This window comes from Saccostrea cucullata, unplaced genomic scaffold, assembly GCF_032062105.1.
Source record: "Saccostrea cucullata isolate Sc308-1 unplaced genomic scaffold, CSIRO_AGI_Scuc_v1 ctg1011, whole genome shotgun sequence".
Classification (NCBI taxonomy): domain Eukaryota; kingdom Metazoa; phylum Mollusca; class Bivalvia; order Ostreida; family Ostreidae; genus Saccostrea; species Saccostrea cuccullata.
Genome location: NW_026931569.1, coordinates 246183 through 390361, shown reverse-complemented (window position 1 = coordinate 390361; position 144179 = coordinate 246183). Strand labels below are relative to the sequence as shown.

General features: G+C 34.0%; 3 protein-coding genes across 12 annotated transcripts in view; all 3 read left to right on the top strand.

Moving 5' to 3' along the window:
- LOC134233010 (hemicentin-1-like) overlaps window positions 1-9437 on the top strand; it is a 59373-nt gene extending 49936 nt beyond the window's left edge. Inside the window, exons 64-68 of one of the 2 annotated variants that reach the window (XM_062715004.1) lie at window positions 450-572; window positions 699-893; window positions 3524-3646; window positions 6203-6329; window positions 8111-9437. In XM_062715004.1, the coding sequence (XP_062570988.1) occupies window positions 450-572; window positions 699-893; window positions 3524-3646; window positions 6203-6329; window positions 8111-8486 (944 nt within the window). In that variant the 3' untranslated portion in view covers window positions 8487-9437. The remainder of the gene's footprint in view (window positions 1-449; window positions 573-698; window positions 894-3523; window positions 3647-6202; window positions 6330-8110) is intronic. The other variant, XM_062715005.1, reaches the window with a different exon arrangement.
- A 14259-nt stretch (window positions 9438-23696) lies between these two features.
- LOC134233000 (uncharacterized) lies at window positions 23697-38230 on the top strand. The gene is made up of 6 exons (XM_062714994.1): window positions 23697-23830; window positions 28136-28198; window positions 28343-28405; window positions 35297-35359; window positions 35503-35565; window positions 38187-38230. The coding sequence occupies exons 1-6, from the start codon at window positions 23749-23751 to the stop codon at window positions 38228-38230; spliced, it is 378 nt and encodes a 125-aa protein (XP_062570978.1). The 5' UTR covers window positions 23697-23748.
- A 26910-nt stretch (window positions 38231-65140) lies between these two features.
- Window positions 65141-117568, top strand: LOC134233012 (protein lev-9-like). Of its 9 annotated transcripts, none has more exons than XM_062715010.1 (14): window positions 65141-65663; window positions 101659-101758; window positions 105865-105902; window positions 110142-110336; window positions 110606-110806; window positions 110926-111105; window positions 111366-111554; window positions 111777-111950; window positions 112136-112309; window positions 112439-112526; window positions 115523-115614; window positions 115806-115985; window positions 116274-116459; window positions 116765-117568. In XM_062715010.1, the coding sequence occupies exons 1-14, from the start codon at window positions 65609-65611 to the stop codon at window positions 117052-117054; spliced, it is 2142 nt and encodes a 713-aa protein (XP_062570994.1). In that variant the 5' UTR covers window positions 65141-65608; the 3' UTR covers window positions 117055-117568. The 9 variants fall into 9 exon arrangements, with proteins under 9 accessions (XP_062570994.1, XP_062570992.1, XP_062570991.1 ...); XM_062715008.1 differs by lacking the exon at window positions 105865-105902 and adding an exon at window positions 104026-104063 and having other exon boundaries at window positions 65143-65663; window positions 110926-111114; window positions 116765-117567; XM_062715006.1 differs by having other exon boundaries at window positions 65145-65663; window positions 110926-111114; window positions 116765-117566.
- Window positions 117569-144179: the final 26611 nt, after the last annotated feature.

The window sequence follows — 144179 nt, the reverse complement described above, 5'->3', positions numbered from 1 at the left end:
AGTAATAGCCTTGAAATATACATCAGAATGACATTTAAAAATATATCAAAGCATTAATATACAGTCCAATTATACACAATACTGCATAAAGGGAGCTAACTCTTACTCCGATTTCCCATAATCTAATACTTGCTATGAAATAAACTTGGTGCATACAGTTAAAAATACTTCTACAATAAAATACATACATAAATTACTGTTAAACCTCATATCTTCATAGAAATCAAGTACTTCTTATAAATAAACAGTAGAGTGTTAGATCATTATTAAGCCGGGATAGTAAGCGGTGTTTTGCAATTATTCAGAGGGCTATTGACATAATTGGGGACAACTTGGTTGGATAATAAGTGGTCAATAAAATTTTAACAGAACCATTCTCCTGCAGTTTGTATCTAAAAGGATAAGGTGTGAATGGATACTTAAATATTCAATGACAATTTTTTTTCCAGATATTGATGAATGTGCAGAAAATCCAAGTATATGTGTTTATCAATGTCGAAACACCCAGGGCAGTTTTGTTTGTGTTTGCCCCCCAGGGCAGATCTTACTGGCAGACAAACAGTCATGTGCTGGTACATACATTTCACAATTTTCTATATTTAAAAAAAATGTCTCGGAAACTAAAAAAAGATTAATACTTTTACAAAATCACAGTATGAAATAAGTTCAAAATAGTAAAAGGAGAATTCTGCTTGTAGGGCTAGAGTATCTGGAACCTGATCCCGTCCAGAATCTGCCAAAAAGTAGCCATGGCTACCAGAATTCAAAACCTTTAGGACAAAACCGTAGGCCTCAGAATGGCTGTGCTCATTCCAGAAAATGTTTCAGACGAAGTAGAAGATCACAATGTCTGTCAGGGTTCAGATTTAATTCAACTTCTAAAACCTGTGTAGGTATGTACCAGCACAGGACTGTAGAATCTCACAGTAAATGGTGTCTCTATGAATTGAATTATTTGTCCTTTTATATTCTTGTGAAATAAAAGGAACAGATCCATTATAACTATTAAAAACATCTCTTCAACAAATGTTTTATTAGAAGTCAGGTAAATCCATCTAATACAACAATTTCAGGTCTCCCTTCGATGTACTAGAAGTGTAAGACCACTAAAGAAAAACATGCTTGAAATATCAATGTTATGTTTTGTGTAATCCACAAGATGAAACACACCCTTTAAGTCCGGTTTAATGGTGGCTTATAGGTCCTTAGTGGTGGTTTAATGGTTGTCTTTAAGTCACCATTAAGTCACCATTAAGCACCTTTAAGTAACATTTACACCACCATTAAGTTACCATTAAGCCAACTCAAAGTCCTTAATGGGTGCTTAAATGTAGCTTAATGGTAGCTTAATGGTGGCTTACAGGTCCTTAATGGTAACTTTTAGACCACCATTAAGTCACCATTAAGCTACCATTAAGCTAGACTTACAGGTGCTTAATGTCCAAACTCCATTAAGCTACCATTAAGCTACCATTAAGCCACCATTAAGCCACATTACGCAGTCGATACTATTGTTTATATGGGTGAAAAATTATTTCTATAGTGATTTGTTATCAATATTATAAATGTAGAGTTCGCACATATCTTGATTTGGTAAAAATAATGAAAAAGAACGAAATTCAAAAATTAAAAAAAACGCCACAGACAGGGCGCGATCCCATGACCTGAGGGTTGTAAGGCGAACGCCTTATCCATTAGGCTATCGCCGCTCTTGTCAATATATGGAAAATATTAAATATTTAACCTTTATTTTTTTCAAAATTTGTTTGGACATGTAAAGGTATCTACTAGTATTTTGTTGAACATTTCCAAAAGTCTTGAATTGATTTATTAATCAAAATATAAGCAATTTTATTTGTGGATCTTTTTGAAAGGCTTATAACACATTAATATTTTTACATTGAGTTCGGCTTTTAGATTGATGTAATGTGATTGAGTTCTTCGCTCTGTTATTCGAAAATTTTGTATGTAAGCATTAAATCATGATTGAAAATAAATTAATTATAGATAAAACACAAAAATCTATCATCGAAAAAGAAAGAGGAAAAAACAGATTCTACTATTATTTTTAATATACTGCGGATTAACGGTTTCTGTGTCAACAATTTAGTGACAATCCTCGCGTAAGAGTTACCTGGTTATATTACGTTTACAAAAACTTTTTTTAGAATATCATATTCAGATTCAATTCTTTTTGTATCATAATGGGTATCAAAATAATTGACTTTTTGCGATGAATCATAATTTTTAATTTGTTATATGCTTGCGTTAAATTTAAATTTTGGAAAAATAATTAATCATGATCAAAATCTGTCAGTGTACGTTGTGTATGACTGTATAGTTTCCTGTTAGTTAACCGGGGACGGGGGGACACCTAATTAAGATCTGTTGTCTGACCAGTCGGTTTACTGTACACTGATCATCTGTTAATCTTACCCCGTTTCTCAATGTGTATACATCTGGTCGGATGTCATGTTGAATCTGATCGGCCGTTCCTCTGAAAATCGATTTTGAAATAACAATCATATTGAAGACCGACTAGATTTTGACAGATACTTACCGCTGTATTATTAAAAAAGAAATAAGGAATTAATTAAAATTATTCATGATGTAAAAGCCATTAAAAAGTTTTTCATGGTAAAAGTCAATCTTTGAAAACTAAACATTTGTATACCAGTAGCCCCCCCCCCCCAAAAAAAAAGGACAGAGTTTTTTTTTTCATGAGATTATATAGTTATATTCCTGTGAATTCTGTAGCGGAATGTTTCTTTTAACACATGAAATAAAAAAACCATTTTGTTTTTAAAAGTAATATATATTTTGTGTTCATGAATATAGATAATTTTAAGAACAAATTGATTTTTGGTATTGTAAATTTAAGATATTTCACAATGATTTGCTCACGGTGTGTAATAATTATTTATTTTTAAAAATCATATACACTAAAAATAAAAACAACGCATGTAATAATGATTTATTTAAAAAAATAATATACGGTTCTGATACAGGATGTCTTGTTTTATTATCACTGTAAATGATTTTTTTAAAAAAATTAGACACCTCGAGCAAGCCCCTGTGGCTATTAGCTAACTTTGTTCCCAGTGATCAAGTTTATGCATGTTGACAAAAAACTCGTAGAAATTATGATCGAGACAAAATTATGAGTTGGAATAGATTTTGCGTAAATGATATTAAAATAACTAAAAGTTAGTTCAAAGATTCTATATAAGATGCGTAAAAGTTTAATGAGGGTTGACCATTAAGTCACCATTAAGCTCAGCTTAATGGTGGCTTAATGGTAGCGTAATGAAGTTTGGACATTAAGCACCTGTAAGTTGCAGCTTAATGGTGGCTTAATGGTGGCTTAAAGGAATTAACTTCTTTAAGCCACCATTAAGTCACCATTAAGCTACCATTAAGCGATTGCTTAAAGGTGGTCTTTCGTCTTGTGATCCATGTGAGATTTTCCATTGTGAGAGATTTCAATGTTATGTGTTCTTTATGAGATTTTCTATTGTTACAGATATCAATGAATGCAGTGAGGATCCAGGGATTTGTCAACACAGCTGTAATAACACAATTGGAGGGTACCAGTGTGTCTGTCCCCCAGGCTATAAGTTAGGAAGAAATGGCAGGAATTGTGTGGGTAAGGCAGCTACACAATTGTATAATGCCCCCCCCCCCAACACTGCCACTACCACCACCCCCACCACCACAAAAAAGAAAAGAAAATGGAAAGAAAATTAAGTAAATTATCTTAGGTGGAAGCTATGTCATCCAAAAGCTGTAGATGTAAAAACAAAAAAAACATGACTATATAGAACTGCTTTCCCTACCTTACAGATATAATATTTTTATAGCCAGTGAAATAAATAGAATGCATGGGCAAAGATTCTGCAAAATAAAGACCTGAAGTATTTGACTATAAATCAAAGCTGTACACGACTCGTAAATAGGCAAACACCAGATTTGATATCATTATCTACAATACATCAATACCTGTCCAGGGTATACTCATCAGATTTGTTATACCTGAGTGCTTTATTGTCATGGATATCGGCGTGGAATGGCAACCCATGTTCTTGCTGGTTATCTTGCATTTCTTTCATTTTTAGGTCACCTGAATAAACTCAGGTGACCTATTGCTATCTGTTTTCATCTGTCATCGTGCGTTGTGCGTTAACATTTGAACATTTTCAGCTTCTTCTCTGCAACCACTGAACCAATTTCAACCAAATTTGGCATAAAGCATTTATGGGTGAAGGGGAACAAAAATTGTGATTTTCATGATCCCTGCCCCCCTGGGTCTTGTGAGGTGGGGCCAAAACCACTAAAATTAGTGCAATCTTTAAAAATCTTCTTTACTCCTGGACATCAAGCAGTCAAACTGTTTGCATGATTGTAATCAACAATGAGTCTTCTACTAAAATTGTGAAATTCATGGCCCTGGGGTCAGGGGTTTTAGTGCTAGGGCGGGGCTAAATAAGTAGGTAGTGAAAATGCATTATTTCTTTGAAAATCTTCTTCTCTGCTCCTGAGTATTAAATAAACCATAGTACATAGTTATGATGAGCAAGAGTGCCTTTACCAAAATTATGAATTTTATGGCCCCAGGGTCAGGGGTTCTGGTGTTAGGGCGGAGCTCTATTGATTATATAGTGAAAATACATGAATTCTCTGAAAATCTTCTTCTCTGCTCCTAGGTATTGAATAAACTTACTAAGTGCATAGTTATGATGAGCAAGAGTGCCTCTACCTAAATTGTGAATTTTATAGCCCCAGGGTCAGGGGTTCTGCTGTTATGGCGGGGCTCTATTTATTATATAGTGAAAATACATGAATTCTTTGAAAATCATCTTTTCTGCTCCTGGGTATAAAATAAACTAACTAAGTGCATAGTTATGATGAGCAAGAGTGCCTCTATAAAAATTATGAATTTTATGACCCCAGGGACAGGGGTTCTGGTGTTAGGGCAGGGCTCTATAGATTATATAGTGAAAATACATGAATTCTTTGAAAATCTTCTCCTCTGCTCCTAGGAAATAAATAAACTAACTAAGTGCATAGTTATGATGAGCAAGAGTGCTTCTACCAAAATAATGAATTTTATGGCCCCAGGGTCAGGGGTTCTGGTGTTAGGGTGGGACTGTATTGATTATATAGTGAAAATACATGAATTCTTTGAAAATCTTCTCCTCTGCTCCTAGGAAATAAATAAACTAAGTATATAGTTATGATGAGCAAGAATGCCTCTTCCACAATTGTGAATTTTATAGCCCCAGGGTCAGGGATTCTGGTGTTAGGGCGGGGCTCTATTGATTATATAGTGAAAATGCATTAAATCTTTGAAATTTTCTTCTCTGCTCCAGGGTATTAAGCAGATGAACTACCAATATAGTTATGATGGACAAGGGCCCATATCTTCCACAATTGTGAATTTCAAGGCCCCAGGGTCAGGGGTACCATAGAGGGGGTGGGGGGGTTGTACTTATATACTGAAAATGAATGAATGGTTTGAAATCTGCTCCTTGGTATTAATCAAATATCAAGGCCTAAGGGTCAGGGGTTCATGTATGGTAGGGGCACTACTGATTATTGCTGAATATTACTGATTAGTTGAAATGCATTTTGTGTTCCCTTACCCTGCATATGGGTATTAAGTATACAAACTAAGCAACTGCTAAGTGTATTGTTATGATGATCAATGGTGCCTCTTTCAAAATTGTGAATGCCATAGCATCTGGCTTAAAACATGAATCAAATTCAATCACTGGAAAGTTGTTGCATAATGCTCAGGTGACCTATAAGGCCCATGGGCCTCTTGTTTTGTTAACATTTTGTTGCAGTTATGTGTATCTGTGTTTGTTTGTATACTGCACTGACCTGTAAAACTATAATAATAATTAAGTTTCTTTGGTATCTTACTTTCCTGCCGTAGACGAAGTATTAACATTTTTATCATTACCAAGTACAAGTACACTGGTGTCAACTGATTACATGGAACAGTGTCCAAATTAGGGGACCTCAGATACAGGGAGAATCAGAACAAAAATGGCTGAAACATTCCTTTTATGAATTGTGTTAAACTTTAAACTGAAAAAATAATATTTTAACTTCATTATATTTTTGATTAAAAAAAAACGTTTATGAAGGGATCAAGATTTTTTTGTGGAAAATTAAAAAGGAAAATGTGTGTTTACAGATATTAATGAATGCATCACATCCAGTATTGACTGTGGACCAGAGAGGATGTGCTTCAACAAGAGAGGTGATGTCAGCTGTATAGATATTCCCTGTCCTGATAACTACACACGGGATCCACTTACAAAGTAAGTCATATAAATAACAAACGGGATCCACTTACAAAGTAAGTCATATAAACTACACACGGGATCCACTTACAAAGTAAGTCATCTATATAAACTACACACAGAATCCACTTACAAAGTAAGTCATCTTTATAAACTACACACAGAATCCACTTACAAAGTAAGTCATCTATATAAACTACACACAGAATCCACTTACAAAGTAAGTCATCTATATAAACTACACACGGGATCCACTTACAAAGTAAGTCATCTATATAAACTACATACAGAATCCACTTACAAAGTAAGTCATCTATATAAACTACACACGGGATCCACTTACAAAGTAAGTCATCTATATAAACTACATACAGAATCCACTTACAAAGTAAGTCATCTATATAAACTACACACAGAATCCACTTACAAAGTAAGTCATCTATATAAACTATACACGGGATCCACTTACAAAGTAAGTCATCTATATAAACTACACACGGGATCCACTTACAAAGTAAGTCATCTATATAAACTACATACAGAATCCACTTACAAAGTAAGTCATCTATATAAACTACACACAGAATCCACTTACAAAGTAAGTCATCTATATAAACTACACACAGAATCCACTTACAAAGTAAGTCATCTATATAAACTACACACGGGATCCACTTACAAAGTAAGTCATCTATATAAACTACATACAGAATCCACTTACAAAGTAAGTCATCTATATAAACTACACACAGAATCCACTTACAAAGTAAGTCATCTATATAAACTACACACAGAATCCACTTATAAAGTAAGTCATCTATATAAACTACACACAGAATCCACTTACAAAGTAAGTCATCTATATAAACTACACACGGAATCCACTTACAAAGTAAGTCATCTGTATAAACTACACACGGAATCCACTTACAAAGTAAGTCATCTATATAAACCACACACGGGATCCACTTACAAAGTAAGTCATCTATATAAACTACACACAGAATCCACTTACAAAGTAAGTCATCTATATAAACAACACACGGGATCCACTTACAAAGTAAGTCATCTATATAAACTACATACAGAATCCACTTACAAAGTAAGTCATCTATATAAACTACACACAGAATCCACTTACAAAGTAAGTCATCTATATAAACTACACACAGAATCCACTTACAAAGTAAGTCATCTATATATACTACACACAGAATCCACTTACAAAGTAAATCATCTATATAAACTACACACAGAATCCACTTACAAAGTAAATCATCTATATAAACTACACACAGAATCCACTTACAAAGTAAGTCATCTATATAAACTACACACGGGATCCACTTACAAAGTAAGTCATATAAACTACCTATGAGCCACTTAAAAAATAAGTCTGATTTGAACTACCGGAGGGAATCCACTTACAAAGTAATTTGTTGGAAAAATTAAATATAGTATCCATTTATAAATTAGTAAGTTATCTGAAAACTTACATTGTATAACTTATAAAGTGAGTTACTATTTAAAAATAGGTATATGTACTTTGTTCCATTTATGATGTCTTTCACTCATCAAAAATAGTAAATTCAGGACAAAATTACAAAGTTAGTTTCTCATTTTGGATAAGTATTCAACATCTTCTTTGAAGTATTAAGTTGCTAATAAATTATAAAGAAAGTTACTTAGTTGCCTAAAACAACTTCATAGAGGAGCAACTTACAAAGTAAGTCACGTGTCCTTGATAACATGGTGAACTAGCTGACTTCTGTATGAAGAGTTGTGTCCCCTGTTTTCAGATACTGCGTGTTGGAGTGCGTGGATTCTTCTCTATGTCCAGAGGGCGCTAAGTATGCTGATGTCATTGAGTTCCGAACTCTGGCTCTCCCTAGTGGAATTTTACCTCAGCAGGATTTAATTAGACTCACTGTGTTGAATCAGAATAATGTTAAAATGACTAAGAATGACTTCATCATACTGGAGAATGACCCTAAAGTGAATTTCCAGTTGAGGCTCCACGAGGGGTCAGGGATTCTGTTCACAGAGCAACCCCTAGAAGAGCTAGAGACGTATAAAATCAAAGTGAGAGCCAAATCTTATAATGCTGTAACAGGGGTCTTACAGTATCAAACTACATTTATGATTCATATATCAATTTCAGCATACCCATATTGATTATAGACTGTGTACCTGTTTGATTTTATATTAATTTTTTATAGTTGATGATTTCATTTTGATAATGAATGATAATTTTTTGTATTTTTTTTTTGGTGGGGGGGGGGTCATTAAGTGTAAATGGCATTTGTCTTTTCTACTTTATGTGTGTGTGTGCAATAAATATAGTAATAATTGATGTGTACCACTATTTTTTTTTCTTTGTGCCATTCTTTGTACATCTCCTGACATATATGTAAATAGCTTGAAAACCAATGAAACAGGTACTAACTTATACTAGGACAAATAATCATGTTACTGATTTATATATACAGATCAATTGTTATATTTTAATGATCTGTCTTGACACTTGTGTATGACGATTTCTCAATTAATTGTTTTAAACCTCATTCTAGTATGTTGAACATGTTCAGAAAATATACTGTAAACAAAAGAGTGTTAATTGACTGTTTGTTTACCCTTCAGAAAACTGAGAGAGCTCATTTTTTTTTTAAATTTAATAATGAACTTGATTTCAATTTTATTTTTAAAAGTTTTCTTTTTGCCATGTAAATAGACTTTTAAAATGTTTCAAATCAGACTTCATTTTCCATTGAATTATTATATACCTAATGTGTATCACTCAATTTTACTGTTGATTTTACGCAATTACGTGACGTTTTGATCCGACTTTCCGGATCATCAACTCGACGTGATACGACCCTTCGGATCAAGTAACTGTTTTAATAATATATATTTATCATCCAAACTAACAGTAAGAGTGAGTTTTAAGAGCTGATAATGAATGAACTGTTACCTGTGCTCTGTTTTATGGATATCAATTCCATTGTGATCATTTTAAGTTGCTGAGTACTTTGAAGGCATGTTGACTCAAAGGAATTTAAAATACAAAGTAGAGATGATCAGTTTGTGGAAGTGTCAGTAATTTGTAATAAATTCTCTCCCACATTATGTGTACATATTCTAGTTTGTTTTGAAGATGACGGAATCGGCTGAGGTTTGCCGAATGCCTGTGTGACAACTGAACTATTTTTGTGTCCTTATTTGGTTGTCATAGGACGAGAAGGAGAAAGAGACTAGGGAAAGATCTGTATAAAGAGTGCATACACCAGTACCGGGTCTGCTGCAGACTGCCTCTAGGATAAAGTCTCGGAATATTCACATTTTTACATTTTAATGACCTTACTTTTAAATTGTAATGATCTGAGTTTAGGTATCTCTGAAAGGAGTAATTTTGATTGACCCAATCTTGTGAAAATTATGTTTATGTTAGTTTTCAAACATTTTGAAATACTACATATAAGTGGAAATTTTAGCGAGACACAAATTTAGCGATTTTTCCTTAAAATTAGGTAATTTATTTTTAGCGAGATGTTACTTTAGCGATTTTAAAATGCACATTAAAGAAGCTATTACAAATAAACCATAATTAATTTTTAGCAATATTCAATTTTAGCGATCTCGGCAGTCTCGCTAATAATGCCAAAATTAAATCCTCGCTAAAAATTCTACTTATACGGTACTGACCATTTTCAAGCTGAAGCGGAATATCAAGCCGATAACAAATAGTTATCGAACTCAAGAGTCCATTTAATTAATACAATTTGGGAACAAACATGACCTGTAAAAATCTTTGTGATAAATGTTATGTACAATTAACTTTCCTTATCTATATAGCAGTATACCAATATCAACTGCATACATGTATAAAGTTCATCTTTCCCAAGTGATTTAAGTTGAGTATTTGCTCTGCTCCGATTTTGTTTCATGGATTACTTTAGAACAAACATTTGACCTATTGCTATCTGTTTTTGTCCATAGTTCTGCGTTAACATTTGAACATTTTCAGCATCTTCTCTGCAACCACTCAACCAGTTTCAACCAAAGAGCCATAGCGCATTTGATAGTCACTTTCGCCTACTCTAGTAATGATTTTTTAGCTCACCTGAGCCGAAATTTTGCTCAATGTTAGCTTTTTCCTGAAATCAAAATTTGTCCATTGTCTGTCCCTCGTTGTCGTTGTTGTCGTTGTCGTCGTAAACTTTTCACATTTTCATCAACTTCTGAATAATTTTATTGGATATGCCACTTTATTACATTGGCACATAATTTTGGGTAAAGGTGGATTCATATTGAAAATAGGTATTTAATTTTTCTTCTCAAAATTATTTTGAGATTAGTGAAAAATTAATAAATTTTTAAAAAATGACTTCATGGCGTAGTGGTATAATTGCTGGATAGGAAAAATGATCTGATGTGGAATCTTCCTCAGGTAGTGTAGATTCAAGTTTGTTCTATTTTCATGACAACTGAGTCACTCAGGTGACCAAAATGTTTTCGTCCGTCGTCGTGCGTTTTACATGTGTTAACATATATGAACATTTTCAGCTTCTTCTCTGAAACCATTGAACCAATTTCAACCAAATTTTGAAATTATCTATGGTAAGTGGAGATTCAAAAATTGTTGAATTTTGTGGTCCCTGCCCCCCTGGGGCCTAGGGTGGGGCCAAAACCACTAAAATTAATGAAATATATAAAAATCTCTTCTTTAAATCCTGGACATCAAGCAGGCAAACTGTTAATAGATGTAATGTCTATGAGTCTCACCAAAATGTGGAATCATCCCCAGGGTCAGGGGTTCTAGTGCTAGGGTGGGGCTATGTAGTTTGTGAAAATGCATTATTTCTTTGAAAATCTTCTTCTCTGCTCCTGGGGTATTAAATAAACTAACTAAGTACTTAGTTATGATAGAAATAGTGCCTCTTCCAAAATTGTGAATTTTAAATCTTCTTGTTAGGAACCATTGATGATATAGTGAAAATGCATGAATTCTTTGAAAATCTTCTCCTCTGCCCCAGGCCATTAAATAAACTAAGTAAGTACATAGTTATGATAAGTAAGAGTGCCTCTTCCAAAATTGTGAATTTTATAGCCCCAGGGTCAGGGGTTGTGGTGTTAGGGCTGGGCTCTATTGATTATATAGTGAAAATGCATTACATTCTTAAAATCTTCTTTTCAAGTACTTCAAAGCCTTATGATTAGTTATATTTTTGCTATTCAAATTGTGAATCATCCCCAGGGTCAGTGGGTTCTGGTGTTAGGGCTTTGTTCATGATATAGTGAAAATGCATTATTTCTTTGAAAATCTTCTTCTCTGCTCCTGGGTATTAAATAAACTAACTAAGTACATAGTTATTGAGCAAGGGCCTCTGTGCCTCTTTCAAAATTTTGAATTTCATGGCCCCTGTGCTAGAGGTTTTGCCATTTGGTGTAAAGGGGAGGGGGCCTCTTGTTATATATAAAATACATTAATTCTTTGAAAATCTTTTCCTTTGCTCCTGGGTATTATAATTTATATATATTTATGATATGACTGCAAAATTTAATTTCATTTAGATAATTTTGTTTATAGGTGGTCTTCATATTGAAAATAAATTAATGCTTTGAAATTTCTTTGGTATTAATCAATTATTTATGATGAAATAAAATTTGTGATAACATTTATTCAAAACTTTACAATGACTTCATGGGTAGTGGTATAATTGCTGTGCACAACTGGTTATAAATGAAGTGCATTTTCTCTTTGTTACTCTGATCTACCTCTGGGTATTAAGTAAATAGCGTAAGCATGCCAAGTTTATAATTATGATAAGCAATGGTGCCTCTTTCAAAATTGTGAATTTCATGGCCTCTGGTTTAAAACACAAATCAATTGTTGGAAAGTTGTTACACTCAGGTGACCTATAAGGCCCGTTTTCCTCTTGTTTCGTCTCTGTCTTTTCCTGTGTTAACATTTGAACATTTTTTACATGTATTCTGTAAACATATAACCAATTTAACCAAATTTTGTATACAGCATTATGGGAGAGAGGGGAACAAAAATTTTGAATTTTGTGGTCCCTGCCCCCCTGGGGCCTGAGGGGCGGGGCCAAAACCACTAAAATTAATGAAATCTTTAAAAATCTTCTTCTTTACTCCTGGACATCAAGCAGGCAAACTGTTAGCATAGATGTAATGTCTATTGAGTCCTCTACCAAAATTGTGAAATTCATGGCCCCAGGGTCAAAGGGGTTCTAGTGCTAGGGTGGGGCTATGTAGATAAAATAGTGAAAATGCATTATTTCTTTGAAAATCTTCTTCTCTGCTCCTGGGTATTAAATAAACTAACTAAGTACTTAGTTATGATGAGCAAGAGTGCCTCTTCCAAAATTGTGAATTTTATGGCCCCAGGATCAGGGGGTTCTGGTGTTAGGACGGGGCCCTATTGATGATATAGTGAAAATGCAATAATTCTTTGAAAATCTTCTCCTCTGCCCCAGGCCATTAAATAAACTAAGTAAGTACATAGTTATGATAAGTAAGAGTTTTCTTCCAAAATTGTGAATTTTAAAGCCCCAGGGTCAGGGGTTGTGGTGTTAGGGCTGGGCTCTATTGATTATATAGTGAAAATGCATTAATTCTTTGAAAATCTTCTCCTCTGCCCCTGGGTATTAAATAAACTTACTAAGTACGTAGTTATGCTTAGTAAGAGTGCCTCTTCCCAAATTGTGAATTTTATGGCCCCAGGGTCAGGGGTTCTGGTGTTAGGGCGGGGCTCTATTGATGATATAGTGAAAATGCATTATTTCTTCAAAAATCTTCTCCCCTGGGTATTAAATAAACTAACTAAGTACATAGTTATGATGAGCAAGAGTGCCTCTTTCAAAATTTTGAATTTCATGGCCCCTGTATTAGAGGTTTTGCCATTTGGTGTAAAGGGGAGGGGGTCTTTTGATTATATAGTAAAATACATTAATTCTTTGAAAATCTTTTCCTTTGCTCCTGGGTATTATGCTAATGATCCAAGTATATATATTTATGATGAAGAAAGGTGCATCTAGCAAAATGGTTAATTTCATGCCCCCTGGGTCAGAACAATTTATTGGGGGGTTTTTATCTGAAAATAAATTAATGCTTTGAAATCTGCTCTTTAATGTTAATCATACCATTTATGATGAAATAAAATTTGTGATAACATTTCCAAAACTTTGAAATATGTTGCTCCAGGGTCAGTGGTTCCTTTGGGGTGCACAACTGGTTATAAAGTGGAAGTGCATTTTCTTTTTGTTACTCTGATCTACCTCTGGGTATTAAATAAATAGCATAAGCATGCCAAGTTTATAATTATGATAAGCAATGGTGCCTCTTTCAAAATTGTGAATTTCATGGCCTCTGGTTTAAAACACAAATCAATTGTTGGAAAGTTGTTACATGATACTCAGGTGACCTATAAGGCCCGTTGGCCTCTTGTTTCTATCTCTGTGCATTTTCCTCTGTTTTCTTTTATCATTTTTTACATGTATAAATAATGTAAGAGATATATAATATAACATTCAGGTGCGAAGTGCAGGAATTGAATTTCAGAGGGCGCCAAAAATAGTTTTAGGGGGTTTGGGGCCCCTTGAGGCCCCCAGTGGGTCCAGGGCAAAGCGGTGGGGGCCATTAAAATTGAAAAGCCCCTGGAAGCTCCTGGGTTCTAGAGTTTTGTAGGGTAAAAAAGAGGTCTGCTATGTAGACATATTTACATTTTCTAGGCAAAACTGATTTACGCTAACTTTGATAATTTTAGAGGTGGGGGCGTTTTAGGCCCCCATTCAATCCGCCACTGACATTACACCTTGAAAGTATCTCGGGAAAAACAGTATAAACTATTTTAATGTCCCAAAGTCAAAGCTGCTAGCTTGTTTTATTTTTAAAATCTTCTAAAAATCTTGTTTAGAATAAGATTATTGAATAAGTAAAATGATTATCATGTAACAAACTTGCAACTATGAAAATATAACACTGGTCCACATATGATTACATATATGTAGTTTGATTTTGAATTTAAAAGGTACATTTATCTATAAATAAAAACAGGTGATTTCCTTTTAAATATTTGAGTCGGCCATGTTGGTAAGGCAGCTATGGCTCTTTGGCATAAATCATCTATGGGCGAAGGGGAACAAAATTGTGAATTTCATGGTCCTTGCCCCCTGGGACCTGAGGGGTGGGGCCAAACCACTAAAATTAATGCAATTTTTATGGCCCGCCATGAATATGGCCGGGGCATATAGTGTTTGTCATGTCCGTCTTCTGTCCTTCCGTCACACTTTGTGTTTAGCTGTTCAAAGCTTAGTTTCAAAGAAACTATCCAAGATATTTTCATCAAACTTCATATGCTGTTAGATATTGATGAGAGCTTTGCAACTGCATCAAAATTTTTTGACTTTGACCACACTTTTCTTAAATTAGTGTTTAGCTCAGTTTTAAACATACCATTTAAGATGGTGTTATCAAACTTCACATGTTGATACATACTGATGAGAGCTATTCAATTGCTTCACCATTTTGACCTTGACTTTTCCTTTGACCTTGACCTCACTTATCTTTAATTAGTGTTTAGCTCAATTTTAAATATACCATTCTAGATATTTTTATCAAACTTCATAACTTCACATGTTGATACATATTGATGAGAGATATGCAACTGCATCAACATTTTTGACATTTACTTTGACCTTGACCTCACTTATCTTTAATTAGTGTTTAGCTCAGTTTTAAAGATAACATTCAAAATATTTTTATCAAACTTCATATGCTGTTACATACTGATGAGAGCAATTCAACTGCATCAACATTTTTGACCTTGACCTTTCCTTGACCTTTTGATCTCACTTTTCCTAAATCAATGTCAAACTTCATATGCTGATACATACTGACGTAAGTAATTCAACTGCATCAGCATTTTTTTACTTTGACCTTTTATTTGACCTTAACCTCACTTTTATCAAATTGTGTTTAAAGTCAGTATAAATGAAAAAAATAATTCTAGATATTTTTATCAAACTTCATATGTTGATACATACTGATGAGAGATATGCAATTGCATCAAGGTTTTTTGACCTTGACTTTCCTTTGACCTTTACCTCACTTTTCTTAAATGAGTTTTTAACTTCATATGCTGATACATACTGAGGTAAGCAATTAAACTGTATTAACATTTTTGACGTTGAACTTTTATTTGACCATGACCTCACTTTATCAAATTGTTTTTATCTCAGTATAATTTAATTTTACTTGTAACAAGCCATTTGATTGGATAAATGATTTTATCCATTCTGTATAACATAACTTGCCTACGTCACAATGAGTTACGTCAAAAAAACATATTACTCCGCTTGACGTTACTTTTAAAATTTAATCAATTTGAAGCCTTATAATGGGTAAAAATATATCATTGTCTGCACTGAAATTAAATTATAAGGAATGAAGGTTATTTCAACTTATATTATACGATATAACAAAACTTGAGACAGTTTACGCTTTTTTATAAACCGCTTCGCGGTTTATAAAGCGTAAACTGCCCCAAGTTATGTTATATCAAGTATTGTTATACCCTTATAAATAGTTTTCTATATATTTATTTTTAATAAAAAGTCCAACAAAAGAAATGTTTATAATATCGGTTTAACAATTTCACTGTTGACTGGCCTGCCGGTCCAACATAAGAATTGTTAGACCGCAACGTCACTGCTACGTCACAAGTAATTACGTGTAATCGTCGTTCAATTTTGGCGACACGGGAATAACCGAAGTTAAGAGCTGCAAGAGTTGTTGCTACCAGCAAGGTAAGGAAGAAGGGAAGAGTATGTTTTGTGATATCAAATAATTTTTGTGATATAATAAAAATATAATTAATTTTGTTCTTTTTCAGCTATTGTTTTATATTTACTGATTAAGCCATAATTTTTCATATAAAATAATTGATAATATAGTGCGTATTGCTTAAGCACTGAAGGGTATAACAAAACCGTTATAGACTGGGATTGGGGCAACATATGATTTGTTGGACCTGAAGGTGAAAATGTTGCCCTTGGCCTTTGGCCTCGGGCAACATTTTCACCTTCAGGTCCAACAAATCATATGTTGCCCTCATACCCAGTCAATAACTGTATAATATAAGTTGAAATAACCTTCATTCCTTAATTTAAAGAAACCATTTATAATATTTTTTTCAACTTCATATGCTGAAACATACTGATGAGAGCTTTTCAACTGCATCAACAGTTTTTGACCTTGGCATTTCCGTTGACCTTGACCTCATTTTAATGAAATTTTTGTCAAACTTCATATGCTGATACATACTGATGTAAGCAATTCAACTGCATCCCTATTAAAGATACTCTGATCAAATTTCATACACTTATACAAATTTTCATGTTGCATTACTTATATACCCTCGGCGGGGCATTCATGTCCTATGGACATATTTCTAGTTAAAAATCTTCTTTACTTCTGGACATCAAGCAATCAAACTGTGAAAACGATATATTATGTCAATGAAAACGACTTATCACGATATGATAATAAGTTGTTTTACATGATATGCTGTTTTCAAATGATTTGTCGTTTCCACATGATAATATGTTTTCACATTATAATATGTCATTTTCACATGATCATATGTCTCTTTAACACGACTATATGTCATATTCACATGTTTATGTGTGGTTTTCACATGATAATATGTTGCTTTCACATGATAATATCTTGTTTTCACGACATACATGTAGCATGTTGTTTACACGAGATAGTTTTCGTTTTCGCGAGAAAAATTTTTCCTTGTATTTAAAAAAAGAATTATATACGTGTCCTAACTAGCTGCATCGCCGTACAAGTCAAAACAAAACAAAGCAGTTAAATGTACTGTATTCGGGGGAAAAAAATTCACACGTTACTGGAACATAATACATATTTACGGAAGCCCATTTAGGACCTATCAAAAAATATTTTTGAATTCGTTATAACGATTTTTTAGAATTTGTTATAACGAATTAAATTTGTTATAACAGATTTATTGAATTCGTTATAACGAATCTAATTTATTTTAACAGATTTATTAAATTCGTAATAACGAATTTAATTTGTTATAACAGATTCATTGAATTCGTTATTACGAATTTAATCTGTTATTACAGATTTGTTGAATTCGTTATAACGAATTTAATCTGTTATTACAGATTTGTTGAATTCGTTATAACGAATTTAATCTGTTATTACAGATTTGTTGAATTCGTTATAACCAAATTCGTTGAATTAGTTATAACGAATTCAACAAATCTGTAATAACAGATTAAATTCGTTATAACGAATTCAATGAATCTGTAATAACAAATTAAATTCGTTATAACGAATTCTAAAAGGCTGTTAAAACAAATTAAATTCGTTATAACGAATTCTAAAAATTTGTTATAACAAATTAAATTCGTTATAACGAATTCTAAAAATCGTTATAACGAATTCAAAAATATTTTTGATAGGTCCTAAATGGGCTTCCGTACACATATGTAGAACATAGTCGAATAATTTAGTTACTGTCTGTGCTAACGTGTCCGGTCCATATCTTTCTTACGGAGGAACATTAGAATCTACTACTCCACACAAAGATTGTCCATGACCTAAGGATGTGTCATGACGTTGACCCAAGGTCATTTGGGGAAGTTCAAGGTCACTGGAAGAAAAATTTCATAATTTGTGTCCGGTCCATATCTTTCTTATGGATAAACTTGGTAGGTTCTAATTTCACACAAAGATTCCTCCTGACCTAAGGATATGTCATAACCTTGGGTCAAGGTCATTTTGGGAAGTTCAAGGTCACTGGAAGAAAAATTTCATAATTCTTGTCTGGTCCATATCTTTCTTATGGATAAACTTGGTAAGTTCTCATTTCACACAAAGATTGCTCATGACCTAAGGATGTGTCATGACCTTGGGTCAAGGTTATTTGGGGAAGTTCAAGGTAACAGGAAGAAAAATTTTATAATTTGCGTCCGGTCCATATATTTCTTTATTATGGAAAAACTTGAATCTACTACTTCACACAAACATTGCTTATGACCTGAAGTTGTGTTATGACTTTGAACCAAGGTCATTTATGCAAGTTCAAGGTCACTGACAGAAAAAGTTCATAATTCGTGTCTGGTCCGTATATTTAGTCTATTTTTTTTTATTAGGCTGCGCTTTCGTTTCATTTATATAAAATATAATGAGCAATTACATTTGCACTAAATATGTTTTAGCATTTCTCTCATTTTCTTAGATCCATAAAATATTCATGATTTAGCACTTCTGAAAAACCCAGCAGGGGGGTATTTTGTCCCGTTTGGACAGTTCTAGATTTATTATGAATCACAGAATACTGTGCTGCGATACAAATAAACTTACTAGAACAACCTTCAAAAGGTCTAATTAACTTAGATTTTATGTTTCATTCTTTATCAGTAATTAAGATGGATCGTTGTTAATTTATCATAATCAGTTTAAGTATATCCTGTTTCCCTGGTAGAGAGATCCCTCCAAAGACTTGAATTTAATATCAAATGGCCCTTCTAATCGGTAAAACTCGCGTGACCATGTTATAAAGTACTGCATATTTTTTTGCATATATTATATTTTATTTACATCTGGAAAAAATATTATTTATAAAATCAAAATATAGATTAAAGAACAAACAAAAATGTCTACTAAAAATTGATAAATTTATTCTTGATACTGTTACAGAAACGATAACCACATCGATCGGTTATTAACATGAATTATCTGAGCTGCTTTAAAAAGAGGAGGGGATGATGGCATTTGAGTGTACTAATATCTGAAAACTTGATTTATTCTGAACTATTACAAATATATTTGGAAATTGTTTTTCCGATCCCAATTGCTAGTATTCTGTTTCAAAATCTTTGTGAAAAGCTTAAACATGTGACATTTTGATAACAAACACTTCTTTCACCAGTAATCTTACTGGACAGAGCTTTAATACCAAAACTTGGTAAAATCTGAACTGCAAATCTTCTAATGTTGTCGAGAGAATAGAATGTAATCTGTGTGGACTTGTTTATGTTGGTGATACCAAGGGATCACTTATTAACAGAATATCAGGTCATCGATTTCTAATAAATCATGAGGGTCAGCAGCTTTTATACAAACATTTTACTTTACCTGACCATTCTATTTTGTCAATGAAAGTTGGAATTCTCGAAATGATTTATCACCACAAAACAGTCCATCACTGAGTACACCTTTCCGTAGACAACGAAAAGAATTTTGGATTAGAAAACTAAGGACAGCTTTTCCCTATGTCATGTAAATGATAATTCTAAAAGGTCCTAAATACTGGGAACCCCGATCCTTCAACTGGCGTCGGAATTTCATAAATATTATGGATTCTGTTGAAGATTACGCCAGACGATGGGCCAGATATGAAAAAGAAGACGTTGAAACTTTGTCAGAATGGATTAAATGTATCAGATCCATGTTATAAGCACGTATTAAAAGATTGAGCGGCAATATGAAAACCATCTATCCTTCTGTATTCAATAATCCAGAAGTGAAAAAAGAATTGGATAGATTACGTTATCAGTACGTACTGATCCCTGCTAACAAAGCAGGTAACAACATTGTCTTCGTTTGTAAGACTCATTATATAAATTGCATTTTAGAAGAACTTGGATTAAATCCATCCTTTACTCATAGTTCCCTTTCTAAGGAAGAAATTCTTCAAAATCATGTGTCAGTTTTGAATATTTTAATATTTCAAGGAACCAAAATGAATTTGAACTACCATATATATATTGGATTCCAAAACTTTATAAGAATTTTTGCAAACAAAGATACATAACAGGTTCCAGTAAATGTTCAACCCAAGTCTCTTTTTTACTTCTCACTAAGATATTAACAGTAGTGAAGGAGAAATTTCAAGAGTACTGTGCAACAATATATTCAAGAAGTGGTGTAAATCAGATGTGGATACTTAAAAATTCCAAGGAACTTTTGGACAATTTGAAATCACAAGATTACACCAAAATCAAAAGCTTAAAAACTTACCACTTTTCAACTTTATACACTACCATTCCCTATGATAAATTAAAGTCCAGGCTTTTTCGATAACATTGACAGCTGCTTTTTCAATAAAAATGGAACTCGTAAATTTTCTTACCTTGTCATTGGTCATTTTCAAAATTATTTAGTTAAAAAAACATTCTGATTGTACACACAAAAGCTCTGAAGTTGACGTCAAAAAGATGCTTGAGTTTCTTATTGACAATATCTTTGTCGTTTTTTGGAGACCAGGTTTTCCAACAATCTAATGGAATTCCCATGGATACCAATATGCGCCCCGTGATTAACAGACTTTTTTTGTATTCATATGAAGCAGAATTTATGCAAAATCTTATACGTGAAAAGAAGAAAACACTTGCTGTAGCTTTCAACTCGACATTTAGATATATCGACGACATAGTACATACGAGTACTCTGAATTTGATATTTAAAAGATGCTTGAGTTTCTGATTGATAGTATCTATGTTGTTTTTGTAGACCAGCTTTTCAACAGTCTATTGGAATACTCCATTTGCGCACTATTTTTGTATTCATGTGATGCAGATTTTGTCCATAATCATATACTTGAAAAGAAGATTTCCATTTTTATGTCGATACAATATATCCCTGTGAGCTTGAAATTAAAGATTTACAGTCTGACACATTCTGATCGTACACACAAGTACTCTGAAATTCATACATAAAGATGCTTGAGTTTCTGATTGACAATAGCTATGCGATTTTTGGAGACCAGGTCTTCCAACATTCTGTTGGAATTCCCTTGGGTACCAATTGCACCCCACTATTAGCAGACCTATTTTTTTTGTATTCATGTGAAGCAGAATTTACATGGAAAGAAAAAAAACACCTGCTATGGTCTTCAACTCTTCATTTAGATATATATCGACGAGTATTGTCAATTATCAATCGTTATTTCCATTTTTATGTCGATACAATTTATCCCGGTAAGCTTGAAATAAAAATACCACATAGTCTGGTACATCTGTTTTAAATTTAGACCTTTATCTAGACAAAGTCGTTAATGGTTACCTAACGACAAATCTTTATGATAAACGTGATGGCTTTAACTTTTCAATCGTCAACTTCCCTTACATGTGCAGCAATATACCTTTGTCACCTTTATATGGAGATTATATCTCTCAGTTGATTCTAAACCGAAGAGCATGTTCCACATATGAACAATTTCTATAACGAGGTAAGTTATTGAAAAAAAAAGTTGATGAAGCAAGAATTTCAGAAGTCTCGTTTAAAGTCATTAATTCGCAAGTTCTATGATCGATACAATGACCTCGTCAGTAAATACTATTTATCATGAAGTCAAATGCTGACTGACTTTTTCATACTAATTGTTAGGCCATTATTTACACACTGATTTGTTCACGGATTTTTTTTTTTTCGTTATTTTCCTATCATGACAGGTGATGCTCACTCCTCCATGGCAGCTGATCCAACCTCCGATGTTTTGGAGGTCCATGTTTGCTCCGCTCCTATTCTTTTTGTAATGCTTAATGGACTTATGAACTCAAATCCTGTTCGTTATCTCCACACATTTCATAAAGATGTAGTAAAAGAACACAGGGGCAGGGCGCTTTTTACCTTTTTAAATAAATAAATGGTTCCACATACTTTAATAATAATGATTATTATAAAATATAAATTGTATAATTTTTTTAATTCGATGAAAAATATACTTTAAATGGTCATTTTCAATGAAAAATGAAGAAAGGTTTCAATTTAGGAATTTTTTTTCCATCTCAGAAAAATGAATTGTATTGATAATACCCGCAGTCTCTGAAAAAATTGTTTTTACTATCTTCATGACCTCTACTTTAAAATTATATTAAATTAAATGTAGGTATCAGGGTTACTTTTAATAACTTTAAGTTTAAAATCAATTTTGACGTCATAATGAATGTTTTAGCACCTCATTTACTAGATCTTGACTTAAAAAGCACGGTATGTTTTATTTTATTATTAATATTTTTGATCAACAAAGTTTGAAGTGAGATGTATTTTTTTTTTTTTTTTGTTCTTGTCACCAAAAAAAAAAAAAAGCTGGAACAGGGCCGTAACTACCATTGAGGCAACGGAGGCAATTGCCACCTCTAGATTTTCATTTTTTTTGGGAATAAGAAACACAACACAAGCAGCTGGATCAAGATTGATCATTTATTTGTTTGATTATAGCCACCTGAGCAATTTTTCAGCTATCCAGTGAGTGTCACCATTACCTATGCTCGGCGTTCAGGGCCTTGGAGCAGAAAGGGATCTTTATCGTGACACACCTGCTGTGACACAGGACCTCGGTTTTTTCCGTCTCATCCGAGGGACTGTCCCATTCAGTTGCTTCTTACAATACGCCATATAAGTGAAATATTCTTGAGCGGGACTTAAAATTATAAACAATCTTACAACACGCAAGGGACGATGAGGACCTACTCTAAGTAACTCAGATCATTACGGGTCCCCATTCAGTCGCATTTTACGACACACACTCCCCATTCAGTCGCCCCTTACGACACACAGTCTTCATTCAGTCGCCCCTTACGACACACAGTCCCCATTCAGTTGCCTTTTACGACAGGCAAGGGGAACAAAGGGTAGACAAATAGGTAATATAATAAAGTGGTAAGCATTCTCAAAATCAAGGAAATGGTCCAAAATTGAGCCGTTTGAAGCAATTTTTTTGCGGGGGGCTTCGCACCCCCCCCCCATCTTTGGGGCTTCGATCGGCGGCCCCCAAACCCCCGCCTCCTCTATCTTTTACCCCTAGTTACGGCCCTGTGGAATGGAGGGGAACGTTCCCCGAGAAAGCATAACTGCTCTCCTTTTAAGAATTAAAACGGTGATTTCCGGAGATTTTACATATGGTGTTTCAGGTCTTTGCTTCTATAGCCATTTGCCTTTTACTTTAGTTGCAAATTAGGAAGAATTGAGATCAAATGCGCAATTTATTGTGTCAGTCAACGAAAAGAAATGTATGTATTTAACACACGGTGAAAGGAATGCACTGAAAAGTTCTTATTTTTTAAAAATACAGTGATTGATTGTACACCTTTTTACCATTCATTATTGAAGTAAACACAATTACAAGGACTTTCTATTTTTTGAGTCTGTAATTTGATGCAGGTATTTTATTCAAATTTGATAAAAATTATTTAAATGAATCCTTGATTAAAGATAAATTATGCAAAATCTTTTCAAATATTTGCTCTAAGCAAAGGAGATAAAATATAGTTGGACAGCGTTATTTTTACAAAGAAATTAGCATTTTGATTAGACATGATACATATTTATTGTCCCCCGTTACGCCCTCCTACATTTGACAACCTGCCTCCGCAATATGAGGACCACCTTTCTCTTCGTTTGTTGTTTTCTGTTTTGTTTACCCAGAAAGGTTTTGGTGTTTGTTCCTTTCCGTAGAGGTATGCCTTACGATTTCACACCTTTTCAACAATTTTTAATCAGAATCATAAAGGACTGCATGTATTTTCGTGATAAACATTTTTTTTTCTCTTGGTAATTTTTTGTGGCGTATAAAATTTGCTTTGCCCCTGCTGTATAAAACAATATAATTGAAAAAAAAATTAAAATTAGGAAGGAAAGGAATTTGAAGCTAATTTGTAAATAATAACTTTTTTTTATCTGATAGTAGGAGTAATTAATCACCAGTATTATAAGCAAAAATACAATAAATTTTAAATAATGATCATTTGGATTCACCATTAAAGTAAGCAATTTATAGAGAAATAAGAATGGTTTCTTAAAATCAGGAATTGGTAAATATTCTCTCTAAACAATACTAAACTTATTTCTGTTCGTTTTATTTCAGATGAACGTTTTTTTATCTTAAAGTTAATTTGAAATTTATACATGTATATTTCTCTAGGTCTGAAGTTAGTACTTTTATGAAAAATATGCTTTTATATCTGTACTCACTCTTATATATTCACGTTTATCATTTTACCCTATTTAAAATTGAATTCTTATCTTTTTTACTACTGTAACTTCAATTTTGCTTATTAAAGAAAAATAATGCAATGATTTAACAATTATTTAAGATATTTCTCGAGATCTTTGTAAATCAAGCGAGAATTATAAACATATATTCCTCCGAAAAGAATTTTAAATCCAATTTCTTTCTAAAAAAAATTTAAATTAAATTTCTTCCTACATAATTAAAGGCACATTTTCCTCCTAAGATAATTGTAAACCCAACCTTCCCCTAAGACCAAAATTAATTTCTGAAAATTTTCACACCATTTGAGAAATGCTCTAGCCTAAATGGAGGAAGAGGTTCTGAATACTTATGTTTATAATGTACATAGGAAATGTTTTAGATTGCTTAATCAATAAACATTTAATTCACCATCAGGATTTTGTTTTTTATGTAATGTGTTAAATCTACCATCGTCTGATTGGCCAACAGGTAAGGATTATTATACCCCCGCTTGAAAAGTGGGAGGGTATATAGTAATCGGTATTTCTGTCCGTCCGTCTGTTACGCTTTGGGGTAACCATCTCTTATCCGCAACTCCTCTCATACCACTGAAGGAAATTTAATGAAACTTTCACAGAATCTTCATTACATATTGCCATTGTGCACCTCCTATTTTACTTTATGATCTGACATATATTTTGGATTTTCCAGAGCAAAACATGGACACTGCCATTATATTCATATGGGAGGCGAGGGGTATCATTTAGTGAGCTCATTGCTCACAGTACCTCTAGTTTGAATTTTTGTTTACTTCAGGAAAAGTGGAAAATGTATTTTATACGGGGACTGTTAATAATGTCCTCCGTGCTCGAAAAAAAAAAGCATTTCTATTATTTAGCCTTAATGGTTTCACTTAAATATGCTTATGTCTGTAACATTTTTATCCAATTTCTGATTGTTTTAGACCACATTTTTGAGTATGGCCCTTCGTATATCGGAATATCATAGATCCTATGATTTCCTTGACTTGTTTCTTCTTTCTTGAAAGGTATTTTTCAAGTTTGGAAAATGAAACAAGTCAAAGGATGAACGATCTGGCGAATATTTTTGGTGTGACATAACATTAACATTCTGTTTATCCCCTAAACTCTTTTACCTTTATGGAGTGTGGGTTTGGACGCTGTCATGAAGAAATTTAATGTAGTGGATTCTGATTCTGGTTTTCATCATCTCAAAAGCCTTTTCATTTTTTTTTTTTTTTTTTTTTTGCTGAAAATTGCTTTCTAGACTTCTCTAGAAATTGAACCACCTCCCCAAATAAGGATTTGAACAACAAGACCACTAATATTTAATAAAATGGCGTATACAACTGTTTTTGTGATTTTGTAATTCTTTGCTCTTCTCAGATCTTGGCTGTTTTTGTCAAGAGCATCTTATTGTAAATTTGTTTTGAGGGTTAAGAGCAATGGATTCAAGTTTCACTATTTATTTTAATTAGAGACAAACGTGGATAACTTCAATTTTTGATTTTTTTAAAATAATTGTTGAAATATTCTTACACGCTGTCGTTTTCACCTTTTTTTTTCAAAACATAGCTTGACCATTGAGTACTAAGCTTTTTTACCGTCAAATGTTTATTTAAAACAGTGTAAACTGCCCCCAAAATAATGCTTGTCAATTTTGCTATGTGTCTTAAAGTCAATCAAACATCATTAGCGATAATTGTTGATTTTGGCAAACAGTACATTGGTTGTTGTAAGTCTTTGTCGCCAAGGACGGTACCCATTTTTGAGGCCCATTATATCATTTTCTTTTTTCGTGAATGTTCTTTGGTATTCTTAACGAGTTTTACAGCAGCTTTCATGTAGCATTTGATTTCACTCTAGTTTACTGATTCTTTACCATTCATTAGGTAACCTGAGTAAACTCAGGTGACCTAATGCTATCTGTTTTCGTCCGTCGTCGTGCGTTAACATTTGAACATTTTCAGCTTCTTCTCTGCAACCACTGAACTAATTTCAACCAAATTTGGCCTAAAGCATCTATGGGTGAAGGGGAACAAAAATTGTGAATTTTATGATCCCTGCCCCCCTGGGGCCTGAGGGGTGGGGCCAAAACCACTAAAATTAATGCAATCTTTAAAAATCTTCTTCTTTACTCCTGGACATCAAGCAGTCAAACTGTTTGCATGATTGTAATCAGCAATGAGTCCTCTACCAAAATTGTGAAATTCATGGCCCTGGGATCAGGGGTTCTAGTGCTAGGGCGGGGCTAAATAAGTAGGTAGTGAAAATGCATTATTTCTTTGAAAATCTTCTTCTCTGCTCCTGGGTATTAAATAAACCAACTAAGCACATAGTTATGATAAGCAAAAGTGCCACTACCAAAATTGTGAATTTTATGGCCCCAGGGTCAGGGGTTCTGGTGTTAGGGCGGGGCTGTATTGATTATATAGTGAAAATACATTAATTCTTTGAAAATCTTATTCTCTGCTCCTGGGTATCAAATAAACTAACTAAGTGCATAGTTATGATGAGCAAGAGTGCCACTACCAAAATTGTGATTTTTATGACCCCAGGGTCAGGGGTTCTGGTGTTAGGGCGGGGCTCTATTGATTATATAGTGAAAATACATTAATTCTTTGAAAATCTTCTTCTCTGCTCCTGGGTATTAAATAAACCAATTAAGTACATAGTTATGATGAGCAAGAGTGCCTCTACCAAAGTTATGAATTTTATGGCCCCAGGGTCAGGGGTTCTAGTGTTAAGGCGGGACTCTATAGATTATGTAGTGAAAATACATGAATTCTCTGAAAATCTTCTTCTCTGCTCCTGGGTATTAAATAAACTAAGTGCATAGTTATGATGAGCAAGAGTGCCTCTACCAAAATTGTGAATTTTATGGCCCCAGGGTCAGGGGTTCTGGTGTTAGGGCGGGGCTCTATTGATTATATAGTGAAAATACATGAATTCTTTGAAAATTTTCTTCTCTGCTCCAGGGTATTAAGCAGATGAACTACCTATATAGTTATGCTGGACAAGGGCCCATATCTTCCAGAATTGTGAATTTCAAGGCCCCAGGGTCAGGGGTACCATAGAAGGGGGGGGCTGTACTTATATACTGAAAATGAATGAATGGTTTGAAATCTGCTCCTTGGTATTAATCAAATATCAAGGCCTAAGGGTCAGGGGTTCATGTGTGGTAGGGGCACTACTGATTATTGCTGAATATTACTGATTAGTTGAAATGCATTTTTGTTCCCTTACCCTGCATATTGGTATTAAGTAAACAAACTAAGCAACTGCTAAGTGTATTGTTCTGATGATCAATGGTGCCTCTTTCAAAATTGTGAATGCCATAGCATCTGGCTTAAAACATAAATCAAATTCAATAACTGGAAAGTTGTTGCATAATGCTCAGGTGACCTATAAGGCCCATGGGCCTCTTGTTTTAAATGCAATGTCTCGAATAGCCCTTGTTGAAAAGCTGAAAAGTGGTCACATTAACTGTAATAAATTCATTAAAGATTCAATAATGAGAGAAAGTCAACCTAAATGTCATATGATTTCTATATTGTATCTTATGGAACTCAGGGTATTATTGAACAGCCCTCGTAATTAGCTAGGATATACGGTATAGCAAAGAATCACATTTCACACTCTCAAGGTTGCTGAAATATAATCAAAATCTCTCTGAATTTGAAAAATATGATTTTAAGACATATTTTAATATAAGTAATTTCTTTTCGACTTTAAAATCAAATAAATATACATGCTACAAGTTCTTACAGGAAGTTTATGGCCAACATCCCAAAGATCGGAGTGGCCTCCTTCTTCTTCAATAGACATTGGAGGTAAGAAATTTTCACTAAAAATATTTTCTATAACATATAATAATATATAAGATGAAAAATATGATTTTACGACATATTTTGATAAAAGAAATTTTTTTTTCGACTTTAAAATCAAATAAGTATACATCCTACAAATTCTTACAGGAAGTTTATGGTCAACATCCCAAAGATCGGAGTGGCCTCCTTCTTCTTCCATAGACATGGGAGGTAAGAAATTTTCACTAGAAAAAATATTTAAATACGAATATCCATACCTATAACGTAAATTAACTATACCAGTAAGAGTAGATCTATGTACAGCAAATGCTGAACATGTTGGTAAATATGTAATGATTATTATGAATATTTATAGCACTAATTGAAGCTTTCCGGAGGACAAAATTTGTCTGAAGATTAAAAAGAAAAAAAATGTCAGCTTTTTATGACAAGCCTTTTTGCTCTTTGTTCGGAAAATAAAATTTATTTTCAAATCACAGAGATATCTCTCATTTAAGAGAGACGTCTCTTAAAAAATAGAGATATCTCACAACTTAAAGAGTATCTCTTATTTTTGAGAGATATCTCTATGGGAAAAAGATATCTCTTTAACGTAGAGAGATATTTCTTTCACTTAGTGAGATATCTTTTCTGGTAACAAAGATATCTCTTCCACTTAAACAGATATCTCTTTCTCCTTGACATAGATCTCTTTTTACTTTGGTAGACATCTTTCAGGTTATAGAGATATCTCTCAAAGTGAAATAGATATCTTTTAAAAGCGTCCAAAAGATATATCCCTCAAGCGAAAAGAGATACCTGTATATTTATTGCAAAGATATATCTCTCTTATTTTTATTCAAATTGCGATTTTAATAACTTCTCCCTTTACCGGAAGTAAAATTTTTAATCACGGAAGTACATTAAAGTATTTTGAAAAATCGACATACTCGTGATATTCTAAATTATAGCTTTACTAAACATGATAAGTAATTCAGTGTTATCTTGATTTCAAACTAGTAATAGTTTATTACTTCATAAGCTGAGAAAATTTGGTTTATTGCGTTTGAGATTTTATGCTTACTTTCGTTTTCCTGAATATTAAATTTTTAGCCGGCTTATCAACGAAGTTGCCATTATTATTTGCTGTTTCAAACAAGGGACTTATAGCATGTTTGTCTACATAGTGTATATATCATTCTGGATATGACATGCTCAGTCTTTTTTCTCATAACAGCGAAATTATTCCAGAGACTTTACTTCCTGTTTCGCTTTCGTTTGAAAGGGGAGAGTTAATTATTTTATTCGCGTTACGCCCTCCTCCATTTGACAACCTGCCTCCGCAATATGAGGACCACCTTTCTCTTCGTTTGTTGTTTTCTGTTTTGTTTACCCGGGAAGGTTTTGGTGTTTGTTCCTTTCCGCAGAGGTATGCTTAAGATTTCACACCTTTTTCACAATTTTTAAACAGAAGAATAGAGGACTATTTTCGTGATCAACTTTTTTTTCTCTTGGTAATTTTCTGTGGCGTGTAAAATTTCCTTTGCCTTTGCTGTATAAAACAATATCATTGGATATCAGACTACGTAAAAAGAACATACTTAACGATAATATCATATTAAGAGTTTAGGAAGAATTAAATGTCATTATTACGGCAGCGAAACAAATCGCAACATGTATTCTCTTTGATTAGAGTGTCAAACAATTAAAGGACACAATTTGAAAAAAAAAAATTAAAAAATTCGGAAGGAAAGGAATTTGAAGCTAATTTGTAAATAATAACTTTTTTTATCAGATAGTAGGAGTAATTAATCACCAGTATTATAAGCAAAAATACAATAAATTTTAAATAATGATCATTTGGATTCACCATTGAAGTAAGCAATTTATAGAGAAATAAGAATGGGTTCTTAAAATCAGGAATTGGTAAATATTCTCTCTAAACAATACTAAACTTAATTCTGTTCGTTTTATTTCAGATGAACATTTTTTTATCTCAAAGTTTTTTTGAAATTTATATATTTCTCTAGGTCTGAAGTTAGTACTTTTGTGAAAAAATGTGCTTTTATATCTGTACTCACTCTTATATATTCACGTTTATCATTTTACCCTATTTAAAATTGAATTCTTATCTTTTTTACTACTGTTAACTTCAATTTTGCCAATTAAAGAAAAATAATGCAATGATTTAACAATTGTTTCAGGTATTTCTCGAGATCTTTGTAAATCAAGCGAGAATTATAAACATATTTTCCTCCTAAAAGAATTTTAAATCCAATTTCTTTCTAAAAAAATTTTAAATTAAATTTCTTCCTAGATAATTAAAGGCACATTTTCCTCCTAAGATAATTGTAAACCCAACTTTCCCCTAAGACCAAAATTAATTTCTGAAAATTTTCACACCATATGAGAAATGCTCTGGCCTAAATGGAGGAAGAGGTTCTGAATACTTATGTTTATAATGTACATAGGAAATGTTTTAGATTGCTTAATCAATAAACATTTAATTCACCATCAGGATTTTGTTTTTTATGTAATGTGTTAAATCTACCATCGTCTGATTGGCCAAAAGGTTAGGATTATTTTTTGAATTTTTGTTTACTTTAGGAAAAGTGGAAAATGTATTTTATACGAGGACTCCGTGTTCGAAAAAAAAAAAAACCAAAAGAAAAGCTTTTCAGTGATTCAGCCTTAATGGTTTCACTTAAACATGCTCATGTCTGTAACATTTTCATCCAATTTCTGATTGTTTTAGACCACATTTTTAAGTATGGCCCTTCGTATACTGGAATAACATAGATCCTATGATTTCCTTGACTTGTTTCTTCTTTCTGAAAGGTGTTTTTCAAGTTTGGAAAATGAAACAAGTCAAAGGATGAACGATCTGGCGAATATTTTTGGTGTGACATAACATTAACATTCTGTTTATCCCCTAAACCCTTTTACCTTTATGGAGTGTGGGTTTGGACGCTGTCATGAAGAAATTTAATTTAGTGGATTCTGATTCTGGTTTTATCATCTCAAAAACCTTTTGATTTTTTTTTTGCTAAAAATTGCTTTCTAGACTTCTCTAGAAATTGAACCGCCTCCCCGAATAAGGATTTGAACAACAAGACCACTAATATTTAATAAAATGGCGTATACAACTGTTTTTGTGATTTTGTAATTCTTTGCTCTTCTCAGACCTTGGCTGTTTTTGTCAAGAGCATCTTATTGTAAATTTGTTTTGAGGGTTAAGAGCAATGGATTCAAGTTTCACTATTTGTTTTAATTAGAGACAAACGTGGATAACTTCAATTTTTGATTTTTTAAAAAATAATTGTTGAGATATTCTTACACGCTGTCGTTTTCACTCTTTTTTATCAAAACATAGGGTGACCATTGAGTACTAAGCTTTTTTACCGTCAAATGTTTATTTAAAACAGTGTAAACTGCCCCCCAAATAATGCTTGTCAATTTTGCTATGTGTCTTAAAGTCAATCAAACATCATTAGCGATAATTGTTGATTTTGGCAAACAGTACATTGGTTGTTGTAAGTCTTTGTCGCCAAGGACGGAACCCATTTTTGACGCCCATTATATCATTTTTACGAGTTGATGGTATTTACGAGTTGATGGTATCAACTCATGTTATGTTACTGGTAAGGGATTTCCAATGTATCTAAACTAATCACATTTTCGATTGAGTATTTTGCGTACAGGTTCTTGTATAATATTGGCTTAATTACAATATTCTTGATCTACGGAATAATAATATGTTATCTGATTTGCTTTGAAGTGTTATAAACTTGAATATTTTTTATTTATTTTTTTGGAATTTTGTTTTGATTTTTAAGTCAATAGTAAATTTTTTCTATTATAAGTCAGTAATTAATAACTTGAAATCAGATTTTGAAAGAAAATTTACAAAATTAAATATTGTACAAACCAGGTTATTTTTACAAGACTGACGTCTTAGTGGTATATAAATAAACTAATCCTTGCGCTGATCCAGTATGCTAATGAACAGAGCAATTTTCCCCCGATAACTAGTGATGAAGTGCCTAACACATAACCAACACTACCAATGTTTGTAAACAAAGCAAGAAACACCTAATAAAGATGGTCGAAGTAAATCAAATATTAATCTTAAAGGGAAGAAATGAGCTGTACCAGTTGATAAAATATTTTTATACCCCCCGCTTGAAAAGCGGGAGGGTATATAGTAATCGTTAATTCCGTCCGTCTGTACGTCTGTCCGTCCGTCCGTCTGTCCGTCCGTCCTTCCGTCTGTCCGTCCGTCCGTCCGTTACGCTTTGGGGTACCCATCTCTTATCCGCAACTCCTCTCATACCACTCAATGAAATTTGATGAAACTTTCACAGAATCTTTATTACATATTGCCATTGTGCACCTCCTATTTTACTTTTTGATCTGACATATATTTTGGATTTTCCAGAGCAAAACATGGACACTGCCATTTTATTCATATGGGAGGCGGGGGGTATCATTTAGTGAGCCCATTGCTCACAGTACCTCTAGTTTTATGTAAATGTTATTACTTCATGTGAAAACAATAAAAGAACCAGCTGTCTTCCACAATTTAGATCTGTATCACAGCAGGGGTGCGTTCAACAGTGTATCGGCTAACCTAGCCGCTAAGTAGTAGATATCTATCTCTGTTGAACGGACAGCTAACCTAGCTGCTAAATGTTAGATTTTGAATAAAAAATATATCAGTAAAAACTTATTACTGGGTTAAATAAAGTTTATTTCAGGCGAAAATATGTATTTAAATTTACATTTGACTCACTTAAATATAGGAAATAACTCTCCTTTTTCTAAAAATCTTGAATGCTGCGAATTTGTAACCAAGGAAACCATCTTGGATTTGGGACACAGCATTAAATATTTATGCTAGCTCTCCATACGTAGCAGCTAGGTTAGCTCTCCGTTCAAGAGCGTAGCTTTACGTAGCGGCTATGTAGCAGCTACGCTGTTGAACGCACCCCAAGTTTTATATACAGTAAAGGTCACTTAACATGCCTGTGATTCTTATCTCATTAATTGTCGGCGCTACTCTGGAAATATCTATATTATTTAAAGGAAAAATCATTTGTGTTTATTTATTTAAAAGAGTTTGAAAATGTAGCACAAAAAAGGGATAATAATTTGTAAATTCTCAATCAATACTATTGAATAGTTCGGAAAAAATAGAATTTAAGGTACAATAAAAAATTTATTTAAAATAAAAAAAAAAACCTCTTAATTTAAATAAAATTGAATGAATATATCCGATTGTTAAAATATTGCTTATCCAGGTAAACACAGGTAAGTTTACCTGTACCCCTTAGAGGGCCCCTTAATTGAGTGTGATAATTACTTGTTGTTTTTTCCAAGTAGCCATTCGGGGAACACACCCCTTTACTATATCCAGCTGTGTCTTACTATCAGATGCTGATAGACAGTAAAAAATAATAACAAAAAAAAAAAGATTAAATCGGGTGGTATTCAAAAATAAGATGTGAAATGTTTTTATAAATGTGAATCAAGAGACAGAAAAATCAAATATACATGTATATTCAAAAGTAGAAAGATTATGTAAACGATTAATATACCATGTCATTGTGATAAATTTTTAATCTTCAGACAAAAAGCCAAAAGGAATTGAAATATTAATCGTGATAAATTTATCAATGAAAGTCATGTAAATGAATTACAAGAGTTAAATTGAAAGAAATGTAATATATTACATGTACATATCAATTGAAGTCAGGTAGATATATTTCAAGAGTGACTAAACCAAACGAAAAAACATAAAATTAAAATGTTCATTTCAGTTAAAAGTTAAAATCAGTTGAATTTTAAGAGCAGCTAAATCTGGAGAATTGGAGTATTTATTTTGCATATCAAAGATCATTCAAGTCAAGGAGTTAAATTTCAAGAGTGGCTAAATCAAGAAAATATCAAATATACATGCAAATTTTGAATGACGTGGAGCTGAATTTCAATAACCATAATAAAAAAAATCAAGAATTTTGAATTTTGTAATATGCATATCAATGAAAATACAGGATTTAGAATTTAACAGTGGATCAATCACGAGAAATGAAACATATTGATGTGCACTGAAATTGTCAAATTATTTGTCAATTTATGAAAATAGTGAAATATTTGATGTGCAAATTAATGATCTTTTTCATTTGTGCTCTTTCAAAGTTATAATTCCCTACTTGTAATATTGTTGAAGGTTGGTCCTCTTAGTTTGAAAAATTTGTGTGAAAAGCTGCTTTATTTATTTTTTCATCATAGCACATAACACACATAACCCAAATATGGATCAGAGACCTCAACTCATTTAACATGTACATGTATGGCGCAGTAGTTAGAGCGTCAGCTCTAGAGTCGCGAAGTAAGTAGTTGATCTATACATTGTGCGCTCAAATCCCACTATGGGACGTGGCGATCTGTCCTTTAGATGAGACCGTATAAATCGAGGTTTTGTGACGCAGTAGTTGATGGCATGAAAAAAGATCCATCACTGATCGATGGCCGTAAAGTGCCGAATATAAGGCAAAATTTGCAGCTCTACACTGGCAAGTGGTGGGGTTAGAGTCATATGAGTAAAAATTCTCCAGAGGGATGTTAAACAACATACAAACAATACCATCAACTCGTAGCAGTACTCTCAGTACTTTGATTTTTTTTTCGTGAATGTTTCTTTGGGATTCTTAACGAGTTTTACAGCAGCTTTCATGTAGCGTTTAATTTCACTCTAGTTTACTGATTCTTTACCATTCATTTTAAATGCAATGTCTCGAATAGCCCTTGTTGAAAAGCTGAAAAGTGGTCACATTAACTGTAATAAATTCATTATAGATTCAATCATGAGAGAAAGTCAACCTAAATGTCATATATTTTCTATATTGTATCTTATGGAACTCAGGACATTATTGAACAGCCCTCGTAATTAGCTAGGATATACGGTATACCAAAGAATCACATTTCACACTCTCAAGGTTGCTGAAATATAATCAAAATCTCTATGAATTTGAAAAATATGATTTTACGACATATTTTTATATAAGTAATTTCTTTTCGACTTTAAAATCAAATAAATATACATGCTACAAATTCTTACAGGAAGTTTATGGCCAACATCCCAAAGATCGGAGTGGCCTCCTTCTTCTTCAATAGACATTGGAGGTAAGAAATTTTCACTAAAAATATTTTCTATAACATATAATAATATAAAAGATGAAAAATATGATTTTACGACATATTTTAATAAAAGTAATTACTTTTCGACTTGAAAATCAAATAAGTATACATCCTACAAATTCTTACAGGAAGTTTATGGCCAACATCCCAAAGATCGGAGTGGCCTCCTTCTTCTTCCATAGACATGGGAGGTAAGAAATTTTCACTAGAAAAAATATTTAAATAAGAATATCCATACCTATAACGTAAATTAACTATACCAGTAAGAGTAGATCTATGTACAGCAAATGCTGAACATGTTGGTAAATATGTAATGATTATTATGAATATTTATAGCACTAATTGAAGCTTTCCGGAGGACAAAATTAGTCTGAAGATTGAAAAGAAAAAGATTAAGTCAGCTTTTTATGACAAGCCCTTTTGCTATTTATTCGGAAAATAAAATCTATTTTCAAATTTAAAAAATAGAGATATCTTACAACTTAAAGAGATATATCTCTTATTTTTGAGAGATATCTCTATGAGAAAAAGATATCTCTTTAACGTAGAGAGATATTTCTTTCACTTAGTGAGATATCTCTTCCACTTAAACAGATATCTCTTTCTCCTTGACATATATCTCTTTTACTTTGGGAGACATCTTTCCAAGTTATAGAGATATCTCTCAAAGTGAAAGAGATATCTTTTAAAAGTGTCCAAAAGAGATATCCCTCAAGCGAAAAGAGATATCTGTATATTTATTGCAAAAATATATCTCTCTTATTATTATTCAAATTGCATTTTTAATAACTTCTCCCTTTACCGGAAGTAAAATTTTTAATCACGGAAGTACATTAAAGTATTTTGAAAATTCGACATATTCGTGATATTCTACATTATAGCTTTACTAAACATGATAAGTAATTCAGTGTTGTCTTGATTTCAAACTAGTAATAGTTGATTACTTCATAAGCTGAGAAAATTTGGTTTATTGCGTTTGAGATTTTATGCTTACTTTCGTTTTCCTGAATATTAAACTTTTACCAGGCTTATCAACGAAGTTAATTGCCATTATTATTTGCTGTTTCAAACAAGGGACTTATAGCATGTTTGTCTACATAGTGCATATATCATTCTGGATATGACATGCTCAGTCTTTTTTCTCATAACAGCGAAATTATTCCAGAGACTTTACTTCTTGTTTCGCTTTCCTTTGAGAGGGGAGAGTTAATTATTTTATTCAAGGATAACTGGAATAGAGAGTTCTCTTTCATTAAGAGAAATCTTTACCTTAGAAAGACACCGCTTTTTGAAAATCTGAAGAGATATCTCTCTTACAAGAAAAATATCTCTTTTAACATAGTTGAAGAGAATTCTCTCTCGCTTGAAGAAAATTCTCTCTCGCTTAAAGAGGTATCTCACTAGCTTATAAGGATATTTCTCTAGCTTTTAAAGATATATCTCTAAGTAAAAGATATTTCTCTCTTACAAAAAAATGTCTGTTGTTTAAAGAGATATCTCTCTGAGGTATAAAGATACCTATATTAGTCAAAGAGTTATCTCTATGCTAAAAAGAGATCTCTCTTATTGAAAGATTTTTTTTTATTTCACGAATAAATTGTAAAAGGACTTGCCATAGCTTTTTGCGAATTGATAGAATAATCTTTTGTGTAATTAGGTTGGGTGATTGAAATTTACGTACAGTTATTGATTTCATATAAACTACAAACAATACAAAAGCATGTATCTCTGGAAATTGCAGAGTTGGCCATGGGATCAGGTGTCTAAGACAGATAAGCGTCTCCTGTTAACCGGTCACACCTGCCATGAATCTTATGTACTGAACAAGTAGACGGAGCATCCCGTAGTTAAATACTACAAATTTTAGATAAGACATGACATTTTATTTGAAACAAGTCACCTAAAATACAAAACAGTGATAGGTCCTTCTCACATTTATAGAGTTTACAAGATGCTGGAATTAAATAGGCTGTTGAAATCGCTGTAACATCAATTTACATGTGTGTAGCCTGCCTCAGTTAAAAATTTTGATCTTACTCGGAGCATGCTCATCAGTAGCGAATGAGTGAAAGACATACACATGTTATATGTAGGTTATAGCAGAATATTACTAGATAAATAAGGCAAGTTGACGATGGAAACACTGTCATCTCTTTTGTCATGCAATTTAGTTGTTAATTGGCCAAATTCATCCTTGTGTTGGATATCCTTTTTGTCTGATATGTTTGATAACATATTTTAGATAAATGTTTTTTCCCAAATTTGACTACGAAGTACTCCGTATATCTGAATCATTGCAAAGAGCTCACTGCAGGTGTAACATGCCAACGGATGCTTAGCTTGCATTTTACCCTGACCCCAAGATTTCCCTGAAATCGTACCTTATGCACTTTTAACAGACCAGCTGTCTCGTTCAACGAAATCAAAGTCATTGGAATTAAATATTTAGGCAATTTCAGAAATATAAACTAATGAAAAAATATTTAAAATATCATGCAGGAATTTGTCGTTATTTCAAAACTTTGAAAAAGAGTTTCATTCCCATCCTTCAACCCAAATTTTCAAATATTAAATATTCAAAAATTCTCATACAAGCTGAGAAATGCTCTGAAATAAATAAGGAAGAGGGTGTGGAGAGGTTAATTGTTGAAATTCAAGTTTACAATCTTACTCGAGAGCAAGATATTAAACACGAATTAGATTATTTTTTGAATCATTTAAGTCAACTTTGTGCAATGTAAAAGAATGTTTCTGATTTTCTCGTGAATAAATTTACACTAAAATTACACCATAAGGATTTTTGTTTTTACAGATAATGTCTTGGGTCTACCATCGTCTGATTCGTCAACAGGTTAGAGTTGTATGATTTTTTTTCACTAAGAAAACTAGAGCACTTAATTTTATTAGCTTGATTACGGGGACAGATGGAAAGAAACGGTGAGATATGACCAATCAACCACTTTGCATATTGTGAAACAATTTCTTTTTTCTCATCACTGAAAGTATTTGGAAGATTACTTAAAGACCATTATTTTCATACTGTGAACAGATTTTTCTTTTTAACCCGATCATATCAAAGAGTACACTTCGGGTGAGATTAAATCTGTGATGCTTTTAGATCGAGTTTTACCTCACTGTATTCAAATTTATAGATCGATGCTTATTGCGTTTCTTTTGCCTTTCTGTATATATGTAAAATATGATTTTACAACACGATTCTTAAAAAAATTCTTTTCGAATAAAATCAAATAGACAAAATCCTACAAATTCTTACGGGAACTTTAAAATCAACACAAGGATATTGTTTTTCAGGTTATTTCTTGGATCCACCACCGTTGCATAATTGTCCGATAGGTAAGACTGTATGAATATGTACTTTCATTATCTAAATGAGGGAAGCATTACATTTATTTTATTAGTTGGCTATAATTAGAATAAATGGCGAAATAAAACGCTTTTTACACTCCAAAAATAAAACAAAACGTAGGAAAATAAAAATTAAGCAATAGTTAAACAAAACATAAAAAGGGGAAACTGTATACCCAGAAAAGAGGAAGGATTTTGGACACATTAATTAATTGTTATTATTACGAGTTTCAGTTATGTATTTAAAAAGTTTTTTTTGATTTCCCGCCAAATTCACCACAAGCATATTCTTTTTTTCAGAGAAGCATTCTTGTCGGAATGGTAAGACTATCTGAATAATGTACTTTCATTAAGGTAGTCCGATCCTCAGGTTTATCAAATCAGCAGTTAAGTAATCAAAAATACTCATAAAAGTATCTCTGAATCCATAAATTTATGTAAATTTATCCACAGTATTTCTTTTAAGTTAACGATTAAAGTTAATCATATTATATAGGGAGAATTGTCAAATCTCCAATATTTTTGCAGAAAAAGTGAATTGGAATATCAGCAATGCATTTTCTAATTGCAAATTGATCAACAAATATATTTTAGGTTAAAAAACAATAGGTATCCAGGCATTTAGAGAAATTGTCATGATTTTTATACTTATTTGGTACATTTTGTCTTCTATATCTGTGGTAGTGTTAGATAAACGGCATCCTACTAGCTTGGGCTAGTGGGTTAACCCTTTAGTTCAATCGGTAGAGCACTTGACTGGCAAGTCAGAGATCCCGGGTTCGATCCCCAGCAGAGGCAATAAATTGTCTCTGATACATTTGGCGCCCACGGTGGGACCCAGGTGTTCTCTGGCAGTGAAAGTGATTGCCCCCAGAACCTCACTCCACAGGTGTCGGCACTCCGAAGAGATGAGAACATCTCATTCTCTGGAGGGGAACAATGTGGTAGTGTTAGATAAACGGCATCCTACTAGCTTGGGCTAGTGGGTTAACCCTTTAGCTTAATCGATAGAGCACTGGACTGGCAAGCCAGAGATCCCGGGTTCGATCCCCAGCAGAGGCAATAAATTGTCACTGTTACATATCCATCACGTATTCTATAATACATAGTTTTAAAGGCTTTTGCTATCATTGCAAGACACCACAGATCACTCCTTATTTCATATTATGTTAATAAGCATTGGTATCTAAGGCTGGATTCAAGAAAATCTTATTTCTCTAAAATGCTAAAACTGTATTAATTTTTCTTCCTTCTATAGGGTACAAATGTCAATTTCTATAAGACCTTTTCTAAGACTTCCAAAAACCCTTAATCTTATAAAGATAAATAAAATGAAAATTGTTGCATGGAAAAATTTCAATTTCAAGCCTTATTTTGATGCATTTCAAATTAAATATTAATTTTTGTGTTATCCTTCCTGGCTGAGGATCGGATATCCTTAAAATAGATGGCAAAATAAAACACATTTTACAGAGGAACACTTCTATTTCTTCCTATCCTTGATTTTTTGCTTGTTTTTCGATTTCTCCTCTGCTGCAACACGTATAAGAAATATCTTTTAGCCTTTAGACTGATAATATTTTTCATTTTAATTTCAATATAAGACCATTTGCAACTAGCATATATTAACTAAGTGAGTATTATAGATACTCTGTCTTTTAACCTTTTTTTGAAACTGAAAATGTTTAATTTGATTAAAGGCCTATTTTTACATAATAGTATTCAATGGCGTTGAACAATAATAAATATCAGGCGCTGATCTAGAAATATTTCAAAGGGGGGTGAAGTATTTTTCAAAGGGTGTTGAAGGGGGAAAGAGTTATTATAACGTACGTTTTACACATTCATGCATGGGCATCAGAAGCAAATTGAAAGTGGGGGGGGGGTTAAACCAACAAGAAAAAGGTCAATTCTAATTTTCAAAGCCTAAAAAAGGTCAATTTAAAAAAAAAGGGGGGGGCTGAGCGCCTCCTAGCCCGGTTCCGAGTTGGAAAATCGAACTCAACCACGAAACGGTATGTGCTAATCTCGGGCTAATTAGCCCTTCACGATAACTGCGGTACTACACTTTTGCAGGGAAAATAATAACGTTTGGTGAAGTTTTTGTTGATAGATAATTAAATGACGTATTTTAAACAATTACTTTTACGTCATATTTCACCAAACTATATCATTTTGCCCTGCAGAAGAGCAGTTCCGCAGTTACCGTGAAACGGTCTATAGCAAAATATAAAAAATGGGTGATTTAAAAATTCATATTCCAGAATTAAAATAATGCACTGAATAAATAAAATTTGACTACGTCTCATTTTTCATAAAAACACTACGACTTTTTTTCCATATAATTTTAGATACACATTTCTAACCAATCAAAATATTCGTGCGGGATTAGCACATACCGTTTCATGGTTGAGTTCGACTTTCCACTTGATGGGCAGAGTTTTGACGCCGTTTACGAAGCTAAATGAAAACCAAGACATGCATGCCATATATGGTTGTGTAGATAAATTATCGTAGAAGACAATGAAAGATATAGAAATAACGAACAGTATTCAATCTCAAAGTCCATAAAACAATACAGAACATGAAAACATTGATGTAACCATCAATTGTTGCCCGGGAAATAAATAAAGTAAACAATGGAAATGTCTTGATCATCAAACCGCTTCGACATGTGTGAAAAAGGCATGCGTCCAAATGATGGAGACTATAGTTGAGAATATTTTGAACTTTGAACTTATAGTCGGATGAAAATCGAACAAAAACGATACCATCTTAAACTTTATCAATTCCTTGAGTAAATGTTGGCTGCATAAGGCTGTTTAAAATTAAAACTATGTTTAACGTCACCCGCGCGCGTAGATATATGAGAAATTCGTCTTTGAAAAAACAAACAATTCGGGATTCCGTATGTCCGTTAGCGACTGAATTCTGCTTCCCGTAGTGACAGAAAATGTGCTTTGATAAATTGATAGCCGCAGTAAAGGCAGTTGGTGTCTTATTAAAGAAAACTAGTGAATTAAAGAGTTTGGGACCATAAATGTAAGTAAAAAATAGATGATTTTATGATTGAAGTTAATGACATTGTCTAGTTTGTTGATTTTTTGTCAGTCTTCGAATCACATGTACAGACTGACAGTGAAAGACTCTCAGTTCGTGATTCTATTGGCTGAACTTTTCATTGTATTTTGGAGAGAATCGAAAAACTTTTTTACTGAGTGGAAAGTGTTTCAAAAAGCAAGATTTATATACAGTGAAAAGCATCATTTTAATCTTATTTAATATGTTTCATATTAAAAATATTTCTGTAAAAATCGAAAGGAACAGTAATGAGTAAAGTAATTGATTTCTTGAAGAAATTTTCATCATAATTCAAATAGCTACAATTTTTGGAAAAGATAATACTTGTCATAACCATTTTAGCAGGGAGAAGCTTACCGAAGATAGGGCCTTTCAAGTGAAGGAGAGTAAGGATAGTGGTTGGGGTATTCCAAGACGTGAGCACAAAGAATCCTGTCTTTTGTGTGGAATTTAAGGTATTAAAGATAATCTAACAGCTATCAGTATGGTCCAGATATTAGTATTCACACTTTCAAAATTAACTTCATGCTAGTAGATCTAGTACTAAGAAAAAATATGACATAATTCAATTTGAGGATATTTCAACATGAACAGTTTTAAATATTGTCATCAATAATTTTAATTGTAGATATTGAGCAACTATTCCCACAAGAAGAAGCATTTGCCTCCAGGGTACCATGGATAGGTGGCAATATAAATCCAAAGGACAACTGAGGCCTAGTTAAAAGCCACTTTCCTGCACATTCAGTCTTAGACTACATTGTTTGCTAACAATAGGACTCAAACTGATTTACATAATAAGGAAAAACTCTGCTAGGGAAAGTAATCTTAGGTGTCATATCACTTAAATGCTCATATTTCTTAATTGTAATGTTTTTAATGTACTGAATAGGTTAATTTCAATAAATTCACAATTGTTTGAAAATTTTGTTTATTTTTTTCCTCCCTCCCTCGTAGTTTTTAAACTTTAGATGTGACGTTAAACGTAGAATTAACTTTGAACAACCTAAAATATAAATTGAAATCAGACACATGCATCACCTATTTTCAAATACTAGTATGTATTTCACTTTAACAATTTAAAACAAGAACTGTGTAGATTACGTTTTCATGCGATAAGTAAAATTTGACGTTCTAAAAAAAGAGACCTGTCGTTTTTTTTTCGCTAGTACATGATATGCAACTTTATATATTGAATATGAAAAAGATATATATTTTTTCAGATTCACTTTACGGAAGTAAATATATTGTGTATCTCTTAATTTGTGAAGGAAAAGAACATTCTGATTAACGATCTTTTTAATGTTTAGAAAATCTTTCATTCTGAATAACTTCTCCCACCTCAATCCCCATATACTAACACTTAAACTTATATGTATAGAGCAGCCCGGTCCTCCGGGCTGCAAAAAGAGCAGAGCAAACACGGACTTTCGAAACATCAGAGGTGGGATGAGCATCCCCTGCTGACCGGTCTCACCCACCGTGTGCTCATTGTCATGATTAGGAAATAACGGAAAAATCCATCTTGAATTCAGTGTATAAATAATGGAATAACAATTAGTATGAAAAACGTCAGTCAGCATTTGACTCAGTGATAAATTGTATTTGCTGACAAGGTCATTGTATCGACCATAGAACGTACGAAATGATGACTTTAAACGAGACTGCTGATATTCTTGTTTCATCAATTTGCTTGTCAATAATTTACTTCGTTCTGGAAATTGTTCATACGTATAGCATACTCTTGCGTATCGAATCAACTGAGACATATACACTCCGTATGCAAGTGATGAAGGTATATTGCTGCATAAGTAAGGGAAGTTGACGATAGAAAAGTTAAAGTCATCACGATTATCATATAGCTTGGTTATTAGATTACCATTAACGTGTCTTTCAAGTAAAATATCTAAGTAGATTTGTTAGACTCTGTTTTATCTTTTATCTCAAGCTCACTAGGATATATCGTATCGACGTAGGAATTGAAATTACCTTTGTTAATTGACAATACGTCGTCGATATATCTAAATGTCGAGTTGAAGGCCACAGCAAGTGTTTTCTTCTTTTCATGCATAAGATTTTGTACAAATTCTGCTTCATATAAATATAAAAATAGGTCCGCAAATAATGGAGAGCAATTTATACCCATGGTTTTTTTTGTTTTTGTTTTTTTTTTTTTGTAATTAAAAAGTCTGGAAGCAATGGTCGATGTATATTTGTAGGAAATACAAGGTGTAGTCTTTAACTTGAAATATAGTGGAATACAAGACTGGACCCGTTTGTGATCAAGAATATTACTTATATTAACCGCGTCAATTCTTTTATTGGCATATTGAAGTTTAAGGAAAAGACGGATTGTTTTAGGGTTTAAAAAGTCTAAGATATGCAATACCCATAATCACAGAAATAAGTTTGCCAGTGAATTTAATCTGAAAGTTTCTGAGGAGAGGACTGAGTCTAAATCGGAGTTAGATACATTGTGTTATTATTATACTAAAGGTTAAAAAATTATTTCCGAAACAGGTGCATGTGGTCCATACACCTTTAAAGAATAAAAATATGAAAGATGTGAAAATACAAAAAGCAGTAGGCCCTGTGTCAAACAAATGGCATTCAAAGCTTTACCGATTGTGTGTAAAGACAGTGTGAAGACTGGGTTTTATCCATAAACAGGGCTTGAGTTTAAAATTTTTAAAGTGTTTTACGAAATAAAACAGATTTATATCAACCTCCACATTCATGCAGTATGACTCTTGGTCATTGTTCGATGTCGAAAAATGACCCGTTTGCCAGTAGAAAAAATGTCATCACCCTGAAAAATTGCATAGCCCACATGAAGAAAAATGATCTCCGTCGAATAATGACCCCCTGGTGGGTTATAGTTGAAAATTCCAGGGAGCAAAAAAATAAAAAAAAGAGATCAATTGGCCAAAATGCTCACCTGAGCTAAATTGGGAATAAATTGATAATATGATAATCTCATTAAATTAAACAATTATTGCTATTTTCAGGTCAATGCGATGATTCAGAATTTAAAGGAGTGAAGGATTTATCGAGCCCGAAATGCTGGGTGAATATTGTTTTTCAATGATGGAGAATCATCGTACCGACAGAAAAAATGTAATCCATTATTTATACACTGAATTGACGATGGATTTGTCCGTTTATTTACCGATCATGACAATGAGCACACGGCGGGTGTGACCGGTAGGCAGGGGATGCTCACTCCTCCACCTGATACCACCTCTGATGTTTCGGAGGTCCATGTTTTCTCTGCTCCTATCTTGTATTGTTTTATGGACTTTGAGATTGAATGCTGTTCGTTATCTCCATATCCTTCTTGAAAATTTTCTTCTCTGCTCCTGGGTATTAAATAAACCAACTAAGTACATAGTTATGATGAGCAAGAGAGCCTCTTCTAAAATTGTGAATTTAATGGCCCCAGGGTCAGGGGTTCTCAGGTGTAATGGTGAAGCTCTGTTGATTATATAGTGAAATGCATTAATTCATTGAAAATCTTCTTCTCTGCATCTGGGTATGAAGCAAATGAACTACTTATATAGTTATGATGAGCAAGGGCCCTTCTTCCAGAATTGTAAATTTCAAGACCCCTGGTTATGTGGTATCATAGAGGGGGTAGGAGGCTGTACTTATATACTAAAAATGAATTGATTGTTTGAAATCTGCTCCTTGGTATTAATCAAATATTTTTGATAAGCAAGGGTGTCTTTTTAAAAAAAACTGGGTAATGTGTGGACCTAGGGTTAGGGGTTCATGGGTGGTAGGGGCACTACTGATTATTGATGAATATTACTGATTAGTTGAAATGCAGTTTTTCTTTCCCTACCCTGTCTATGTGTATTTAGTAAACAAACTAAGCAATTGTTAATTGTATAGTAATGATTAGCAATGGTGCCTCTTTCAAAATTGTGAATGCCATAGCATCTAGCTTAAAACATGAGCCAAATTCAATCATTTGAAAGTTGTTGCATGATGCTCAGGTGACCTATAAGGCCAGTGGGCCTCTTGTTTTAGTTGTTTTTAACTCCCAAACTGAATGAACTCTGTTTTTGACGCAATTATTTTATTTGTTTTTCCTTTTTCTTTTTTTTAAAGAACCATTTAAGCTGTTAATCGACAGTAATATTTTGTTTTTTAGATCATGTTTCTTTCACAAGGTGGGGATCCGGACTGCCAGTCGACTCTCGATATCTACACAAAAGAGTGTGTAATTACTGTCACAAACAGGAGACACAATACAGTCTCAAGTGTGGAGAATTTTGTTACAATTTTTCAAAATGTATGTATGAATTTGAGGATTTGCGCATATTACTTACTTCTCTTTTTGTACAATGCATCTGATTTTACCACATCAACATATATATAAACTTATAGCTTTAACATTTTTATGAAGCAAAGTATGATCACCTGCATATGGAGTTAAATTCATGTCTACTTGTTAATTTCATACGCAGGAGTTTGCTTCATGTAAAAAAAAATTCTAAAGAGAGGCAAGTATTGAAAAATAAGTTGATACAACAAGGATATGAACTGTCTTATTTAAAGCAAACATTTTGTAAATTCTTTGGCTGATACAACCCTCGTCCGCAAAAACAATCTTTGACAATCTAAGACAAATATTCACTACATGTATTTATTTTCATACAAATACGAAGGGAAACTCAAGTATGTGCATCAATGAAATTTGTAAGTTTAAGTGAGACATATCCAAATTTTTAGATAAGAGGAAAAGTGAAGCTGTTTTAGAGTCTTGTGCTATTAAGTGATACAACACATGATTAAAAAATGTGTTTATTTACGCATATATCTATTTGAAATTTTGCATTGTATATTGATGAAAAATGTGCTAAAGAGTAGTGAAAATGTTATAACGCAGTGATGATTATTTTTCACTCTAGACTTGTCAACGATTTAACCGGATAACCCTTAGACCGACCAGTATTTACACAGCAATTTTTTTATTGACTTTAAACACAAACATACATACACATTCGCACCAAAGCTGGGAGAGTTAAAAATGTACAATTTTGGAATATCATGAATAAACAAAAAATATGAATACACAAATTACACAAATATGATAAAACAGATGACATCTATATGTTTATGTTTCCAAATATGTGGTTCCAGTCATTCCATCCTCTTTTATACACATGTAGTTCAATTTTAACATTTATAATACACATATAAGTATCTTAAAAGGACACTTTGGATAGTTATACTAAGATTTGGGTTTTTTCTTGATTGTTGAAATATGTATTCTTTAATAAGTAGCAATATAAAATTGATAGCTGTCTTCTGTTGAAGAACCAAGTATAACTGTACATACATAAAATTTTATTATTTTTCCAGTTTTTTCAAATATCCATTCCACTAAAAGAGACCAAATTGGGTTTACTTTGGGACAATAAAGAAAATATGTGTAATTGATTAAACATCTTGCTGACATAGAGAACATAGCTCATTTGCTCTAATTTTATACAAAAATAAGTACTTATACCAATACCAAGAATCCTATGTATAATTCTAAAATTAAAACATAAAAGCCTCGTGTCTTTTGTTATTAAAGTCTTTCGTCTTCAGCGGAAGATCTTCTTGTTATTCTTAGGTTTCTTTTTCACTTTTATTAAGGTCTTCCGTCTTCAACGGAAGACCTTCTTGTTATTCTTCGGTTTCTTTTTCACTTTTTTTCTTCTATATTATTATTCTTTTTTTTTCTTACCGATTTTGTGCACGCGATTTCTCGAAAACGGCTCAATGGATTTCCATGAAACTTTCAGGACTTATGTAACATTACTTAAACCTGATACATATTTTTTTGATTTGATGATGTCACTTCCGGTTCGGAGATATTGTCGATTTCACGATTTTTGAAGGGTCAGGTTGTCCGCAGACTTTCTATCAAATGGCTTTAGATAGAAATATGAAACTTTCAGGTATGATAGTTCCATGTCTGTAGATATGCGTAAGGTATTTCATTTTTATCGGAAGTGCCGCAAGTCGGCGCTCGCTATGGCCCCAAAAATGTCATATTGCGAATTTTATAATTTCTAACACCTTTTCTACGATTTCTTTTAACCTGGAAATATTTTGTTAAAACATATATGTAACGGTTTCTTATTTATAATAGAAGTATAAGTAAGTCCGTTTCAGGGTTCGAAAATCTCCATTTATTCACATACAGATGAACACAGAAATGGAAAATAGGAAACAGGATAAAGGAAAATGCCCTGAAATTTATAATAACAATAATAAATACATAGCATAAAATATTCTAATACATGTATATCGATCCATATCAATATAGTTATTACAATCTGCGGTTAACAGATACGCTGCATAAAGGGAGGTAACTCTTCACACGAATTACACATTATCAAATACATGAATACTCCCTTTTAATATTATACACTTAGAAAAATCATATAATCTTTATACAACAAAGCTGATCTATCTTTTACAATTATGTCTAAACAGACATTACTATTTCAGGATAATCATAAAATATATAAAACAATAATATCCTACCAATCTATGGGATCGAGCCTCTCCCATTCAATAGAGTGTCTGACTCAATAATATGGCTCCCATGGTCCAGATCATAAAACTACAAATTATCATAGTTTACATAAGTAAACCTATCATCATAAAAATATGTACATACTTATTTAAATAAAAACAACTATCTGTATCAATAATACAGTTACTTTAAATACTAATCTCTCAATCAGATTCTGACCGTGAAAGTGCTATGAAATTAACTTTGGCAAAATTACAGACTTTACAGTTAAATCAAATATTAGAAATCATATTAGAATTAGTATATAAATATTAGCTTTACCTTAATGAGAGAAATAGTGTCTTTGTCAAATGTCAAAAGTCTGAATAAGCAAATCTATAAATATCACCCTCTCTACTGAAACTCTGGACAATGAATGACCATCGAAACAACAACTTTTGGAGGGAAAAATAAGTAAACCAATAAAACACAACCTTACAATGTCCAAATCAATGAAAACCATGTATACTTCAAACCAAAGACCAGAACCTTCATACCCCAAGGCAATAATAATTAAGTACAGGTACTACCTGTTCTACCTGGGTGACCTTATCAATACATTTATGTACAAATTAAAAACATGAAATATAATAGATTTATTAAATAAATTAATGAATCTAATACTGTAACACATAGAACAAAAGAAGTGTAGAATTGCAAGATCTTTCAAATGAAATCTCGAAAAAAGGGCTAGCCCCTAAAATAAAGGGCCTAGAGGGGCCGAAAGTTTTTCCACTATATCTCAAAAAGTATTGAGAATTTGTAATACATCAAAGAAGCAAAGTTGCTTAAAATAAGAAGCTCAATCTACTGCATTCGTCTAAATACGTCCGGCGACGTCATTTCCGGCCAAACCGGAAGTAGTCGGAAAACGCGTATGTTTGCCGTTTTGACAAGATATTTGGTAACCTCTGTCATTTGGAGCATAAAAATTAATTTTCCGGCCGTCGTCGTCACTTCCGGTCAACCCGGCAGTAGCAAAAACTAGCTTATTTTTGCATTAATTAACATAGATTTGGAGGATTCAAACCATTTTGGAGAGTTATTACTCATTTTTGTAAAAAAAAAAATGAAAGTTACTTCCGGTCAAACAGGACGAAAGACCTACTCGTTGCTTTGCAACGAGCTTTGCTCTAGTTATTATTGTTTTTTTTTTCTTACCGATTTTGTGCACACGATTTCTCGAAAACGGCTCGATGGATTCCCATGAAACTTTCAGGACTTATGTAACATCACTTAAGCCTTATGCTTTTTTTTCTGTTTTGATGACGTCACTTCCTGTCCGAAGTTATCAGCACTTTAATAATTTTTTATGGGTCAGTTTGTCCGCACGATTTCTCCTAAACGGCTTTAGATAGACACGTGATACTTTCAGGTATAGTAGACCTATGTCTGTAAATTTGTGGAATGTATTTCATTTTTATCGGAAGTGCTGCACGTCGGCGATCGCTATGGCCCGAAAATAAGCCTATCGCGAATTTCAAAATTTTTAACACTTTTTCTACGATATCTTTTTCCCTGGAAATATTTTGTAAAAACATATAGAACAAAAGAAGTGTAGAATTCCAAGATCTTTCAAATGATATCTCAAAAAAAGGACTGGCCCCTAAAATTAGGGGCCTAGAGGGGCCGAAAGTTTTTCATTTATATTTCAAAAAGTATTGAGAATTTGTAATATGTCAAAGAAGCAAAGATGTTCAAAATGTCAAGCTGAATCTACTGAAGTCGTCAAAATACGTCCGTAAACGTCACTTCCGGCCAAACCGGAAGTAGTCGGAAAACGCGTATTTTTACCGTTCTTAAAAGTTTGTGGGTAACATCTGTCACTGAGAGCATAAAATTTAATTTTCCGTCCGTCGACATCACTTCTGGTCAAACCGGAAGTAGCAAAAACTGGCTCATTTGTGCATTAATTAATATATTTTTAGAGAATTTAAACCAATTTTGGGCGTTCTTACTCATTTTTTAAAAAAATGAAAGTTACTTCCGGTCAAACAGGACGGAAGACCTACTCATTGCTTTGCAACGAGCTTTGCTATAGTTGAATAATATTTTTTGTGAATCAATTCCCAATTAAATTCCTGGTGTAACTGCAGTTCTTTAGCCCATTTTGATTCACACTTTGTTGAAGTATATATACAAAGAGACATGTATGTATCATAGATTGTTTTAGAACCTTTTTTATCTTTGTTGAGAATTTCCACAAACTTTGGCAGACAAGGTCTCGTGATAGATTTTATCCCTATATTTCTAATGTTAGACCAAGAATGCAAAATTGCTCTTTTTATACCTTCGTATAAAGTAAAAGGGATCTTTAAGGAATATTCTTGGACAAGATCATCAAAGCATAAAAAATTACCATTATTATCAAATAAATCACCAACTACAATAAATCCCTTTTCATACAATGGCTTTGAAAAAACGTACTTATTTTGAACCATATTCTTATTGTTATACCAGAGAGGTTCCAACAAAATATCTACCTGATTCAAGTTGCATGTTACCAAACTTAAAAATTCTGAAAATATATGCAATACTTCTTTCCAAAAGCTATTTTGTGTGTTCTTTGCTTTAACTTTTGTATATTCTGGTCCAAAATGGACCAGGTGTACAATATTACATTTTGTTATTTCAGTGAAAAGTGGAATCCAATCAGATTTTGTAAATAATCATATTTTGATCAAAGTTAATTTTAGAGATTTAATAAAATAGTCAATATTTGTCATATTAAGCCCACCATTCTCTTTGGAATGTTGCATTGTTCTTCTTGAGATTTTCTCTGTTTTGTTATTCCAGATAAATTGATAAAAAAGTTTATCCAATTTTCCCTAGAGGGGTTAATTTCTTTTTGACGAAGAAGTGGTTTCCTTTTTAATGTTTTGAAGACATTTCTAAAAATTAAGTTGTTCCATATTTTTTAGGTCAGCAGTATATGTGTACCATTGATTTTGTTTTAGTAATATTTGGTTTAAGTCCTGAGAATTTTGAAAATTGAAAAAGAAGATCTAAGGCACTTTTTAGGCTTTTTTCAGAACCATCTAAAAACATAACTGTGTCAACTGCATATTGAAGTAAACATATTTTTCCTCACCTATTTTTATTTCATTTATTTTGTCTAATGATACATCCCATAATCTCTACACACAGGTTGAATATATATGGAGAGACAGAATCTCCTTGGCGACAACCTCTACCTATTTTGAAGAATTGTGAAAATATACCGTTTTGAATTACACATAGTTGAGTTTGATTACTGAGTATATAGTACTTGTATCTACTTGATAAGGTCAGGACCAAAGTTAAAAGTCTTTAATGTTTTGTACATAAATCTCCATGAAACCAAATCAAATGCCTTCTCAGAGTCAATGAGTAAAATAATTTCTTGTACATTTCTTGCCTTTGTACTTTGAAGTACGTCGTAGATAATACGTGTTTTTTCACCAAAAAATCTATTCTTAAGAAAACCTATTTGATTGTCGTGTATAAGATAATCTAATACGCATTTTATTCTATTTACAATACATGCAGAAGCTATTTTATATGAAACATTGAGCAAAGATATAGGTCGCCAATTTTTTAAAAAGTCTCTTGGTTTATCGCCTTTTGGTAGGATTGTTATAATTCCTTGTTTCTGAATGGTGGAGAATTCTCCCTTTTGAAATCCATAATTAATTGATCTAATAAGGAACTGCCCAATATCTTTCCAAAAAAGAATTGTAAAACTCAGCTGTAAATCCATCACTTCCTGGACTTTTATCAGGTTTACACAGCAAATTTTTGATACGTATTTTTCTATATTCTAATTTTTAAAATTCAACGTAAAATTCCTAAAATTGATGAATTGTTTCACTTTAACCCGATCATGTTGCTCAGTATGCACAAAACGGGTGTGACTAGTGTCATATAGCGAGATTTTTCCCAATAGTGAGACACCCCCCCCCTCCGGAATGCTGGCTATTTAGTAAAACTTCAATATGGTTATTTACGGGGAAGGCTTATTGTATATTCATTCCTCCACCAGGGGGAAGTCTCGCCATATAAACAGACTTCTGGGAGTGGAGGGGTCTCACTACATAATACCGGTTAAAAGAGGAGAAAACTTTTGTTTACTGATTGTTTACTGGTTGCTATCTCATATTTCATAATATTATTAATTATGCTCTATTAATTATTTTACAGGTGATGAGCTTAGTGTATGTCCTTTTAGTTTTAGACGTAAGTGGCAATCATATCGTCAATATTTACTAAATGTGAAAGAAATGATATCGTATATTGTGTAGTCACTAATCACTATATGTTTAAAAAGTTCACAAAATATCGCTAAATTTACAAAACCACAATTCATATCAGAATGTAGTTTGGCACACATATAGTCATACATATTTTCTATAAAGATACACGGGTGTTTCAATCAATGTTCAACCAAGCCTCTTTCGTTACTCCTCATACATATTAACAGAAGTGAAGGAGAAATTTTATGAGCACTGGGCAACAATACATTTCAGAAGTGGTGTAAATCAGATATGGATGCTTAAAAATTCCAGAGAACTTTCGAAAGATTTTACAAAATCAACAGCTTAAAAACTTGATTTTCGGAAGTCAGCCTCAGGATCATGAAACAAACTTAGATTTAAGTCAAATTTTCTATCATCTGTAAAATATTTATTAATAATTGAATTAGGCTGTAAATTAGTAGATATAAAAACTATTATGAAACAAAATTGTCATATATTTTAGTTTTTGTCTCCTTGTCTTAAAAAAAATTATGGTACAACATAAAGATTTTGACTAAAGCTTAAGACCTTTCATGATCCTGGGACCAAGCCTGGGGGCCATAAAAATGAGACGACCTCACTTTTGATCTCAGTCTCACTTTTTCCAAAGGAATATATAGCGGAAAAATAAGACTGAGATCAAAAGTGAACTCTTCTCAGTTTTATGGCCCCCAGGCTAGGTCTTTCAACAATCTATTGGAATTCCCATGAGTAACAACAGCTCTCCGTCATAAGCAGACCTCCTTATGCAGCAAAATTTGTCCAAAATTTAATACATAAAAAGAAAAAACACTTGCTTTGACCTTCAACTCGACGTGTACAGTAAAACTCGTGTAGTACGAACATGGATATTGCGAATTAACGGATATAGCGAAGTCATCTGGGATCCCCATCTATATAAATTTAATGAATTTCCTATACGATTATAACGAACGGATATAGCGAAGTAGCTGTAGATATATCGACGACGTATTGACAATTAACAGTGGATTTTTTTTTTCATTCTTGTGACGATACAAAATACTGTATATCCTGGTGAGCTTAAGGTAAAAGATACCACAGAGCCTGACACATCTGTTTCATATTTGGATATTTTACTTGAAAAAGACGTTAATGGTAAGTTAATGGTAATCTTACAACAAACCTTTATGGTAAACGTGATGACTTTAACTTCTTAATCGTTAACTTTTCTAAGTTATGTTGCAATATACCTTCATTACCTTCCTACGGGGTTTATATATCTCAGTTGTTTCGATATGCAAGAGCGTGCTCTACGTTTGACAATGTCTAAAACGAGGTAAATTACTGACAAGCAAGTTCATGAAACAAGAATATCAGCAGTCTCGTTTAACCCTTTTAAGTTCGTATCGGTCAATACTGACCGATAAGCCCTCTTTTTTCGGACATGTTGTTGCAAAAAATTAATAGTTTCGTTTAGAATTAACGGATTTAACAAAAAAAATCAAGTACAAGTTTATGCAGCAATATACATGTACCTTCATCTCGTTTAAGGTTTCGTCAAAGGTCAACATGTATAAAAAATTATTTTTACAATAGCTCCAAAACTATGTGTGGTATAATGTCAAAACGTTTATTTATAAATATATAATTGATTAATAGATAGAAAGTATCACTTGATAACAAATATTTTTTAAAAGATTTTTTTTTTAAAAAACTGTATCAGAAATTGTGCATATTTAAAGAAAAATTCACCTGCTTAATTCTGTTCTTTTTGTGAATACCATCATTGCAGAAATAATATATGTTCATCAATGAAGGGCAAGTTTCACGTGAATGGCCTCTGGAAGGCTGTTATTGAAAGCATGGCATGTATAAAGACAAGACCCCTATAGAATTCGAATTTGCAATTTACTTTCGCTTTCAAGTCTGAACATTTGGACAAAATAAACAGGGAAAACAACTTTCCAGAAGTTATCGAAGTCCAACTTGTCCTTCTTTGATAAACGTATTTTGTTTCTGCAATTATGGTTTTCACTAAGAGCACAGAATTGATTGGGTGTATTTTTTGAAAATATATGCATTTTAAAAAAGAATTTTTCTCAATTAATTTTTTTTTCCAATTTTTTTTTATCAAGTGATACTTTCTATCTGTTAATCAATGAAAAGTTTATAAACTGTAACAGTTTTAACTTTATACCCCACATAGTTAATTTGGAGCTATTTTAAAAATAAATTTTTGGACATGTTGACCTTTGACGAAACCTTAAAGTCATAATTTCGCACGTTCTATGGTCGATATAATGACCTTGTCAGCAAATACAATTTATCATTGAGTCAAATGCTGATTGACATTTTTCATGCAGTTGGTAAGTCCATTATTTATACAGAATTGATGACGGATTTTCCCTTTGTTTCCCAATCATGACAAGGAGCACACGGCAGGTGTGACCGGTCGGCAGGGGATGCTTACTCCTCCATGGCACCTGATCCCACCTCCGATATTTTGGAGGTCTATGAATGTTCATATTTGTCTAGTCATATGTGTGATTACTATCTGTGTTGCCTACATTGTTTTTTTTTCTCAGTTTTCCTCTTCTATCAGTGCTGGTTAATGTTTCAATTGTGCTGTACGTTTCTTTGTGGTTTGCCCTTACTTGTGACAGTTAAATATGCTCCTTTGCTCACTCCTCCATGGCATCCCACCTCTGATGTTTTGGAGGTCTGTGTTTGCTCTGGTCCTATTTTGTATTGTTTAATGGACTTTTGATTTTGATTACTGTTCGTTATCTCCAAATGTGGTACTGCATACCTATATGCTGTGCTTTGAAACTCTTTTTACCTGTGATTGTCATACATGTGCTTTATAATTTTTGCTGCCTTTTTTTATTTCATGATTTTTTTAGGTAATTGCTAGGAAATGTACTTTTTTTTTCTTCTTTTCCTTATGTTTCATTTTAATGGTTCATTTAAATAATGTTTTATTTATTAACTATGTTTATTTATAATAACTTTGATTTTTGAGCAAATTATTTCAAGTCGGTTAAAGCGCTATGACAGGTCAAGTAATTCTGTTTTGTGTATACATATGCCGACTTAAATATTTTTTTTTAAATTGAAATAAGCCGAATAAACTTGGCATCAATAAAAGCTCGATGAAGCATACTTCAGAACAACAAACGGCTGACGAAACACGTTTGCGAGTGAAGAAATAACAATAGTGAATTCCTTGAAAAGCAATAAATAGGTCTATAAAACTTTTTTTGAAGTTTTTTCTTTGGGTAAAATAGATGCAGAGAGTTGGAAAGCCTTCTCAATATGCACGTAAAGATGATGGACAATTTTGTATTTAACTGACATCCCATAAATCAGAAAGACATTCACTATATTTAAATAAATGGTGTCCGTTTTGGGGGGTAGTTTGGGGTTTTGAGCCTATTTGGTCCAAAAATCGAATTCTACGGTTATACGTTAAGTTTAAAACTCAGCTATGTACAGAGGAGGTCACCTTCATTGTCTTTGCTGTGTCGCCTGCAGAGCAGAGCGCCACTTAGGCATCACTGTATCCGGCGACAGTCAGTATATGTGTCTTTCTGTCTTTTCCATTTTATATCTCGAGAACTGTAAAATAGTTTATATCCATTTGTACATATATTGCTTGGCACTGTGTTTTACAGTGATTAAATTTCCAAAATATCAAATTAAACACGTGAAGATTTAAAGATTTTTCTTCTAAATACCCTTTCTCTATCCCCCCCTCCATCCCCCATAAATCTAGTTTCTTTATGATTCGTAAGCAGTTTTAAATTAAATTGTATTAATTTGTTTTTTTTAATTGAATTGTAATTAAAGGTTTTCAACTCAAATATGCTGTACATACTTTAATTTCTTGAATGCTGACTAGTGTTATAACTTTAAAAATGATTTTTCTCATTGCAGGAACTGCAGTAAGTAATTCGCGCAGAACTATTAATCCCATGCACGTTGCTGTGTGTACATTTTGCAGATGTATTGCCATCAAGAGTTGTTGTGATTTGTATTGTGAGGGTGTTATTGACCTTTAGAGTACTCAATAAAAAGAATAGCTATAAAAACAGTTGGAATTTTTTGTATTTTCTCTTTTTTAAATATCAACTTTCTTCACTATGTTGTTATTTTACCTCAGTAGAAAAATTTGCTTATTATTAGATAATATTATTATTATTAAATAGTACTTATGTAATCAAGCATTTTGAACATACATGATTATCATAGAGTTAAACGATCTTTTATTTTAAGAATGTATAGAATTATGTCATTATCTATCATTAAATAGAATGCTGAAATGTATTTTTAATTCTACTCCTTAGGCCATTATTGACACACTGATTTATCTACGGAATCTTTTTCCTTCACTTGATCTTAATTTCAAGGCGGTTGTTGGAATATCTACATGTACTTATCTGTCAGAAGCTTGCATCAGTGAAAATTTTGAACAATGAAACATACTGAGATAACGAACAGTATTCAAGATCAAAGTCCATAAAAAAATACAATTTAGATATCTACACTCCAATCAGAGGTGGGATCAGGTGCCAAGGAGAAGTGAGCATCCCCTGCCGACCATTCACACCTGCTGTGTTCTCCTTGTCGAGAAAAAACGGGGAAATCCGTCGTCAATTCAGTGTATTTCAATATTGAATAAATTGGGATAACTGATAACCATATGTATGAAAGCGCGCAAAATTTTATTGTTCTGTATGTACCATTGATGTAAGAGACCCGAAACAGTTGGCGTTTGAAATTCATAAGAAATCTTTCATCAAAATGGCTTTATTAAAAGCATATCTTACTTTTCTATAGCTAAATTGTTTCAATGGATTTTGAACTTGATTACTGTCAGGTACGCATCTCCATACGTAGCATGTCAGTTATTAATATAAAGTTGATTTTACCAGTTTATAATCAGGACTAGTAAAATAAGATGCTTATTTTGTTACTTCAGTGAACCAGGGAAATTGCGTATATATATATCAATTTTGAATGAAGTGCAACTTACATTGCTAGATTTTAATGCATTAATATATTGTTGGCACCTTTTTTGACATTTATAATTAAAGTAAGAAAAAAATCAAAACCTTTTCAGGCACTTATTTCTTGAAAAAGTTTGTTTTGCAGTTTTTTTCCTGTAATAATTCAGAAACCATGGATGATGATGATGCATACTATCATTCGGACGAGTTTTCAATATTTTTGACGAGTGTTAAGTATCTGGAAATCCTGCATCTTGAGATGCAACATTCATGCTTTGAATTGTGCACGTAATAACTGCCATGCTTCGAATCGATGTTAAGTCCCTGACAAAAAAATTAATATTGCGCTAGCCCTTCACAGATCATTCCTCCATACATGAAACATATTATCTGAATGGTAATGCATTGAAACAGAAGCATTCTAAAGAAATAATGAGTATACCTTCGCTAGATATCCTTGGACTGATGATACGTTGTAGGAAGCATGAAGTCAGCCAATATGTTTGAAATGTACTGTGCTTTGTGATTGTCCTTACTTGTGATAGTCATATCTGCAAATTTTATTTTTGCTTTTTATAACATTGCTTGAAAAGCGCGGGGGGGGGGGTATATAGCTATCGGAATGCCAGTCCATCTGTAGGTCCGTCCATCGGTTACGCTTTGGGGTACCCATCTCTTATCCGCAACTCCTTATACCACTGATTGAAGGAACGATATGGAGATAACGAACAGTATTTAATCTGAAAGTCCATAAAACAATACTAAATAGGACCTGAGCAAACAAGGACCTCCGAAACATCAGAGGTGGGATCAGTGCCATGGAGAAGAGAGCATCCCCTGCTGACTAGTCACACCCGCCGTGTGCTCCTTGTCATGATCAGGTAATAACCGAAAAATTCGTCTTCAATTCAGTGTATAAATAATGGTATAACAGTTAGTATGAAAAACGTCAGTCAGCATTTGACTCAATGATAAATTGTATTTGCTGACAAGGTCATTGTATCGACAATAGAACTTACAAAATGATGACTTTAAACGAGTCTGCTGATATTCTTGTTTCATCAACTTGATTGTCAATAATTTTCCTCGTTTTAGAAATGGTTCATACGTAGAGCATGCTCTTGCGTATCGAATCAACTAAGATATATATACTCCGTATGCAGGTGATGAAGGTATATTGCTGCATAAGTAAGGGAAGATGACGATAGAAAAGTTAAAGTCATCACGTTTATCATATAGCTTGGTTGTTCGATTACCATTAACGTCTTTTTCAAGCAAAGTATCCAAGTATGGAACAGATGTATCAGACTCTGTGGTATATTTTATCTCAAGCTCATTATGATATATCGTATCGACGTAGGAATTGAAATTACCATTGTTAATTGAATTGACAATACGTCGTGATATATCTAAAAGTAGAGTTGCAGGCCACAGCAAGTGTTTTCTTCTTTTCACGCATAAGATTTTGCACAGATTCTGCTTCATATGAATATAAAAATAGGTCTGCTAATAAGTTTAATATTAAAATTAATAGAAACTTTCACAGAATCTTTGTTACACAGTGCCATTGTGACATCCTAGCTTACTTTACGATCGGAAACATATTCCGGGTTTCCCATGGCAAGACATTGACACCACCAATTTTTCTATAATATTTAAGGGTACCTATCTCTTTTCCGCAACTACTTTTCAATCAGTGAATAAAATTTGATAATACAGTGTACTTTCACGGATTCTTTATTACATTATGCCATTGTGCACCTATTATTTTACTTTTTAATCTGACACTTATTTCAGGTCTTTCAGAGCAAAACATGGACTTTGCCATTATAATCATTTTAAATGTGGTTGTGGGGGTGTATCATTTAGTGAGCTCTAGTTCTTTTTATTTTGGTTTTTGTTTGTTCTATTTTGCTAGTAAATGTCTTGTCATGTACCTTACTTTGTGATTGTCTAACTTGTGATAGTCATACTTGTGCACCATATAATTTATGCTGTTTTATACCCCGGCTTGAAAAGCAGGGGAGTATATAGTGATCGGGATGTCCTCCGTCTGTGTGTCCGTCTCTTATGCTTAAGGGTACCCATCCGCAACTCCTCTTATACCAGTGATTGAACATTCATGAAACTGTCAGAATATTTGTTACATATTGTCATTTTGCACTCCTATTTTTCGCTTTTGATCAGACATATATTTATAGTTTCCAATGTCAAACGTGGACTTTTTTTACCATTTTAACCGTATAGGAGGCGGGGGTATCATTTAATGAGCTCAGAAGGGAAGTTAACGTTAGAAAAGTGAAGTCATCCTGTTCATCATAGATATTGATGTTAGGTTACAATTATCTTTTTTTGTGTAATATATATAAATAAATGCAGATGTGCCAGAATCTTTTGTACTTTTCTATACAGGGATATATTGCATCGATGTAGGAACGAAAAATGTTTATTGATAAATTCGATATATCTAAATGTTGAACTGAGGGTCACATGAAGGGCCTCTTTTTCATGTCGAAGTTTAAATAAATTTTACAGCATTTGAACATAAAAACTGGTTTTTACCCAACATAAACTCACGTAGTGTTCATTCTATTCTGAGGACAACATTGGAAGATTTGCCGTTCAGATTTTCCCAGGTTTGGGAGAGCATGTCCTACGTATGAACAGATTCTAAAACGAAGTAATTTATTGACAAATTGACGAAGCAAGAATATCAGCAGTCTTGTTTGAAGTAATCATTTCGTAAGTTCTTTTGGTCTATACCATGACCTTGTCAGCAAATACAATTTATCATTGATACAAATGCTTACTGACTTTCTTCATTCTGATTGTTAGGTCATAATTTACATACTGAGCTGTCCAATGACTTTTCTGTATTTCCCGATCACGACTAGGGGCACATGGTGAGTGTGACCGGTCGGCAGGGGATGCACACTCCTCCATGGCACCTGAAATGAGGACCTTTATCGAAATTGCTGATATTCTTGTTTCATCAACTTGTTTGTCAATAATTTACCTCGTCTTAGAAATAGTTCATGCGTAGAGCATGTTCTTGCGTATCGAATCGACTGCGATATATAAACTCCATATGCAGGTGATAAAAGTATATTGCTGCTTACATGAGGGAAGTTCACGATAGAAGAGTTAAAGTTATCACGTATACCATAGAGCTTGGTTGTTAGATTACCATTAAATTAAATGTCTTTTTCTAGTAAAATATTCAAATATAAAAACATATGTGTTTAGAGTCCATGCTTAAATGAATGTTTTCGGAAAATAGCTCAAAGAGGTATTGTTTTTTGCTGATATACGAATTTTAAATAAATTTTATCTTATATTTCTTATCTGATCTAAATGGCGGAATGCACTGACAAATATAACAGAACTGAAAATGCTGTAACTGCTGCGTACTATATATTCACATATGAACTTAAAAACAGCATGAAGCTTTTAACAAATTAATTTGCCATCAATTCATTCCTTATCATCTGGGACCCATTTTTTGTTCTTTGGGAATATAATGACTTGTTTTCCTAACAATTAGAAATGAGATGGCCCGAGATAAGAAATCAATGAGAGCTACACGCGATGGGTGTTACATTTATAGAGAAAAAAACAAACATCGTTCTTAATTTACACAATGGTAGTTAATTAAACCTCTAGTCCAGCCTTAATAAGGCATGATAGGACAAAAGATGATGCAAATGATTATGAGATCATCAAAAATAATATATATTTTGTTTCGTGTAATTTATTATTAAAGACGATGAAGACAAATATAACTTCTTAAAATCATTTATTTTGATTTGGCGATTGTGGCCACGACCTACATAATACAATATATACTTTATTAATCGTTATAACATAACTCCTTATAAACATTATCCTTATAAACTTATATCCTTATCCTTATAAACCTTATATCCTTATCCTTATAAACCTTACATCCTTATCCTTATAAACATTGTATCCTTATCCTTATAAAGTCCTGAAGATTTGAATACTGACAACATTCAAGCTGGTACTAACTGGGTTAGCAGATACTCAGCAGAAGTTGTGAAAAAATACTTGTATCATGGAAGGCGTCTCGAAAAACCGCAGTGACTCTCCTTCACATTTCTTTATATGCAGGTCGTGAGGAATGGAATTTCTATCACATGTATGACTGTCTAAACCAATGTCTCTCATATTTCATATGAGACAGTTCAAGGTTGTCTGAAAATATTAAGAAAACTACGGCAGAAAAATGCACTGGCAAAATAGATTAACTAGACAAATGCATATAAATAATATATGTACACTTAATGTTATAAATAAGGGCAATGGGAAGGGTGGGATTTTTAAATTAAGAGACAAACTACAAACACATCTCAATCCAACTGTAACAAATATTGCGACGTCAAAATTTAATAGCAATAACGTCATCTATAGCAGGGCATTACGCGCACAAAACCAAGGCGCGGATCTGAGACATAGTAGTAACCATCGCTATAATAGATAGTTTTCGATTGACCAAGAGTTACTTCCCGTTGGCCGCCATACTGGAGGTCCAAATGCTCATATTCCTTCATTGTTCAACCAATTAAAAAAATTTATATTTGCTATTTTGAATAAGAAATCATTATTTTTCTGAAGTATATAAATTTTTGGAAGCCTCCTTTATTTAAAAAAAATTATTTGGTAAAGATTTTCCACCAAATATTTCTGCTATATTTTCTTAAACTTCGTAAGACAAAGAGGGAAAATCACTGAGTCGACCTCCAATATGGCGGCCAACGGGAGGTAACTTTCGCTAAATTCAGGCCTATCGAAAACTATCTATAATTGGATTTATTTCGTAAAGGAAATAAATCTTAATATTTTGAGAGTAGGGAAATGATATTTTTTGTGTTATCATTTTAGTTTACTCGTACTTTTTTTTTTCATGAAATTCCGAAATAAATTTTTATTATTTTTGACAAATTCTTTTGCCCCCCCCCCCCCCCCCCCCGACCTCCCTTTACATTGAAAAGGAAAAATATGGGAAATGAAGAAATGTTTTTAATCGGGGTTGTCGAAAACCATGTCTCATACCGTATATCCGGTTTTTTTTCGCGATGATCTATTTTTCGCATTTTTTGTGATTTTTTGTGATAATTTTTAATTCGCAAAATATACAACACGCTGAAATTATGTCAGCTGTAATGTGGCATAAAACATTATCATTTTAAACAAAAAATCTTCAATCGTAAAAAATAACGCAAAATATAAACTGTACTAATCTGCCCATTTTTCGGAAAATTTTCAACACACGAAAAAAACGGATATATGGTATCAATTAATGTGTGATTAGCCTGCCTTTGATTAAAAAGTGATCAAACTCAGAGCGTGTTATAAGTACTGAATGAGTTGGGTGACATAATTAGCATAGGCAGGTGATAGTGGGATATTACTACATTTAATAAGGAAAGAAATGAAGCCATATCGTTCCTCATACAATTTACTAATTAGTTCGCCTTTATTGTAGTTAAACATCGTATTGTATTATTGTAGTTAAAGAAGATATGGCAGACTCTCTTGTGTCTTTAATTTCAAGTTTACTGGGATGAATCGAGTCTAAGTATAAAAATTGTCAGTTTTTATGGATAAAATGTCGTTATTTTTCATCTCGGTTTCTTTAGATTACATTACAAATAATATAATATCAAAAAAAACCAAGTCTATATCAAACAGAAAATTCTAGATGAGGCAATATATATATTTCTTAAAAAATGCGACGTTTCTTTTGCGGTTCAGTATATATATTTTGTCGTAGGTTTTTTTACAGCTTAAAAACTTACGACTTTTCAACTTCATACACAACCATTCCCCACGATAAATTAAAGTCCAAGCTTTTTGATATCATTGACAGCTACTTTTTCAATAAATGTGGAACTCGTAAATTTACTTACCTGGTCATTGGTCAATTGCAAAATTATTTTGTTAAAACACATTCTGATTGCACACACAAGTACTCTGAAGTTGACATAAAAAAGATGCTAGAGTTTCTGATTGACAATATCTATGTGGTTTTTGGAGACTAGGTCTTCCAACGATCTATTGGAATTCCTATGGGTACCAATTGCGCCGTTATTAGCTGACCTTTTATTGTTTTCATATGAAGCAGAATTTTTGCAAAATCTTATGCGTGAGAAGAGGAAAACACTTGCTGTGGCCTTCAATATTTAGATATATCGACGTCGTATTGTCAATTAACAATGGTAACTTCCATTCCTTTGTCGATACGATATATCCTGATGAGCTTGAGATAAAAGATACCACAGAGTCTGACAGATCTGTTTCGTACTTGGATATTTTACTTGAAAATGAAGTAAATGGTAATCTTACAACCAAGCTCTTTGATAAACTTGATGACTGTAACTTTTCAATTGTCAACTTCCCTTACTTATGCAGCAGTATACCTTCATCACTTGTATACGGAGTTTATAAATCTCAGTTGATTCGATACGCAAGAGCATGCTATACGTATGAACGAGATAAATAATTGACAAGCAGGTTGATGAAGCAAGAATATCAGCAATCTCGATTAAGGTCTTCATTTCAGGTGCTATGGAGAAGCAAATACAATTTATCATTGGGTCAAATGCCGACTGACGTTTTTCATACTAATTATTAGTCCATTATTTATACACTGAATTACGACGGATTTTTCCATTATTTCCCGATCATAAGCACACGGCGGGTGTGACCGGTCAGCAGGGGATGCTCACTCCTCCATGGCACCTGATCCCACTTCTTCTGTTTAACAGGTCCGTGTTTGCTCTACTCCTATTTTGTATTGTTTTATGAACTTTGATATTGAATACCGCTCGTTGTCTCCATATCCTTCATGTAGAAGTCATAGGAAGATAAAGTCAGCTCGGTTAATGAAGGAGCAGAACTATAGTGCCCATCAGGATTACAACAGTTTTTAGGAATGGTGGATTTGTTTATTATATTATTTTTGTCACAAATAGTCCTAAACTTCCTAGGTCGACAGAGAGAGAGCCCACTATTACCCTGAGAATAATGTTATCGGGGCTCGCAAAATAAGTTTTTGGTACTATAAATGTATATCTCGAATCTCCTTCTTGGCATCAAAAACGTAAATAAGAAGCTTTCTGGTCAACACAAAGAATGGTGGACTATAGTAATTTGTTATGAGTTATTAGTTTATTCTGATAACTGAAGTGCAAAGAAATAAGTATTGATTGATTAACATTGCCTCTAAAATTAACATAAATATATATTAAATAATGCATTCCTTTAATTGTAAATGCCTTTTCTGTAGTCTGTGAAGTACTGTAAAGTTACGTAACGCAGTTGTACTTCAGTTTTTGATGTCACTTTAAAAATAAGATATTAAGTGCTGATGCGGGTTGAGTGTTAATGAAATGACAATTAATATTGATCAGAACGATCATATAGCATGTCTTGGTTTCATCAATTTCTTATTGTAGTCTCCGGCGGGGACCGACCGTTCCGTGCAATCAGACTTAATCAGCCCAGCGTCACCCTCAAGTAAAGAATTCACACTAGTGTTGATTGTCTGTTCCAGAAAGGATTCTGGGTAAAAAATTACAATTATTTCCAGCGTAAAAAAATTTAAAGTAAGCGTATGATATATTGGTAAGTGATATTTTCTGTGTGGGATTCATCTTTCATGGAGAGCTGGTTAATGACCATCGCATTTCCTCATACAATGACCAATAACATTTTCAGATGATGGTTTTAACAGCTGATAATAGAAAACCAATCTGAAAATCCGTTTTTCCGCCGTTGAATTCCAACACAATGGCACCAATTGATCACGTTTGTATTACATCTCTAATGACTATGTTCTCTCTGTTCAGACTTCGTTTAGCCTCTGTGTGAGCGCGTGTTGGGAATTTGACAGAAATCGCTGTGGAATTAATCGGATCTCTGAAGACTGTGTGAATTTTCCGGCATGCGTTTTCCCTTTGTTTTGGTTCTATCCTTTACGCTGCAAGTAGCCATCAAAGGTAAGTTTACAGAAATGGGACTTTATATTTATATATAACAAATGCAGTTCGCCCAAGCAATGAAATTTGGCATTTAAAAAAAAAAAACTTTTGATTTTTTTTCTGCACAAAACAGATATCAATAGAAATAAACTGTAAAAGAAGCCTCCAGCAGCCAGTTTGCCAGATGGGTAAATGGGGAACTTGAAACATTGTAATGTCATCGGTAATTGAGTAATTCATTCAATTAATAATCATGAAAAGATCAGACTTAGTTACTTTGTTCTTGTTGTCGATGAACTAAAATAAACCATTAAAACGGGGAAAATGCATCTTTTTTATCTTTTTGCTTCTATCTGATCAATTTTTAAATGACGCTTGTAATTCTAGGAAAGCGCTTTATAACAAATGCACTGAAACTCGTAAAGAATCCTGCGATATGTTAATTGCTCAACTGATACTTTGCTTTAACACGTTTATGCACTTGAAAGTTTCTGGTTTCTGTCAAATTCATCAAAAACTTGTATAATTAACTATTATCAAAATGGAGGAAAATGCAGGCCATTAGCATCTGGAAATGATTTCTTTCTCAAAGGAGAGAAACAAAATAACAGTGATTGATCGTTTTCTTTGACAAACAGTAATATTGTGAGATTCTCATGCACGCTAAAATCATGTCCTTTGAAGGGTTGTCATCTGCAATATCCTAGACCAATATCTTTTTTACCTTGTAAAATCCATGTCATACTGCAAATATAAATAATACAATGCATTTTTCTAAAGATATGTGTTACCATCTTTCCAGCCATTTATACCTTTTAATTATATTAACTTTTTATATTCCATGATAAATAATATATATCCCTTAATCTGTACATTGAAACAATCCACGAAAATTGGCCCGAAGAATTTTAATGGCATCTGATCTAACCTCTGATGTTTGGGAGGTCCATGTTTTCTCTGCTCCTATTTTGTAATGTTTAATGGGCTTTTGTCCTCGAATACTGTTAGTTATCTCTTCATATTTCATGATTTCACAGTTACCTTTCACTGTTTCATATAGCCATATAAACTTTTATATATCAATATATTTGCATACCCACTGCTTTCTCCCACTATGAACCTGCAGTCTGCAATATGCGTTCACAGGCCTATAGACGCAACTGCTTGTGCTATGAGTGCAATTCCTATTTCACACTCGTAGAGAACAAGCTCTCCTACACTTGTTATGAGCATTCAGAAGTATATATATGAAATGTTTTGCAAAAGGAATAAATATAAGTTTTTAATAATATTATTTGGAAAAAAAGAAATTCAGAATAATTTAAAATTGCTGATTTATATCTTTAAAAATTTAATTTTGGTCAATGTTTTTAATTGTATAATAAAACTTTTTAAAAATAAAAGAAATCTGCCATTTTTTTGATTTTTTCTTATCATATTTTCGCATATTTGTACAAAGAACGATAACTCTTCACACTTGGTCGTTTTAATGTCAATTCTCTGTAACTATCAAACAATATCAATAATGATTTGCCACACTACATTTTCAAATTTAATGAAACGTTTTGTGTGTACTCACATCATTAATGGTTTTATATTTTTTATTTCAAAAAATGTCTCGTTGCCATGGTAACGGCACCTATTGTTTCCCATGTAAATTCTTCCTAAAATTTGACCAAAAAACGTGATTTTGTAGGTTTTACTGAATAAAAATGAGCTTAAAAGAAACAAGAGAATGGGAAAATCTACTTTTGTTTCAAAACTACCATTATTCCTCTTTAGTATAACAACATAATTTTTTAAAAACTGTAATTCTACATAATGGCTTTACAACGCTTATCTTTGGGGATTTTGGCATTTTGCCAAATTGAGAAAATTACTATTTTAGGCCCTTTTTCAAAGCGATTTTTTAATACTTTGCACACTGATTTGAAATTCATGAAGCAGTGCATTGTATAGATGGTACATAACTTTGTTTAAACAAATTAAAATATTTATGGGACATCTAAATATTTTTTTTTAAAAGCTGATGAAAAATTACCCAAAATCTACAAAATTTCTGTATTTTAAGGAACGTATGCACACTTCATTCAGTTCATAAAAGAAATGTTCCTTTCTACCTGTTTTGATGTCATTTACGGTAAAATTACACCATATCAAGGAGAACTGTCATGTAAAAATATTCACATCCCATTTCCAAGAGCATTAATACATGTAAATCTCTTCTTAGATAGGAGAGCTGTGAAAACCTGCACAAAATGCCCCCCCCCCCTTTCGTAAAATTGTCAATTTTGAAGTACATGTAGACTAACCAGGGCATGTTTCAAGTTTCCTGAAGCTATCCCCTCAAATTAAAACTAATATGAAATAAAATTTTCCCTATCCATTCTCTGTTACTATGGAAACAGGAATGCAAAATTTGTTACCATGGAGACAGGAATACCAGAATTTTAACCAAAATGGCTGCGTTTAACAATATTCCCAAAACTACACTTATTTACTCTTTTATAAAACCTGTGTAATGAATTAAATGTGAATGTGAACTAAATTTGTTGGCATTTTAAATTTGCATCTTTATGATGTTGCAAAAATATAATGCATTTTGTAATGCTATGTCAAATAATTGCAAAGCCTTGTGGCTTTTCCTTTTCCCAAGATTTGGTCAAACTTAAAAAATTCTGAGACGAAACTAAAACAAGCAGCACATTCATAATGTTTTACTTATTTCAACTTGTTACTTTGTTACTGTATACTTATTCATTAAATTCATGGGCAACTGCAATCAGAGATACTTTGAATGAAGTCAAAAATTTATCCCCACCCCTTTCTAATTTTTTCTTTTAAACTTATGAAACACAGCTTTAAACTTGAGAAAAATTACATTGGTTTAAAAAAATCACATCTTCTTGGGTAAATTATCTTGGATTTAAACATAAATATCCAACAATGGAAAAGTTTAAACATAGTGTTTGGCATATAATTAATAATTAGGTTTGCAATGGATCTTTTGTATTCTGTAAAGTCAGTTGAAACAACCCCCCCCCCACCCATGAGACACTGTCCCCCACAAGTATCATTTTAAGGAAGTTCTTCCTTTCATTTTACTAGGGCCACCCTTAAAAAATTGTTTGTTTGGAATTGCCGCCTTGAGGGTTTCAGACACAGGAGGGAGGGAGAGAATTTTTTTTTTTTCAAAATTGAAGATAAATTTTAAATTTTTGATAAAAATCTCAGTAAATAGTAAATTCATTTTTAAAAAGTATCTACCATCAACAAAGAAACATGATTTTGCATAGATCTTACACTACATTTCAGTGTTTTGTATTGTGCATGTGATAACGGGCAAAAAAAATAAATTAAAAAAAATCTTCCTACTTTTGGTCAATAAAATTTTTTCAGGAGGGGGCATTTCAATGAGGCAATTCCAAACAAACAATAATTTTATTTTGGCCTAGGTTCCTGCCAACATCACACCAACTATATCAATCTCCTTTTCTTTTTTTTTTCACATGTAAATATAAATTCTGAAAACAAGAGAGCTTTTCGCTTTTTTTATTTTTTATATATGCAACCTTAGGGTACATGTATTCTCAACTACATATCATTAGATTTATGTGACAAATTTTACTGTTTCTGCTGCTCTGAAAATCTTGTCTCTGATTTTTCCACTTTAGAGTTTTTGTCGGTCAGGCATGTACCAGTAATGACCTACATTGACATACGCAAGTAACACTGATAATTAGTTAATGAGAATTATGCTGAGTTGAGTTTTTTTGGCAAGGTACAGGATAAAGCTTGATAAGGTCTAAAACATATTGTTATACGGCATAAGATTTGCGGATGCCATTACATAATATGATAAATATGTTCCTATTATATTTGAACTTTGACATCTCAAACACTGATATCTTGAAGACAGTGGGTACAAGTACCGGTATGTTGAAGTGGGTTGGAATTCAGCTTTCACTTGCCTGGTTTCAAACCTAAAATATGGTATCCCTTCTCAACCTGCAATGGTAAATAATTCCTGCACTTTCCAATAAACACTGATTTCAAACTAATTAAATGTGTATGTAATCCTTTAGAAAGTTGTTTTCTTTATTCTAGAATAAGAATTGTTTTGTTACTGGACAGATATTAAATTTTGTTTTAAAAAAAAGAAATAAGCAAGGTTTAAATTTAGATAAACTGAAATATTTTTTAACAATTTAATTTACTTTCATATTTTAAGAATGGTTACCTTGAAAAGAACAAAATCTAGGCTGTCCACTTTCTTGCAGAAGGCACTTAAACTTCAGTCGTGGCCTATTTGGTCCTGTTTTGGTTTACTGGTCTTACTTTCTCTTTATTCATCTCATATGGTAAATCCTTTGATGAAAAAATTATGAAAATAATTATTTTCCTAGGAACACGATCAAAAGGAAAATTCATTTAATTCCTACACAGACATGTTCATGTGTGTGGTCATCTTACCAGTAGTGAATATTTGCCTGAGTATCAAATAATTTGTTTAGAATATTATAAAACATGGTCAGTGTTTATAAAACAAATATCATTATAAATCAGAGGTATATTCTACGTGTACATATATATAGTTTTATTATACCCTAAGCTTAAAAAGTGGGAGGGTATACTGTAATCGGTATGTCTGCCTGTTACGCTTTAGGGTACCCATCTCTTATTATCCGCAACTCCTCTAATACCACTGAGTGAAATTTAATGAAACTTTCACAGAATCTTTATTACATATTGCCATTGTGCACCTCCTATTTCACTTTTTGATCCGACACATATTTTGGGTTTCCCGGCACCAGCAAAACATGGACTTTGTCATCAGTTATAGCCATATGGGAGGCAGGGGGTATCATTTAGTGAGCTCATTGCTCACAGTACCTCTAGTTAAATTTTGTTTTTACACTAATACATATGTATGTACAAGTATACATATATATTTTTTACTGTTTGCTATTTGAAAAGATTATTATTACTCACACCAAATTGAACTATAGATTACACAGTACCGGTACTTCACAGACGAATTAATGAAAGAGTCTATAAATTAAAACAAAAATAACTTAATAATAAATATTTCCAGTGCATTCTTAAGTTCTTATACCTAGATCTATTTTGTCAAAACATATAGTACAAATTTGGATATATATGAGAAAATTAAAGTTTAAATGATAGAAGCTATTATTAACTAGATATTATATTACATCTATAAAGATCAGCGTTTAGCACGCAATTGTGCCGAAGCCGTGTATGCAGTATATTGTTGCGTCTTTTACCAAAATTAAATATGGCGGAGCTTCCGCTATTTTTTGTTTAATTTTACTTTTGAAAATAGACAAAGAGCTCGAAAGTCTGGCATTTAGCGGTAAGGAATTCCACTCATTTATTACAGTTGGTACAAATGATGATTTGTAAGTTTGCAATTTGCATACAGGTATACTATAATTTTGTGAGTTTCTTGTTGTATATGCAGAAGCATTACATCGCATATCAGGTATAATCTCAGATAGGTAATCTGGTACTAAATCATTGTGAATTTTGTACATGGTATTTAATCTTTGGATCTTGCGTCTGTCGCTGAGTGGTTCCCAGCCTGTTTCAAAATACGAGGAGTCTCTAGAGGCAATCATAGTTAGTCCAGTAACAATCCGAGCTGCGTGTAGTTGCAATTTCTCTAATTTTTCAGAATCGATGGATAGACAACCACCCCATACAACTGAAGCGTACTCAAGTTGGGTACGGATAAATGACGTATACATAAGTGAAAGGCTTTTTTCGATTTATTTTAAACTTAAGTTTTTTCAAAAGACCTAATTTTTTATTTGCATTAGACAGCAAGATTTCAATGTGAGATGACCAACTTAAGTTGTATGAAAAAGTTACCCCAAGATGCTTATGAGTTTGAACATATTCTAATTGGCTATCCTGGAAAAGGAGTTTTGGAAATTATTTGTTTTTTCTTGTGTTAAAAAATACAACCTTAGTTTTAGAGGGATTAAATTTTAGCAACCATTTTTTAGACCACTCTTCAAGAGATGAAAGATCATTATTTAGATGACCTTCTATAGATTTGACACATTCAGATGCATACTGCAAACTGTTATCATCAGCAAAAAGTCTACAAAAGCTTGACATCTTATCAGCTACATCGTTCACATAAATTAAAAATAACAAAGGACCTAATACAGAGCCTTGTGAAACACCTGCATAAAGGGATTGAGTAGGGGATACCAGGTTTTTGTATATCACTCTTTGCGTTCTATTCTCTAAATAGCTTTTTAACCAACTATACATATCTTTCTTTACACCATACATTTTTAATTTAATTAAGAGTCCTTTGTGCCAGACACGGTCAAAGGCCTTAGATAAGTCACAAAAAATCATACAGCAGGATTTGCCTTCATCAATATTTCTAACAATGTTATCATATGTTTCTAACAACTGATATACAGTAGAGTGACCAGGTAAGAAACCAGCCTGGTATTTATAAAAAAAAATTGTTTGAGTGAAAATAGTTGTACAAGTGTTTAAATACAATACGCTCCATCACTTTACTGACACAGCTTAACAATGAAACAGGTCTATAGTTAGATAAAACTGCCTCCCATATGAATATAATGGCAGTGTCCATGTTTTGGTATGGGAAACCCAAAATATGTGTCGGATCAAAAAGTAAAATAGGGGGTGCAAAATAGCTATTTAATACAAAAGAGTAAATTTGTTTGTTTACCTCATATGGAAGGCAGACGATTTTAACGTTTGCTGCATTAAAAATAGTCTTTAATTTATTATGAGTTTGATTGTACCGTAAATGAATTATTATTTATAAATGTACAATAAGAAATCGGTTTTCTATTTTATTGCTCTATCACTAAAATCATGAAGTTAAGATATGCTGAAAGGAGGTCCGTGGAACAGCCCGCTTAACTATAAAAACCTACATTCATCACCTTCTGTATGTCATGTAATTTACTGTGTTTCGACTCTGAAAGACAACACATCGACGAGTCTTAAGAAGTATTTCATTTTAGAGTCAAATATTTATTTCAGCTATATAATTTTGATACGTGTTCAGGGCTCTCACACCACTTTTTGGGAATGGGTCCGGATCCGTCAAAATTAATTGGGAAAAATAGCGCATTTTGAGAAATTTTGGGATAAGCAGTTTTCTTTATAAACATGATATACTGGGTTTCTGATCGTTGTTATCAACTAAATTATTGTTTTGCAATAGAGAGGAATGTGAAGAACAAATTCAATTATTATATATCCACCTTTATATTTTTTTTATTTTGGAGAGAAATGACTTTTGGGAAAATTAACACGCGTACGTTCAATTACTTTTTTAAATTGGGAATGGGGTCCATAACCTCCCCAGTTATAGAAAATCGAAAGCCCTGGTGTTTCTGATCTAATAATTTTTTATAATGACGTTCGTGATATATTGGAGAATAGTGTCCACTGCATTTCTTTAATCTAGGCAATAATCGTGGTAAAATGGGATTTTAACAAATATAATATTCTGTATACATTTTATCTATACATGTATAATCAGCATTCAGCTACAGATTTGTATCATAAGGTTTTGATAATCGCCAATCAAACAAATTCACCTAACAACTACTTCTGAAGTTTTGTAACATTTTGTTACAGTATTACATGATTTCCAAAATTATGCGTCATTTCACATTTAAGTTTCTAATTTTTCTTGGAATCAGTCAGGGCAAAATTTCAACTACTTCTAATGTAATAATGAATGTAATTATACCCCCCGCTTGAAAAGCGCGAGGGTATATAGTAATCGGTATGTCCGTCCGTCTGTTACGCTTTGGGTACCCAGCTCTTATCCGCAACTCCTCTCATACCACTGAATGAAATTTGATGAAACTTTCACAGAATCTTTATTACATATTCCCATTGTGCACCTACTGTTTTACTTTTTGATGCGACACATATTTTGGGTTTCCCACAGCAAAACATGGACACTGCCATTATATTGATATGGGAGGCGGGGGTATCATTTAGTGAGCTAATTGCTCACAGTACCTCTTGTTTAACTTTGCGACGTCACAAACGGCTCTTATGTCTATTAAGCACTCCAGTTTTGAGTGATGCTAAATTCACATTAAAGAAATAAAGAATTACGAAGAGGGAAAATTAGAGAATGTAAATATAATCATTAAATTCATATTTGTAGATGTCGTTGGTCCTATAACACACCTGGTCGTGCCGATAAATTATCATCGGCAGGATCATCATATTGATCGGCAGGTGTGTTATAGGACTGATGACATCCACAAATAGGAATTTAATTTTTAAAAAATTTTTAAAAATAAAGGGAGTGCTCAAGAGGTATCTAATTATAGACCAATATCTCTAACAAGTGTCTTGTGTAAATTGATGGAAAAAATACTGTTTAAACATTTATATAACTTTATGAAGGACAATAACATATTATACAAATATCAGTCTGGCTTTCAACCTGGAGATTCAACTGTTAATCAACTGGTAGAAATATATAATACTATCATTTCGAATCTTGATAAAGGTAAAGATGTAAGATTTATTTTTTGTGATATCTCTAAGGCATTTGATAGAGTATGGCATAAAGGCCTTTTAACAAAGCTAACAAATTATGGTATAAATGGCAATGTACTAGGTTGGATTGAGAATTATTTGTCTGATAGACAACAAAAAGTTGTAATAGATGGTTTTACATCAAACTCTGAAACAGTAAATGCTGGAGTTCCTCAGGGTTCTGTCCTAGGACCATTCCTATTCCTTTTATATATTAATGATATTTGTGATGATCTAGTGAACCATATAAGACTTTTTGCTGATGACACTTCTTTATATGCTATTGTAGATAAAGAAAATGTTACACAATCACTTACTGATGATTTAGAACATATTGATAAATGGTCAAAGAAATGGCTTGTTGATTTTAATCCTAACAAAACTGTAAATTTAAATTTTAGTAGAAAAAATATTGTATATTCTCCTGTTAAATTTGGTGAATATGGCCCACCTATTATTCAAAATGATTCTCATACCCATTTAGGTTTACATTTCCAAAGAGATGCTATGTGGACATCACACATACAGATAATACACGAAAAAGCTTCAAAAAGATTAAACATTCTTAGAATGCTCAAATACCAGGTATCACGTAAAACACTCACTAAAATATATTTTGCTTTTGTTCGACCTGTGCTTGAGTATTCTGATGTAGTGTGGGACAATTGTTCTGAAAAAGATTCTAAACTCTTAGAAGATATACAAGTTGAAGCAGGTAGAATTATTACTGGATTAAGGTGTAACTCTTCTCGTACAAAATTGTATGATGAACTTGGATGGGATCTCCTAAAAACAAGGAGAAAAATTCATAAGTTAATATTATTTTATAAAATTATTAATGGTTATTCTCCACAGTATCTGTATGATCTGATTGAACCTTATCGCCCATCTAGTCATTCGTATAATCTTAGAACTAATAATGCTCAATTTAAAATTCCTAATATTAGAACAACATCCTATATGGAAAGTTTTCTCCCCTCTACAGTCAAACAATGGAATACCTTGCCAAATTATATTAAAAATGCTCCAGGAATATGTTCATTCAAAAGTCTTTTAAAATCTCATTTCTGTAGGAAAAGTATTGAACTTTTTAATTTTGGAAAAAGAAAGTATAATATAATACATTGCCAGATAAGGAATAATGCTAGTAATCTGAAAGCAGATTTATATAATCAACATTTAGCCGAAACTCCAATGTGTGAACATTGTACTGATTGTATTGAAAATGCCTATCATTACTTTATTGTTTGTCCTAAATATACAATTCCAAGAGATGTACTCTTTCAATCAACACATAATATTATAAGCTGTGATAATATTCCCGAATGTGATTTATTTTTAAATGGTAGTTCTAACCATGGACTTGACATTAATATACAAATATTTGAAGCTGTACATACATTTATAGCAGCAACAAAACGTTTTATATAAACACTGTCATATCTATTTATAGATATAATTTTTATTTGTTAGAAGTACTCCCAAACCGGTACTACTTTGTATTTTGTCTCCCCCTGTAATTTTCCCTTTTTGTTATTTTGTTCATTCTATTTTTCTCTTTTGTTTAATTTTCTACATATGACTTTTTTTGTTTTTTTTTTTCTCTGTTACTTTGTTCAATTTTGTTTGTGTTTTTTTTCTTCTTTTGTACATTCTTTTAATATCACTATTTGTTCTGTACCTTGACCTAAATGTAGGGAGAGGGCTAAAATAGGCTGCGCCTGCTGCCCAATCCTATTCACGACAACATCTGTGAATAAAATATTGTTTAAATTAAATAGGAATTTAATGCTGAAGTATACATTTGATCTTTGTAACTAGAATTCAGCTACAGAATTTGCATAATAAGGTTTTGATAATAGCCAATCAAACAAAAACACCGGACAACTGCTTTTGTAACATTTTGTAATATGGTTTCCAAGAATTTTACCACATTTGACATTTAATTTTATAATTTTTCTTTGAATCAGTCAGGGCGAAATTTCAACAACTTTTTACGTAATGCCGAATGTAATTTTATAAATGAATGTATATATATATATATATATATATATATATATATATATATATATATATATATATATATATATATATATATATATATATATATATATATATATATATATATATATATATAGGGAAACTTCTCTAATATAACCAGAATACCTATTACAGAGATGTACTTATTATGGGTTGTTTTCCTGGGCTGTCTGCAACATCAAGGTAAGAAATAATTATAAAGTTGAAAAATATAATATACATCTTATTTGCCCCTTCCTTCGGCTAAATTCTTCAACATAAAATATAAATACTGCCTGAAAGGATTTAACTTCATTTACACTCAAAAACCAAGGTTATCGAAAATTAGTTCTGTATCACCGAAAATTTTTATTACGTTACTAATGAAAAAATGCATTAACATCTCGCAAATATAGACTATCACTCAAATGCATCTTCTGTGAGCAGTTTCCCGTGTTTTCTTCGAAGATGCGGCACACCATTTTGAAAATGATAGGTTTATGGTATTTACGTAAATGAAATATATGGACTGAAATATATGGAGATAACAAACAGTATTCAAGACCAAAAGTCCATAAAACAATACAAAACAGGAGCACAGCAAACATGTAGGATTAAATATGAGCACACTTTATATAAAAAGGATTAATCGATCTTCTGTAATAAAATAAAAACTGTTACATTTGATTTTAAATTGAACTAGAGGTACTGTGAGCAATGAGCTCACTAAATGATACCCCCGCCTCCCATATGATTATAACTGATGACAAAGTCCATGTTTTGCTGTGCCCGGGAAACCCAAAATATGTGTCGGATCAAAAAGTAAAATAGGAGGTGCACAATGGCAATATGTAATAAAGATTCTGTGAAAGTTTCATCAAATTTCATTCAGTGGTATGAGAGGAGTTGCGGATAAGAGATGGGTACCCCAAAGCGTAACAGACGGACGGACGGACAGACGTACAGACGGACGGAATTAACGATTACTATATACCCTCCCGCTTTTCAAGCGGGGGGTATAATAAATAAAACAATGACATCAAAACAAACATGCTGTTTTTCCTATTTTCTGCTTATGAACATCACATGACCATATTTTGCTGCTATATAGAATACTATTTAAAAAAAACTTAGCTACTTTATGCTTGTACTCACACATTATAAACGTTTGATGCACTTTTTTGTTATAGAGACAAACTTGCTCTAGTTTAATATTTTAACAACACAATTCTGTAAAATATGTGCCTAATGCCAATAAAGAATTGAAATAATAGGATAAACAATGAATGAAAACTGACAGAAGTGGAAATTTATATTATAAAGATAAATAATGTCCACTTAAAAGTATCTCTCAGCACATCATAAAAAGTAAACCTAAACACAGATTTTATACAATCTCTATGTAGATATTTATATTTCGGGGGGTGGGGGGGGGTTCAGCTGTATCAGCAAGTAATGTATATATGCTTCAAATTCATTTTTATTTATAAAAATAATTAATTCATTGGTCAGAAAGTCAAACTGTCAAAAGGTATAGTTCGCTTGATTTGATAAGGAATCACCACTGACCACTACCGGTAAAACAACTGTGTATTATTCGGCAAATAAAATTTAGCTGCAGAACTGTAGCTCTCCGAAAAAATTATATTGATAGACCGGAGAGCTACAGTGCCACCCATTGAAAAAACTGTATATTTATTGCGCTCCAAAAAGCGCGCTCGGTTCTGGATTAATTCTTCCAAATTCTGACCTCAGTTGCGAAAAAAGCTAGATTTCAGCAAAATCCTTACTCCTCTATCAATTACTTTCGTAGAATACATCTGAACGAAGCGCGTTGGACTGAATTTACTTGCAAACCAAAATGGCAGTATAAATAGACGAAATTTTCGATGATCTCAATTTCAGGACCAGAAGGGCTATTAAAAAAAATTATAAGGAATGTTATGTTGTGGAAACAGTGAAAAAATATGTTAGGAACTCACGGTTAGTAAAATTTTGAGATGGCAGCCTTAAAAACATGGAGAAAAAAAATCGAGAAACAGCGCACTTTTTTGTGCGCAATAAATATACAGTTTTTTCAATGGGTGGCACTGTAGCTCTCCGGTCTATCAAAATATTTTTTTTCGGAGAGCTACAGTTCTGCAGCTTATAGCGAGTGCAGCGAGCTCAATAGACTAACGTGTAAGAACAGAGGAAATTCGGATTAAAATTTGTACATACGTCAGTCAAATTTCTCTGTGAAACATTCCCAGAATTCTTGCACTACCCAATGTCCTTTGCGCAAATAAATAAATAAATAAATAATAACGTAAAGCATAAAAGGCAAGATCAGTGTGTAGAAATCTTTCAAAGAAACAAAAAATAACTCTACAATGTTTTTCAACCAAAATTGCACTAGGTCTGTAGTTTCAAACAGACGCTCTGCTGTCTCCGTAAGCTCCGACGAGCTCCGTGACGTCTGTGACGTCACAGCTAGTCGAGATGTCTCGTGCGGCTTGATGTTTGAAGTGGCTGATCAATATTTTTAGAGTGTTTTTGATGGTACAACTGCGCTCGCCCCAACGGTCACACCGTAAAACATATTAAAATTAAGAAAATATGCAGGCACGTAGCATCGTTTTTGAAAGTGGGGGGGGGGGGCAACCAAAGAAATTTTTTTTACTTACCTGAAAAAGTTAACAAGCACAAAAAAAAAAAAAAAAAAAAAAAAAAAAAAAAAGGGGATAAAATTTAAAGTTGCCCAAACTTGAAAATCCTATTTCGTGGGGGGTAGTGGCCAACTTTTTCAAAGCCAAGTTACTTTCACTTCCAATTTTTTTCCTACAATTTCTTGATGTCACTATACTATGGTAAAAAGTGAGGGGGGGGGGGGGCAACCATCCTTTCAATGAACATTTACTATAGTAAAGGTAATGTTGGGGAAAAAAGTGGGGGGGGGGGCAGGCCCCCCCTGTTGCTACGTCCCTGATATGCATTGGTTAATCTTGATATTTTTGTAATGCTCAGTATATACATAAATTTACCTTCTGTCTTCATAAGATGTCTAGCCTTCTTTTCTTCTTCCAGACTGTAAAACTTTGATGAGATCTTTCGCCAGAAAATGTTCATGCAATGTTTATTAAATACACATTGTACCTCCGAACGTTAGAGAGTAGTTCAAGGGAAGTAATTAGGAAGCAAAAAATGCTTCAAAATGTAGAAAAAAGTAATCTTTACCTTTGAATTTCTTTTACATCTATGAATCTCCCACCAATATTTTACACATTTTGATATAATCAAATATCAGCCTTTCATAATTAATTAAGGTCTTCCGTTTCCAACGGAAGACCTTCTACTGATTCTGATGATTAAGATTATTAAGGTCTTCCGTCTTCAGCGGAAGACCTTCTTGTTATTCGTTTGTTTCTTTTCCACTGTTTTTTAAGGTCTTCCGTCTTCAGCGGAAGACCTTATTGTTTTTCTTCGGTTTCTTTTTCACTTTTATTATTATTTTTTTTTTCTTACCGATTTTGTGCACGCGATTTCTCGAAAACGGCTCAACAAAATCTTATGAAACTTTCAGGACGTATGGAACATCACTTGAACCTTATGCATTTTTTTCCGTTTCGATGACGTCACTTCCGGTCTAGAGATATCGTCGATTTTCTGATTTTTAAGGGTCATTTTGTCCACAATTTTCCCGAAAAACGGCTCTAGTCTTATTATTTTTTTTCTTACCGATTTTGTGCACGCGATTTCTCAAAAACGGCTGGTTATATTTTTATGAAACTTTCAGGTCTGATAGAACATAAAAAAAACTTGATGCATTTTTTTTCATTTTGATGACGTCACTTCCGGTTCGAAGATTTTCGCAATTTTGTGATTTTAAGGGTCATTTTGTCCATCGCTCTTCTTAAAAACCGCTCATCACAGGAAGATGAAACCTTTTCTAGAAGATAGAGCAACAAATGTAGATTTGCATTGTGTTGTTAACTTTCACCGGAAGTACTGCACGTTAACGCTCGGTATGGTCTGAAAAAAGTCATATTGAGCGTTTCAAAATTTCTTACACTTTTTCTATTATATCGTTTTACTTGTAAATATTTTGTTAAAACATATAGAACAAAAATTGTGAAGAATTCTGAGATCTTTCAAATGATATCTCGAAAAAAGGGCTGGCCCCTAAAATTAGGGATCTAGAGGGGCCAAAAGTTTTTACTTGATATCTCGAAAAGTATTGAGAATTTGTAATACTTCAAAGAAGCAAAGTTGTTCAAAATGACAAGCTTAATCTACATGAGTCGTCCAAATACGTCCGGCGTCGTCACTTCCGGTCAAACCGGAAGTAGTCCAAAATTGCATAATTTTGCTGTTCTTGACAGGTTTTTGGATATCATATGTCACTAGAAGCTTAAATCTCAATTTTTCGTCCGTCGACGTCACTTCCGGTCAAACCGGAAGTAGCCAAAAATGGCTTTATTTAGTAAAATTTAACATAGATTTGGAGAATTAAACCATTTTTAGACTTCATTACTCTTTTTTTTTTAAAATGAAAGTTACTTCCGGTCAAACAGGACGGAAGACCTATTCGTTGCTTTGCAACGAGCTCGGCTCTAGTTCTTATTATTCTTTTTTTTTTCTTCCTAGACGCCAACTTTGAGGCCTCGTATCTCGCTCATTTTTCAATGGATTTTGTTCAAATTTTCAGGCATTATAGACGGTAATAAACTCTATCAGAATGCTGTCGATAATTTCAAAAAGTCACTTCCGGTTTTGAGTTATTTCCCTTTAAACGAAAAATTATAGCCTTTCATTTCCAGACAAAGGCTCAGAGACCACTAGAGCTGGAGCAGAAATTTTACTGGTTTTAGATAACAGAAGGATTGAAGTTGTGCACATCGGTTTTTGTTTTTCGATTTCTCTATTCAAAATGGCGCTATACAGGGGTCAAAAAATAGAACGCCTAAAAGAGCGAAAATTTACACATGTTTTCCTTTTTATCTTGAAAACTAAAAATATTTTGTTAAGACATGTTGAACAGAAGTTGTGCATAATTGCAAGGGCTTTCATTTAATACTATAGAAAAGGGGCTGGCCCCTAAAATAAGGGATCTCTGGAGCTTGAAAGTTTTTGCTTTATAACTCAAAAACGGTAAATATTTCGTTCTAGATCTATCGAGTGGAATTGTTCTTTAACACCTTTTTGATCTGATGAGAATGTTTATTTGTTCGAATATACCGGGGGTATTGCATAATATGCAGTCGAAAGCAGGCCAGGTAAACATGTAGCGTTTTTATTGGACAAGTAAATCTGACCTCATCATGTGTATAACTTGCTATAAATAATATACCCTACGGTATTTAATGTTGATTTTCTTCAAAATAAGGTTTTAAACGTGTTTTATGATTAACTATTAAATCATGTATTACAAGTACTTTTTCTATTTTTCTTTATAAAATTTGATTAGTTTTATAGTGAACACGTCTTTAGCGGAAGATATAAAATCTACCTTTCTACGTTTATCATTGTAACAAACTATATAATTGATCTTAAACTTTATACATTGAATAATTCACGATCATTAGTTGTATACATTTTACGATCCCATTGTTCAGCGAGATGTTTTACAGTTATGTAATCAAAGCCGCGAATCCCACGCTGTCGATCTAGGTCACGAGTGTACCAGGCACCTGTGGACATAAACAAAGCAAGTGTTTGTGATTGTATTAGACCATTGTGTAGAAAGACCTAACAATTAATAGAAAACTGTGTTTTTAATTACATCGCGATTCAATAAGATTATTTTACCCATCTTTCATATTTAATCGTAATTCCAAACACTGGTGCATAAAATCATTTTGAACTGTGTTCGCTTTCTTTGGCCTGTTCTCGCAAAATTAAAAAAACTCTATTCTGTGTTAATGTATTTTATTTCAATTGTAATTGAGAAGGGGCTTCGGCAAATAATTATAATAAGTGATGGATAGTGATAGGTAATATTGTACATGTACGTTTTATTTTTACCATGATCACTCTTTTGTTTCTCCATTTACCGGGGTATCATTTTTTTAAAGATTAAATAAACATTGAACATAAAAAGTAATTCATAATATACTATTATTCACGTATTTGTAATACCGGTATAGCAAACAGGTTATATCCAGCTTTGTCGCTTTGTGTCTAAAGTTGTGTTGCCCGGTCCTCGTTTACAAGCACATGGTTGCAGAGAACAGTGGGCATATATGAAAATCCATTGTGTACTCCGATAGATACAAATTGAAAATTTGGTTTGAAATCTGTCGTTTCATTCATATCATTTCATTTCACTCTATTTCAGCTTGTTTAAATCAATCGTAATCGCTTGTACATTTATTCATTGTAAGTTTTATGTATTTTGATAGCCGAATAAACACTAGCTTGGTTTGCAATACCCCCCCCCTGTTTTTATCGAGATGGAGATTGTTTTATGAATATTAAACTTACATGTACGCATGCATGGTAGTTGTAAGTGGAGGTGACGTTTCTAATTCACGGGAAAACATCCAACGTTAGATTAAGCACTTTTGAGTTTGCGGTTATTTGCTACTAAACTTTAAAATGTTATTGTACAAAAATAATATACTTTTTCGTTGAATAAACAGAATATCTCAACATTGCACGATTTGACATGCTTGTACATGTTCAGTCAATGTAAGTATAAATATACATGAATGCACTTTTGCCTAGAATAACGGCCAAAATATATACATCCAGAGTTTTAGAATACGATTTTTAAAAAAATGAAAATTCGTTAATGCTTTTTATCATTAACCATTATCTCGACGATAAAATATCAATTTTAATTCTTTACCAAACGTCCTCCCGGTCAGGCATGAAATGTAGATACTAGGGTCTCAGTAAATAATTTCACCTTAATTATCCTTATCGTCATTCGGTGTTTTCATCATTAGAAATAAATTGTTTGAGGACGTCTTGTTTTCTCTTCTCACATTGGTAACGCGTAGGAAAAAGTTTTTAAACAAAGCAAACGGCATTTTACAAAAAAGGAAAACGAGAAGAAAAAACGTGTCTATTTAGATTTAAGAACACAACGCATCATTGTATTTGATTAATCCACAAACGGTTTTTTCCTTCTCCCATGCATTTCGACTATACGGAAAAAAAGGATCAGCAAATCCTTTGGTAATAGACACTATATCCCACAGGCCTTCAGATCGCTTAGAAAAAAAAAATTGTGTGTATTTTTTTTTCCAACACCTCAAGTTTTTTCTAAGCGATCTAAAGGCCTGTGCTATATCCGAACAGTTATATTACACAGACTACCAAATATATCACGGCGTCCCTGAAAGAATTATTTTTAAATATTTCAATAAATTCTAATTTACTTCAAAGACGCTGTTGTATACAAACATTCCAAAAATAATCTTTCATGTTTCATGGACCGACACGTGGTGAAATTTCCTCTCATCACTATAAGTACCCCCCTTTAACATGTTTAAAATGAATATACAATTATGTCTTCCTTCTAAGCCGAGAATGTTAATTGGTTGATTTGTATATACATGTAGATTAAGGCTGGTGTTGAATTCCGAAAGAAAGTCACAACCTATTTTTTTATGTAAACCAATAATCATTCTATGCCCCGCCATGAATATGGCTTGGGATATAATGTTTGTCATGTCGGACGTCTTCCATCCTGCTTTATCTCTTTCCGTCACTCTTTGCCTTTAGCTAAGTTCAAAGCTCAGTTTCAAACAAACTAACCAAGATATTTTTAAAAATAATCAAACTTCATACACAGTATAGCTGCAGAAAAAAAAATAACAGACAGGAGAGTTGTACTGAGCCACCCACTGAAAAAACCGATCCTACAAAACAGAGTACGCTAGTACATATGTATGATAGAAGACTTTAGAGTAAGCTAGTAATAACTGTATATTTATTGCGGAAAAGTTTTTGAAATATTTCTACAAACTGAAAGCCTTTTATTGCCTGACGTCACGCTAAGGATCAATATTTCCTGGGTTCGAAGAGGTCACAGTTAGCCAGCAAAATTTTGTACATGCTGATTATCATCGGATTTGTTACATGTATTTAAGCAACAACAGTTATCTATTCTGTTAGCAGAAAAATAAACATATTGCTAATACAATACATTGAAGTATTTATTTTCTCTAGCCTTTTGCTAGCATATATTCATTTCATGAGAGTTCTTATACGGATATATGTCCGTTTGACCTTTTTTCTGCGTTTCTATCCTACTGGATTAGTCCATTTGTCTTCTAGGTAAGGGGTGACACTATTATTTGGCGCCAAAATGTCACATGTAGGTTTTAGCACCCTTTTTCTGGACTATTCTATTGAATGAAAATGAAAACTGCATGAATTATGTAAAGTCTGTTCTTTTTTGTCAGAATCCTGGTCGAGCTTTGGAAAAAAAACAAACAAACAATTCGGTGACATTGTGAAATGAGTTAGAAGTTACATCATTTAAAGTAATAAAACATTTGATGTTGACCCCTCATTTCTGGGAAAAACTTCCTGAATCCGCACTATCGCCGTCAAGTTTGTTGGGTCATTTAAAGCTTTAATTATTTTTCCCACGTTTCCAACAATCTTTGATACTTTGGCATACCCAAGAAACTATCAATCATATTCTACACGTCAGTCAAAATTGTTAGATTCCCAATTTCTTGTAGTTATCATATTTTCAGCTGCCACCTTTATATGTAGCAATGCTTTCAAGCATTAATCAAATGTTTTTCCTTATTTACGTCACGTCATCCTTTAAAACCATTTTAGACTTGCGGACAGAGGTGTTCATCTTTACGTCCCGGGTTCGAATCTACAGCGGGACATGATCATGATTTCATTTTTTATTTGAGATACAAACAGTATATATGGTTTATGTTTTGTGCAACATCTCCATAATTTACTCCAGTGAAATAATTCCCCCCCCCAATGTAAACGTTTATAGTTTACATGTATCATGCTCATAGATTCTATAGATATTGATGACATTAGTCAGCCAAGCTTTTTAAAAAGCTGTTACTTGTGTTATTATTTGCTTATTTATTCGCGCAAAGGACATTGGGTAGTAAAGGAGCTCTGGGAATGTTGCACAACAAAATTTGCTTGACGTGTGTACAATTCCGAACTTCTTTTCTTACACGTTATTCTATTGAGCTCGCTGCGCTCGCTATTATACGGTTCTTGAAAAAGAAAAAAAACGTCGTAGTCTTTATGAAAAGTAAACGATTTTCTTGATTGTACAAACATTTTCTAAGAAATTAGGGGGGGGGGGGGTTAAGTTATACAAAGAAAACAAATAATATGTGTCATTTTAGATTGCCGACGTGCAATGATCTGATACATGTGTACCGTATTTATGAGAGGTTCATATCTCTTCCCTCGTCTGAAAAGTGTCGCATCCATTGATATTTTCTTTTTTGCTACGATTTAATGCTTTAAAAATGATTTCTTTATTTAATTTGGTTATTTTCGATATATAAATATCTGTCCCACCTGTCTGTGGGATGCGATAGTAAAGTGTCTGCCGTCCGTTCGTCTGTCTAGCTATCTGTCTGTCTGTCTGTAAACAATTTTTCATAATACTACCCTTCCTACCGTTTTGGTCTGATTTCAATATAACTTGGCACACAAGTACACATCTCTAAGATACATAGTATAGTGCATCGGTTTTTGAATGCTTTAAAATGCGACTTCTTCAACAGTTTTTGTCTGAATTCAATATTGTTTGGCACATAAGTAGCCTTCACTAAGATACAAAATATCGTGCATCCGTTTTTGATTTCGATGAACGGTGTTGCCATGGTTACTAAAAATAGAAATTTCTGTATATAATTCCTTAAAAATGCTACTCCTCCTACAGTTTTAGTTTGATTTCAATATAACTGGACACACAAGTAGACTTCAATGTGATACATAATTAAGTGCATCGTTTTTGATTTCGATGAACGGTGTTGTTATGATTACAAAAAATAGAAATTTATGTGAAATTCCTTTAAAACGCTACTCCTTCTACAGTTTTGGTCTGATGGCAATGGCTAGTTTTCTCTTCCTTTGTTATAAGTACAAACAAGTAGAGCTATAGTCTCGACATTGTGTTGAACCCAATGAATCATTTTGCCTCGATTATAGTCAGAAAAAAAAAACTCATGGCTGAACATATCCAGTCATTTGGACGAGTCAAGATTAGTGACAGTGAAACTGTAAATTCGCTACCATTTTTCTACTGGTGAAACATTGCTGATATAATGCAGGATGGGACGTGACCTTGACTCGAGTTCAAAGTCCCCAAGGATAAGATGTTTTTGGTTGGATGCATGGACAGAAAGAATATCTAAATAAAATGTTTGAAATTTTCCAGACGGTAACACATGGATAATATTTTTATAACGAGAGCTAGTCATTGGTTAGATCAAAGTCATTTGGAGAGTTCAAGGTCACTTGGAAAGTTCAAGGTCACATTTACACATGTATATTCCTTTACAGTCTTTTTCCTAGCTAAACATTGCAAGTTGCTTCTCTTAAAAGGCTTAAATTTTCACTTGTAGAACTTAAGAATGTGGCTTTTGACCTAGACTCAAGGTTACGTCTTCTTATCCGTAGCTCCAACGGAAGACCTATTCGTTGCTTTGCAACGAGCTCGGCTCTAGTTATTACTAAATTTGTAATCAGTGTGCCTTTTTTTGTTTTTAGCCTCCAAAAAAACTCCACTAAACCAATCACCTATCTGATATGTTATAATATGTATGTAACAGACTTGTGTGGTATGACTGATGTCGGATGTTAAATAACAACAAGGCTGTTGGTTCGAGTTTTTGACAAGACGATAAACTCTTTATTCGATGGATCAATAATCATCAAAACCCTATAATGAAATAACATATTATAAATATTAAGCATAAAAACTATAAAGCTATTAATCAATATACATGTACAATCAATATATTATATAGCTTTATCAAAATCCAAGGGAGATAATTCAATTATATGAAAATTACACAATAAAATCTCCCACTTCTTTAATCAATGAATATTAACAATAAAATCTTTACAATAATTATCTCTCCAATGAATATGTACATAATGAATTATTGTTCGGCATAAAAACAATTAAAGTGCATACCATTCAATGGGAATGGGTCATATACTGTACAACGTACAGCATATAAGCTGCATACACAAGACAGCAATATCTCAATATCTACAAATCCAACAATAAACACCTTTGTAGATATTTATACTAATCATAAAATAAAGTTTACTTTAAAAATATGAAAAAGTGAGACAGCAATTTATTTACTATTAACACATAACTCTATACCTACAGTCTCACTCTCACTAAACATTTACTCCAGAAAAAGTGATTTACGGAATTCAGTGCAAAAATTACAGATTTCACATTTAATAGAATTAGAATCTTATTACTTATTAGTCTGAAAGAATCACTTACCATGCAAGAGGAAGTGTTGGTCTCAAAGTCAAATGTCAGGTATATAAACAGGACAGTATAATCAATGACAAAACTGAAACACCTCCATACTTGTAGAAACCAAACCAGAATTGACCAAAAAACACAAAGAAAACTTGGAGGGAAACACAAAAACCAATAGAAAAGCATAAGACAACACTAAAAAAAACTATGAAACTAAAAGATACAAAGTGACCTCGGCCAGAATATAATTAGAGCCCTGAGGCTAACTCTGGACCTCTCTGGAATAGAATAATTTAAAAATCAATACACTTAACTACAGGTTAAATGAATAATTATATAATTCAGCTGTAGAAGTGTGCTGCAAGTAAAAACATATATAATTAAATTAATTCTGAATAGATGCACATGCAATATGCATTGCTATGCACATGTGCATAATATATAAAAACATGAGTCTGTCACATGTAAAATGACCATTTACTATTGAGAGATTAAATTAAAACTACAGATATAATTACTTTAATCTGTAGTATTGAATTTAAATAATGAAAACATATTAAGTTACCTCTTTTCATTTCTGGACACAGTTTTTTCCTGATAAGTACACGTTTTTCAAAATTAACGAAATTGAGGAATTTTGCACCCCGTTTCTATGGCAACCAAGGGTCTATTTCATAAACCCACTTTAGATTTTACAATTAATGACATAGCTGTTTAAAATTATTATAAAAAAATCAAAATGTTTTTCTATGCGTGGCCAACCAATTTTGAGAATTACAGAGAATTGATAAACATTCAGAAAAAGCAACATTTCTTTAATAGTAGATCTATTTCAAGAAGGATTTCGGCTCTAAAAATAAACAGAAGAACTTAGAAAATCAAACAAAGCATTCTGGAGTTATAATCTTTAGTAAAGCTTTGTCTTTTTTTCATCATAGTGTTAAATTATTGATTTTTGTCATAAAGCGTTTCAATGATGTTGATCAATGACGTCACAACTGCATCAAAACAAAAATTAAGAGAATTTGACGACGGTACACTTGTATCCAGATAACTGTGTTTAAGAGGCAAACACTTTATAAATTGTCTATGATTTATTAGAGAAAAGGTACTATGATCAGGTATACTGATTTTTTAGCCCTATGTTTTTCTTTACTGAGGACAACAAGCCGCATCCCTATGTAAGCCAGGATTTCCTCTGATATTTTTGACAACATCAAAGAATGCAAATATAAGTAATAAACAACAATTATTCATTGAACATGGCATTATGAATAGCAGTAGCTCTGCTGGCATATTTTCCATGATGCGCGCTAGCGCCAGCAGAGCAATTGCTATTCATAACGCTATGTTCACTGAATAACGTTGTTTATTTCTTTAAATTTAAGTATCCCACAAGTATCCATGTAGGGTGAATTCACCATGCATCGGATACCCTTGTACTTCAACAAGTTCTAGCGCTATAGCTACCGACGGAAAATTATCAAAATGGAGTTTAACATTTAGTTTGTGATTAAAATATCAATTTAGGACACAATTATATGCCCTTTATTGAGAAAATATCCCCAAAAATCGAGTTTTTAGGAATAACTGAGAATTCACCATGGATCGGACATTGTTCACCATGCATCGGACAGACGGTATGGAGACCGGAAAAATATCATACCTTTATCACAGTGCTTTAAAATCCTTGATATGGATATATTTTCATCTTTTATCTAAGAAATAACCCTCAACTTAAATTTAATTGATGACATTATTTCACAAATGTAGAACGATTCAAGATACCTCACTTTGCCGTAGAAATGCTTTAAAATGCTTATAATGCGGTAATTCGCGCCTTTTTCTCATTGTTTATCATACTCTGGTTTGAAGAAATAAATTGAGTAACATTCCAGACGTCATATATCGATAACTTGTATTTTGACTGAAAATATAGAGTTTTTATTTTCTTTTCCGCAAAAAACAGCTGTCAGCTGGGTTCTGTATGAAAATGGTAGTGTTTACCTTTGCATCGAAAAGTGTCCGATGCATGGTTAATTTGTGTCCGATGTACGGTGAAATTAGCATACTAGTAAAAAACAGCTCTAATAAGAATTAAACAAATATTGAACTGAAATTTCTTTATAATTTATGTAAAATTACCAATCCTATACAAAATTCACCAAAGTCCGACTCGTTCCGTGGAAGTCGAATTTAAAAGAACGATAACTCTAAAAATCGCAAAAACATAAATTTCGGGTTATTCCCCTTTGATGATGTAAAATATGACGTATTTTCAAGGCCATTTGCGGGGTATTTTTATCATAACATGATAAACAAAATCGGTATCATTAAAAAATTTAAATCTTCATCTATATGACAGAAACAAATAAATACACAGAACTCTGAAGTTGAAAGAGAGTTAATTGCCTAAAGTTGTCCGCAGCAAGGTATGTGTCCGATGCATGGTGAACTCACCCTATCCCTGCATATACATGTGTATCAATACAAACCAGTATAAATCGATGTAATATTGCCTTTATCCCCGAATGCGGCATGTATCCATTTAATACTGTTTGTATCCATGTATCACTGAATGTTTCCATGTAACACTGCATTTATACATGTGACTTTAACATTAAATATGAGCCTTACATGGAACAGCGCACATATATTTGCATACTTAAGGTAGAACCTATGTCGGAGAAGTCTTTGTCACAAGATTTTCAAACTTTTCATAATGATAAATTAGTACTTGCTTATCAATCAGTTAAAAGCACATGACAGGTTTCCTTGTTATTAAACGTAGTACAGCCAGTTAAACATGGAATGATAAATACATATTGCGATTTCACAATTTTAGTCATTTTAGGAGTACTTCTCATGCAAAGAGGATAAAAAATCACAAAATTGCTTCTTTAAACATAGTTGTTTTTATTGTTTATTAATTGAACAGTATTAAACAATATTTCCCGAGAATAAATTCTTTTTTATTCAATTGACATAAAAGATAAGTCCACATTTTCAAAACTATAGGCAAATGAACTCTATTTATTTTCAGTCAATTTTCCACCCTACATTTTTAAATATTTTTCAGAAGTCTTTGTCACAATGTTTTCAATCTTTGATATGATAAAGAACATACCCAAATGATTACAAAAAGTGATTAAAATATATATCTTTCCCCTCTAACTAATGAGAGATAGGTTATTTACCGATGCTAATATTCTTGACCTTTTTGCACTTACATGGATTTTATTATTAAATGACTATTTGGGGCTACTTTCAGATTAAAAATGTTTATAAAAAATGTGCTTTTAATTTAAAAGATCATATTTAATAAAGAAATTGTAATAAAACTCCTTGAATATGAATAAGTAACAAATAATTATGAAAAGGAATGCACATCATTTCATGATAGATATCACAAAACGTACACACAATCTACAACACGTACATCTTTGACTTAGACACGTTTCTTCAAGATATTACACTATTTAGTTGGCAACTGACGATTTTTTAAAAGGATTTTTGCATTCCTTCAAAATAGTTACATAACATTTACATTATTACAGTAAGTTGTATACATGGCAGTTTCATCACACAAGATAGTCTTGGATTTGTCAACTTAATTAAGGTCAAGATCTATTAAATGAAATGTGCCTACAGGTTTCTCGTTAATATTAAAAATTATATTTAAAAAAAAAATATAAATCGAATTAAGATTATTTCGGCATGATTTTAAATTGAATTCTGTGAATTTCAAAATGCAGTATTTTCTACCATTTCTATACTGAGGCTGTAAAGTACGGGAAATGACATTGAATTAATTATGACGTCATAATGGCTCTAGCACAGGCTAAACATATTCACTAGTTATGATGTCATACGACGTAGGTTCTACGTTAAAAAAATTATCGTGGGGTCAAATTTTCGTGGTTTGAGGAAAACAAGAGGCCCATGGGCCACATCGCTCACCTGAGCACTAAGGGTAGGAAATAGTAGAAAATGGCTTTTTATTGTAAAGTTTAAATCCTAAAGTAGTCCCATGACCAATCATGGATTTGCTTTTTTTTTAGAAAATGATTTTTAAAGAATTTTCCTGTATATATCTTTAAAAACTTTGGTCGGCCATTTTGGCCCCGCTCTACCCCTGGGGGTCATGATTTGAACAAATTTGAATCTACAATACTTGAGCATGCTTCCATATATAAATTATAATATGATGAATTATGGCTTTGTCATTCTTGAGAAGAAGATTTTTAGAGAATTTTCCTATATATTTCTATGTAAAACTTTGGTCGGCCATATTGGCCCCGCCCTACCCCGGGGGGTCATGATTTGAAGAAACTTGAAACTACACTACCTGAGCATGCTTCCATATATATATATGATGAATTATGGCTTTGTCATTCTTGAGAAGAAGATTTTAAGAGAATTTTCCTATATATTTCTATGTAAAACTTTGATCGGCCATTTTGGCCCCGCCCAACCCCCGGGGGCCATGATTTGAACAAACTTGAATCTTACACTACCTGAGCATGCTTCCATATAAATATGATAAATTATGGCTTTGTCATTCTTGAGAAGAAGATTTTTAAAGAATTTTCCTATATTTTCTATGTAAAACTTTAGTCGGCCATTTTGGCCCCGCTCTACCCCCGGGGGTCATGATTTGAACAAACTTGAATCTACACTACCTGAGCATGCTTCCATATAAATATGATGAATTATGGCTTTGTCATTCTTGAGAAGAAGATTTTTAAAGAATTTTCCTATATATTTCTATGTAAAACTTTGATCGGCCATTTTGACCCCGCTCTACCCCCGGGGGTCATGATTTGAACAAACTTGAATCTACACTACCTGAACATGCTTCCATATAAATATGATGAATTATGGCTTTGTCATTCTTGAGAAGAAAATTTTTAAAGAATTTTCCTATATATTTCTATGTAAAAGTTTGGTCGGCCATTTTGGCCCCGCCCTACCCCAAGGGGTCATGATTTGAACAAACTTGAATCTACACTACCTGAACATGCTTCCATATAAATATGATGAATTATGGCTTTGTCATTCTTGAGAAGAAGATTTTTAAAGAATTTTCCTATATATTTCTATGTAAAACTTTGGTCGGCCATATTGGCCCCGCCCTACCCCCGGGGGCCATGATTTGAAAAAACTTGAATCTACACTACCTGAACATGCTTCCTTAAAATATGATGAATTATGGCTTTGTCATTCTTGAGAAGAAAATTTTTAAAGAATTTTCCTATATATTTCTATGTTTAAGCATTGAATTCATATTTCTGGATGTCTTCGGTCCTATAACACACCTGGCCGTGCCGACAAATTGTTAGCGCTGTATGATAATTTGTCGGCACGGCCAGGTGTGTTATAGATATGCTTATATTTACATTCTCTAATTTTCCTTTTTCATAATTGCTTATTTCGTTAATCTTAGATGTGAATTTAGCGCCCTTCAAAACTGCAGTGGTTAATAGACGTAAGAGCCGTTTGTGACGTCAAATGACGTTAAATGACGTTGCAAAGTTAAATAACGCAAACAAACATTGCGAGGAAAAAAAGTGACAAATTAATTCTTAATGCACATTACGTTAATTTTTACGTTAATTTTTCAGGGTTATAGTTTTTCATTAAATTGAAATAAAACATTTTACATTTTGGTGTTCCTAGAGTATTGAAAATGCATGTAGTTCCTACTGTGTATTCTAACGCGTGGTGACAAGGTTTCGCGTGTGTTATAGAAATTTGAACGTCGTGTGTATTTCTAATGGATTTCATAAGGAAAATTACACTGAATGTAAATATAAAAGTTTGGTCGGCCATTTTGGCCCCGCCCTACCCCGGGGGGTCATGATTTGAACAAACTTGAAACTACACTATCTGAGCATGCTTCCATATATATATGATGAATTATGGCTTTGTCATTCTTGAGAAGAAGATTTTTAAAGAATTTTCCTATATATTTCTATGTAAAACTTTGATCGGCCATTTTGGCCCCGCCCTACCCCCGGGGGCCATGATTTGAACAAACTTGAATCTACACTACCTGAGCATGCTTCCACATAAATATGATAAATTATGGCTTTGTCATTCTTGGGAAGAAGATTTTTAAAGAATTTTCCTATATTTTCTATGTAAAACTTTAGTCGGCCATTTTGGCCCCGCCCTACCCCCGGGGGTCATGATTTGAACAAACTTGAATCTACACTACCTGAGGATGTTTCCCCATAAGTTTCATCTTTCCTGGCACAGTGGTTCTTGAGAAGAAGATTTTTAAAATATACCACCAAATTTTCATTAATTCCCAATTATCTCCCCTTGAATGAGGGCGTGGCACTTCATTTGAACAAACTTGAATCCCCTTCACCCAAGGATACTTTGTGGCAAGTTTGGTTGAAATTGGCCCAGCGGTTCTTGAGAAGAAGTCGAAAATGTGAAAAGTTTACAGACAGACAGACAGACGGACAGACGGACGGACGGACGCCGGACAAAATGTGATCAGAAAAGCTCACTTGAGCCTTTGGCTCAGGTGAGCTAAAAATATTAAAATTTGGGGGATTTAAATTCGTGATTGGAAAATGTTTAGTAGTATAATGCAAATGAAATTTTACATTTCGTGGTGGTCATAAAGTCCTGGGTATCTCCAAACGTTGAAAACATCGAAAATTAATCCTCCACTAAAACTAGTGATTTTACAGTATAACGCTACATATAAACATGTACCATTGAAATCTCTAAACCAAAACACATACATCTGAAAGAAAATTCAAAAGGCATATATGTATTCTATTGAAAAAAAAAACACACAAAAAATTAACAAAATATCTTATGAATGGTATAACAAAAGTGTTTGGGGAATTCGTGCTAGTGATTAAAAATTTAACGGCTTTCTGAATTTCTTATTCGGAGACACAGGTTGCGTGTATTGAGATTGTTTTTTACGAAAGTAGATGATTTTCTTTGATTTATCACACCCTGACACCTCGTTTTTGCTGAATCCTAGCGACAATATCCGGATCTTCCTTCCGTTTGCTTCCTCCGTGATCACAAAATACAGCGTTTAGCTGCTTTTTACGCAGTCTATCTCATTGTAGTAGAGAGTGATATTCCACTTTATTTAGCTACTGATAGATTTATATCTCTTTAATTCAATACGAGGGTTGTCCGTAAAGTTCGTGGACAAGCTAAAAATTTAGCAAAAGTTGTGTCATTATTATTTATTATTGACATATTTCTAATCCTCGTATTTATGAAATCTTACACAGGAATAAGATATCCGATATGTCACAAGCATAGAATTTAAAATAAAATTGTTACAAACACTGCACACCAGAGATTTATCTCAGTTAAAAGTTTTCTTGTTACATTAGGGTTTTTTTTCCTTCAGTAAGCTATTCCCTGGAATTTTATTTTATAAAGTGAAATAATAGTACATTCAACTAACCGAGGGAATTTATCCTTATCAAAGAATAGACACAAGCACGTGCATTTCTGGTTAATGTCAATTTGTAATGTTTTTTTCCTTTTTTCTTTCTAGTGACGTAACCTAAAATCAGTCTCATTTTCATTTGTAAATACTGGCGAATTGGAATCTGTAAATCTTTATTTTTTACAAATGCAGTAAATTAATCACAACAAATGCAATCACATCTGCCAAAAAGGACTTCTATTAGGTGTAAGGATGCGTTGTTAATTTAGCTTCCTGAAATACTCTGCTGAAGTTCAAAGCAATATCTTTTTGTTAAGTCGCGATTCAGAAATCGGTTAAAAAGCTGTCCGTTGTTGTTTTCAAGTTTGAATGTGTGTTTTATATCTGCAATTTGTTTTAATTAAGAATTACTTCAGCTTATGATTTCGCGTTGTTTTCACATTTTGTAAAAAAGCAAATTATATCGTTAAAAATTCTTTAAAAATGTAGTGCTATAAAAAATCTTTTACAACTGATATTGTCCTGATCAGTTGGTCCTACCTTAACCCTATTGAACTGTTTGATTACGATTTGCTGGGAGTCGACATTCCTTTCTCTGTATATGAACATTTTCAGAGCTGCCTTCATTGTGATTGCTGTAATGCCGCTAAATTCTCCATGTCAATGAGCGATGTCTACTCGAAGTCGGCAAAAAATACAAATTATCTGCCTGAGAGAGAGAGAGAGAAAAAAACCACTCATCATGTCCAAGTATATAACTGTTCCAAAAATGAGACAAAATAAGTGTTGATTCTTCTGTTAGTTCTCAATCTAGACCCAGGGCTAGTTCGCAAAGTTCACTTCTATCAGTAAATCTATTGTGGCATAGGACTGCTTTAATTGTTTCAGTTCTGGGCCAAGTTTCATTGATTGGAAAATTGAACCAAAATTGTAATTACTATTGCTAATGAGTTCTTATCAATGAGGTGCACGCTTTCATATTATCATTAAGTTTTCAATTTTTCAATGAGTAAAATGCTGACTGACTTTTTTCATGAAATATATGGAAAAAAAGTATTCGGAAAAGTCCTTAACAACAGTACAAAAAAAGGAGAGCACACAGACCTCCAAAACATCAGAGGTGTGATCAGGTGCCATGGAGGAGTGAGCATCCCTGCCGACCGGTCACACCCGCCGTGTGCTCCTTGTCATGATCGGGAAATAACGGAAAAATCAGTCGTCAATTCAGTGTGTATATAATGGACTAACCAGTCGTATGAAAAACGTCAGTCAGCATTTGACTCATTGATAAATGGTATTTGCTGACAAGGTCATTGTATCGACCAAAGAACATACGAGAGGATGATTTAAAACAAGACTGTTGAAGTTCTTGTTTCATCAATTTGTTTGTCAATAATTTACCTCTTTTTAGAAATTGCACATAAGTAGAACATGGTCTTGCGTGTAGAATCAACTGAGATATATAAACTCCGTATGCAGGCGATGAAGGTGTATTGCTGCATAAGTAAGGGAAGTTGATGATTGTAAAGTTAAAGTCCTCACGTTTATCTTAGAGCTTGGTTGTTAGATTACCATTAACGTCTCTTTCAAGTAAAATGTACAAATTTGAAACAGATGTGTCAGACTGTGCTTCATAGTGATTGTAAACTCATTATTTACACACTGAGTTGTACATGATTTTTTCGTGTTTCACCGAACATGACAAGGAGCACACGGCAGGTGTGACCAGTCGGCAAGGGATGCTTCGCTCCATGGCACCTAATCCTACCTCTGATTTTTTTTTTCGGATGTCCGTGTTTGCTCTTCTCCAATTTTTAGATTTTGATCGTTTTTTTTTTTAGCTTTAAAGACTTTCTGAATCTTTTTTATCCGGAGGCCATAGTTCAGTGTATTGACATTGTTTTTCACAAAAGTTGATGATTAACTTTCAATATGTATTCTATTTATCGCACATTTGACTCCTTGTTTTTGATGAATCCTGGTGCCAATATCCGGATCTTCCTTCCGTTTGCTTCCTCGGTGATCACAAAATACATCGTTTAGTTGCTTTTTTACACAATGTATTTCATTTATTAGAGAGCAATATTCCACTTTATTTAGCTTCTGAAAAATTTATACTTCTGTATTTCTATATTTATGAAATTTTTACACAGAAATAAGATTTCTGGGATAAATTTTAAAATAATGTTTTACAAACACAGCACTCCAGGAATTGATCATATTTTATGATCAAGATTTCTTATTCCATGGATTTCCCTGCAAGTTATTCCCTGGAATTTTTATCTTAAGTTAAATAATTTAATCTTAACACGTCATTTGATTGGATTAAAGATTAATTTTATCTAGTATAACATAAGTTGTCTTCGTTTGATCACAATTAGTTACGTCAAAAACGTATTACTCCATTTGACTTTACTTTTAAAATATATGTTCAATTTGACGCCATTTTTGGAGGAAAAATTGTCTTTTTGTCAACACTAAAACTAAATCACAAGGATTGAATGAAGTTTATTTTAACTTTTACGATATAACGTAACTTGGGACAGTTTACGCTTTTTTATAAGTCACTTCGCGGTTAATAAGGCGTAAACTGCCTTAAATACAAGCAAATACAACTAACTGAGGGAATATACTGTAGATCACTTAATTTTCGCGTTATTTTCGCGATAGTCATTGACTCTTTATTAGCGAGACAAAATTTTCACAATTGTGGTCAATATAATCAACTAACTGAATCAAATTTTCGCATTGAATGCATAGCATCGCGTAATTACGCGAAAATAAAGTTCTCGCGAATAAAAAATGATTTACAGTACTGTAAACCAATTTTATTCGCGTTCGAGAAATTTTCGCGAGGTTTGCGATAGTCTCATCATCGCGAATATTTCTCGCCGCGAACGTGTCCTTAAAGTCTTTTTTTCTATTAAAACAGTTGTAAAAAGGATTGATCGCGAAAATAAATCGTCACAAATTAGTTTATTTTTCGGTAAATCGCGAAAAAAAAGTGGTCGCGAATAAAAGTTGGTTTACAGTATCCTTAGCAAAGAATCGAAAAAAGCACCTGCATTTCCGGTTAACGTCAATTTTTAATGTGTTTCTTCGGATAGACTTTACTAAACCGGTATCCAGAAAAACGCTCTAAAATATAGTGTCGCTAAAGTATATATATGAGATCATGTGAGCGATTGAAAAAAAACGATATTTTTTTCCTTTTTGAACCCCATATCGATTTCTACGGTTAAAACTTAAGTTGAAAACTTCTTTTTTACCTCGTTCTCTGAAAAATAATAAATACATATTGTTTATTCACAAAAATAATATTGTCAACGAAGCGCTTGCGGCGCTTGGTTACTGCCATTTCAATCGTATTTAGCCGTTTTTCTATGTATACAAACCATCAAAATGCCTAAAAGCTGAATTAAGATATTGCAAAAATTACAAAAGAAAATTAATTTCTTAATTTATTAAAAGAAACGAGTCACTAAATCTAATCTCTCGGATGGTATGCAAGGACTAAGACGTTTAGGCGAAATCTCCCGGGATTATGCTACACAGGCACTTCGCCACATAGGAGAATTATATGTGAATCATATGATTGGTTCCATATGAGAATCATAAAAAGGGCATCATATGTGAATAATATGCATATTTATATAATCACATGATTTACATATGTTATTCATATGATCCACATGTGAGTTGCCTCTTATGATACCCATATGAAAGGCAATGCATCTGTGGCTAAAATTCCTATGTAGACTAACCTCAATGAATCAAATAATGAGGGAGGACTAGCCCTAATTTCTCGGATTGATGAAACATATGGAGATAACGAACAGTAATCAATATCAAAAAATAATTAATGCGAGACTAACCCTAATCAGTTGAATACTTGTACAAGGACTAACATTAATCTCTAAGAGGGGGTGCAAGACGAAACCTAACCAGTCGAGTAGTGTGCAAGACTAACCCTTATCAGTAGAATGACATAAATATTACGTGACAGTCCAATTAGAGCGACGATATTTCGGGTCTGGGAACCGGTAAAATTAAGTCTTTATAAAGTCTTTGCACTTTCAATTAACATTGACGTAATCTAAAATCAGTTTGATTTCCATTTGCAAGATGGGAAATGTGAATTTGTTAATGTTTATTTTTTTTTGCAAAGACAGTAAATTAATCACATCTGCCAAAAAGGAATTGTTTTAGGTGCAAGGATGCGTTGTCAATTTAGCTTCCTGAAATACTCTGCTGAAGTTCAAATCCATTTTTTTTGTTAAGTCGTGATTCAGAAATCGGTTAAAAATCTGTCTGATGTTGTTTTCAAATTTGAATGTGTGTTGTTTCTCTGCATTTTTTTATTTATTAAGAACTCACTTCAGCATATGATAACATTTTGTTTTATTTTTTCTGAAAAATACAATATCACATCAATTGATCATTGCTATATATCATCATATATTCTTCATTTACAGCTAAAATTATCCTGATCATTTGGGATTACCTTAACTTTATTGAACTGTTCGATTACGATTTGCTGGGAACCGACGTTATTTTCTCTGCATATGAACCTTTTCAGAGCTTTCTTAATGGTGAATGCACTAATGCCGCAAATTTTCCCCAGGATCAGGAGCCACATCTACTCGACAAGAAATACAAATTGTCTACTTGAGAGACAGAAAAAAACACTCATCAGGCCCAAGGCGATATCTGTTCTAAATATGAGACAAAATTAGTGTTAATTCTTCTGTCAGATCACAATCTAAATTCAGGGCCAGTTCGCTAGGTTCACTCTATTGATGCTTAAGAATGCTTTAATTGTTCAAGTTCTGGGCCCAGTTTCATGTATTGGAAAACTGAACCAAAATTATAATAGCCATTGTTAATGAGTTTTTATCAATTAAGTACATGCTTTCCCATCCGGGGAATAAGAATTAGAACAAGAGGTTTCTCGTAAGTCCAATACCAATATTAGTTTTATCCTTCCCAGATTTTATGTCTGTTATTCTATACAATGTAGCTCAATTTTAGTACTGTCTGCTTTTGTAAGACTCTATTGGATTGAAAGTTTTGTTATCGAAGAGGGCAATACATTCGTTTAAGTAGAGATCGTTACAGACTCATCACTCATTTGAAGGATCTCAAAAGGCAGTTTTTATAACCATCCATTGAATAGTTTACAGATAAATGTATTAAAATAAAAACGAAGATCAATGAATAGAAACTCCCCAATACCATCCAATCCATTTTTACACAGTTCTTTCTTCCGCAAAGGAAGAAAAGATATACTATGTACTTGCCTTTGTAAGGGTACACAGTGTGTTGTAAGCACAATCATTTTACAAATAGACTCGAGTTTTTATTAATGTAACACGTTGTATAAATTCCGCTTCAGTTACCTGTAATGATTTTCGTGCTGTAAAACTTGTAATGAAACATCATCTGGAGTGAAACAAATGGAGATAACGAACAAAATGCAAGATCAAAAGTCCATAAACAATAAAAAATAAGAGCAGAGCAAATACGGACCTCCAAAACATTAGAGGTGGGATCAGGTCCCATGGAGGAGGAGCATCTCCTGCCGACTGGTCACACCCGCCATGTGTTCTTGCCATGATGGGGAAATAACGGAAAAATCAGTCGTCAATTCAGTGTATAAATAATGGCTTAAAACAATTAGTATGAAAAACGTTAGTTAGCATTTGACCCAATGAAAAACTGTATTTGCTAACAAGGTCATTGTATCAACCTTGGAACTTACGTATTTTACACAGGCGTGATTTTAAACGAGACTGTCTATATTCTTGTTTCATCAACTTGTTTTTCAATAATTTACCGTCGTTTTAGAAAATGTTCATACGTAGAGCATGCTCTTGCGTATCGAATCAACTGAGATGTATAAACTCCGTATGCAGGTGATGAATGTATATTGTTGCATAAGTAAGGGAAAGTTAAAGTCATCACGTTTATCATAGAGCTTGATAGTTACCATTAACGTCTTTTTTTTCAAGTAAAATATTTAAATATGAAACAGATGGTCAGACTTTGGGGTACCTTTTACCTCAAGCTCACCGGGATATATCGTTTCGACGTAAAAATGGAAATTCCATTGTTCATAGACAATACGTTGTCGATATATCTAAATGTCGAGTTGAAGGACACAGCAAGTTTTTTCTTCTTTTTACGTAAGATTTTGAACAAATTCTGCTTCATATGAAAACAAAACGTGGCTTGTGGTATCTTCAACTTTTATATCTATTTTAGTTTACTCGTACACACATGGAAAGAGTGAGGGGAATAGTACTTTATCTTAATTTGAAAGATATGGAGATAACGGACAGTATTCAATATCAAAGTCCATAAAACAATACAAAATAGGAGCAGAGCAAACACGAACCTTCAAAACATCAGAGGTGGGATCAGGTGCCATGGAGGAGTTAGAATGTTTTCTATTTCCGCTAACTCGTGTTACATATTGAAAGAGACGATGGAATACAATTTTATCTTAGAATTGTTTTCTATTTCAGCGTACACGTGTCCGGACCGTCAGCCTGAGGTGGGTCGTGAGTGTCAGAAGTCGTGTCACCCCGAGGACAGTCCCTGTAAGAGTGCCAGGAAGACGTGCCGGTGTGATGGGGACTGTGGATACAGCTGTATCAATCAGAGTAGGTCTAGAGTGTTTTATACAGGTGTGATGAGACTGTGGATATAGCTGTATCAATCAGAGTAGGTGTCTCTTGTTTTACACAGGTGTGATGACTGTGGATATAGCTGTATCAATCAGAGTAGGTGTAGAGTGTTTTACACAGGTGTGATGGGGACTGTGGATATAGCTGTATCAATCAGAGTAGGTGTAGAGTGTTTTATACAGGTGTGATGAGACTGTGGATATAGCTGTATCAATCAGAGTAGGTGTAGAGTGTTTTACACAGGTGTGATGGGGACTGTGGATATAGCTGTATCAATCAGAGTAGGTGTAGAGTGTTTTATACAGGTGTGATGAGACTGTGGATTTAGCTGTATCAATCAGAGTAGGTGTAGAGTGTTTTACACAGGTGTGATGAGACTGTGGATATAGCTGTATCAATCAGAGTAGGTGTAGAGTGTTTTATACAGGTGTGATGGGGACTGTGGATATAGCTGTATCAATCAGAGTAGGTGTAGAGTGTTTTACACAGGTGTGATGAGACTGTGGATATAGCTGTATCAATCAGAGTAGGTGTAGAGTGTTTTACACAGGTGTGATGGGGACTGTGGATATAGCTGTATCAATCAGAGTAGGTGTAGAGTGTTTTATACAGGTGTGATGGAGACTGTGGATATAGCTGTATCAATCAGAGTAGGTGTCTCTTCTTTTACACAGGTGTGATGAGACTGTGGATATAGCTGTATCAATCAGAGCAGGTGTAGAGTGCTTTATACAGGTGTGATGGAGACTGTGGATATAGCTCTATTAATCAGAGTAGGTGTCCCTTGTTTAACACAGGTGTGATGAGACTGTGGATATAGCTGTATCAATCAGAGTAGGTGTAGTGTTTTACACAGGTGTGATGAGACTGTGGATATAGCTGTATCAATCAGAGTAGGTGTAGAGTGTTTTACACAGGTGTGATGGGGACTGTGGATATAGCTGTATCAATCAGAGTAGGTGTAGAGTGTTTTATACAGGTGTGATGGAGACTGTGGATATAGCTGTATCAATCAGAGTAGGTGTAGTGTTTTATACAGGTGTGATGAGACTGTGGATATAGCTGTATCAATCAGAGTAGGTGTAGAGTGCTTTATACAGGTGTGATGGAGACTGTGGATATAGCTCTATTAATCAGAGTAGGTGTCCCTTGTTTTACACAGGTGTGATGAGACTGTGGATATAGCTGTATCAATCAGAGTAGGTGTAGAGTGTTTTACACAGGTGTGATGAGACTGTGGATATAGCTGTATCAATCAGAGTAGGTGTAGAATGTTTTACACAGGTGTGATGGGGACTATGGATATAGCTGTATCAATCAGAGTCGGTGTAGAGTGTATTACACAGGTGTGATGGAGACTGTGGATATAGCTGTATCAATCAGAGTAGGTGTAGTGTTTTATACAGGTGTGATGAGTCTGTGGATATAGCTGTATCAATCAAAGTAGGTGTAGAGTGTTTTACACAGGTGTGATGGGGACTATAGATATAGCTGTATCAATCAGAGTAGGTGTAGAGTGTTTTACACAGGTGTGATGAGACTGTGGATATAGCTGTATCAATCAGAGTAGGTGTAGAGTGTTTTACACAGGTGTGATGGGGACTATAGATATAGCTGTATCAATCAGAGTAGGTGTACAGTGTTTTACACAGGTGTGATGAGACTGTGGATATAGCTGTATCAATCAGAGTAGGTGTAGAGTGTTTTACACAGGTGTGATGGGGACTGTGGATATAGCTGTATCAATCAGAGTAGGTGTAGAGTGTTTTACACAGGTGTGATGAGACTGTGGATATAGCTGTATCAATCAGAGTAGGTGTAGAGTGTTTTATACAGGTGTGATGAGACTGTGGATATAGCTGTATCAATCAGAGTAGGTGTAGAGTGTTTTATACAGGTGTGATGAGACTGTGGATATAGCTGTATCAATCAGAGTAGGTGTAGAGTGTTTTACACAGGTGTGATGAGACTGTGGATATAGCTGTATCAATCAGAGTAGGTGTAGAGTGTTTTATACAGGTGTGATGGGGACTGTGGATATAGCTGTATCAATCAGAGTAGGTGTAGAGTGTTTTACACAGGTGTGATGGGGACTGTGGATATAGCTGTATCAATCAGAGTAGGTGTAGAGTGTTTTACACAGGTGTGATGGGGACTGTGGATATAGCTGTATCAATCAGAGTAGGTGTAGAGTGTTTTATACAGGTGTGATGGAGACTGTGGATATAGCTGTATCAATCAGAGTAGGTGTCTCTTCTTTTACACAGGTGTGATGAGACTGTGGATATAGCTGTATCAATCAGAGCAGGTGTAGAGTGCTTTATACAGGTGTGATGGAGACTGTGGATATAGCTCTATTAATCAGAGTAGGTGTCCCTTGTTTAACACAGGTGTGATGAGACTGTGGATATAGCTGTATCAATCAGAGTAGGTGTAGTGTTTTACACAGGTGTGATGAGACTGTGGATATAGCTGTATCAATCAGAGTAGGTGTAGAGTGTTTTACACAGGTGTGATGGGGACTGTGGATATAGCTGTATCAATCAGAGTAGGTGTAGAGTGTTTTATACAGGTGTGATGGAGACTGTGGATATAGCTGTATCAATCAGAGTAGGTGTAGTGTTTTATACAGGTGTGATGAGACTGTGGATATAGCTGTATCAATCAGAGTAGGTGTAGAGTGCTTTATACAGGTGTGATGGAGACTGTGGATATAGCTCTATTAATCAGAGTAGGTGTCCCTTGTTTTACACAGGTGTGATGAGACTGTGGATATAGCTGTATCAATCAGAGTAGGTGTAGAGTGTTTTACACAGGTGTGATGAGACTGTGGATATAGCTGTATCAATCAGAGTAGGTGTAGAATGTTTTACACAGGTGTGATGGGGACTATGGATATAGCTGTATCAATCAGAGTCGGTGTAGAGTGTATTACACAGGTGTGATGGAGACTGTGGATATAGCTGTATCAATCAGAGTAGGTGTAGTGTTTTATACAGGTGTGATGAGACTGTGGATATAGCTGTATCAATCAAAGTAGGTGTAGAGTGTTTTACACAGGTGTGATGGCGACTATAGATATAGCTGTATCAATCAGAGTAGGTGTAGAGTGTTTTACACAGGTGTGATGAGACTGTGGATATAGCTGTATCAATCAGAGTAGGTGTAGAGTGTTTTACACAGGTGTGATGGGGACTGTGGATATAGCTGTATCAATCAGAGTAGGTGTAGAGTGTTTTACACAGGTGTGATGAGACTGTGGATATAGCTGTATCAATCAGAGTAGGTGTAGAGTGTTCTATACAGGTGTGATGAGACTGTGGATATAGCTGTATCAATCAGAGTAGGTGTAGAGTGTTTTACACAGGTGTGATGGGGACTGTGGATATAGCTGTATCAATCAGAGTAGGTGTAGAGTGTTTTATACAGGTGTGATGAGACTGTGGATATAGCTGTATCAATCAGAGTAGGTGTAGAGTGTTTTACACAGGTGTGATGGAGACTGTGGATATAGCTGTATCAATCAGAGTAGGTGTAGAGTGTTTTATACAGGTGTGATGACTGTGGATATAGCTGTATCAATCAGAGTAGGTGTAGAGTGTTTTACACAGGTGTGATGAGACTGTGGATATAGCTGTATCAATCAGAGTAGGTGTAGAGTGTTTTATACAGGTGTGATTGGGACTGTGGATATAGCTGTATCAATCAGAGTAGGTGTAGAGTGTTTTACACAGGTGTGATGGTGACTGTGGATATAGCTGTATCAATCAGAGTAGGTGTAGAGTGTTTTACACAGGTGTGATGAGACTGTGGATATAGCTCTATCAATCAGAGTAGGTGTAGAGTGTTTTATACAGGTGTGGTGAGATTGTGGATATAGCTGTATCAATCAGGGTAGGTGTAGAGTGTTTTACACAGGTGTGATGGGGACTGGATATAGCTGTTCAATCAGAGTAGGTGTAGAGTGTTTTACACAGGTGTGACGGGGAGGGGACTGTGGATATAGCTGTATCAATCAGAGTAGGTGTAGAGTGTTTTACACAGGTGTGATGGGGACTGTGGATATAGCTGTATCAATCAGAGTAGGTGTAGAGCGTTTTATACAGGTGTGATGGGGACTATAGATATAGCTGTATCAGTCAGAGTAGGTGTAGAGTGTTTTACACAGATGTGATGGAGACTGTGGATATAGCTGTATCAATCAGAGTAGATGTAGAGTGTTTTGCACAGGTGTGACGGGGAGGGGACTGTGGATATAGCTGTATCAATCAGAGTAGGTGTAGAGTGTTTTACACAGGTGTGACGGGGACTGTGGATATAGCTGTATCAATCAGAGTAGGTGTAGATTGTTTTATACAGGTGTGATGGGGAGGGGACTGTGGATATAGCTGTATCAATCAGAGTAGGTGTAGAGTGTTTTATACAGGTGTGATGGGGACTATAGATATAGCTGTATCAATCAGAGTAGGTGTAGAGTGTTTTACACAGGTGTGATGGAGACTGTGGATATAGCTGTATCAATCAGAGTAGATGTAGAGTGTTTTACACAGGTGTGACGGGGAGGGGACTGTGGATATAGCTGTATCAATCAGAGTAGGTGTAGAGTGTTTTACACAGGTGTGATGGGGACTGTGGATATAGCTGTATCAATCAGAGTAGGTGTAGAGTGTTTTACACAGGTGTGACGGGGACTGTGGATATAGCTGTATCAATCAGAGTAGGTGTAGATTGTTTTATACAGGTGTGATGGGGAGGGGACTGTGGATATAGCTGTATCAATCACAGTATGTGTAGTGTTTTACACAGGTGTGATGGGGAAGGGACTGTGGATATAGCTCTATCAATCAGAGTAGGTGTAGAGTGTTTTATACAGGTGTGATGAGACTGTGGATATAGCTGTATCAATCAGAGTAGGTGTAGAGTGTTTTATACAGGTGTGATTAGACTGTGGATATAGCTGTTCAATCAGAGTAGGTGTAGAGTGTTTTACACAGGTGTCACGGGGAGGGGACTGTGGATATAGCTGTATCAATCAGAGTAGGTGTAGAGTGTTTTACACAGGTGTGATGGGGACTGTGGATATAGCTGTATCAATCAGAGTAGGTGTAGAGTGTTTTATACAGGTGTGATGGGGACTATAGATATAGCTGTATCAATCAGAGTAGGTGTAGAGTGTTTTACACAGGTGTGATGAAGACTGTGGATATAGCTGTATCAATCAGAGTAGATGTAGAGTGTTTTACACAAGTGTGACGGGGAGGGGACTGTGGATATAGCTGTATCAATCAGAGTAGGTGTAGAGTGTTTTACACAGGTGTGATGGGGACTGTGGATATATCTGTATGAATCAGAGTAGGTGTAGAGTGTTTTACACAGGTGTGATTGTGGATATAGCTGTATCAATCAGAGTAGGTGTAGATTGTTTTATACAGGTGTGATGGGGAGGGGACTGTGGATATAGCTGTATCAATCACAGTATGTGTAGTGTTTTACACAGGTGTGATGGGGAGGGGACTGTGAATATAGCTCTATCAATCAGAGTAGGTGTAGAGTGTTTTACACAGGTGTGATGGGGAGGGGACTGTGGATATAGCTGTATCAATCAGAGTAGGTGTAGAGTGTTTTATACAGGTGTGATGGGGACTGGATATAGCTGTATCAATCAGAGTAGGTGTAGAGGGTTTTACACAGGTGTGATGGTGACTGTGGATATAGCTGTATCAATCAGAGTAGGTGTAGAGTGTTTTACACAGGTGTGATGGGGACTGTGGATATAGCTGTATCAATCAGAGTAGGTGTAGAGTGTTTTATACAGGTGTGGTGAGACTGTGGATATAGCTGTATCAATCAGGGTAGGTGTAGAGTTTTACACAGGTGTGATGGGGACTGGATATAGCTGTATCAATCAGAGTAGGTGTAGAGTGCTTTATACAGGTGTGATGGGGACTATAGATATAGTTGTATCAATCAGAGTAAGTGTAGAGTGTTTTACACAGGTGTGATGGGGACTGTGGATATATCTTTATCAATCAGAGTAGGTGTAGTGTTTTATACAGGTGTGATGAGACTGTGGATATAGCTCTATCAATCAGAGTAGATGTAGAGTGTTTTACACAGGTGTGACGGGGAGGGGACTGTGGATGTAGCTGTATCAATCAGAGTAGGTGTAGAGTGTTTTACACAGGTGTGATGGGGACTGTGGATATATCTGTATCAATCAGAGTAGGTGTAGAGTGTTTTACACAGGTGTGACGGGGACTGTGCATATAGCTGTATCAATCAGAGTAGGTGTAGATTGTTTTATACAGGTGTGATGGGGAGGGGACTGTGGATATAGCTGTATCAATCAGAGTGGGTGTAGAGTGTTTTATACAGGTGTGATGGGGACTATAGATATAGCTGTATCAATCAGAGTAGGTGTAGAGTGTTTTACACAGGTGTGATGGAGACTGTGGATATAGCTGTATCAATCAGAGTAGATGTAGAGTGTTTTACACAGGTGTGACGGGGAGGGGACTGTGGATATAGCTGTATCAATCAGAGTAGGTGTAGAGTGTTTTACACAGGTGTGATGGGGACTGTGGATATAGCTGTATCAATCAGAGTAGGTGTAGAGTGTTTTACACAGGTGTGACGGGGACTGTGGATATAGCTGTATCAATCAGAGTAGGTGTAGATTGTTTTATACAGGTGTGATGGGGAGGGGACTGTGGATATAGCTGTATCAATCAGAGTAGGTGTAGAGTGTTTTACACAGGTGTGATGGGGACTGTGGATATAGCTGTATCAATCAGAGTAGGTGTAGAGTGTTTTACACAGGTGTGATGGGGACTGGATATAGCTGTATCAATCAGAGTAGGTGTAGAGTGTTTTACACAGGTGTGATGAGACTGTGGATATAGCTGTATCAATCAGAGTAGGTGTATAGTGTTTTACACAGGTGTGATGAGACTGTGGATATAGCTGTATCAATCAGAGTAGGTGTAGAGTGTTTTATACAGGTGTGATGAGACTGTGGATATAGCTGTATCAATCAGAGTAGGTGTAGAGTGTTTTACACAGGTGTGATGGGGACTGGATATAGCTGTATCAATCAGAGTAGGTGTAGAGTGTTTTACACAGGTGTGATGGGGAGGGGACTGTGGATATAGCTGTATCAATCAGAGTAGGTGTATAGTGTTTTACACAGGTGTGATGAGACTGTGGATATAGCTGTATCAATCAGAGTAGGTGTATAGTGTTTTACACAGGTGTGATGAGACTGTGGATATAGCTGTATCAATCAGAGTAGGTGTAGAGTGTTTTACACAGGTGTGATGGGGACTGGATATAGCTGTATCAATCAGAGTAGGTGTAGAGTGTTTTACACAGGTGTGATGGGGAGGGGACTGTGGATATAGCTGTATCAATCAGAGTAGGTGTAGAGTGTTTTACAGAGGTGTGATGGGGACTGTGGATATAGCTGTATCAATCAGAGTAGGTGTAGAGTGTTTTACACTACCACCTTCTGATACAGGATTGTTAATGAATTTATTACAAATATATGTTATATATTTATGGTTCGGACACCTTCCTAATCTGGATAGCTAGTCACCTTCGTGCCCTGTAATTTATTTCTTAAAGCCTTCTCTGTTGGTTTGTTGAACGTCCCTTCGAGAAAATTTCACTCTTATGCCAGCACCTACTGCGACACGGGACCTCGAATTCTACGGCCTCATACAGACTCTAAAACAAACGTTCTATACAACTGGGTTACGCGCGCGCGTGATATTTGTAAAGCAGTCTTCATACGGTGGGCGATGCCGGTAAACATCCTCTATTCGTTCCATATTTCTTGGTTTCTATGCAACTAAAAGGTAAAGATAACGAACAGACATAGATTTCAAAAACAAAAAATATATTTACAGCACTCATTTATAAAAAGGGCATATTTTACGGATTCCCGGAAATCTAGACAGGATTTGGAGCTTCGGAGGAGTTAATATCCTCTAACTGCAAAGTAATATACCCCAACTATTAATGGAACTTTTTGGAGATAACTTCTTTTGGGTTCTGCAGGAAATTTGTATTTTTAATGGAAAGCTATAAACTAACACCTCAAGGTCACAGTACCATTATGATGGTTGTTTGAAATCTTTTAACAAATGGATATAAATAAAAATATATCATTCTGAAAGTTATTGTTTTACCGCTAGTCTTTTCTTTATACTGACGATAGAATTCTTCACTTTGCGAGTCACTCCTAGAAGCTCCACTTCTTTTATTTTACATTAGTATAGGGAAAAAAGCACAGAAAATACTTTTACGATAATTTTTTACAGATCACAGATGTGAGAAGTTGGAGAAGACAATTCCCAATGGCCGGGTGGACATCAATCCCCAGAATATGTTCGGAGGGATCGCTACTTATGAATGTGACTGGGGATACGAGATTCAGGGTCAAAAGGACCGGGTGTGTCAGGGAGACGAAAAGTGGGGAGGAGAGGCCCCTAAATGTGTCTTATCCAAAGGGAGCGGTAGGTGTATATTACAGACCCCCAAAATGCAACAGAATATTAACCCTCTGAAAGACAAGGTTTACGAGCTATGATAAAACATCTTTGAAGGTGTAGTGATAATTTAATAATGTGATTATGGAAGCCGGCGTAAAAACTTCTACAGACAATGGAACATGAATTTAATGTTCCTGGACGTTTGGTTTGATTTTTAATGTTATTTTGATTTTTAACATTTTTAATGGCATTCTCCTAAAGTAGTTCTTATTTTAACATCCATGTTTATAAAGACAAAGAAGGATGTGGGTCCCCACCAAAAATAGACTTTGCCACACATAATGGCAGAGAACTCGGCCCGGGGGAGAGGTATCCCTCAGGAACTATGCTGCAGTACTCCTGTAACAAGGACTACAGGAAAAACCCAGATAACGTGGAAAGAGCCTGGTGTATTGTGGGTGGGGAGTGGGTTGGACCAAAAATGACCTGTCAAGGTAGGTCGTTTTTATGCTTAAATTTAAGCATACACATTTTTATGGCTATTCACATTGATGTTTTAAATCAATATTGGGATGTAAAAACTATGATTTCGGCCCTTTTCCTACTTCATCAGCTGCTGGATGCCCTAAACCTCCAGAGCCGCTTAACGGGGGAATCATCATTCCCGCCTCTACTGGAGTCAACTCAAAAGTCCAGTACTTCTGTAATCCGGGCTTTTATCTCACCGGAAGGTCAGAACGCACCTGTCAATCAGACAGCACGTGGGAGGGAGACGAGCCTCGATGTGAAAAAGGTGGGAGTGGTGAGCTATTTTTGTGGATTTCTACTTTAACCTATCTTGGCTTGATTTTTATTGATTAGATTTCATGGATGTGAAAATTTTAATATTATGTCAATGAACATTCTTTAAACACATGCACAGTATCTTAATTGTATGGAAATTAAAGGTACATAATTTTACATATTACATTATTTGTGTGCAACTACGTGTATCTCACTGCCAAAATAAATATTGAAAGCAATGATTTTTCTAATTGCTTATGAAACATGAAGAAACCTGTGGCCGCCCGCCGTATGTTGAGAGAGCTTTCCATGACTCTGGTGAGATAGAGAGGTTCCCTGTGGGGACTCAGATCCAGTACCGGTGTCAGGAGGGATTCATGCTGACAGATCGGTACGCCAACAGCCGCGCGGTGTGTGAGCGGGGAGAGAGGTGGGAGGGGCCACGAATGTCCTGTAAACGTGAGTATCCCTTAAAGTTCCACAGCAGATAATTGTTACCATATGGCTTGGAAGTATATTCAACTTATCATTATTAGCATTCTAAATATTAATTTAATCTCTTTAAAATTAAATTCAAAATTTTAACCCTGAATTATGCATGAAAAACCATATAACATCCTTGACAAATATGGCTTACTATCATACATGAATATAAAGTCTTAAAGATCTATTTCATTTTAGCGGTTGAGTGTGGATTTCCCTATACAGTAGAGAATGGTCATATCGAGGGAATAGACTTTACCTACCCTCACTCCGTCAGGTTTGTGTGTCGGGAAGGCTACAGACTGATAGGGAATGAGACTTCAACGTGTCAAGCAAACGGCCAGTGGTCCTCCGAGTCCCCAAGCTGTGTGGGTAAGTGATAGGCAAGATGTTAAATCCAACTTCCTTGACTCCCTGTTCTGTAACCCATATTGCCTCCTACCTATGAATTAACCAATCTGTTCTTTCTTAATTCTGAAAAACATCAAAGATTTTTATGGAGTTTTATTTAGTCTGAAGATATCTTAGAATATGTGCCCTTTTTTGCTTTACTTTAGCAATCGACTGTCCAATCCTTAAGTTCCCCGAGGGTGGGAGAATACGGGGTTCCGGAAACGCTTTTGGCACCGTCCTTCGGTTTGAGTGTGACGCAGGTTTACAGCTTGAGGGCTCCATTGAAAGACGCTGTATGGAAAACGGGGAATGGAGCGGAAATGACGTCAGCTGTACAGGTATGTGATCAAAATCCCCGGATCAAAATTTAATAAAAGTAGGAGGCAAATGGGTTATATTTCATATGAAGAATATTTGCAAAAGAGTTATATCAGATGATCAACTGAATTCTTTTCTTGTCTCTAAAGCAGAAATTGACTGTGGTTGGCCGAAGAACTTTTGGAATGGTTACGTTTTAGGAGAAAAGACAACACTTGGATCTACATTATTTTTCAGGTAAACATGGATAGCTGAATGATCAATTAATTTATGTCAATGAAGAAACATTATCACTTTGAGTACCAGGTCATGCTTTACTGCAAATAAACTGAGAGAACTCACAAAGAGAGTTTCTGAAGAGAACTTAGTTTCCTTAGAACATATTGGTATGGATAGAATATATGAGTTATTTCCATTAAATTAAGGTGTAAAACTAATATAAATAGATTATCAAAATTTTCAACCTCTACTACTTTTGAAATAAAAAGATCATGGCTCTACAGATTTTTATCATTTGTGAAAAATACAAAGCAGAATCATTGAAAAAAATCTGCCCGTCTTTTGAGAAAACAGTCTACGATAGTGTTTATATGTGAAATGTAACTTTCCTAAAAATGGAGATATCGAAGAACATTCGAGCTTTAAGCGCATTAAAACACTACAAATTGGGAGCAGATCAAACAAGGACTTCTGAAGACATCAGAAGTGGATTCAGTTAACATGAAGGAGTAATGATCCCCTGTCGACCGTGAGCTTCTTGTCTTTTTTAGCAGGGACAATGTTCGATAGTGTTTGTGTAATGTATCTTTCATTAATTTTCTGTTAAGAACAGGTGCTTACGCACGATGGTGTTTATATCGAGTGATTGAAGTTGATATTATTTATATTTTGTATGTTGTGAACACAGGCACTTGGGGTATGGACCCCACCCCCACCCCCTTTCCATTAAAACAGCTTGTATAGACAAAAGAGTTTCAGTATTGATAACATATAGTGCATATTAGAATAGAAAAATAGGGAAAAGGTGACTCGAACTCGGATTAAAAATAGAAAAAGTGAAAAAAAAGGGGGGGGATTCCATACCCCAAGTGATTGTGGTTGTGAAGGCTTCTTGTGATACTATTTAGCATTCTAAGAATAAGTTATGTTTTCTATTTGTATATTTTGAGGGCAATATGTTATACTGTTTCTGTTTTAGAATTTTATGTGATGTTTCTGGTTTTGTATTCTAAAGTCCACATTCGATGATGCTTCAGTTTTGAAGACACATTGTTTTGCTTTGTTTTGTTTTGAGGAGACTGTGGAGTCTATATATAAGTGATATGTGGGTTAAGTTTGATATAGATGTCGTTTGTTCGTGAAGATAACACAAAAATTTAGTTACTTCAAAAATATCCAAGCAGTACACAAATATGATAAAGAAATTAAAAAGACTACACTACATGAACAAATGTTATTGATCTGGCAGGAAAAAAAATTAAAAATTTTGTTCGCAATATTATAACTGTATTTTAGAAAAACTTAGTTCTATTTTACGTCTGGAAATCCAACGTATACATACAGTGAACTTAGAATCCTTAGAATTAATTTCTTCAAATGAAACATACGGAGATAACGAATCAGTATTCAAGACCAAAGTCCATTAAACAATATAAAACAGGAGTAGAGCAAACACGGACCTCCAAAACATCAGACGTGGGATCAGGTGTCATCAAAATCAGAATAAGTTGTTTAAATCTTTTAACATTTCAGTCAACAAAAGGACTTATTATCTACACTACATTTACTGGATTCCTAAACTTGACAAATCTCTTTACAAGTAAAGACACATTGCCGTTTTCAGCAATTGTCATCATAAGCCCCTATTTTTTCTTGACTTTAAAAGAGAAGCTTCATGAGTTAAACAAGAAACTTCATTGAGTACATTGAGACATTCTTCAATAAATATGGAAGTTGGAAATTTTCACATTGTTCTTAACACATGTTATTAAAGTACACAAATACACACCGAAGTTGATATTAAAAGGATGCTTAAATTTCTTATTGACAACAGTTATGTGTTTTATGGAGAGCAGGTCACTCGGCAAACTGTTTGAATTCCGTTGTGCACTAATTGTGCTTCCCTTACTAGATGATATTTCTTGTTTTCTTATGCGGCAGAAATTATTCATAAACTTCGTCATGAAAAGAAGAAATAGGTTGTGCCTTCAAATCGTTATTCGGACATATCGAAGACGATTTATCAACTTACATAAAAAAAAACTTCCATTCATGTTGGTTCAATATATCCATGTGAACTTGGAAGAAGAGACACCACAGTATGTTACACCTGTGTTTTACAGACGAAAGGGGTCAAATTATTACTTTATTGTTCTGAGTTCACTTCTCCAATGTCAACTTTTCAATTCTTGTTTATGTAGTTATGTTTCGTTATCATTTGCATATGGTGTAGACATCTCCAAATACTGTTCCAGAGCATGCATGCTCTTAGTACGATAAATTTTATAGACGTTATAAAGACTTCCTTCGATAATTTTTAACTAACCAAGATCATGGAGTCGTATTTTGTCTCATGTGTTTTATACCAGATGTTCATAGTAAATTTTACATCAGAAGGTTTCATCTACTTGATCAATATAATGGACTCACGGCGGGTGTGAACGGTCAACGGGAATGGTTACTCCTACGTACCTGGCCCACCTTTTGAGTTTCTGAGGGTTCATGGTTTATGCCTTGTGTAGTTTGTAGATTATTTTTAGATCGAACGCTGTTTGATATTTTAATCCTTTCCATATCTGGAAAACTATCCATGTTTCTGGTTTTGAGGACTAAAATAAAGATACTTTTTCTTACTCGTAAAGATTATACAATGTATTTGATTATTCTTTCGAAGAAAGTATTGGTGTAGAATCATCTTTGATGCGTCTGCTTAAAATGTATGATAAATAAGAAAATAACGAACGGAAAGCAAACTCTAAGTATTAAAACATACAAACTGGAAGCAGAGCAAACATGAACCTCTAAAAACATCAGGTTAGATCAGCTACCACGTATCATGTGGTAATATTCGATTATTTCTTGTAGTGAACACTTTGAATATAATTCTGATATTTTTTTATATTTATCGTAAGGGTCATATTATGGTTTGATTTAGTTGAATATTGTCGACGTTATTTGATATTATTTTTAGTGTTGTATGATGAGGACTGTATCTGATACTGTGTCTATTTTAGTTGTGTCGTTAGAACAACTTTTGATGGTCCGTACTTTGAGACGAAGTGTTTGAGTAATGGACAATGGTCGAATGCACCGCCGACCTGTTGGGGTGAGTACCTTTCTGTGGAAGTACTTTTAGTCACATCATTTTTTCTTCAACTTAAGCTTTTTCAAAGTATTTTTTTCTTTCTGATTTAAAAATATCCATAAGCATATCTAAAAAAAAAATTTAACTAGATTAAGAAGAGAAAACTCTAATCTTTTTAATTTGTTCAGTTCGTTAACAAACCTATTTTTTAGGTCAGTGTTCGATTCCAAACATCGAGAATGCAGAAGTTCAGGGTTATCCCATAGGAACATGGATTAACCACGGGAGCACCTTTGAGTACAACTGTAAAAATGGACTGGTCCCAATAAAGTCACGCATTGTGACGTGTTATAACGGAACCTTTACCCCTAGCACCCCTAAATGCGTTCCAGGTAATACACCTTCAGTACTTACAAAGGCATAATCCGCATAATTTTTTTTGTTTCAATGATATTTTAAATTTCTTATACCCATAACTTTACATAAGCCTTCTCCTTTGAAATCAAGGAATTAACCATGCAATTAGATTTATTCTCTTACCACATGAAAAATGGATAATAAGCATTTTTGTAATATTACATCTGTGTATGTTTGATTATTATACTGAAACAGTGTGTGAATAACACAAGTTAAAAAAAATTGATATACCTTTATGAAGTTGATGATAATGATATTAACAGCTCCTTGTCCATCGCCCCCACCCCATGTACAGAATGGCATACGACTTTTCATTGGTCAGGAGCATGGGCGCAGGGCGCGTTACATTTGCAATAATGGATTTATACTGAGAGAGATGAACCAGGATTCTCCCTTTCTTATTTGTGACAAAGGAAAATGGACCGGTGGTAATCCAAGATGCGACGAATGTGAGATTTCATCTTTGTTTTCTTTTTAAGATTAGTTTAAATTTATATATTAACATTTGGTTTTTCTTTTCCCTTAGCTAATTATGAAATTATTTTATAGGCACATTTCTAATAAAGACATATGAAATCTCATACAGCAAATTAAAAGTTATCTTTCTTAGCTAATACTCTAAAAGCTATTCCTGTGTAAAATTTTCACTTCTTTTTTTTACTCTAATTAAAAGTATCACCTGAAGCACTCACGAATCTTTACTTTATTCATTGTGAGGGTAGTATTTTTTTTTTATCGTATTCCTCTTTTGCAGTTTTTTGTCCAAATCCCCGGACAATATCAAATGGAAAAATCATCAAAAAGGAACCACAAAATCTTCGGTTCAACTTCCCTCCATACGTAACAACGATAAAGCACGGTCAGAGACTGGAATTTCAATGTGACCCCGGATATGTGGTTAACGGAGCCAGTGGCGCCACCTGTATCAATGGAGAGTGGATCCCCCCGCTAGGGGACGCAGGTTCGCATTGTAAGCCGCAACAGTACCTCCCCCTACCCCGTCTGTGGACCCCCCGACCAGACAAGAACTTCTACGAGCCCTGAGAAATGAAATCATAATCTGTCAAGGCGTTATGGAACAGATTCATTTCAGTGCCTTTCCAAAAAGTGTCTTCGTGCAGTTTTAATCTCTGTCATTATAACCTTATCATCTCTCATTCTTTTTATCACACATTAATCAAAAGGAAACAGTAACATTTTAACGCTTGAATATATTTTACATTTACAATGTTTCTTGTAAATTAATAAAGATTGAAATGGTTTTGTAACGTAGCTAAGGAAACTATGTTAACGTTGTACTAAGTGATCAAGAAAAAAATAGTTTTGTTTGTTTCAGGGTAGATATATAGAGTTTATTATTTTGATTTACTTTTGGGTTTTTTATCTTTAGATTTTTAATATAGAGTTAAATGTGTTTTTAATTTTTTTTTTTTTTACATAAAATCATTTATGTATTATTTGGCGAACGTTTTTATTTTTTCAAATGTTTTTATCTTACTTTTTCTGCATAAAAAAAATTTCAATCTGTCCTGGAAAACGGTTAAAAAACTTACTTTTCTTCGTGTATCTACTTTCATGTTTTTGTCTGTTATATTTGAAATAAATAAAAAACTACACTCAGATCATAGGTTTGGTGTCTTTCATGAAAAACAAAAATTTACAAAAAAAAAACAAACTTTGTTCTTGTAGTAGAATTTTCTGTATATTATGTATAAAATGACATTCACATGAACTTCGAATGTCGCTGCAAAGAATTTTTTTTAATTTATGCATAATTATACTAATAAGCATAACGGATTAAATCCACTACAACGAAATACATGTATGTGTATTATATTCTGTGAATGTTAAAATACATTCATGCTGAAGTAAGTCAATAAGCACACAAGTACAGAACAAATGGTTAATAAAAAAAATGAATTGGGCATCGTTTTAAGGGCTTGGCATTCATGTGAAAAAAAATTAGCATTAGTATATCAAAAGAAAATATATGGAGGTAACGAACAGTATTCAAGATCAAAAGTCCATAAAACAATACAAAATGAGGGCAGAGCAAACATGGACCTCCAAAACATCAGAGGTGTGATCAGGTGTCATAGAGGAGTGAGCATCCCCTGTAGACCGGTCACACGCCCCGTGCTTTCTTTGTTATAATCTGGAAATGACGCGAAAATCCGTGGACAATTCAGTGTGTTTTTATAATGGTCTAACAATTGGTATAAAAACGTTAATAACCATTTGACTCAATGATAAATCGTATTTGCTGACAAGGTCATTGTATTGACCATTGAATCTACGAAATCATGATTTTAAAAGAGACTGTTGATATTCTAATTTTTTCATCAACTTGTTTGTAAATAATTTTCTCGTTTTAGAAATTGTTCATACGTAGAGCATGCTCTTCGTATCGAATCAACTGAGATATATAAACTCCGTATGCAAGTGATGAAGGGATATTGCTGCATAAGGGAAGTTGACGACAGAAAAATGAAAGGCATCACGTTTATCATAGAGTTTGGTTGTTGAGTGCCTTTAACGTCTTTTTCAAGTAAAATATAAAGTATGAAACAAAATTGTTAATTTTTATTTTATGTTATGTTGATTTGAAATTTAAATTAAGAATTGACTTAAGTCAAAATTTCAAATCAATATAACATGAAATAAAAATTAACAATTTTGTTGGAGATCAGAGACCATAAACACCTATAGAACGTTTTGATGTTATTGATTTTAGTAACATTTAAGTACTAGTATTTCAAATTTTCTATAACTTCTAGAGTATCCACATCTGATTTACACAACTTCTCGAATATATTGTTGCACAATACTCCTGAAGTTTCTCCTTCCCTTCACATTTTAGTGATCAGTCAAGAATGAAACTTAAAGAAACCAATATAGGTATGGTAATTCAAATATCATTTTATTGATTGGAATATCAAACAGTTTTTAAAACTGCATGACGTAATTTTGAAGAATTCTCTCATGAACTAGGGAGGTATGAGTAAAAGTTGGACTACCACTTGCAGAATTACAACCCATTTCCTCTACAATACATTTAAAACATTGTGCTTACAAAAACAGTGGTAATTCCTGCTTTTTCAGCTGTTAGTGAGTAATTGCTTTTATCAATAATGATAAAAAGAACATAATCACAATATTAATGAACATCTGGTTTTCTCAGATACAATCCTTACAAACAAAAATGTATAACGGTTCAAGTAAATGTTCTAACAAGCCTTCTTCTTTAGAACTCACTAACATAGACACAGCAGTAAAGGATAAACTGCAGGAGTACTGTGCAACACTATATTTAGATGTGGTGTAAATCAGATCTGGATACTTTAAAATTCCAAAGAACTTTTGGAAAAAATGCAATCCAAAATTTTACCAAACTCAAAACATAAAAACTTATAAGGATATCCGATCCTCAGCCAGGAAGGATAACTCCAAAAATTAATATTTAATTTGAAATGCATCAAAATGAAGCTTGAAAATTTTTCTTTTTCATGCAACAATTTTCATTTTATTCATCTTTATATTATTCAAGGTTTTTGGAAGTCTTAGAAATTGTCTTATAAAAGTTGACATTTGTACCCTATAAAAGGAAAAAAATGATACAGTTTAAGAGAAATAAGATTTTCTTGAATCCAGCCTGATACCAAAGCTTATTAGCATGATATGAAATAAGAAGTGATTTGTGGTGTCTTGCAATGATAGCAAAAGCTATGTATTATAGAAAAAGAAATAAAAGACAAAAAATACCAAATAAGTATAAAACCATGACAATTTCTCTGAATGCCTGGATACCTATCATTTTTTAACCTAAAATATATTTGTTGATCAATTTGCAATTAGAAAATGCATTGCTGATATTCCAATTTGCTTTTTCTGCAAAAAATATTTGAGATTTGACAATTTTCCCTATATAACATGATTAACTTTAATCTTTAACTTTAAAGAAATACTGTGGATAAATTTACATAACTTTGTGGAATCAGAGATACTTTTATGAGTATTTTTGATTACTTAGCCGCTAATTTTATAAATCTGAGGATCGGACTACCTTAAGACTTTTCAACTTTATACACAACTATTTCAATGATAAATTAAAGCGGTTGGGAGGGGATGCTTATTCCCACCTCAGTGTTGTAGACGATCGCGTGTGCTCTGCTTTACATTTGTATTTTTAATGGACTTTTTGATTCTCCATAAATTGCATACAAAGCGAGTATTTCATTAAAACAAGAGTTGACTTTGAACTAAATTCATCCTTTATTTCCCAATCTTAAGATAATTACTGTTGATACAATGATCTAGCACTCGTAATGAAAAAAGGATATTTTTCTTCATTAAAAAAAAAATAAAATCATTAATTTTAGAACTATAAAACACACTGATGAGTCCATCCCTCCTGGTTGCTTTTTTTAGTCACAGAAGCTAATTAACCACAATTACCAAAGATCTGTGTGTTTGGAGAATTTCACCTATTCTCCTATCATCTTAGACAAATTAGGTAGGATTATTCGTCTATTCTAAGACTTTATCTATCGCATATATCTGACAAGGACCTCCGTGTGTTCTTCACAAAACTAAATATTTTATTACATTGATATCTGTGTAATTTCCGATCTAAAACGAAGGCACGTAAATTTTAATGAACTAACAAAACCTTTTAACATTTTTGAGAGCCTGGGTCTATTTAAGACGCAAGCAATCAAGACTTTAAATGGGCCAGATACTGCATGAAATAAAAAGTTGCAATTTCACCAAAAAAGCAAATCTAACGAACATCACCTGATTTAAAAACAAATACAACTCTACAAAAAAAATAATAATAATAACAACAACAACAACAACAAACAACAAACAAATGTTTGATCATTTGTTAGTTATTTTTTACTGTCCCCAGTCCTGAATTTAACAATCCAGTTTTGTTAAAATTTGCAAGGTATACGGAATTGTTTGACAGGAAAGTAATGTGTACTTTGAATTTGGTTTCATATTCGTCAAGAATTAGGTAAAGTTCAAATTGTCAGAATTTTTCTTGTGAAACAAGCATTGGTTAAGGAGTTAGTCATTACACGAAGAAAATTATGTGACCAGGTTTTTAAAAAGTTTAATTGTGTGATATGCCAAACAGTCATCTTAAAATGCATAATTAGGCAAAGAAAATGCGCTTCGTTTTCAGTTTGAAGTTTAACCGATTTAGTTAATTACCAAAATGATGTCATTGTGCTATATGAATTCAAGAAACATGAATTTCACATTTTAAAGAAGGCCAGATTATTTCCCATCATCATAATAGATTCAAATTATCTTCTACGGGAGGAAAACAGCTTTTGAATAATAGTTCATTTCTAATCCTGTTCTTAATTAACTTTATGGGATTCAAAAAAGTTAACACCCTTGTACCGATTGTATACATGTATATAGATTGCAAAAGATAATCTAAAAAAATCTACTACGAGAAGAGAGAAAAATATTTATGTAGATGACCTAATATCGAGTATAGGAGCAGAGAAGGTTGTGTTGACTTTACATGACCCACAAGAGTACAGAGTTTTGAAATAAATGGATTTGGATCATTGTACTCCTATATAGAAGCCACGAAAGTAGAGACCTTTCTTCTTACTTGTTTAGCAATATATTGTTAGTGCCTGGATCTGGAGAGTTTTAAAATGTCTCCCACTGGATTCGACGCGCAAGAGCATGCTCTACATACGAGCAATTTCCAAGGAAAGGCAAGCTGTTGAGATATTGTTGACACAAAAAATATCAACAATCTCGTCTAAATTCATCATTTCGTAGGTACTTAATAGGGTCGATACTATGACCTTGTCATCAAATAATTTTTTTCATTGTGTCAAATGTTGACTGACTTTTTTCATACTGCTTGTTAACCATTATATACACACTGAATTGATTATTAATTTGTCTGTTCGCCCCAACATAACGAACTCATAACGGCCGTGACCGGTCGACAGGGGATGCTTACTCCTCCATGACATCTGATTCTCACCTCTGATGCTCTAGAGATCAGAGTTTGCTCTGCTTCCAAAGTGTTGTTTGACTGGATATTGAACGTGAATTTTATTTGACTTTTTTTTTTAATTCACAATTTATTACTCAGTTCATGTTCAATTAAAGCACACTTGAAATTTCATTAAGGAGTCAAATACCTTATTTATATGCACTGTTCCTTTTCTTTGTCTAATCATAGTAAACTTTTCTTAATTGGGGGAAATGGATGGAACCCTATTAAAAAACCACTTTATATACTATATCATTACATAATATCCTCAATATCCAAACATTTTCATTAGTGGATAGAGCGTCCTTAAAACTTAATGCGGAAGCTTTATGGACAGTGTTGATATTAGGTCCTTTAAGCTGATTAATGTCCTGTGGTCTGCACATAATGTGACTTGTTTTTTAACTTGCTAGATCTTTTCCTTGTGGTCTTTCACAAATTCCAAGAATCGCTTAAAACACAACGCAATTTGTCAGGAAAAAAATACAACAAGGAACTGACACACATACCTTTCCCGCTCTAATGTCATATGTACAAGCCGGGAAGAGAGGCACGTGAAGGCGTGTCCCTATTAGGTTAATTCTGCAATACAGTCTGTATAATTTTATAAAATTACGACTTCGTGCATTTGCCCTCTTAGAAAAAAAGTTGAATAGCCATTTTACCTTGTCAGTGCTTAGGAGTACCCTTGAACTGAAAATCTCTGATTGTGCAAAACCCCCTTCCCCCTCCCTACCACCATCCAACTTCAGTGAAATCGTTTTCAACTGGTACAAGCCTGAAAGGTACTAGAGCTTAACATATGAAGAGTGTGGTCACCGTGAATGATGATTGACATTTAATGTTGAGAAGGACACTCTAAGTTTATCTCGAAGGAGTTCTAAAAATAGAACGTATTGCAAAAACAGGTGATCCATTATGTAAAAAAAAGTCTACCACATCTATTTTTAAATCAATGTAGGGCATTTAGTTCAGACGTTGGTTTCTGAACTTGTTTGCTATTAAGATATGTGTTAATAATAGATACTGAGTATTGGAAATTACAGGCTTGACTTGAAGGCCCTTATCTGACATCGTTATTAAAATGTCCACAAAAATAAATCAATTACTGAATCACACAGCAGCTGTAGACAAAATAAATATTTGATGGGTTAGCTGGGTCCGCGTGTCTTTGATCTGGTGATTTAGCAGAATACCCGACCTATAGGTCAAGGTTAAATCAGTCTTCTCAAATGCCACACAAAGGTGGGGTTTTCTCTAAATGACAAGGTTATTAATGTGAATTTATGTAGTGAAAGGAAGCACCGAGTAGATGTGATCATTGGTTTGAGCTCGGGAAACAACTTGGTAATGACTTTGTTCATGGGTACAGTATTTTAAAAGGCAGGCTTTGAACTGTACGGATGTCATGAAACTGGAAAGATAAACCGAAAGCCCCAAAGGACTGCATTTGTATAAAGGATGAAACCAATAAGATACACGTACAAACAGTCCCTGAGGATTAACATTGCAGGATTTTAATTAATCGAGAAAGTAAGACGAAAGTCCTGACTGAGGAGCAAAGCTGCAGGATGAAATAGAAAAGATAAAATAAAAGTCCTCAGCAAGCAAAAGAGAAGGAAAGGAAGGTAAAGTGGTTAGGTTAAGGAGCTCAAGAGGAAACAGTTGTAATGAAACATATGGAGATAACGAACAGTATTCAAGATCAAAAGTCCATAAAACAATACAAAACAGGAGCAGCTCTTAAACATCAGCGGTGAGAACAGGTGCCATGGAGGAGTGAGCATCCCCTGCCGACCGGTCACACCCGCAGTGTGCTCCTTGTCATGATCGGGAAAAAGTCCGTCGTCAATTCAGTGTGTAAATAACGGAGTAACAATTAGTATGAAAAACGTCAGTCAACATTTGACTGAATGAAAAATTGTTTTTGCTGACAAGGTCATTGTATCGACCATCGAACTTACGAAAAGATGACTTTAAACGAGAATTTTGAAAAGAAGAAAATAAACAAAAGCAAAATAGAGAGGATGTACGTAGACTAAAAAGTGCCAAGTGAATGTAAAACATATATGGTCTGAAAGATGATATACAGCTTCAAAAGGAGCAATATTAAAGGTTTCAGTATAGAACTAGTGAAAACAAGGATAACAATGAAGACAAAGTATAAGTGAAGTACGTGATGTACATAGAGACCCAGTGAAAGGAGGAGTGAAGTAAGTGGTGTACATAGAGACCCAGTGAAAGGACGAGTGAAGTACGTGATGTACATAGAGACCAAGTGAAATAAGGAGTGAAGTACGTGCTGTACATAGAGACCCAGTGAAAGGAGGAGTAAAGTACGTGATGTACATAGAGACCCAGTGAAAGGAGGAGTGAAGTACGTGCTGTACATAGAGACCCAGTGAAAGGAGGAGTGAAGTACGTGCTGTACATAGAGACCCAGTGAAAGGAGGAGTGAAGTACGTGCTGTACATAGAGACCCAGTGAAAGGAGGAGTGAAGTACGTGCTGTACATAGAGACCAAGTGAAAGGAGGAGTGAAGTACGTGCTGTACATAGAGACCCAGTGAAAGGAGGAGTGAAGTACGTGCTGTACATAGAAACCAAGTGAAAGGAGGAGTAAAGTACGTGCTGTACATAGAGACCAAGTGAAATAAGGAGTGAATTACGTGATGTACATACAGACCAAGTGAAATAAGGAGTGAAGTACGCGATGTACATAGAGACCAAGTGAAAGGAGGAGTGAAGTACGTGATGTACATAGAGACCAAGTGAAAGGAGGAGTAAAGTACGTGCTGTACATAGAGACCAAGTGAAAGGAGGAGTGAAGTACGTGCTGTACATAGAGACCAAGTGAAAGGAGGAGTGAAGTACGTGTTGTACATAGAGACCCAGTGAAAGGAGGAGTGAAGTACGTGCTGTACATAGAGACCCAGTGAAAGGAGGAGTGAAGTACGTGCTGTACATAGAGACCAAGTGAAAGGAGGAGTGAAGTACGTGCTGTACATAGAGACCCAGTGAAAGGAGGAGTAAAGTACGTGCTGTACATAGAGACCAAGTGAAAGGAGGAGTGAAGTACGTGTTGTACATAGAGACCCAGTGAAAGGAGGAGTAAAGTACGTGATGTACATAGAGACCAAGTGAAAGGAGGAATGAAGTACGTTGGAGATTATTCTTTGATCCAATTGAATTTACTGATGAGACACAGAACATGCTTTATCTTGTCCTCGCGTGGATTTACTGCTGATACAAAGTACAGGATATATCGTCTTGGTGGGTTTAAGTAGTATTCTCAAGGCCTCACAATTTGCTACAAGAGCAGAGAAAATAAACCTTTACATCAGTGGATACCATCATTGAAGGATTCGGAAACAACAGCTTGACGGAATAGAGGGAAACTAACAGTTCCGAACACAGAGGAGGCTTAGTCAAAATACTAGTTATGACTGAAGTAACATATGACTGCTTTTTTCTCCCACTATCTACAGAATATATTCAGGTGCTTTCCTACGAGATTTCAAAAAATTCCTTGACTATCAAAGAAAGCGGTACCAGGTGTTTATATTGATGGAGCGCAACAGTAATTCAGCTTCAACTCCTGTATGAATAGGCAAGAGAAATAGGGAGGAATCCCTCCCCCACTTCCTTGAGGTTGCTGTTAAATAGCCATGCTCTCCTCTATATACTCAAGGAAAGTAACTCTTAACTAATAAAGCATTAAAATTATGCGTGATTGTCTCTCTTTTATCCATGTTACACAGTTACACAATGAAATGTTGTACCCTGTATGTGATTTATGTGACCTGGATTACCTGACAGTTAGAATACGTAGTTGTTTCCGAGTTCTCTGACTTCGTAACCCACTCAATGACCTTTACAAGAAATGATACTAGTTAAAGTAATTAAAAATCATCTAAATCGTTTTAAAATTAGGGTTGGTTTATCCCCCCTCCCCACTTTAAGTTTTACTGAAAGTGTGAAAGTGGAATACATGTATATTAATTTCTGTCTGTTCGTCCGTCCGTCTGTCTGTCTCTTTGTCTGTCTGTCAAAATTTCGTTTCCGCGCGATATCTCGAGAGGCTTTTTGAGCTTTTGCAATGAAATTTTACATAACACTTCCTTGTGGCCTAAGAAAGACCCCTATTGATTTTGAGGTCAAAAGGTTAACGGTCATAAATTCAGTCTGATTTAACACTTTCGTTTTCGCGCGATATCTCGAGAAGCATTTTGGCCTTCGCAATAAAATTTCATATCACAACTTCCTATGGGCTAAGAAAGACTTGATGTTGAGGTCAAAAGGTCAAAGTTCAAGGTCATAAATTCATACATTATGTTTGTGTGTAATGCAATTTTTTTTATATGAAGAGCGAAGGATTTCAGCCTCGAAAGAATAGGTTTCTAAGAAAGAAAATAAGATTTAAAGTGCAATTAATAATTATTGAATTATAAACATATGCTATTTGTCTTTCCGTAAAAATGCCTAAAAAGAAAACACCTGAGGACTTTTCGCTGTTTAGAGTACACGTGGTACGACCTTTCATGTTGATGGAAGACATTCCAAACACGTGACTAGAAAATAAAATTCAGAAAAACATTTTAAACGTTAAATTTTAATAGTTTTCAGTTGAATGAAAAATATAACTCAAACAGCTGGAAGAACGTTTGTCTGCAATTGCAGCAACTAAACATTCAGTGCATTTTAGGAGGTCGCTCTGACTTGGGTTTAGTGACTTTTTTAGGTAAATCGTTATTCATTAAGAGACAATGATTTAACTGAGTGTATTAATTATGACACACATTGGTCGGGAAACGTGTGATTTTTTTTATGATGACTAATTAGCAAACTCAATAATAGACAAGATAGGTCGATTGAATATTCAGTCGGTACATTTTGAAGTGGTTGAACTAATACAGACAAGAATTAACTGAGAAACACTTTTGTGGATCGGGCGTGGTTTTATATACATGTATCTACAACATTTATTGGACATGCCCTTCGATACAAATTAAATGTTATTTAAAGATTTTTTAATAGTGTCATGATGTCTGAAGTTCTGTTCTTGACTTTGCCCTGAATGCACCAAATCTTTAAGTGGTTCATAAAATGTTTTATATTATGCTTTAGATTTGTAAAAGGCATAGATTAAATCAAACATCAATAAAACGTTTTAAAAAGAATTTCAGTCCTGTATATAAGTAGATGTCGACAAACATCTGCGACATCGGAAATCAATGTCGTCATACAAATTATTCTGTTTACAACCAAATAATTCATGTTAAGGATCAAAGGGCTTCTTTATCTTTTATGTATATAATTAAAAAAAAAAATATGTTCATTTTTAAAGTATGAAAATTCGGTGCTCTGTTGGACTAAGAATGACACTGTGCTATATTGTCATACTTACTGCCACTTCCAAGAAAATTAGAACAGGTTATTACAACACACAAAAAATATATGAGGACATTTCTGTGAAGGTTTGTCGTACTTTAACCCTGGGGTAGACGCGGGTGACTCCTGCACTATTGTCTATAAGATGACCTCCAGTGAAGCGAGCCTCCGTAAAATCTCGCCTCGGTAGGTTCTGTCTCGTAATGTTAATGGGTTCTAATGTTAAAGTGCACCGACACTCCCGTAATGATGAAATCAATAACGTACTTCATACTTACACGACAGTGCTCCGCTCAGTTTAACTAGAGGACCAATGACCTTGACGGGCTTCATGACATTTTTCTCCCCTCATCACTCCTCCAGTAGGATTTTCTCAGGCCTCTGGGGTGCAGGGAGTGTTTGGGAGGGGCAACCCATCCTCTGAACCAGTTTTTTCTTTCATAAATGAGTACCATTTTTGTATGTCCTTGTCTTTTAAATGGGTCAGAGAAACTGTTTCCTTTTAACGAAGTATTTCCTAAAAATAAAATATTACTGTATATACAAGAGCTTGTTCTAAGTAAGATCAATTATCAAAGCGAGGCATGCTACTCACTGATAAGATAATGTAAAGGGATTTCAGCAACCTCGTTTAAAGGCAACATTTTGTAAATATACTGGTCGCCATAATGTCCTTGTTAGCAGTGTAAACAATCATCAGACTGTACTTCGGTTGACTGGTTTCTTGCGAATTGTTAGGCCTTTGTTTTTAAAGGTTTGAATATACAGTGTATCCTTGACCAATTCATAGGCCTCATGGCGGATGTGATTGGTCAAAAGGGATGCTTACTCCTCAAAGGCACCTGATCCCACCTCGGAAATTGTCAAGACTCCCTGCTTACGTTCTCTTCACATTTTTTACACGCTGCAAAGTTACTCAGATAGTTGCAGTGGCCGGTAGCTTTCTAGAGTACATTTTGTTTAAACTGTAAATAAAGACGACTTTACTAATTATGATTTTGTGACGTGAGAAAGGAAGACTCGAGAGAAAATAATTCACACATCTAATTTACTGTAAAAATTAGCACGTATTAATGAACATTTAATGATCCTAATTAGCAAGTAATAATGCTATAATTAGTATGTAATAATCTTATATTCAGGAGTGGCTCTTTACTGGACATTTTTAATAAACTATATATGTTTACCTCCGGCACACATGTTGACGATTACCAACAATAAATTAAGTATAATCGTTATACTACTACGAGTAATATTAAACGTATTTCACACTGTTCTAGAATATGAATGAAATCTGATTCCGTGTGATTAGAACGCCTACTGTAATTTATACTTTATTAACTGGTCAAAAAGTGGGAGAGGGTAACAAAATTCCAGGCTACTTGAGATGAGATCAGGCACGTAGCATCAGGGTTCCACCCCCCCCCCCTCCCCCACTTTTTTCAAGACATAACAGTATACTATAGAAATTGTCATTGAAATTGTGGTTGGTTTCCAATTTTTGTTGTAGAATATAGAAATATTAAGGTACTGTAGTATGTTTGTTTGACTTAACAATTTTGAACACTTGACTAATGGACATTGGATTTCAAAATTCTGGAAGAAGCTAGCTTGCATCCTTGCTTATTATATCCGTGCGCCTAGTTCATCTGCTTAGAAGATTTTCAAAGAATAAATGCATTTTTATTTAAATGATTAAAAGGACCCAATTCTTATACCACAGATTCTGACCCAGGGGTCATAAATTTTACAATTTTGGATTAACATCCTCTCTTAACATAACTACAATTTTTTGCTGAATACCAAGGGTCAAAGAAAATTTTCAAAGAAATAATGAACTTTTACTTTATCATATGATCAACCGAGTCCCGCCTTCACTCTTAAAACCCCTGACTAAGGGGCCAGAAATTTTAAAATTTAAAAGGAGACACCTCTGCTCATCATAACGATGCTCTTCGTTTGTTTGCTTGAATCTCGGGGACATATGATTTTTTTATAAGAAAAAAAATGCATTTCCAATAAATGCCCCATGGACCACCCCTTTTAGATGCTTTAATCAATTAAGGGAATTGAATTTCACGACTTCGGAATAGAGCTCAAAACTTATTACATGTTAAGCCCCAACTCTTAAGAACTAAGGAGCATGGGCCATGAATTTACATTTTTTTTCTCTTTTAATGATATATTATAAAAAATATCAGTTGAAATTGATTCAGCTGCCCCAGATGGATTTTTTCACCTGAGTAACTCAGGTGACCTAAATGCAAAGATTATTACAAATCAATTAAGTAAAGGATGTTGTAACAGATAAAGTCGCCTTAATCTACATTACCTACATATTCCGAATTACCATAGCAATACAGTATTGATTTTATGAACATCTTTATTTCTACTTAAGAATCGTGAGGTTAACATCTGATTGATACTTATCTAAAGGATTGCACTACCTGTCGTAAAAATCAATATTTTATAGATTTAAATGTCACATTACCCCCATGGTCTGCGTTCCACAGAACTACTTATTACTAGAATATTCAAAATCGATAACAAAATGAGGATCTGTTCACCGTGGTAATTCTGTGATGTGAAATCTCTATGACCGGGACCTCTAATTTACTTTCTGCATGGTGGAACCCATTTTTGTCATCCAATTTGATCCGCGTTTCTTCTCAGAAACTTTACCTTAAAAAGAAGAGCAAACGATAGCATACCATATTTTAGAAATTATACTAAATATGAAGTCTTAATAAAAATGACGCCTTTGTCAAATTTTTCTAAGAACTGTAATTGCTAATTATAGAAAGAGTTCATAAGGTAGAAAATCCTCTTGAGTTCGGAGACTCGAATACAAAAATCATCAGATCTGTATGGGTACTCTAGCGAGCCTGATGCTGAAGTATTCCTTCCTTTTTTATTTGAAGAAAATAACAATTTTTAAAGTTAACAGTAAAATACATATTTACAATTCATTTTCAGTTTGTAGCAGTTATCAGAAATAAAACTTCTGCAACTAAATTTAAAAATGAAACTTTTGAAAAACTTTTATGACAGTTTTGAAATAGAAACAATCATATACTAGTATATGTGGGTTTTTTTACTATCTAAGTTTCATATTACTGTGTAACTTATCTGTAAAACTTCCGTTAATACTGTAATATGTGACCTGAAAACCCGGAGACCTATATGTATACAAACAAAGCCCAGTTATCTATAAATAGAAACTCCTTCCTTGTCAAAAAAACTCCTATTTGCCTGTATAATATGCTGGATAGATTTAAGGAATCACTGTCTAGTTAGGAGGGTATGTCAGGGCATCAACAATAGTGGGAAACATGGGATAATTTGCATAACGGGCGAAGCTGACATACCCTCCTAACTAGACAGTGATTCCTTATATTTCCATTTCATTGTGAAATAAAATTGTAGATTTAGACTTTAAAAATGTAGATAAATAGATTTAAATCACATGATGACTTCCATGCCAATGTCAATAGTCCTCGCCAACGCTGACGTCAAACAGAAAGGCAGCCGCACGAGATTTACATGCATATTTGGCCACCTCAGCGTCAGACACAGAGACAGATGCGCACGAGAATTGCATGCGTATTAAGCCTCCTTAGCTCCCGACCTATCGACCTGCCTAATTTACATTCCGGCAGAATTATCTAGAAATAAACTACCCCTAACTTTCAAAGAGTTATCACAGAGAAAAAAATTAGAAATGGAAATATAAACAGATCTGGTCGTCTCCAGTGTAACGGATCTGCTCGAGCGTGTGGCCCTGCGAGGCCGACAGTAGGATATATATCTAACGAGCCACACTCAGCACTATAAAAAATAATTTAAAATCAAAAAGGAGGGTTTTACAAGCTTTACTGCTGACAAGGCTCAACAGCAGATTTCCTTTGACTTGTGTAGTGTATAGCATAATTATACAGTTTACTTGCAAAATTATTGGGAGAGGGTTAACTGTCCCCTTGCCTCTTTCTATCGGCGGATCTAGAGGGGGTTGGGGTAAGAGGGTTCATGGTTCCAGACCCCTATATAGAAGTTAGCATGCCCCATCGATTTGCTACCCCCTCTGTGTTTTCCTAGCCGCCACAATCAGGCAAATACAATGAAGCGCATTGAAGTGGTAAAATTTTCCGTTCGAATGGAACGTTTTGAGCTATCTTTAGAACGTTTATTGTCATCTTATGACACGCCCATTTCTTTAGAAATGGATAAAACAGTCAATGTGTTTATTCGAATACCTGTAGAACAGGTTTTCCATAAATATAATAGCCAATCAAATTGACGGTCTAAATAAACACCTAGTAAACACGTGTTCGACCGAAACACGTGTTGTGGTAACTTCAAAAGACATGATAAATTCAAAAATATGTACATATTCGTTGCAATATGTATTTAACAGAAGCGGGGAGTCTCTAACTCTCTCTTCTAATTTTTTTAAAGCTCTATTTCAGCGTAACTCATATTGCTTATCGCGAAGAATGGAGTGTCCTAAAACATTATGACGAATATTTCTTTCTCGTTTCTAAAAATATGGGCGTGTCATTATGTTATACTTGACGTTCGAAACATGACTCAGAACGTTTCGTCCAAACGGAAAATTTTACCACTTCAATGCGCTTCATTGTACAATGTAATTCAGTGTGTTAACAATTTGTATGAAAAAATAAATCGGTCAGCATGCGACTTAGGACAGTCTGTATTTGCTAACTAATTTGACTTTAAACGGAAGTTTGGTTATCCTTGTTAAATAAACTTGTTTGTCAATAGTTTGCCTCGTTTAAAGAAACTGTTCGTACACAAAGAAAGCCATTTATGATTACATATATCGAAAACTGAGATAAGTACTGAGTATAGGGTATATTGCGAGTATATCGAGAATGGGGAAAAATAATGGATATAAATTGTGAGTTCAATGGGATGTATTGAATCAAGGTAGACATGAATATGGGTATGAATGTATGAATATGAATATTGTTGATAGAAAATGGTCGTCGATATATCTATATATGTTGGATAAATAACCACAACAAGAGATTTTTTTTGTATAGAGGTTTTTGAATAGAGTCTGCTTTATTTGAATATGGAAAAAGATTTGTCAATATAACGAGGCCAAATTAGTACCAATGGGAATTCCGATAGATTGAAGGGAAGATGTACGATAAGCATAATGAAAATATTTCATTTTGATGGAAAACGTCAGCCCACTACCCATCAAACATGTGACTTATGTCAACAAAGTACATGCCCCCTATTTTAAGTAGTCTTTAAAATGTTTCTCTATGTCCTGAAAATTATGTTTAGGAAATTAAAAAAAAAAATCTAAACCGTGACAGAGCAGACATAAAAGTCTCCATAACCCGGATGTATTGAAATAAAAACACCGAGAGCATTTCTTGAAAGTTATGAAAAGAACTTGACCCCGGAATAGTGTACGGGGACTTTATTCAGAGAGAATGACTATATAAGCTGATAAAAGTTCTACCGGGTATTTAATGTTTACCAGAGAACCTGACTAATGTTACCCCCGATCATTGCCAGGGTTGAGTCAAATCAGATATGATATAGAATGTTTTGTATGTTAATAAGGCAGCTCTATGACACACTGGTTGGCAGCTTTTTAATTGATGAATAACTTCCTAACGTTTTACTTTCCCATAAATCAGAAGAGCTGAGAGCTATAAAAATGTGTTAACAGTTTGAAATACAGAACTGAATGATGAAATAACACCCCCTTTATCTTGGTAGGTATTTCTAGGGATTTTATAAAGCGTGAAGATACATTGACATCTTATACACTTCGAGTAGAAATGCTATCCTCGTTTTAAAAAAAATCTATTATTGTTCTTTTCCTCCAATTCTGGTACCCATATTGTATTTAACCCTTCCGACTTTGGAGGGGGTGGGGGCTCATTTCATTTTCAATGGCGGATCCAGGAATCTTGAAAAAGGGGTGGTGGCAGTTTGGGGTCCGGGTAGGGGCCCACAGTCCCAACAAAAAAAATTGATCTATTAAATCATTTTTATTTTGGACACAAAATGGGGACGGGCTCCATGGGTCCCTCTCTAGATCCGCCAGTGATTTTAATCATTGAATAAAATTACAGTGCACTAAATGTAATGTGCAACAATACTTAAGGAATTGTTTTTCTTTTAAAGAAGCAGCGTCTTTGATTTTTCCCAGTTTCACTGTCTTATAAGACGGATGCAAAGAATACCCACACCCCTTTTAAAGCCTACAAATAAAAACAGCCTTTGTATTATTACATGTTTCAAAAAATACGTAATCAAGTTGATATTTCTTTATCAGGTAACTGGATAAAATTGTATATACAAACAGAGCTGTAAATGGGGGAAACTTATCAAAGTCAAACACGGAAGGGACGGTGACGGGCACCTGTTGTGACCAGGATGTACTTAAAGAAGAGAAATCCCCCCTAAACACCCAGTCCCTGTCTCAGAAGGCATTGTACTGACTCTCTAAAGATCAATTCTCTAATGGCCATGGTGACTTGTAAGATGTTATGGTCAATATCGATTCTTAATTTGGTTAATACAGTAGTTAGAGATACCACTGGAGATATCTAAGTTCCCATCGCTTCCTCTGTTGGAGATTGACCTTCTTTCCGAACAGTCGTAATGATTCAAATTTGTCAAGACCAAAGATCTTTGACCTAAACACTTCCTACGGTACGGATGCGGTGTGTAAGATAAACACTCGCATTACGTATGGTAAACCAAGAAAAGTTGGTACGGAAAACAGAATTCAAACACTCACGAAAGTGAAATTGAAAAACATAAGACCAAGTTCAAAGCTGTTTTCATTGTCTTCTCTTAACTGCAGATCAGTTAAAAACAAATCACTATCAATATGTGACTATATACTTACAGAGGACCTTGACTTAGTCGCATTGACTGAAACTTGGTTAGGTTCCTCTGTTGATGAAGCTGTTGTGAATGAACTGAAACCATCATGCTACGAAATCATTCGTCAAGATCGCAACAGTGGACGCCGTGGTGGTGGAATAGCTCTTGTCTTTAAGAAGGGAATTGATGTGACCGTTCTGAACACAAGATCGGATATTTTCACTCAATTCGAACATCTAGAAGTTACAGTCCGAATAGAAGACATGAGAATGAATCTATGTATCATTTACAGACCGCCACCTTCTACTGTGAATGGTTTAACTACCAGTCAGTTCTTCTCAGAATGGGACACCTATCTTGATCAGAATACTATATTTCCCCAAGACCTAGTAATCACTGGTGATTTCAATTTTCACGTCGACAATCGTAGTGATCCTGAGGCAAGCAGGTTGTTACAATCCCTTGATGATCGCAACCTTATACAACACGTGGACGAGCCGACCCATGTTCACGGACATATCCTAGACTTGCTTATCACACGATCATCTAGTGAAATACTATATTCACGTCCTCAAGTCAAAAATCCTTCATTGAGTGATGTGAAAGGAAACTTGTGCTGTGACCACTATGCTATACATGCAACGTTCAACTGCAGAAAGCCACAACATCAACGTAAAGAGATTACGTTTAGAAGGCTCAAGAATATCAACATATATGACATGAGTAGAGATATTAAAAATCAACTACAAGATGAATCCGCACGAAATGAGAACACGTCTGTTGACCATTTAGTACAAGGGTACAACAAATGCCTCTCGCATATTCTAAACACTCATGCGCCTCTTGTTAGCAAGTCAATTCTTATAAGAGCTAACACAGAGTGGTACACAGACGAGCTCAGGACAGCGAAACAACAGAAGCGGAAAACGGAAAGACGTTGGCGTAGATCTAAACTGGAAATACACCACCAGCTTTTTAAAGCGGAATGTAAGCAAACAGGCCAATTACTACACAAGGCAAAAGAAGAATTCTATTCTACTAAAATTCAGGAATTTAGATATGATCTGAAAAACTTCTTTAGGGTGACGAATTTATTGATGGGTAAGAATCAGGAGAGTCCCCTACCAACATCACCATCAGATGAAGATCTTGCAAATAAATTTTCAACGTTTTTCATAGACAAAGTAACATCCATCAGAGAGACACTTAAACAAAAAACAGAAAAAGAAGACAGCTATTTAGGCACAGACGTATACTATCAAGGGCCTCTATTAGCTGCTTTTGAACGTACCACTGAAGATGAAGTACGTTCACTAATAATGAAGGCACCCAGTAAATCATGCGAACTGGATCCAATTCCAACAAAGCTACTGAAAAAGTGCCTGGATCCGGTAATACCGCTTGTCACAGAAATTGTTAATGCATCTCTCGATCAGGGAATTTTTCCGTCTGCTTGGAAGGAGGCCATAGTTCGTCCACTTCTTAAGAAACCTGGACTAGATAAGGAAGTGTTGAAAAACTATCGGCCCGTATCGAACTTGAGTTTTATCTCAAAAATATTGGAGAAAGTTGTGGCTCGTAGGATTGATGCCCATTTGGATGCGAATTCTCTTCGCGATCCACTTCAGTCGGCATATCGTCCCAGGCACTCCACGGAAACGGCCCTCATCAAGGTCCACAACGATATTGTGACAGCCCTAGACCAACAATCTTCAGCAGTCCTTGTCCTTTTGGATTTATCCGCTGCTTTTGATGTTATTGACCATAATATATTGTTCCAACGCCTAACTGTGTCTTATGGTTTCCGTGATGGACCTCTTGAGTGGATCAAGTCTTACCTCAAGAACAGAAAACAATGTGTCACAATTGGATCCGTCCGATCAGAGTCTAGACAGCTGCCTTTTGGTGTCCCCCAAGGATCTGTACTCGGACCGAAATTGTATTGCCTCTTCTCCAAACCCATTGGAATCATATGCCACCGCCATGGAATGATATATCACTGCTATGCAGATGATACACAAATCTACATGATCATAAGACCACTGGAAAATTGGAACAATTACTTCTCTCGACTTGAAGCGTGTCTTAGTGAAATTGGTTCATGGATGACATCAAACCTACTCAAACTAAACCAAGAAAAGACCGAGCTAATAATCTTCTCCACAAAGCAACACCAGAAGTATCTGCCAACATTACAACTAAAAGTTGGTGATAATATCATTGAAAGCGTGCCATGTGTAAAAAATCTAGGTGCATTTTTCGATCAACACCTTACTATGGAAAAACAGGTATCCTCGGTCGTCAAGTCATGCTATTTTCAAATAAGCAATATTGGACGAATACGGCGCTTTCTTACAAAAGAAGCCTGCAAGACCATGGTGAATGCCGTTATCACTGCCAGGCTGGACTATGGGAACTGCCTTCTATATGGAGTGTCAAAGGCCTTACTAGACCGGATTCAAAAAGTCCAGAACACGGCAGCTCGTTTAGTTACAAGATCATCGAAACGGGAGCATATTACACCTATCCTAGCTGATCTTCATTGGCTACCTGTTTCTTTTCGTCCACAATATAAAATCTTGACATATGTCTACCAATCCTTACACGGGTTGGCTCCATCGTATATCAAAGATCTTATAATGGAATACAAGCCTACCAGATCACTGCGATCTGAGTCAACATCACGGTTAGTTGTTCCTAAGATCAGGACGAAGACATATGGTGAACGTCGACTTGGTTGGGCAGCAGCATTTTTGTGGAACGACCTTCCTAATGATATAAAGCAGGCCCAGTCCCTGGATATTTTCAAAAGACAATTAAAGACGCATTTTTATAGGATAGCTTTTTAAGTTTTAGGTGCTCAATTTTTAGCAGCAAATCATAAATTACAAATGATGTTCTTTTATTGAGTTTTATTGATGGTGTAATTGTATTTTGTATGTAATTTGTAGTATTTTAATGTTATAATTTCGAACACATATATGAGTATGGGTTAATATTTTTTATTATACTTTCATGTTAAATACTAAAATCTGATTGGTTTAGACGCAGTTAACAATCCGTTCGATTACCCTGAGCCTTAGCAACACACGTGACAACGGGTAACACAACGGTAATGCCACATGCGTGGAAATTATGCGCGTACGGTTCACCGTAGAATTCTCAAAACGTCAGTTGCGCGTTTGAAAGAACCGGAATTAACTTGACGTCAATAAAAGCTTGCGTCCGATATAGCTTACTTGAAAACAACAAACGACAGACGATACATGCTTGCGAGTGTAGGAAACATGCTTGCGAGCCAGAAATAACGAAACTTTATATGATAAATGACTCTAATTCGAGTATCAAACAAACAATAAGGAGATTGGTGAACCGGTGAGTGTGAAAGCTTTCTATACATGAACATAAAGACGATCGGCGGTTTTTTTTTTGCCTAAATCAATAAGACATTCAGTATAATGAAATAAATGGTGCCTGTTTTGGAGGGTAACAATTGAAATTGACACCCCTCGGAAAACCATTGTCAACCTCCGCTGACGCGTCGGTTGACAATGGTTTTCCTTGGGGTGTCAATTTCAAATGTTACCCTCCAAAACAGGCACCATTTATATAATATAAGTTTTCATAGCTTTTAAATTATGTTTACTTGCGTTTTATTGTACAGCACTTTAGAGTTATATTATTAATATTTAGCGCTTTATAAATTCATATATTATTATTATTATTATTTCACTAAGATAATAAGCAGAGACCTCACAGATGACATGTGTTTTCCACACTTTCTCTTTTATAATCGTTATATACTCTCCAACACACGGTAGTTACCTAAATCCTCAAATCTGTCTATCATTCACAGATCGCGACCTTGAGAAAATGTTTTCCTGTCACATGAAATGCCACCCCACGTCGCTCTAGTATTGAGCTCCAAATGATCGATAAAACCGATAAACTTCGGTAGTTGGTCATATATTTTACTTTTAAAAAATCCTTATCGTACCACTACTCATGCTTTCCTTTTCATGGAGAGATTGTCTGGATCATTCGAAGTGAGGAGACTTTGTACCCACAATAAACCCCTCGAGACATTGTCATTTAGCTAATTAAAGAACATCTTACACTTTGCAATATTGATGACGTCATGAAAGCATTTTTTTTTTCATTATAAAACACAGTAGCATAATGCTATCGATGTAATATATAATAGATCCAAGGAAAACAAAATTATTTTTACACCGAAATATAATTTCGGATCAATGTTAAGGTAGGTCCGTACTTTCAGAATTTTCTGTCAAACTGTTTATTTTTTGATTTGAAAATCTTGAATAAGTCATAATCTAACTAAAATATCCATAAAAAACATATCTTTGCAGGTTAATTTTCATGCAACATGTCTCGGAGTATACACCTCTAAAAATTCAACAGCCAAAATTCAACATATAGAAGTGTAACATCATATTTTATTTAGCTATGTACCAAATCACATCCAATTATTGTAAAAACAAAGGAAAATCATAAATATTCATTTGTCAAGAAAATATTTGAAGCTTCTATTTGAAAACACTAAAAATTAATGTTGATGGTGTCAAAATCTTTCATAGAAAAAAGCTCAAAATATCTTTATTTCAAATATTTCTCAAAATCTTTTATGTTTATATGCTATTTTTTCTTCACAATTATTTAGAATTATATCTTAGGTTAGCAGAAAAACATACTTTATTATGGTTGACCAGAAAATTTTTACAAAAGAGACTTTTGAACACCTATACCCCCATTTTTTGGAATATCTATTTTTTCAATCGTTCTTCGCAAAACTTATAAAAAAGTAAATTTAAAAAGATGATAAAGGCTAAAAATTAAAGATAAATAGATCTCAAGTTAGTTTGTTTAAAAAAAATTAAAAGCTTTAGGTCCATAACGGCAATTAAGAATTCTCTGTCTGTATATGTACTAAATTACATATAGATCCTATGGACAGAGTGCGAAGTGGTTATTCCTATAAATAATGTACATTAAATGCTTTGTGTGCACAATGACACTATAATAAACAAATATTTACTTGCTAAATCATTTTTAATCATCTAAAAAGATTTTATTTCAATAGACAAGGATAATCAAAATTTTATATCGGTGTGTAAAATTAAAACCGGATCCGTAAAAGGGTGGACCTGCCTTAATGCAATGAAAAACAACCCGTGAAGTACACGAAAATGACAGAAAACAGATCAGAGGTGTGATTAGGTTTTAAACAGCAGAACATGTGACTATAGGTACTGGATGTGAAATACGTCATCGAAAAGCGGAAGCTGGGATAAATACAGCACAGATCGAGAAAATGAAGCAAAATTATAACTGAAGGATAAGACACGATTTATGTTCCCCTATTTCTTTCAGAGTTAATATCTGCACAAACGTACTCGAAGTAGTTAACTGTAATTAAATGATAATAAAACATCTTATTATTTAATTAAGACATGGAATGGCATAAGGCTTTGGGTTTACTACATTAATTATACTAATCCATGCAATCAAGAGTCAAAAGCTCCAATAGTGAAACATTGATGCCCTGTATGGTAGCCTATAGCGAGGGTTGAAATTTCTCAAATGCAAGCCAAACTCCAAGGTCAAAATTGTTGGTATCTAGAGGAAGGTAATGGCACAAGGATTAAGCCTGTGATATATGAAAGCCCTAGTACTATCATAAAATAGCAATGGCAAAGGTTCTTTTTAAAAGTAGGTTATAATTTAAGGTCAATGTCAAAAATATTTTATACACTTTGAAAGGTCTTGTCTTAATGAATACGCATTTGAAGTATGAAAACATTACCACCAACTGTTCAAAGTTATGAACAATCTTAAAGTTTGAAAATTTTGGTAAAAGTTCTTCAAACTCCAAGATCAAGGTTAGGAAGTCTTTGGTGTTACCCAAAGAAAGGTCTTGACATAAGGAATAAACCTGTGAAATATGAAAGTCATAGCCCCACCAACTTAAAAGATATGGACAAGGTTAAAGTTTACTACTTTACCCCGAATCTGTTGCAGTCTTTTAATTATTTACTAAAATAAATAAGCTGGTCAAAATTTCTACTTATTACAAAAAAGTTCTTATTTGATGAATTTAAATATTTTTGTTTGGACTCCCCTAGGCTCCTTAAGCAATGTACCGGTATGTGACTAACACAAAAACTGCCACAAATACTACTGTTTTCAAAGAAGAAATAAATGTTGAAAGAAGCAGAAGTTTATATAATGCTTTCATATATCTTTGCATAGTGAACAAAGTTTAAAGCACTCTTAAATTTTTTCAGCAAATAAATACCTTTGAAATTTAGATATCAGCATATAATTGTTTACGAAGCCCTGATACACAGTTTGTGTGAGCGAGTTACTCGGCAGTCAGTGTTTCCTTCTCAAGGTTCGATGACCTTCAATCACTCAGTTCTTACTGGCTGTGACCGAGTACAAGGTCACTGACCAGTCTGGGGAAAGTCTTGTTTGTGAATACATAACTTCAACTGGTCGTAGACCCATCCGTCAGGTTGAAAACATACCACACCTTTAATATTTGTCTTAATTAAATAAAAACTGGGGGAAATGTATAACGCACATATTTCCGTCCGCGAATTTTCATTTTTCTTAATAAACAATAGTCACTTTTGTGCATTAATTTTCACTTCCTATCAACGGTGTTAGATCTAAAATGTTCATCGTCGATTAAGAATGAGGAAAGACCATCAGGATAGAACGGCATTGTTTCCACCCCTGTAGACTACACCTAGTGTTTCTAGTGTCAAAAATTTTAAAAATATTAAATTTTTGTTCTATCTGCTTCTTAAAAGAAAAGAATAAAAATATCTTATTCCATTTTTTTCAAACTACAATCTCAAAATATTATTAACCATGCATGTGTTCCTTACATATTCTTGTAATATTTCTATAACAAGACATTCCTTATGGCCGTTGTAATTAGCCTTTATATGAGCCTGAAATGGAAACCATCGAAAATTTTGCCTAGGTATGCTGTCATTTGGACGGCAAGATAATTCGGTCCAGCAGATATAAAATACGAGAGTATAGTTAATAGGGGTCAAATAAATATTTTGAAATCGAGCTTTAGTACAGTTGAGGTAAGAATTGGAAGAAATTAATGCAAAAGTGAGCACAACTTTTTGTGAGCAATAACTATAGTTTTTCATATGGATATACCGGTAGCTCTTTAGTTACCCAACACAATTTTTCAGACCAGCGAGCTACAGATCTGCAGCTAAAAAGAGGTTAAATACATACAGGGATACTCACTCCTTCATGGCACCTGACCCCACCTCTGATGTTTTAGAGGTTCATGTTTGCTGTGCTCCAAAATTTGTATTGTTTAATGGACTTTTAGAGCTTGAATACTATTCGTTATCTCTATGTATTTTATGCATAGTCCATAGATTCCCAAAAAAGTTTTGGAAGCCTAACCCTTCGCTTGATTCTTATTCATTAGACCCATAATTCAATAGTGCTAAGTTATAGAATATAAGAATGATTAGTTATACAAAATTTGTACGCATCAAATAAACTTTTTTTTCTTATATTGTATCTTTGCTGAGTTGAATCACATGAATCTGTTTATCTTAAAGAGCAACGGGCGGATAAGTACATGTATATCATTAGGCGGAAGATGGTTCGTTCTTTTCTGTTTTACAACTTAATTTCCTTAAAATTCTCTTAGAATTTACTTCCGTTTTTTATTCAAACCTTACAATAAGGAAATGGTATCCATCCTAGAATTCCAGACATTCGTTTCCCTGTACAATAAATCGCGGTTTCTCCTTATTCTTTGCATGCAGTTGTTGAGTTCATTGAAACAATTGTATTATACACTATAAGAAAAAGCTACCCATATTTTATTATCAATTCAAGGAAAAGTTAATTTCCTCTAAAATAAAATTCTAAGTTTTTTTTAAGTATACATATATCGTATATACTTCATTAAAATGATAAAAATATATGAACGAAAAGCGACCTTCGGTATAATTGTCAGTGCTTTATTTTGACACTTCGAATTTTATAGTACCATAAGTGTTTTAGGTAGTAAACATGTTTTGATCAAGGTTAGTGTGCACCAAAGCATACAAAGTTTATTAAACGGTTTTGCAGCAACATAGCTATAGTCTATGGCAAGGCTTTGGAGTAACCGCATAAGGAGTCTAAAAGGGTTTAGCGTACAACTTCGGCGTTTTCTGCCACATATGGCAATTTCTAACCACAAGCTTATTGTCACGAGGAAATACGATGTAATGAATTTTGATAAGTTAATCTCTATGAAATAATTACTCACTGTTTCACAGTGAATCTTGTCTTTGTGTCTCGTGCTGATGGGCTTCCACTGCGCCGAACATTCGGCGCCATATGGAGTTCTCTCTGGTGATTTGCATAATAATCTTTTGTATGTGAATTCAAGCATTACTTTGTAGCATCTAAAAACATAAGTATATTTATTCAGTGATAATTAAGATGAATGATCTTATCAATAATAAATGTAATGCAATCAAAGCAATTATTTTTTTAATAAGATACATGCATATGTTTAGAAGTCATTTCAGAATAATACTTTGGGTGTCTGATTTTTTGAATGGGAATGCTAAACGATAAACATATATTTTCTATCATTTCGGCTAATGTGACTGTATCCTATAATTCCTTTGTTATTTCTTTAAGGCACATATACAGGGAAATTCTGATGATTTTACGTTTTTTTTGTAAACAGAATCCGGATATTGAACCAGGACATGGAAACAAAATCCTGAATGAGACGGAAGTTACGTCACGGGGTCAATGTAAAGAACTGTCTCTGATCGTCGTTTTGGGGTCAAATTGTCACAAGGAAATTTCTCTCCTCCGAGACGTCCCGGAGTGGAACCGTATGCTCCAATTTCTCACACGGACCTAGTGTTGGACAAACAAATCAATTCTAACTTCCCAGATTCATAAAAATCTACTTAGAGCTAGTGACTGTATTTTAAACCAAGCAAAAATCTAGAAAATTTTATAGTTCAAATAGCATAAAATTCCATTTCCCCAAATCAATGATTTGCAAACAAGCAGAATCTGTGACGCATATGCAGTTTTCTAATTCCCTAACTGCGTCACGTTGGTCAGTGATCGTAATACGCTCGTGTTTGTATAATGTGACAGACGCTGGTCATCGTTTGTCACATTCAATAACATGCGAGTCTTTCCACACTCTATTGATTTTAAATGCACATTTTACCGGGTACAGGACTGAAAAAAAAAACCACACGGAAGGAGAAACAAAGACGGTTTTGTCGAGCCGGTTCTTGCCAGTCACCTGTTCGAGCCTGCAGTAGCCCGGGTCGATAACGGGGACCGCGGATACGGGTGACGAAGCCTCAACATCGTACCGACTAGTTCATTGACACCCAACCGTAAACCAGCGACACTTTCGTTGTTTAGAAAACGCCCATCCTGTCCCATATCAATAACCACGTCTCTAAGGCCATACCAACTGAAATTGAACCTGATGTCAATTTTTACTGCGTTTTTTTTTTAAGCTTTTGGTCCGAAAATTTTCAGAAACTGCATATAATGATTTTTAACTTAATGATGATTTGAAAAAGAACAGGAAGCTTGGTTATGTCAAGAACCGTGACGGGAAGTGCCTCCTCGTACGAATCATGAATGAAATGGTCTCATATTCATATTAGAGGGGGATATAGGGTTACACAATATACGTACATATATAAGTAATGAGTAAATATACAGACAATTGCTGCTTGTTTTAAATGATTGTCCTACCCATATGACATAATTATTCACTTTTTAATTTAGTGATTAATTAAGTTAATCCGTATAACATTTCCCCG

Coding starts and splice junctions, on each gene's coding strand:
- LOC134233000 (XM_062714994.1), top strand. CDS start 23,749: ATGAGGACCACCTTTCTCTTCGTTTGTTGTTTTCTGTTTTGTTTACCC. Junction 28,199..28,342: donor TTCTTCAATAGACATTGGAG/GTAAGAAATTTT, acceptor AAATTCTTACAG/GAAGTTTATGGTCAACATCC. Junction 28,406..35,296: donor TTCTTCCATAGACATGGGAG/GTAAGAAATTTT, acceptor AAATTCTTACAG/GAAGTTTATGGCCAACATCC.
- LOC134233012 (XM_062715008.1), top strand. CDS start 65,609: ATGCGTTTTCCCTTTGTTTTGGTTCTATCCTTTACGCTGCAAGTAGCC. Junction 101,759..104,025: donor AGTGCCAGGAAGACGTGCCG/GTGTGATGGGGA, acceptor TGTTTTATACAG/GTGTGATGGAGACTGTGGAT. Junction 112,527..115,522: donor GGATCTACATTATTTTTCAG/GTAAACATGGAT, acceptor TGTCTATTTTAG/TTGTGTCGTTAGAACAACTT.